General features: G+C 43.9%; 1 protein-coding gene and 1 long non-coding RNA gene across 7 annotated transcripts; one reads left to right on the top strand and one right to left on the bottom strand.

Annotated features, from left to right (window-relative positions):
* Window positions 1-24,486: 24,486 nt before the first annotated feature.
* Window positions 24,487-78,841, bottom strand: bsg (basigin). Of its 6 annotated transcripts, XR_015080519.1 has the most exons (10): window positions 78,582-78,841; window positions 63,128-63,475; window positions 61,217-61,394; window positions 56,682-56,770; window positions 54,241-54,377; window positions 53,216-53,489; window positions 46,779-46,803; window positions 46,590-46,673; window positions 45,419-45,516; window positions 42,402-43,019 (listed from the first exon to the last, which is right to left on the bottom strand). XR_015080519.1 is itself a non-coding variant. In XM_086004596.1 (9 exons), exons 1-8 carry the CDS (start codon window positions 78,646-78,648, stop codon window positions 46,613-46,615), a joined length of 1,179 nt encoding a protein of 392 aa, XP_085860722.1. In that variant the 5' UTR covers window positions 78,649-78,841; the 3' UTR covers window positions 24,487-25,095; window positions 46,590-46,612. The 6 variants fall into 6 exon arrangements, 5 of the variants coding, with proteins under 5 accessions (XP_085860722.1, XP_085860719.1, XP_085860720.1 ...); XM_086004596.1 differs by lacking the exons at window positions 42,402-43,019; window positions 45,419-45,516 and adding an exon at window positions 24,487-25,095; XM_086004593.1 differs by lacking the exon at window positions 45,419-45,516 and having other exon boundaries at window positions 42,402-44,585.
* On the top strand, window positions 77,729-143,111 carry LOC147108104 (uncharacterized). The gene is made up of 2 exons (XR_015080520.1): window positions 77,729-78,345; window positions 142,727-143,111. It is a non-coding gene; the product is annotated as an uncharacterized LOC147108104 (long non-coding RNA).
* The last annotated feature ends 1,068 nt before the right edge of the window (window positions 143,112-144,179 follow it).

Below are 144,179 nucleotides of genomic sequence, written 5' to 3'. Positions count from 1 at the left end.
ACTGACTTTTTCTGTATTTTGGGCTTTTCTTTCATGTTTTTAATGTCACTCATACTGATTAAGTTTGCTTTTGCCCCAGTGTCCAGTTTCAATGTAACTAATGCTCCATTTATCTGCAGTGGGATCATCCATTTGTCCTCTTTTACTGCATTAACTTTATGTTCAGCATTGTCCATATCTGAGGGCTGCACATTTTCTGTATTCTTTTCTATATTGTCACATGACACCATTCCTACAAAAAATGTCTCACTTAAATCAGTGTCCTCAATTACATTAACTCATTGCCCTTTCTTAGTTTTTACTTTTGAAAAGCATTGTTTGGCAAAGTGATTCTTTCCATGACATTTTGTGCACATTTTTCCAAATGCTGGACATTGTTTTAACTGGTGTTTGTAACCACAGCGTTTACAATTAAAAATTCCTTCCTCCGATTGCTTTTCACTTCTGTTCTGCCCATGTTTCTTCCCCTTGTAGGACACAGCACCGACAGCAGCACTTACTGCAATTGCATCATCATTGATTTCACTGAAAGTCTTGGCATGCTTTTGAGCTAGCTTGCTAGCTTGGCATATTTTCACAGCAATTTCCAATGTTAGTTCGGTTTCTCTCAACAGACGTTCCCTGACTTTTTTATCATGAATACCAGACACAATCTGGCCACGAATCATGGATGCTTTCAGCTCAGAGAAATTACATGCCTGTGCTTTCAGTTTTGGATCAGTCAAAAAGCTATCAAAAGTCTCATTTTGCTGCTGTGTCCGAGAACGGAAGATGTACCTCTCATAGGTTTCATTCTTTTTGGGAGAACAATGTGTATCAAACTTCTTTAGCACATCATCTAATTTTTTTCTGTTCTCCTCTGGATTAAATACAAATGTATTAAATACCTCTATCGCCTGTGGGCCTGCAACCGTGAGCCTGCAACCATGAGCAGCAATGCTATTTTCCTTGCGTCTGGCTTTGTACCGTACCCGATGGCAGCAATGTAGAGTTCGAATTGTTGTTTAAAAGTCTGCCAATTGTAGTCGACATTTCCTGTGAGTTTCAAACGCTCTGGTGGCTTCAAATTCTCCATGTCGCATTGCACAATATTCAGCAGATCTTACCAATCCTGGTACCATGTTATGTTCATTAATAACTAGTCATTTTTATTAAGAACAGCTAGCTTTTGCTAGACACTTTATTGAGCACATGTGGACTAGGTACAGTATCTGTAGAGGCCTCCATCTTGACTGCTGCCTTGTGGGTAGCCTAGTGCATTGTGGGTAGCCCACTCTTATATACATGCAGCACCACCTAGTGTACCATTCCAGAATGACAGGTTACTGATCATTACAATCAGGATGTTCTTGTTCAGGGTGTACACCAACAGGGCAGCATCCTTTGAAACGTAAACCAGTCAATTGAAAGTCTATGGGATCCCTATTGCTAGTTAACCTCTGACATTCTTTATTCAATGCTCATGCCATCACATTGTTCAAAGTATCATTTTGTTGCTGAAGGCTTCGAAAATCCTACTGGAATGCACCATTGCCATGCAATGAAGAAAGGTCAAGGTTGTTTCAGGCTGAGCCAGAATTCCAAGAGCACTTGCAAGCAATTCAGGTCCCAAAGGGCACGGCTGCTAAAACACCACCAGCTAACGCAAGATGACATAAGACAACTCTGCTTGGAGCATATTAAGTTAACAAAGAATATCATTAGCACAAATAATGTAGATAAGGCTTCATTAAAATGCTAGCTTTGAAAGAAGGAAGATGCTGGGCTTTCTTCTGATAACAATTGCTTTTACAACTGAGTGACTTGCTAGGCCACTTCAGCAAGCATTAAAAGGCAACATGTAATGTGCAATAAAAATAGAAAATGCTGGAAATATCCAGAAGGTCAGGCAGCATCTGTGGAGAGAGAAACAGAATTAACGTTTCAGGTCAATGACCTTTCATCAGAACTGGAAAATGTTAGAGATGTAACAGGTTTTAAGCAAGTGTAGGGGTCGGGAAAGGGGGGATGGGAGGTCTGTGATCGGGTGGAAGGCAGGAGAGAGTGAATGACAAAAGAGATGATGGTGCAAGACAAAAGGGGGTGGTCATGGGACAAGAAAAGAAACAAAAGATGGGTCTAGAAGAGGTATTACTGGGAATAGCAGAATCATCAACAGTTGCCGTCTGAAAGAATGGGGGCAGAGATTATGATCTGACATTGTTGAACTCAATGTTGAAAAGTGCCTAATCGAAAGATGAGGTGCTGTTCCACGAGCATCTGCAGTATTTTGCTTTTATATAAGGTGTAATGTGGGACTGGAGTCATGCATGGCAAGACCGGGAAGAGTGGCAGGTTTCCTTTCCTGAAGGATATTAGTGAACAAGTCGAGTTTTTACAAAATTCCAGCACTTAGAAGATCATTTCTTTCTGGTGCCAGCCCACAGATTACCAGATTTATTGATTTCAGTTTCACAACTTGCCAGAGTGGGATTGTGAATTAATCATACCAGTGCTGCTTATCTCAGACTATAACCACTCTGCTACCATACCCACATTAATAATCAGCATACTGAAATTCAGGGCACACCTCAGTCGCAGCCTTCACAGCCTGAGCCTACACATGCATTACCCAACAACATGTCCAATGCCCAGGTAGTGCCTGTTTCGAGTCATATGCCTCCTTTACTAACTTCTCCCAAGCTACACTTGCTTCCTCTGCCTCCTGCTTCACTATGAGATATCTGGCAATGGCAATTATAACCTTGATCTGGGGCAGAAAACTCTTTTGAACTATTCACTTCTATCACTACTAATGATACTTCAAAATCTTAGCTTTAATAAGCTCCTTAACTTCAGCTCCATACACGAGTTAAATAGTTCCTTTTCAATTATCGGTCACCCTGTGTAAATCTGCATGAATTTTTCAAACTTGGCCTTTAACATGGTCTTAACAAGTGGGAACCATTTTTGCACAGGAGTAACGCCAGCAACTTACATATATATATATATATAGCATTCCTCACATCAAATAAAAATTCAGAATGCTTGAAAGTGCAAAGAATAAAAAATAGTCTCTTGCAATACTGCGCCACTGCACATCTACTTTTTCACTATGGGCCACATATTCCGATCCCTACGGGTGGGTACGAGCTGTGTACACACCCGTAGGGACATCGGAAATGCTGGTTTCAGGCATGCCAAGCGCATGCGCTGAAAACCGGCATTTATGATCTGTCAAGAGTGCTCTTAGATCGGATGCCTGCCCTAGAGAAGGGCCTCTGCAGGCAGATAGTTCCGCTTTCTGCAGAACCTCCGCCCGCAGAAAACACTTCAAAATCTTATGTCTGGTAAAAGCAGGCGTAAGGCCTGCTTTTACCAGCATAAGAGTTGAAAAAAAGTTTTTTTTTAAAATCTCACTCATTTATCATTTGAAAATACTTTTAAAAAAGGTAAGTTTATTTTTAGCCCCGTAAAAAACTTTAAGGGGGAAAAATTTGGTTGAAATTACAATAAATTAAATATTTTAAACAAAAATTTATGTTAGAAGGGGAGGAAGGCCTGCAATACCGTGTGGCGCAGCGACACGTAGCATTGCGATATACCCTCGCAGCGCCACAAGAGGGAGGCGGGGCACTTCCAGTAGCGCCCCGCTTCCCTCTCGGGGCGCTACCACTCAACTTCGGCCGCGGGGGCACTAATTTTTTCCACTAATTAATTTTTTTTTACATTAAATTTTTGTTTAAAATATTTAATTTTTTTGTAATTTCAACTCATTTTAAAAATGTGATTGAAAAAAATTATTTAGGGGGAAAAATTGGGTGAGTAGCGCCACCTGTTAGCGCCTAAAGAGGCAGTCAGTGGCTGTAGCGCCACTGGCTGCGCCTCCCGCGATATTCAGCAGGGGCGCTAATGGTGGCGCTAGCCTTTTGCGCTGCGCCACCACCGATGACGTCATCGATGTGCGCAGCGCCCCATTCGCGCCCCGATCGCGATATTTGGTAGCGAACGCCGCTGTAGCGCCGTTCGCTACCCGCGCCTGGTTCACAGGGCCTTGTTGCGCCGGCAGAGGCGCAAGTTAAGGTGGAGGTGCGGGGCGGCCGCTTTTTTGGCGGCCGCCTGCCGGCACCTCCGTCCCCGGCCTCCTGGTTCCCCCCCCCCCCCCGCAGCATTGCCAGCTGTTTCCCAAGAGCCCGGCACTTCTCCTTGATGCCGGGCTCTTTTGCCGGCACTCGCGATCGGGGATCGCGCTGTTGCAGGCCCCTCCCCCTTAACAGTGGGAGGAAGGCCTGCAGTACTGCAGCGTGCCGTGCCGCAGCGTGTGGTGCTGCGGCACGTAGCGCTGCGAAATTCACTTTCAGCGCCCTAAGAGGGATGCGGAGCGCCTCGAGCCGCGCCCCGTCTCCCTCTAGGGGCACTTCAACTGAATTTGCGGCGATCGCTAATGCGGCAATCGCGGCGCAAATTCCAGTGCCCAGGCGAACTTTGCGCCGCTTGGGCACCTCAGGCCAATTTCTAGGCCATAATGTTTTACAGTGTTTTTTGGGGTGATCTCCATTTATATATTTGACAGGTCTATCTGTCAAGTGCATGAAGGGAGATTCCCTTCTCTTATTGGCTCCCCATGGCCCACGTGATCCCAGGGACGCTTGCAAACTGCCTGCGCCTCTGGGATACGTGGGCCCTGCACATTTCAAGTTGGAGAGGCCCAGGCGCGGAAGTATACGCACCTCAGGAGCCCTCAGGTAAGAGCGCAGATTTTTCCAGATTGGAGGCCTCTGCACGCAGGAAGCCATCAATCGGAAAATAAGGCCCTATATTTACTGAACAGAGAAAAATATGGCCCTTGAAGATATTTGGATGTCAAGGGCTTCACCAGCATCTATTTCAGGACATTGATTTCAATCATCCCAAAACAGGCACTGTGGTGCTAAAAACTCTGCCTGATAGTCACACATCATTGTAAACATTATCACCTAAATATAGCAAATACAAGAGATTTCAAGACAAGTTGACACGGGCGAGACATACTGCGACACACAAAGGATTCAAGGAACACATGACTTGAAGTACGAACAATTACTGCAAGATGTTCCAGGCAGGATCAAGCAGTTCAGTAATGAACCACTTCACTATCACAAGTGATGCAGAAAAGGCTTCATCAAAGTGGATGCCTTTGAAACCGGAGACATTTTCAATTTCCTGTTCAGTTTTTCAATATGCAGACACCTCCCCTTAATTGCATAAAATAAAACAAATAAATTCACCCGAGTGCGGCAGAGGGTCACCTTCGTGGCAAAATAGTGACATTAACCTCTTTGAAAGAAAATTGAAAAGGGAGGAATCGTTTTACATAGAACAATGTCATTTATCGGCAGTCCTTTGTAGAATAAACTGTGTTAATCATATGGCAATTAAATCACAAATTTAATTTGTCAGTGAGTCTGTCATCATGCATCAATTGAATGGATAGTGCTAGCCATTATAGACATATGGCCTTTCATATGACAATAATAGATCAGGCTTAATTTTTATGGTTAAAAGTAACAGCTAAATATCTATTATTAAAAGTTTTGCATTCAGAGCAGATCCATTACATCACACCTTTAAGGCATACTACCTCAAGACTGTCACATTTCTGAGCATCGTACCTTAGGAAATCACAGAGCCAAAGGGTAAAAATTTAAGATCGCTGATGCTTTATTTTCTGCATGTACGGCAAACTCCCCATTTGTATTTATTCTGCCTTTCCTCCCACCATTTTGGATCCTCCCTAAGCTGTAGTGTATGTGCTTTAAGTCAGAACTACTTTTTACAGCTCCTGTATACTGTAGTACCGGCAGTAACCACACCGGTACATAAGCTGTGCGCATGTCTCTGTACTCCAGTCTAGAGATTGCCCTCCTCCAGTAAAGACCTGTTATTTGTTTATGTACAGCATCCGTGTAATTATTTATCCATTGAACCACGGATCTAACAGTGGCGACGAGTGTTGATGCGAATCTACCTGCAACATTAAACAAAAAAAATATATATATATTCGAGTCCAGGAACACGGGCGTCGACCGCGAGCAACCGCCCAGCAGTCAGGCAGAGATCCAACTTCACTGGGGAGGCTGTGGAGAGCCGGGCTTGGTTCCCCAGCCACAACGAGCAGTAAGAGACTGACGACAGGTCCAGAGCAGACCCTTCCCGAGCAGCGGCGGCTGGAGCCGACCGACGGCAGAGAGAGAGAGAGCCGGGGAGCATCGACGGGGTAAGAAAAAGGGTGAAGAGAGCAGGGCACAGCCGGGGGTTGATCACCGAGCGGCGTCGAGGAAAAATACTGCAAATAGAATCGCCATATTTTGAAGAGGAGATATTTGACACTCTCCACATGGAAATCAGCCATTTCCAGGCCCAAGGAAAGGTGCTACTATGTGGGGACCTAAATGCAAGGACAGGATGTGAACCTGACTTCATAGACCCACAGGGCAACAACCATGTGTTTGGCCAGACCCCTCTATATGTCACACCAGCCATCGCAAACCGGAACAACCTCGATTGTGAAATAAATAAAAGCGGTAGGGAGGTAGTGCAACTGTGCCGAGCCTTAGGCCTGTACATAGTTAACGGTAGGTTCAGAGGGGACTCCTTAGGGAGACTCACATATTCCTCAACTCTTGGGTCTAGTGTGGTGGATTATACAATCACTGACCTGGACCCCTGCGATATCAACGCATTCACTGTCAGGCAGCAATCCCCCCTCTCAGACCATAACCAAATAAATGTGTACCTTAAACTTTCTGCCCAAACTACAGACACAAAAAAGGAACCCAGTAAGCTACATAAAATAAACCAGACATACAGATGGGCCCCAGACAGTGGAGATAAATTCATCACAGCACTAAATTCACCTGATCTCAAGTAAAATTTCAAACTTTAAAGAAAATCTATATGAGATCACCAGAGATGGTGTAAACATGGCCATAGAGGATATAAATATGATCTTCCATGAGGCAGCTGTAAAAGCCGACCTCGTGAAACAGAAGAGGAAGCGTCACAAAAGACAAAATAAAAATAAGAAATGGTTTGACCACGAATGCAAAAATGCCAGAAAAGACCTGAGAAAAATATCAAACCAAAAGCATCGGCAACCAAACAATCCGGACCTACGTACTAGATACAATGAAACCCTCAAAAGATATAAACACACCATTAGGAACAAAACACAAAACTATACCCACAAAATACTCGAAGAAATTGAAAACTCCACCAATCCAAAACAATTCTGGGAAATGTGGAATAACCTGAGTACAACACAATTGCAAGCATTACCAATCCAAGATGGCGACATCTGGAGAACACATTTTGAAAACCTCTACAAAGACATCCCAATAAACGAAACAAACCCAAGTCAACATCAGGTCACAGAAAAACTCCACACATTAGAAGCAACAATTAAAGACAACCAAAACCCTCTAGACTCCCCAATCACATGGAAAGAACTGGCCACAAAAACAAAATCTCTCCACCTAAAGAAAGCCTGTGGCCCAGACAACATCAAAAATGAAATGCTCAAGTTCAGCAATATGGAGATGCAGGGTGCGGTACTCAAATTATTCAACATCATATTACGTTCAGGCTGTTTTCCCGATATCTGGTGCCAAGGACTAATCTCCCCCATATATAAAAGCGGAAACAAATCAGACCCAAATAACTACCGCGGCATCTGTGTCAACAGTTGTCCAGGGAAGTTATTCTGCAGTATTCTAAATAGTAGATTACTTGATTTTCTTAACAAACATAATATCCTCAGAAAAAACCAAATAGGCTTTCTTCCAAAACACCGCACCGCCGACCATATCTATACCCTTCACACCCTCATTGAAAAACATATACACCAAACAAAAAATGGGAAAATATTCGCCTGTTTCATCGACTTCAAGAAAGCCTTTGACTCTATATGGCACGAAGGACTCTATTATAAACTTCTTCAGTGTGGAATAGGGGGCAAAGTCTATGACCTTATTAAATCAATGTATCTGAAAAACAAATGCGGGGTCAAAATTGGAGACAAACGCACCGATTTCTTCACCCAGAGAAGAGGCGTCCGACAGGGCTGCAATTTGAGCCCGACCCTGTTCAACATATACATAAATGAATTAGCAGACATGCTGGAGCAAAGCGAGTCACCAGGTCTCCGTCTCCTTGATGGAGAAGTGAAATCCCTGTTCTATGCGGACGACCTGGTTCTGCTGTCTCCCACAGAACAGGGATTACAGCAACAACTAGACCTACTCGACAAATACTGCCAAAATTGGGCTCTAACAGTAAATCTAAAGAAAACCAACATCATGATTTTTCAAAAAAGGCCCAGATGTCAGGAAAACAAATACCAGTTTACCCTCAGTGATACCACTATAGGACACACTATGAGCTACACCTACCTTGGTCTAACTATTACAGCATCAGGGAGCTTCAGCATAGCAGTGAATGCACTAAAAAAAAAAGCCCGAAGAGCCCTATATGCAATAAAAAGAAAATTCTACAACATCCAAATCCCAATCAAAATCTGTCTCAAAATATTTGACAGCATAATCCTGCCCATTGCACTGTACGGTAGTGAAGTATGGGGCCCGCTAAATCACCAAAGCTACACTAAATGGGAAAAACACACAATAGAAGCCCTACATGCAGAATTCTGCCGAAGCATCCTTCGCACCCAAAGAAAAACGCCAACAAATGCATGCAGAGCCGAACTAGGCAGATACCCACTGATAATAAACATCCAAAAACGAGCACTAAACTTCCTAAATCACCTCAAATCTAGCTCCCCAGACACCCTTCATTTCAAAGCCTTTCAGACCCAAGAGCTAAACCCAGAAAAGAGTCCCCTGGGTCAGCTGCTACTGAAACTAAGTACTCAGCCGGACCCTGACCAGCCCCAGACCAACACAGCCGTCCAAACACCAATCCGAGTGAACCAAATCATTAAACAATGCAAAGAAACCTACCTGGAACATTGGAACAAAATAACCGAAAGCCAAAGCAGATTAGAATGTTACCGGGCCCTAAAAAGAGAATATAAACTGGCAGACTACCTCACGACCATCAGAGACACAAAACAGAGACAGACCCTCACCAGGTACAGACTAAGCGACCACCAACTGGAAATTGAAAAAGGCAGATACAAGAAATCCTGGCAGCCTAGAGAGAATAGAATATGCGATCAATGTCTGGCCGGCGAGGTTGAAACAGAAATGCATTTCCTCCTAAAATGCGAAAAATTCAACACATCAAGAAACATATTATTCAACAAGCTAAGCCAAACAACCCCAGATTTCAAGGAATTGGATGACCTGTCAAAATTGAGATTAGTCCTGGGAGAAGGAGACAGACCATACCTTGGGGCCAAATATGTAACAACATGTCACAACCTGAGGACTGTTTAAAAGTAAGACTGTTTAAAATTAATATTGAACGTATCAAATGAAGTAGAAAGACTGTTTAAAATTAATATTGTTTAAAAGTAATATTGTATGTACCCAACAAATGTCAAATCGATTGACACCTACAGAATGTTGGAAAACTGTACCTTTTTGCTATGTAAGCTTTGGCAATATGGTTCTCTGTAAACTTTCATGCCAATAAAGCATTTGAATTGGAATTGGAATTGGAATTGGAATTGGGTAAGAAACAGCTGGGTTCTAGACTGAGCAGCGTCGACAAATATCAAGAGAAGAACGCGCAGAGCACAGCCAGGGATCACGGGCTGATCAGGGTCTGCGGGGCGAAGCAAGGGGAGATGCCATTGAGCCGCAGAGAAGCAGGATGAGTGCGGGAGACGCCATTGAGCCGCGGAGAAGCAGGGAGAGCGCGGGAGGCACCATTGAGCCGCGGAGAAGAAGGAAGAGCGCGGGAGACGCCATTTTGCAAAGCCGCAGCGGAGAAGACGGGCGAGCGTGGGAAGGAAGGAAAGCGCGGGAGACGCCATTTTGTGCCAGCGGAGAAGAAGGGGAAGTGCGGGAGGCGCCATTGGTGATAGTTAACGCACAACCAAGGATGCCGAAGAGTGGCAGTATCTCTACGTTCGACAATGAAGTCGAAGATTGGGCGACATATGTGGAACGTATTGAGGTGTACTGCAGGGTGAATGAAGTGCCAGATGCTAATAAAGCACTGGTTCTGTTAAATTCCATGGGTGCAAAAACTTATGGGTTACTGCAAAATCTAATAACCCCAGAGAAGCGGTAAACAAGAATTTGGAAAGCATAGTAGAAATCCTACAGGACCACTTAAACCCCACACCGCTGCTGATAGCAGAACGATTTAAGTTCCATAAAAGGAACCAACACAAAGACGAAAGCAATGCTGAGTACCTAATGGAACTGCGCAAGCTATCGAAATACTGCCAGTTTGGAGCGGGACTAGCAGACACGTTAAGGGACAAGTTTGTGTGTGGGCTACAAAGTGAAGGAACCCAGAAACGGCTTCTATCAGAAAAGGACCTTATGCTGGACAAAGCTTTCAGTATGGCAGTATCACACGAAGCAGCCGCAAGGGGCGCTGCAGAGATACAACGGAGACCGCAAGAATATGGCACCAACGAAATGACCTATGGAACAGGGAAGTGCTATCGCTGCGGCAGAACAACACATGACCAGAAAGATTGTTGGTTCAAGGACCAAGTGTGCAGACAGTGTGGGAAAGCAGGACACATAGCAAGAGTCTGCAGGTCTGGGAAGAAAACCAACAGTAAGAAATCTCCACAGGAGAAGTACAAAAAGGTACACCAGGTGATGGACAGTGGTTCAGACGAACAGAAAAGTGACACAGACTCCGGAAGCAAGGAGCTGGGTTATCTGAAACTACTTAATGTAACCGAAATGGAGGATCACCAGACTATCTGGGTTACACTCAAGATAGACGGAGTCCAAGTGGAAATGGAATTGGACACAGGGTCAGCTCTAACTGATAAATCAAAGAGACTACAAGCGGCTATTTTCACACATACCCTTGAAAGCTACAGAGATTGTCTTGAAGACATATACGGGGCAAAAAGTCTACCCCAAAGGAAAAATAAGGGTGAAAGTGACATATAAAGGTCAGGAAATACCTAAAATGGATATATATGTATTGCCAAATGGAGGACCACCACTGCTAGGACGTGAATGGATCCGGAAGATACATTTAGATTGGCATTCCATACAGGCACTGAAGGTGGAGGCCAAAAGGATGACGACGTCACACCTGGACGACTGTCAAAAATGCTAACTGACGCAAAAAAAGTGTTCCAGGAGGGACTAGGAACACTAAAAGGAATAACAGCAACAATTAAAATAGAGGATAATGCAAGCCCAAAGTTTCTGAAGGCCAGACCAGTGCCTTATGCGATCAGACCAGCGGTTGAAGCAGAGCTGGAAGGGTTGGAACATTCAGGAGTACTGTCCAAAGTGGACTGGAGCGAGTGGGCTACACCCATCGTTCCTGTAATGAAGAGGTCGTTGAGTAATACGCCTGGGGAACCAAAGAAGGTCCGCATCTGTGGGGATTTTAAGGTGACAGTGAACCCAGTCCTTCACACGGTGCAATATCCACTTCCACGAATTGAGGATATTTTCGCCTCGCCATCTGGTGGTAAACGCTTCACAAAAATTGATCTAGCCCAGGCGTACTTGCAGATGGAGGTAGAAGAAGCTTTGAAACATTACCTTACGATCAACACCCATAAAGGTCTCCATCAATACAACCGGCTGGTGTTTGGAGTAGCCTCAGCTCCGGCTATCTGGCAAAGGGCGATGGATCAGGTCCTGCAAGGGATTCCAGGGACCCAGTGTTATTTGGACGACATCTTGGTCACGGCCGAAAATGACGGTGATCACCTCGTTAACTTGGAGAAGGTGCTCGCCAGATTAAAGGAATATGGGCTACGAGCTAATCGCCACAAGTGCGAGTTTTTCCAGAAACAGATCTCGTATTGCGGCCACGTCATCGATGAAGAGGGGTTACATAAGTCCCCTGACAAGATAGAGGCAGTAGTCAAGGCTCCAGCACCGGAAAATGTGTCACAACTGAGGTCGTTCCTCGGGCTGGTAAACTATTACCACAAGTTCTTACCAAATTTGTCTACGGTATTACACCCGCTGAACACTCTACTGCAAACAAGGGTACCATGGAAGTGGGATGATGAATGTAGATGAGCTTTCCAGAAGTGTAAAGAATTGATCACATCAAAAGAGGTGTTGGCCTATTTCAACCCAGCACTACCAATTCGTTTGGCATGTGATGCATCACCCTACGGCATTGGAGCGGTGCTGTCACACAAATTCCCGGACGGTTTGGAGAGGCCAGTAGCCTTTGCGTCTCGGTCACTAACCTCAGCCGAGCGCAACTACGCCCAGATTGACAGGGAGGCCCTCAGCCTAGTATGGGGAGTAAAAAAATTCAACCACTATCTGCATGGACAGAAGTTCACCTTGCTGACTGACCACCAACCACTTGTCTCCATCTTTAATCCTAAGAAGGGCGTGCCAGTGATGACTGCACAGCGGTTACAAAGATGGTCCCTGTTTCTAGGGGCGAATCAATATGAAATAGAATATAAAGGCACGAGACAGCATGGGAACGCTGATGGGCTATCGCGTCTGCCACTGCCTACTGTGGAGGAAGCACCAGCAGTGGCCCCTATCGAGATATTTTATTCGTCGATAATTGAACGATTGCCAGTAACAAACGCGGATATAGAGAAGGAGACCCGCAATGATCCGACGCTGTCACGGGTATATGAATTGACGGTGAGGGGATGGCCAACACATGGCGACTCACTGTTGCCAGCATTCTCATCCAGAAGAGAACAGCTGTCAGTATGCCAGGGGACAGTGATGTGTGGATCCAGAGTGGTGATTCCACCCAAGTTAAGGGAGAGAGTGCTAAATGAGCTACATGAAGGTCATCTGGGGGGAGTGAAAATGAAAAGCCTAGCTAGGGCTTATGTGTGGTGGCCGGGAATCGATCAACAAATCGAAGACCTAACTAAGAGCAGCTTAGGATGCCAGAAGGTCCAAAATGCACCACCACATGCCCCTCTACACCCATGGGAGTGGCCCTCCTCTCCATGGCAACGGGTGCACATTGATTTCACTGGTCCATTCATGGACTGAATGTTCTTAATAGCAGTGGATGCTCATTCAAAGTGGCCTGAGGTGATAAAGATGTCTTCAACCACTACAGAGAAAACGATTGCAGTCCTACGGACCATATTTGCCAGAAACGGGTTGCCAGAGCAGATCTGCTCTGATAATGGACCACAGTTTGTGTCCGACGAGTTCCAAAAATTCATGAAAAGGAATGGAGTAAGGCATTACACATCCGCCCCGTATCATCCAGCCACCAATGGATTGGCTGAGAGGTTCGTAGAAACCTTTAAGAAGGCGATAAAGGCCATGTGCGACGAGGAAATTCCACTACAGCATAAGATGGACAATTTCTTATTAGCCTACTGAAGCGCGACACATGCAGTTACCAACCAGACCCCGGCCATGATGTTCTTTAACCGAAGGTTGAGATGTCGTCTGGACTTGCTCAGACCAAATGTGCGAAGAAATGTTGAGGACAAACAATTCCAGCACATCAACGAGAAGCCGACAAGGAGCTTCAATATAGGGCAACCAGTCTTGGCCCGGGACTATCGAACAGAGAAGTGGCAACCCGGAACAATATGTACAAGGCAGGGGCCATTAATGTACACAGTGGATGTCGGGGAGAACATTGTGAGACGCCACGTCGATCAGGTCTTAGCATCACAGGAACGCGTCAACCCCATGTCTCGAGTACCTGGGGATGAACCCGACATACCGGTAGTATCTACTTCAGACCCAGTAGCAGTGGAACCCGATGAACTACCCGATGAAAGGGGGTCAGAATCGCCTCTGCACCAAGAACAAGAACCTCCGGAAAGGCGCTATCCCGAAAGGGTCAGGAAGCCACCCCAAAGACTGAATCTATAAATGGACTTTTGTTATTGAATGTACATGTAAAAATTTAATTGTTATTTGAATATTAAGGGGGTATTATTAATCTAAAAAGGGAGGAATTGTAGTGTATGTGCTTTAAGTCAGAACTACTTTTTACAGCTCCTGTATACTGTAGTACCGGCAGTGACCACACCGGTATATAAGCTGTGTGCATGCCTCTGTACTCCAGTCTAGAGATTGCCCTCCTCCAGTAAAGACCTGTTATTTGTTTATGTACAGCATCCGTGTAATTCTTTATCCACTGAACCACGGATCTAACATAAGCCACACATTATTCACTGCCCAAAAGAGAGGACAGACATTGAGGCTCCTTCCTGGAATATATCTATAAATATAAACAACAACAACTTGTATTTATATAGCGTCTTTAACATAGTAAAACGTCCCAAGGCGCTGCACAGGAATATTGTAAAACAAAAAATTTGACACCGAGCCACATAAGGATAAATTAGGGCAGGTGACCAAAAGCTTGGTCAAAGAGGTAGGTTTTAAAGGGCATCTTAAAGGAGGAAAGAGAGGTAGAGAGGCAGAGAGGTTTAGGCAGGGAATTCCAGAGCTTAGGACCTTGGCAACAGAAGGCGCGGCCACCAATGGTTGAGCGATTATAATCAGGGATGCTCAAGAGGGCAGAATTAGAGAAGCGCAGATATCTCGGGGGGTTGTGGGGCTGAAGGAGATTACAGAGATAGGGAGGGGCGAGGCCATGGAGGGATTTGAAAACAAGGATGAGAATTTTGAAATCGAGGCGCTGCTTAACCGGGCGCTAATGTAGGTCAGCGAGCACAGGGGAGATGGACGAATGGGACTTGGTGCAAGTTAGGACACAGGCAGCTGAGTTTTGGATGAACTCAAATTTACGTAGGGTGGAATATGGGAAGCCAGCCAGGAGTGCATTGGAATAATCAAGTCTAGAGGTAACAAAGGCATGGATGAGGGATTCAGCAGCAGTTGAGCTAAGGCAAGGATGGAGACGGGTGATGTTACGGAGGTGGAAGTAGGCGGTCTTTGCTATGCTGCGGATGTGGTTGGAAGCTCATTTCAGGGTCAAATATGACACCAAGGTTGCAAACAGTGTGGTTCAGCCTCAGACAGATGTTAGGGAGAGGGATGGAGTCAGTGGCTAGGGAACGGAGTTTGTGGCGGGGACCGAAAACAATGGCTTCGGTCTTCCCAATATTTAATTGGAGAAAATCTTTGCTCATCCAGAATTGTATGTCGGACAAGCAGTCTGACAATTTAGACACCGTGGAGGGGTTGAGAGAAAAGGTAGTGAGTTAAAGCTGGGTGTCGTCAGTGTACATATGGAAACTGCACTGCGTTTTCAGATGATGTCGCCAAGGGGCAGCCCATAGATGAGAAATAGGAGGGGCCAAGGATAGATCCTTGGGGGACACCAGAGGTAACGATGTGGGAGCGGGAAGAGAAGCCGTTGCAGGTGATTCTCTGGTTACGATTAGATAGATAAGAATGGAACCAGGTGAGTGCAGTCCCACCCAGCTGGACGATGGTGGAGAGGCGTTGGAGAAGGATGGAGTGGTCAACTGTGTCAAAGGCTGCAGACAAGTCAAGAAGGACGAGGGGGGATAGTTTACCTTTGTCACAGTCACAAAGGATGTCATTTGTGACTTGGATGAGAGCTGTTTCGGTACTGCGGCAAGGGCAGAAACCTGTTTGGAGGGATTCAAACATGGAATTGCGGGAAAGATGGGCATGGATTTGTGAGGCGACAACACGTTCAAGGACTTTGGAGAGGAAAGGGAGGTGGGCGATGGGGTGGTAGTTTGCAAGGATGGAGGGATCAAGGGATTTTTTTTGAGGAGGTGATGACGGCAGATTTGAGGGAGAGGGGGACAGTACCTGAGGAGAGAGAACCGTTAACAATATCAGTTAACATGGGAGCCAGAAAAGGAAGTTGGGTGGTCAGCAGTTTGGTGGGAATAGGGTCGAGGGAGCAGGAGGTGGGTCTCACAGACAAGATGAGCACAGAGAGGTCATGAGGGGAGATCGGAGAGAAACTGGAGAAAGATGTGAGTTCAGGGCTAGAGCAGGGGAGAACCTTTGAGGAAGTTTGGCCCAGTGGGCTAGGGGAAGGAAGGGAAGTGGCAGAGGCAGCTGAACGGATGGTCTCAACCTTAGAGACAAAGAAGTCCATGAGCTCCTCACAGTTGTTATCGGAGGTGAGGGTGGAGGAGACAGGGGAGAGGGGTTTAAGAAGACAGTTAGCAGTAGAGAATAGGAGCCGGGGTTTATCTTTGCATTCCAGAATGATTCTGGAATAGTGAGCAAATTTGGCAGACAAGAGCAGGACCCGATAATGCTTTATGTGGTCCAGCCAGATCTGGCGGTGAATGGCCAAACCAGTTGTCCGCCATATCCGTTCAAGTCTGCGTCCCTTGGACTTAAGGGAGCGAAGACGGGAGTCGTACCAGGGGGAACAGCCAGAGTGAGAGAGGGTAATTATTTTAGTAGGGATTAGGGCATCAACAGTGGTGGTGAGGGTGTGGTTGAGCAGATCGATAGCTGCAGAAATGTCATGGTGAATGAAGGGTCAGAGGCTGGACAAAAAAGTAAACTATCTTTTCTTTTCCAGATGCTATGGACCTGCTATGTGTTCCTAGGATTTTCTATATTTTATTGCAGACTTTTACGAGTTGATTTTCTTTTTCTTTATGTCTTCACCAATTCTGGCCTGTATATGAAAATAATTTGAACTGGCTAGATGACAGCATTTTCCCACAGGGAGGAACTAAGTGCCAGGACCAGGACCAGGACAGCCTGCCCAAAATTGGAAGTTACCATTGTGGAAAACGATGGCCTCGCCCCCTCCCTATCTCTGTAATCTCCTTCAGCCCCACAACCCCCCGAGATATCTGCGCTCCTCTAATTCTGCCCTCTTGAGCATCCCTGACTATAATTGCTCAACCTTTGGCGGCCGTGCCTTCTGTTGCCTAGGTCCTAAGCTCTGGAATTCCCTGCCTAAACCTCTCCGCCTCGCTACCTCTCTTTCCTCCTATAAGACACTCCTTAAAACCTACCTCTTTGACCAAGCTTTTGGTCATCTGCCCATATTTATCCTTATTTATCAAATTTTTTCGTCTTAAAATACTCCTGTGCAGCGCCTTGGGACGTTTTAATACATTAAATACGCTATATAAATACACGTTGTTGTTGTTGGGTAACACATTACGTTTATCACACCACAGTGATGGACTAGTTCACTGAAACAACTTGAATGAAACTCATTCCTTTTTTTTCAACTATGGATTTGTGCACTTGCTTTATTCACTTGATCTGCTGATGACTAATGTTTATCATTAATAAAACTGTTAAATAAATAGATGCAAATTGCACAGCAAATGATTAAAGTTACAATCAAATTGGACACATGTGGAATAATCTAATTCACCAAAACAAATGTGTTAGGCACGCAAACCAGCAAATTATACTTCTTATCCAAATTATTCTGATTTGTTTTAAAGTTATGTGTTTCAACAAGAAAATAGAGGTCAGAAGTACGAAAAGTGAATGGAAAAATATTTCTTCTGAACTGCTGGGAAAAGGCACAAAATGCTAAGCACAAAGACAGCAATTTCATTTAAAGTGAAATTTGAAATGTTACTTGTGACTTTTCTTGAAAAGATAAAAAAGAAAGACTTGCATCAATACATTAATACTAGTTCACTGCACCAACTCGAATGAAACTCGACATTAATACATCATCTTATCCAGTCTCTCAGAAATGTATGAAAATGGTTCATATAGAATGAATTACTTTGAAGTGCAGTGACTGGTTTTATGCATACACATAACTGAAGTTACAATGAAATCAATAGCATTGCTGTGTCTTCCCTTAACTAGTGTGTAGGACCATGGGAAGTGTGATAACATCAACTATCGGTAGCACAGCTGTGTTCCTTCTGATCACCACTGTTTGCATCTCTTCCATCCCATATATTTCACACCTCACTCCCTCCACCATCGGCGCACCGTGGCTGCAGTGTGTACCGTCTACAAGATGCACTGAAGCAACTCGCCAAGACTTCTTCGACAGCACCTCACAAACCTGCCACCTCTACCACCTAGAAGGACAAGGGCAGCAGGTGCATGGAAACATCACCTCCAAGTCACACACCATCCTGACTTGGAAATGTATCGCCGTTCCTTCATCGTCGCTGGGTCAAAATCCTGGAACTCCCTCCCTAACAGCACTGTGGGAGTACCTTCACCACACGGACTGCAGTGGTTCAAGAAGGCGGCTCACCACCACCTTCTCAAGGGCAGTTAGGGATGGGCAATAAATGCTGGCCTTGCCGGCGATGCTCACATCACAGGAATGAATAAAAAAAAACTCACCTGCATTTGAAGTCTGCAAACTTCAAATGTATGGGCATTCCATAACCCCATTGATTTAATCTTCCTGGGTTAAATGTGCAGTATGTGAAACGCATAGAGATTAGAAGATTGATGTCAATTGACGGCATTCTAATTCAGAACACTGGGTTTTGGTATACCAGTTATTGGTTACTATTTAGCTTCCAGTGAATGCCCACCTGTCTCATATAGCTGGTGGAAAGTTAGGTGAGACAACTACAATAACTTGCATTTATATAACACCTTTGACGTAGTAAAATGTCCCAAGGCGTTTCACAGGAACATAGACAAAAACTGACACTGCGCCAAAGAAGGAGATAGTAGGGCAGGTGTCTAAAAGTTTGGGCAAAGAGGTAGGTTTTAAGGAGTGTCTTAAAGGAGGAGAGAGAGGTGGAGAGCTGGAGAAGCTTAGGGAGGGAATTCCAGATCTTAGCACCTAGACGGTTGAAGCCATGGTGTTAAATGGTGGGTTGAAGGAGGTGGGGGGATGCACAGAGATAATGGGGGGCACGGCCATGGAGGGATTTAAACAATGTTCCCGTTAAGCTGCGCAGCCACGCAGCGGTCTGGAGGTCCTGCACAGGCCGGTCACCGGCTATTGAATGGAAAAAACGTGCATGCGTGGAAATTTGAATGGGGCGCGCAGCCTGTTAAGGGGGCCACGCACCCAAAAAAATTTACAGGCAACATTGGATTTGAACACATGGGGCGCGATCTTGCCAGCCCTGGGGAGGCAGGTATGGAGGCGGGACTGCCAGGAAAATGGCAGAATTTGAGGGTGGGTGCCCAACCCGCCTCCGTGCCATCTTGCCAAGAGGTTGGTAGCCAACCCGCGCCAGGTCCCGTCACCTTGGAGGCGGGAAGGGGATTACAGCCACTTAACTGCCTATTAACAGGTAGTTAACAGGCAGATAAGAGAATTACCCCATTTTACCCACACAAGTGTGGGCTTCCCAAAGGCTGAGAACCCCGCCAGGGTCACCGAGGCGAGTAGTGGGTCTGTGGGGGTTGGAGGGGTGCAAAAGTGTGCTGTGAAGGTAATTGATGGGTGCAAGTGTGGAGAGGTGAGTATCTGAGGTAAGTGGAAAGTGTTAGAAAAAGTTTATTTACCTTTGTTTCTTCCTGCAGGCTTCAAGAATTGGGTATGCGGAGAGTCTCGCACCTCCGCGGCAGAGATGACAGATGGCTGCTGCATTCTCCAATGCAACAACCATCTCATTTCTGCTAAAGAAAGAGGTTTGATGAGTCTTGAATACAAGGACTCATCAAACTACAGAGAATGTCAGTGTTTGACAGCTTCACAGAGCTGTCAAACGATGACAATTCATCTGTCAAAAATGAAACGTCATATGCTGATGTTCTCTGTAACCGGCTCTCCCTTAATTGGCCTGCTAAGCCCACTGGGCAGGCTTAACAAGGCCAATCAAGGGAAAATAAGCGTGCGTTGGCCACAAATCGATGGAGGCGGGACATCAACCCGACAAGCAGCAGTCCCGCCTCCAACGCGCCCCCATTGGCGAAATTCCCCCAAGGATAGGAATTTTAAAATCAAGGCATTTGTGGACTGGAAGCCAATGTAGGCCAGCGAGCACAGGGGTGGTCGATGAAAGGGACTTGTTGTGAGTTAGGATGCGGGCAGCCAAGTTTTGGATGAGCTCAAGTTCATGGAGGGTGGGAGATGGGAGGCCGGCCAGGAGAGTATTGGAATGGTCGAGTCTGGGTGTAACAGAAGCATGGATGAAGGTTTCAGTAGCAGATGGGCTGAGGCAGGGGTGGAGACGGACGATATTAATGGAAGTGGAAGTGAGCTCAGAGCCAAATAGAACATTGAGGTTGCAAGCAGGTGCTAACAGGCAGCTATCTTGGGGCCTCAGAGGTTAAGTCGTTGAGTATATTCAAGGCTGAGATAGATAGATTTTTGGACTCTAGGGGAATTAAGGGATATGGGGATCAGACGGGAAAGTGGAGTTGAGGTCGAAGATCAGCCATGATCTTATTGGATGGCGGAGCAGGCTCGAGGAGACATATGGTCTACTCCTGCTCCTAATTCTTAAATTCTTAATTCTTAAACTGCTTTTAAACAGTTTAAAATATTTTTTTCCCCAAAAACAGTAGCTGCTATTTTAGAATAGCAAAATACTGCGGATGCTGGAAATCTGAAATAACAACAGAAAACACTGGAAAAAACTCAGCAGGCCAGGCAGCATCGATGGAGAGAGAAACAGAGTTAACGTTTCAGGTCGAAGACCTTTCGTCAGAACTGACGGAACTGGAAATAAAGCAGGAAATGGAACAGATTTTAAAGCAAGTTTAGGGGCTGGGAAATGGGGGAGGGGATGAAAGAACAAAGCACTGTTTTAAACCGTATTTTAAAAATATTTATTAGATCACCCCAAACCCAGAACAGCTATGTCACAGAATCTGCAATATTTGGGTGGGATTGTCACAGAAATTGGTCTTGAAATGGTGCAGAATTCAAGGGGCCCTTGAATACTTTTGAAGTGTAGGCACTGTTGTAGGATACGTTAATTTAGTGCAATCTCATTAGTCCTAGTTGAGAGAACAGAAACTGTTTTTAGTAACAAAAGTGAAAGCTCTGTAGTCGCAAGCTGCTGGACTTTTGTTTAAAAATCTGTCTGCTCCGCGGTTCAATTATTCCACGTCCATCCACAAAGTGAATCTAATGGGTCAGCATAAATCTAACTTTATACTTGATATAGCTTCTCAAAAGTATTATTGCTTGTAATCTTAGCATCCTGTCTAGAGGTGCACAGATACAATATTCTTGAGATTTTAATGGTAAAGAGCATGAATTGCAAAAATAAAAAAGAGCTTTTGATTTTTTAAATAATGTTTCCTTTCCTCTTGAAGCTGCTAATCCTTGACTGTCATAAAGTCATGAATTATTATTCTCTATTAACACCTCATGATCACCATTAATAGCATTTAAAACTTAAACGTTACCATATGCAAAGTCTTTAGTAGATATGGTTAGCAAGGCAGAATGATTAATGAAGGTTACAAAGGCAGTTCAGCTAGGTCAAAAGAATTCAGCATTAACTAGCTTGCTAATAATAAGTTGATATTTAAGCTCTGTATCCAAACTTGGTATAAATTGGTGAAATTAATTTATGATTAGAATCCTATATAGCTAACAAGTTAACGGCATTAGATAGCACATTTATTGGCTGTATTAATGTCTGGGACGTGAGAGTGGTGCACTTCTGTTTGGAGATGTGATATCCATTCCCTCTTGGGTCCTCTGCTCCTGGATAGATCCACCTTATGTGCTGGTAGCTGTATTTGGATGACTGGCTCGAATCACACTTCCCTTAGTCTAAGGGAAACGCCTCGTACATCTAAGTAACACACTTAATGGCTGCCTGTATTTGACTTAATTCTTATGTTCTTATGTTAAAAAAAATGACTAAGAGCAGGTGTAGGCCAAAGGGCCCTTCGAGCCTGCTCTGCCATTCAATAAGATCATGGCTGATCTTCAACCTCAACTCCACCTTCCCATCTGATCCCCATATCCCTTGATTCCCTTAGAGTCCAAAAATCTATCGATCTCAGCCTCCACAACCCTCTGGGGTAGAGAATTCCAAAGATTCACAACCCTCTGAGTGAAGAAATTCCTCCTTATCCTTGTGATGGCGCCGATGAAGATGGCTGCCGTCCTTGCGGGCTCCGTGCGTACCAGCAGCTAAGTGTCCTTTGCTGCTTGGTGCGCTCGGCTCGTTAAGAAAAAAGCATTTCACTGACTGGATTTCACTTGTTGTATTTGGTTATGTGACAAACAAAATTGAAATTGAAATTGAAAATCTGTCCTAAATGGCCGAGACTATGTCCCCTAGTTCTAGACTCTCCAGCCAGGGGAAACAACCTCTCAGCATCTACCCTGTCAATCCCCCCTCAGTTTTTTATATGTTTCAATGAGGTCACCTCTCATTCTTCTAAATCCAGAGAGTAGAGGTCCAGTCTACCCACTCTCTCCTGATAGGACAACCCTCTCATCCCAGGGAGCAATCTAGTGAACCTTCATTGCACCGCCTCTAAGGCATGTATGTCCTTCCTCAGATAACTTCTCTATCCCCTCTCTGTCTCTCCAGTCCCTTCAGAGAATGAGTGCTAACTTTGCCCAGAGATGTAGTTTCCACCCTTTTTTTTCCCTTCCTATCACTTAAAGCCAGAACACCACCTTACCTCTGTGATTTGGAGTAATGCTATGTTCTGTTTTGGCCCTACTGGCTTTAATGTTTGGAGAGGAGATTGTCAAATTGGTAGCAACGGTTGTGATTTTAGATGGACTCTGAGAAGAGCCACAGATTCGTCTGTAAATGCAATAGTCAATACTTTAAGCCTTTAAAAAGAATTGGATAGATTAACACAAGCAGTATAAAAAAAAACACTGAAGGAGCAGTAGGATGAAGAATTTATTCCTTAATTTACCAGCATATCCTCTCTATAATATTGCACTTCATGGGAGCATGTTTCTTTATACTAAAAAGCCACAAGAGGGCAGCAGTATTCAAGACATCTTTTTACATTGTTAAGTTTTTATGTGTATCTGTGTGAATACAGTGGTGTAGAGTCCTACCTGATTGTAAAACTAGAAACCTTTGTACCTTGAATCCATCCTATTCCAGATTAATAATCCAAATTAATCTCAGATCCATGTAACTAGGGAGCAGTCAGATCCCAGAATCACCTCTGGAATACCATTATAATGACCAATGTTTATTTTCCACTTTCACGTTAAGCGGGACTACCTTCAGGAGGGTGGACGCCAATCCTCATCCTCCTCGAAAGCCCTTTGTGCAGCCAGCAATGCAGCTTCCACTTCTGCAACTCCTCAGTTTGACCCTCAGTACGTAAAACCAAGATGCAGGCTGATCAGACAGCCAGAACTCATCAGCTAACCCTCTGTCTCAGCTTCACCCAGTTATGTGCGACACCACATCATCTGATCACAGAAGTGACGGGGATGCTGGCCTTAGTGCACATGGAAGCAATATCATTGAAGAAATCAGCATGAGGTGATAAATGCGCGGATTAGAGTTTCAGATACAGAGGTGAATCAGTGGCACTTTTAACTTGTTTTGGACTCCAGGCATGTTTTTTTAAATTTGCTTTTGGGATGTGGGTGACACTTGAAAGGTCGCATTTATTGCCTATCCCTAGTTGCCCTGCGAAGGTGGTGGTAGGCCTTCTTCCTGAACTGCTTCAGTCCTTGTGTCGACGGGGCTCCGCAATGGTGTCCAGATATCAGTTGTGACTTGCGTGCACTGTTCTCCCATGCTTACAAAGTAGACTCCATGTAGGCCAGCTCCTGAAACAAAAACCTACTGTCCCAAGAGACATTGAGAGACATTAAGAGATATTCAAGAATTCAAGAGATATACACTTGCCTTGAATATCTCTCAATGTCTCTTAATCTCTCCTGCTTTCCATCCTATCACTGACCTTCCCTTTTATTCTTTCATCCCCTCCCGCTTTTCCCAGCCCCTAACTTGCTTTAAAATCTATTCCTTTTCCTGCTTTTTTCCAGTTCTGACAAAAGGTTCTCAACCTGAAACGTTAACTCTGTTTCTCTCTCCACGGATGTTGCCTGGCCTGCTGAGTTTGTCCAGCGTTTTCTGTTGTTATTTTGGATTTCCAGCATCCGCAGTATTTTGCTATCGTATATTTAGTGTCAGTTGTGGCTCAGTTGGTAGCACTCTCGCCTCTGAGTCAGAAGGTTGTGGGTTCAAGTCCCACCCCAGAGACTTGAGTACAAAAATCTAGACTGACATTCCAGTGCAGTGCTGAGGGAGTGCTGCACTGTCAGAAGTGCCGTCTTTCAGATGAGACGTTAAGCCGAGGCTCTGTCTGCCCTCTCAGGTGGACGTAAAAGATTCCATGGTGCTATTTTGAAGAGCAGGGAAGGAGTTACCCTGGTGTCCTGGCCAATATTTATCCCTCAATCAACATTACAAAAACAGATTATCTGGTCATTATGTAGGGGGTGGTGTGTGGGTCAGCTTCACCTCTGACTTATGAGTGGTTCGAATCACTCCCACTCCCTTGGTTCTAGACCTTGGACTTATTTGGGGGTTGTGACAAAAGTGCAGCAGACAACTGGTTTTGGTGCAAGAAACGTTGATCTTTATTCAAGAGAGAAAATATAACAACAATCTTAACACTCTAATAAAATGGGGAACACTTCGATACACACGAGGGAAATTACAGTAGAAAAATACCTCACCCCTCCCAATCCCACTTTACTAGCTAAGTTGGGCTCTAGAGGACCAGGGATAATGCTCACCAAATGAATCCTCGACAGTTGAGCTGGTTCACGGTTTCGGGGTTCGCTGGATGTGTTGGTTGGTGCCTGCCGTACCCCGGACGCGGTAGAGGACTTTGACTGCGTGTCTGGTCAGTCTTTGCGAGTCCGCTGATGCGGTAGGGTGCGTATTGGATTTATCGGGTGAGTACCCACTTTTCTTCTGTTAGAGATAGGGTTTAGAGTCTTAAGTAAAATCTTACCCAGGGGTAAGTCAGGAATAGATTGCAGAGTGGAAAACTTGCGAATCTTCGGTTTTCTCCCAAGTTGGTTTTCTTTGATCGCGGTGGCCCAATATTACCCAGTTGGTTGGTGGTAATATTCGGTTGGTTGTTTCGTAAGGCCCTTTTTGCCACGAGGTGTCTGATGGTCACTGGAACTGTTGCTCTGGATTCTTCTTGTGTTGACCTGCTTACCGACCAAAGAACATATATATCAGAAACGCTGCCTACGGAGGGCACGGTCCATCATCAAAGACCCCACCCACCCCAGCCACAGTCTGTTTGCCCTCCTACCATCTGGAAGACGCTACAGATGCATTCGCACCCGTACGACCAGATTTAGGAACAGCTTCTTTCCCAGGGCTGTCAGCCTACTGAACTCCACAAATAAACACTAAAGCCTGCACATCTGCTGATGCACTTTATTATGGTCATATTTATGCTAATATATATGTACAAATGTATGTTGAAATGTTTAAGTGTCCTAACCCAAATTGTACTCTCTCGGGAGCCGCAAGCCTACATTTCGTTGTACTGCACTTGTGCACTAACAATGACAATAAAAGTTGATTTGATTTGAACTGTGAACTCCTGAGAACTGCCGAGAACTTGTTGTACTGTGTAACTGCTGATTGTACTCCTGCTGAACTGTTCTGCCCTTCCTGAGAAAACAGGCCTTCAATTATACTAATTGGGGCCTCCTAATCTGCACGCCAAATCAATCCCGGTTTATTGTAAGATTTTGGCGGGCTCGTTAATAGTAACTTGTTTATGAATGTGTGAAGTGGTTTCGGGATGGTTCCATGAGCTGTTGAGCTCTGACTTGATTGTGTTCAGGTTTCGAGTTTCCTGACTGGAACTGAGATTTCTATGGAGTTGGGTGAGGTGATTTGTTTTATGCATGTTTTGGATGGGTCCTGTAATTTGGGTGAGGACTGCTCTTCCGTGGGTCTATTGTTAGAATGTAAATTGTCTGATTGGGGAACTGTCTAACGTCAATCAGCCCCTGACAGCTTGATTAACTGATTAACTCCAATACTCAAACTGTCTATTAGAGGTCGATCCCATCTCCTGTTGCAGCCTTTTCCCTGTACAAGCCCAAACATGCTTTTTAAAAAACCAAATCTTGGTTTTTGACCTTGAATCGCCCTGTTAGGCCCAATATTTTATCACCCTGAAGTGGTTAGAAAAGAGTCCAAAGTCCTTTTTAGGGTTTTTCTCCGAATTTTGGGGGATCTGTGAATTTTGAGAATCTTACAATTATCACATTGCTGTTTATGAGAGCTTGCTGTGCGCAAATTGGCTGCCGCGTTTCCTGCATTACAAAAGTTCTGATGAAAGGTCATCGACTTGAAACGATAACTGTTTCTCTCTCCCCTGATGCTGCCTAACCTGCTGAGTAATCCCAGCATTCTCTGTTTTTATTTCAAAAGTACTTCATTGGCTGTAAAGCACTTTGGGACGTCTGGTTGTCGTGAGAGACGCAATGTAAATGCAAGTCATTCTTTTTTTTATAAATTGTGTCTCGGCGCTGTTAAGAAGTATGAGCTGTCAGCGTGTAGTGCATTTGGAATGGAATGTCCAAAAACCTCTTTGGTAAGTTAAGGGTAAACTCTTTCCCCCAAAATGATTACATTTAAACTGTAAAGCAATGGTTTTAAAAAGGGTCAGCCTGAAACTAACTATAAAATAATCTCAGGATGTAGACAGCTTAAAAAAAAGTCTAGCAGTTTGAGACTAGACAGCTTGCACTTTGATGCTATAAACAGTTTATGTTTTCTCAACTAGGACTAATTAGATTGCACTAACTAATAGTTTATCCAGTTCTGGCGAAGGGTCATCGACCTGAAACGTTAACTCTGTTTCTCTCTCCACGGATGCTGCCTGACCTGCTGAGTATTCCCAGCATTTTCTGTTTTTATTTCAGATTTCCAGCATCGGCAGTATTTTGCTTTTGTAATAGTTTATCCTGTTTGCCCTAGTTCACATTTCTGGAGATTCCAAGATGAGGCCTGGTATCAAATATTCAGGAATTTGAATAAAGTCACGTGGTTTGGTTTTACACACATGGTGTAGATACACTGCACGTTTTGCATTGATATGAAATGTTTTTGGCATCACACTGTGCATGATGAGCATATAAACTTGCTAAACTGAAGCCAATTTGATGCCATCAGTGGGAGACTACCTAGGTGGTGTTGTGACACACCACTTTATCTTTGCACACAATTGCAATGGAGGATGAAGATGAATTTGAAGCTTTAAAATGCAGTTCAGCATAAGCCTGATTATTTTTAAACCTTGCCCAAACTCTCATCAACTTTCTTGATTACTCTCTCAGCCAAAAACCAGGAGGTATTCAGACTCTGCATCCTGTCTAATCCAGGCTGAGCTTCCTAGACCAGATTCAGTCCATTAACAAGACTGCTTTGGTCCACTTCCAGAACATTGCCTGCTAATGACCATACCCATTCCCCGCCACTGTCGAACCGTTAATTCACACCGTCACTAGTTTGAGGACTGACTTCTTGAATGCTCTCATCACTGGACTCCTGAACTCCACCCGTCATAAACCAGCTAATTCATGCTCTCCTGAACATCTGCCCCTTCTGTCCTGACGCTGGGTGAAAGGCAAAGATAGATCTAAAAAAAAAAGACATATGAAGAGGAGAACAAAGAGAAAACATAAATAGAAAGGAAACGGAGGAAAATAGACTTAACAGAAAGAAAGGACCCACACAAAGAGAATAGAGAGATGAAGGAGGGGATAGAGGTGGACTGGAAGAATTTAAACCTGCCCCTAAACTTGCTTTCCATTTCCTGCTTTTTTCCAGTTCTGACGAAAAGTTATCGACCTGAAAAGTTGACTCTTTCTCTCTCCACGGATGCTGCCCTGGCCTGCTGAGTTTTTCCAGCTTTTTCTGTTGTTATTTTGGAAGAATTTAAATGCAGGAGAAAACAAACAGAAAGAGGGAGATACCAAGTTTATTTGTGATTATGAATTGACACAAGATCAAGCAATACATTAAGTGTGTAATCACAAGCAGCCATTTGGCCCGTCGAGCCTGTGCCGGCTCTCTGCAAGAACACTTCAGCTCGTCCCACTCCCCTGCCCATTCCCTGTAGACCTGTAATTTTTTTCCTTCAGGCATTTATCCAATTCCCTTTTGAAAGCCACAATTGAATCTGCCTCTACCACCCTTTCAGGCAGTGCATTCCAGATACTAACCACTCGCTGCATAAAAAAGTTTTTCCTCATGTCACCTTTGGTTCTTTGGCCAATCACTTTATTTGTGTCCTCTGGTTCTCAACCCTTCCGCCAATGGGAAGTTTCTCTCTATCTGCTCTGTCCAAACCCCTCATGATTTTGAATACCTCTATCAAATCTCCTCTCAGCCTTCTCTGCTCGAAGGAGAACCCCAGCTTCTCCAGTCTATCCACGTAATTGAAATCCCCTGGAACAATTCTTGTAAATCTTTTCTACAACCTCTTAGGCCTTCACATCCTTCCTAAAGTGCGGTGCCCAGAATTAGACACAATACTCCAGTTGAGGCCAAACCAGTGATTTATAAAGGTTCATCATAACTTCCTTGCTTTTGTACGCTATGCCTCTATTTATAAAGCCCAGGTTCCCGTATGCTTTTTTAAACCGCTTTCTCAACCTGCCCTGCCACCTTCAACGATTTGTGCACATATACCCCCAGGTCTCTCTGTTCATGCACCCACTTTAGGATTGTACCCTATAGTTTATGTTGCCTCTCCTCGTTCTTCCTACCAAAATGTATCACTTCGCACTTTTCTGCGTTAAATTTCGTACTATACTTCCAATTTTGTGTCATCTGTAAATTTTGAAATTGTGCCCTGTACACCCAAGTCCAAGTCATTAATATATAAAGAAAAGCAGTGGTCCTAGTACCGACCCCTGGGGAACACCACTGTATACCAGTCCAAAAAACAACCGCTCACCACTACTCTTTCCTGTCACTTCGCCAATTTCATATCCATGCTGCCACTGTCCCTTTTATTCCATGCTCAACCCAGTTGATTTGGTGTGTTATACAAATCAAAATGGCTGAAATATAATCACCCGAGAAGATTCTGTGTATATCTCACATCCTCACACAATGGGAGTACAATATGAATTGCACACAGTGACTGTAACATTTGCATATTGAATTATCATTGGCCCGCAGGCATCTGTAAGGAATACCTATTATATTCACGTGATCACATGCTGAGTTGTCATTGGCCTGCAGGCATCTGTAAGGACTACTATTGTTCTGAAGACCCAGGCTAGGGGTCCTAATGCCAGGCTTTTCCCCACGGTGCTGATATGAGTAAGACCATCAGACCTAATGCTTAATAAAAGAGTTAAACTGTAATACTCCGTTGTCCTGCAAATTATTAGTTTTATACAAAGTGTGTAAAACAAGACATGGTGTCAGAACAGGGATTTAAAATGGACATCGTTGGAGCTCCCTTGCCTCGAATGAATTGGGAATCTTTGAACTTACCTAGAGAATGGCGCAAGTTCAAGCAACACGTGGAGTTGATGTTCTCTGGTCCGCTGAAAAGCAAAGGGGAGGAAGAAAGATGCAGCTACCTACTCCTGTGGATCGGAGAAAAAGGGAGAGACATTTTTAACACATGGTCTCTCGCCGCGGATGAAGCAAAGGTACTGAAAAGTTATTTTGACTGTTTTGAATCATATGTGATGCCCAAGACAAATACGATATTCGCTAGGTACAAGTTTCAGGAGAAAGTACAAGGAGCTAGTGAGTCGTTTGAACAGTTCGTGACTGAGTTAAAACTGCTGGTAAAAGACTGTGAATATGCAGATAAAGATGAGATGGTCAGAGACCGCATCGTGTTTGGAATACATTCAGCTAAAGTGAGAGAGAAACTTTTGAATGTTGGGTCCGGGCTAATGCTGGACAAAGCTATGGACATAGCTAGATCGCACGAGATAGCCCAAGCACAGTTGAAAACCATAACCGGCGCCACGAGCAGCTCGTGTGAACAGACAGTGCACGCAGTTAATAGACACACACCAAAGAACACCGCCCAGAGAGCGTGTTTCAGAACAGAAAGAACAGAGAGTTCTAAAAATGAGAACACAGACATAAAACGCTTCAAAAACTGGATATTGTGGAAACAAGGTGCATGGGGAAAAGGAGCACTGCCCTGCCAAAGGAAGGCAATGTGCTAAAGGTGGTAAACGGAACCACCTTGCTAGTTTGCAGGACTGTTTTTGCAAAATCAGTACACACAGTGACAGCCAAATGCCAGATAGAGAGCCAAATGCAGAGGAACTGTTTATTGATTCTGTGTCACAGAAAAAACAGATTTCAGAGACTGAGCAAGCCTTTGCAGATATTGAGATAGGAAAACAGGGCACAGAGCTTAAGTTTAAACTAGACACTGGAGCTCAGGTTAATGTAATTCCTCTGAGTGAGTATCACAGCTTGAAGGATGAGTGTGAGCTACAGCCCACCTCACGCAGACTGACCAGCTATGGGGGTGAGCAGCTCGTTATAAAAGGCACATGCGTGATGAAATGCAAGTACAAAGAAAGCGACATGATGTTGGACTTTTACATTGTTGACACTCGAGCACCTCCAGTGCTAGGTCTAAAGGCATGTTTAGACATAGACCTCGTCAAGCTAGTGCTATCATTGACAGCACCAGTTGAAAAGCAGTCATGGAGGAGTTTGCTGACGTTTTCAAAGGAATCGAACTATTCCCAGGTGAATGCACTATTCACCTTGACCCAGCAGCAACCCCTGTGGTTTGCCCACCGAGAAGGATACCCTTTGCTCTACGTAGTCGCCTGAAGGAGGAGCTGCAGAGCATTGAGAATACAGAAATCATCGTCCGGGAAACAGAACCGACAAAGTGGGTCAACGCGTTAGTAGTGGTTGAGAAGCCACGTACAGGCAAGCTCAGAGTCTGTCTCGACCCCAGAGATTTAAACAAGGCTATCAAACGCCCTCACTACCCTCTACCAACGCTAGATGACATCACACCCAAGCTAGTGGGAGCACGTTACTTCAGTGTAATGGACGCACGATCAGGATACTGGATTATCAAGCTCACGGAAGTCATCTAAGCTAACAACGTTCAACACACCATTTGGACGCTACCGATTTCTGCGTTTACCATTTGGTCTTCTCAACTCAGGATGAATTCCAGCGGAAGATCGACGAAACCTATGAAGGCCTCGACGGAGTAGTCGCAATCGTAGACGACATCCTCATCTATGGCAGGAATAGAGAAGAACATGACAGGAACCTCCGTGCGATGCTACAAAGATCACGGGAGAAAGGAATCCGGCTCAACCCCGAGAAAAGCATAATCGGATCCACCGAGATCAGTTATTTCAGGCATCGCCTCTCAACTGATGGCATTAAGCCGGATCCAGAGAAAATCTCCGCCATCAAGAAGATGGAGCCGCCGAAGAACCGCACAGAGCTAGAGACAGTACTAGGCATGGTTAACTACTTAGCCAAGTTTGCCCCGAGCCTCTCCGAAATCAACGCACCCATGCGTCAGTTGCTCAAACAATCCAATGAGTTCCTGTGGGACAAACAACATGACACAGCATTTCAGAAAATGAAAGACCTAATCACCGGAGAACCAGGACCAGTTCTTGCCTACTTCGACCCCAACAAAAAGCTCAGACTACAAGTGGACGCGTCAAAGTACGGACTAGGCGCAGTATTACTGCAAGAAGGAAAGCCCATCGGCTACGCTTCCAGATCTCTCTCAGACAGTGAAATCAACTATGCTCAAATCGAGAAAGAGCTATATGCAATTCTGTTTGGATGTAAGCGTTTCCACCAGTACGTCTATGGCCGACAAGTCATTGTGGAATCCGACCACAAGCCCCTCGAGTCAATCATGAGGAAACCACTAGCCGCAGCCCCACCAAGGCTACAGAGAATAATCCTTCAGCTACAGAAATACGACTTCACAATCATTCACCGTCCAGGCAAAGACATTCCTGTCGCAGACACGCTCTCCAGAAAGTCTCTTAGCTACCAGGACAGCAGCCTCAGTGAAGGCATAGATGTGCAGGTGCACATGGTGTACAACAGCTTACCTGTGAGTGACTCAAAACTGAAGGAGATCCGAGCAGGAACAGAGAAAGATGCACAACTCACACTGCTGAGCAAAGATGGATGGCCTGAGGAAAGGAGGAAATGCCCTCAGAGCATATCTGAATTCTGGAACCACAGAGACAAACTGTCACAAATCAACAGAATCGTCTTCAAAGGGGAGAAAATCATCATTCCTACCAGTCTCAGAGAAGAGATGTTGACAAAAATTCATGCTGGACATATGGGCATGGAAAGATGCAAAGAGTACGTGACATTATGTTTTGGCCCGGAATGTGCAAACACATTGAGGACATTGTCGGAAAATGTTCCATTTGTCTAGAACGCTGCCCATCAAATGTCAAAGAGCCCATGATACCTCACCGTATCCCAGACAGGCCCTGGCAGGTCGCGGCAACGGATCTGTTCACATGGAACAACGAGGACTACATAGTGACTGTTGATTACTACAGCAGGTTTTTTGAACTGGACAAGCTTCACAGCACCACATCTGCAGCTGTGATCCACAAGCTAAAGGCAGCCTTTGCCAGGCATGGCATGGTAGAGACTTTAATCTCAGACAATGGCCCCCAATACAAATCAAAAGAGTTCGATTCGTTCGCCAAGGCATGGGATTTCACACATGTCACATCAAGCCCACATTACCCTCAAAGTAATGGCCTTGCTGAAAAAACTGTCCAGATTGCAAAAACACTCATGGACAAAGCCAAAGCGGACAAAAGAGACCCCTACATCAGTCTCCTTGAGTACTGCAACACTCCGGTTGACAACTTCAAGTCACCAGCACAGCTGTTGATGAGCCGCAGACTTCGCTCAATCCTTCCAAGCACCAACCAGCAGCTGCAGCCAGAGGTCGTCAGCTGCAAGCAAGTGCATGCAAAATGTGTACAGAGACAGCAACACCAAAAGCGATACTATGACAGGTCAGCTAGAAGGTAAGAGCCCATGGAATCCAGGGTGCCTTGGCACATTGGATACAAAACTGGCTTAGTGGCAGAAGGCAGAGGGTGATGGTCGAAGGTTGTTTTTGTGACTGGAAACCTGTGGCCAGTGGGGTACCACAGGGATCGGTGCTGGGTCCCTTGCTGTTTGTGGTCTACATTAATGACTTGGATATGAATGTAAAGGGTATGATCAGTAAATTCGCGGATGATACTAAAATTGGTAGGGTGGTAAATAGCGAGGAGGGTAGCCTCAGTCTGCAGAACGATATAGATGGGTTGGTCAGATGGGCGGAACAGTGGCAAATGGAATTTAACCCGGAAAAGTGCGAGGTGATGCACTTTGGGGGGTCTAACAAGGCAAGGGAATACACAATGAAGGGAAAGACCCTAGGCAAGACGGAGGGTCAGAGGGATCTGGGTGTGCAGGTACACAGATCCCTGAAGGCGGCGGAACAGGTGGGTAAGGTGGTAAAAAAGGCATATGGGATACTTGCCTTCATTAGCCGAGGCATAGAATATAAGAGCAAGGAGGTTATGATGGAGCTGTATAAAACACTGGTTAGGCCACAGCTGGAATACTGTGTGCAGTTCTGGTCGCCACACTACAGGAAAGATGTGATCGCGTTAGAGAGGGTGCAGAGGAGGTTCACCAGGATGTTACCAGGGCTGGAGCGCTTCAGCTATGAAGAGAGACTGGGCAGATTGGGTTTGTTTTCCTTGGAGCAGAGGAGGCTGAGGGGGGACATGATTGAGGTGTACAAAATTGTGAGGGGCATAGATAGGATGGATGCTGAGGAGCTTTTCCCCTTAGTAGAGGGGTCAATAACTAGGGGGCATAGATTCAAGGTAAAGGGCGGGAGGTTTAGAGGGGATTTGAGAAAGAACTTTTTCACCCAGAGGGTGGTTGGAGTCTGGAACTCACTGCCTGAAAGGGTTGTGGAGGCAGAAACCCTCACAACATTTAAGAAGCATTTGGATGAGCATTTGAAATGCCATAGCATACAAGGCTACGGGCCAAATGCTGGAATATGGGATTAGATCAGACAGGGCTTGATGGCCGGCATGGACACGATGGGCCGAAGGGCCTCTATCCGTGCTGTATTACTCTATGACTCTATGACTATGACTACTGCCGCCACTGCACAATGGAGAATCCAGCAGCATGACTACTGGAAGCCAGCAGTCGTCATCCAGCCAGCTGACAGAGCGATCGTATCACGTCTGCACCCCAGAAGGACAGGTGTACCGCCGCAATCGCAGGCACCTCCTGAACACCAAGGAACAACACCGTCATTCCGACGAGAGGATCAGTTCAACAGAGTGTGATGAACAGAGCAATACACAAAACACATCATACTTACCTGAACCTAAACCGGAACCTGAATTGTTGACCGATTCAGGAGCATGCTCAGTTTCATACCACACAAGGTCGGGATGAGAGGTCAAGCCAAGAGTTATCCTTGACTTGTGAACTGTCAAAGGGTGTAGGCGGATCGCTGCCCTAAAAAAAAACTGTACATCGTTATTGAAACATTGAGATGTTTTCAGTGCTAGTTAAATGCTGAGTTTACTTATATGTTTATGCTACTGAGAACATTATGTAGGTTTAAAAGTAATGCATAACATTTTTCTTTTAAAAGGGGATGTAACATTTGCATATTGAATTATCATTGGCCCGCAGGCATCTGTAAGGAATACCTATTGTATTCACGTGATCACATGCCGAGTTGTCATTGGCCTGCAGGCATCTGTAAGGACTACTATTGTTTTGAAGACCCAGGCTAGGGGCCCTAATGCCAGGCTTTTCCCCACGGTGCTGATATGAGTAAGACCATCAGACCTAATGCTTAATGAGAGTGTTAAACTAATACTCCGTTGTCCTGCAATTTATTAGTTTTATACAAAGTGTGTAAAACAAGACAGTGACCTCTGGTGGACTAGAGGAGTGCAGCATTATAAGAACATAAGAAATAGGAGGAGTAGGCCAATCGGCCCCTCGAGCCTGCTCCGCCATTCAATAAGATCATGGCTGATCTGATCCTAACTGCCAATCCACTATCACAGAACCATCTCCTGCATCTAACAGAATTAGACACACGAAATAGGAGCAGGATCAGGCTACACGGCCCCTGGGCCCGCTCCGCTACCCACAGGGCCATGACCGATCCGAACCTAGACTCATGTCCAAATTCCTGCCCGCTCCCCGTAACCCTTAATTCCCTTTACTTCTAGGAAACTGTCTATTTCTGTTTTAAATTTATGTAATGATGTAGCTTCTAGTGTTTTTTGGGGCAGCATATTCCATGGACCTACCACCCTCTGAGTGAAGTAGTTCCTCCTCATCTCAGTTTTGAAAGAGCAGCCCCTTATTCTAAGACTATGCCCCCTTAGTTCTAGTTTCACCCATTATCGGGAACATCTTCCCCGCATCCACCCGACCCAACCCCTTCACAATCTTATATGTTTCAATAAGATCGCCTCTCATTCTTCTGAACTCCAATGAGTAGAGTCCCAATCTACTCAACCTCTCCTCATATGTCCATCCCCTCATCCCCGGGATTAACCGAGTGAACCTTCTTTGTACTGACTCGAGAGCAAGTATGTCCTTTCTTAAGTACGGACACCAAAACTGTACGCAGTATTCCAGGTGCGGTCTCACCAATACCTTGTACAACTGAAGCAATACCTCCCTATTTTTATATTCTATCCCCCTAGCAATGAAAGCCAACATTCCATTGGCCTTCTTAATCACTTGCTGCACCTGCATACTAACCTTTTGAGTTTCGTGCACCAGGACCCCCAGATCCCATTGTACTTCAGTACTTTCCAGTTTCTTGCCATTAAGATAATAACTTGCTCTACGATTTTTCCTGCCGAAGTGCATAACCTCACTTTCCAGTATTGTATTCCATCTGCCAAATCTCTGCCCACTTACTTAGCCTGTCTATGTCCCCTTGCAGGTTTTTTATGTCCTCCTCACTCACTACTTTCCCCCCCATCTTAGTATCATCTGCAAACTTTGATATGTTACACTCGGTCCCCTCCTCCAAATCGTTAATATAGATTGTAAAGAGTTGGGGACCCAGCACTGACCCCTGCGGAACACCACTAGTTACTGATTGCCAGTCTGAGAATGAACCATTTATCCCAACTCTCTGCCTTCTGTTAGATAGCCAATCCTCTATCCATGCCAGAATATTACCCCCAATCCCGTGATTTTTTATCTTAAGCAATAATCTTTTGTGTGGCACCTTGTCAAATGCCTTTTGGAAGTCTAAATACACTACGTCCACTGGTTCCCCTTTATCCACCCTATATGTTACTTCCTCAAAGAACTCCAGCAAATTTGTCAAACATGACTTCCCTTTCATAAAACTATGCTGACTTTGTCCTATTAAATTATGATTATCCAAATGTCCTGTTACGGTCTCCTTAATAATGGACTCCAAAATTTTACCTACCACAGATGTTAGGCTAACCGGTCTATAGTTTCCAGCCTTCTGTCTACTGCCCTTTTTAAATAAGGGTGTTACATTAGCAGTTTTCCAGTCTGCCGGGACCATTGCCGAGTCCAGGGAGTTTTGGAAAATTAGTACCAATGCATCCACAATCCGTACCGCCACTTCCCTCAAGACCCTAGGATGTAAGCCATCAGGTCCAGGTGATTTATCCGCCTTGAGTCCCATTATTTTACCGAGTACCACTTCCTTAGTGATTTTGATCGTGTTTAGCTCCTCCCCCCCTTTAGCCCCCTGTTTGTCCAGTGTTGGGATATTCTTAGTGTCTTCTACTGTAAAGACTGATGTAAAATATTCAGTGTTTTTGCCATCTCCATATTTCCCACCATTAATTTCCCGGTCTCATCCTCTAAGGGACCAACATTTACTTTAGCCACCCTTTTTTCTTTTTATATAACTATAAAAACTCTTACCATCTGTTTTTATATTTTTTGCTAATTTACTTTCATAATCTATCTTCCCTTTCTTAATCAATCTTTTTGTTATTTTTTGCTGTCTTTTAAAGTTTTCCCAATCCTCTATCCTCCCACTAGATTTGGCTACCTTATGTGCCCTTGTTTTTAGTCGAATACTATCCTTAATTTCTTTACTTAGCCACGGATGGCTGTCTTTTCTTTTACACCCTTTTCTTCTCAGTGGAATATATTTTTTTTGGAAGTTGTAAAATAACTCCTTAAATGTACACCACTGATCATGTATCGTCTTACCCTTTAATCTATTTTCCCAATCCACTCTACTCAATTCCGCTCTCATACCTTCATAGTCTCCTTTATTCAAGCTTAGCACGCTTGTTTGAGGTCCAACCTTCTCACCCTCTAATTGAATATGGAATTCAACCATGTTATGGTCACTCATTCCAAGGGGATCCTTTACTAGGACATTTTTAATTAATCCTGTCTCGCTACACAGGACCAGATCTAAGGTTGCTTGCCCCCTGGTCGGTTCAGTTACATACTGCTCAAGAAACCCATCCCTAATACACTCAATGAACTCACCCTCAAGGCTGCTCTGCCCAATTTGATTTGTCCAGTTAATATGATAATTAAAATCCCCCATAATTATAGATGTTCCCTTATTACAAGCCTCAACTATTTCCTGATTGATACTCCGTCCAACAGAGTTGCCACAGTTCGGAGGCCTATAGACTACGCCCACTAGTGTTTTTTCCCCCTTATTATTCCTTACCTCCACCCAAACTGTTTCATTGTCCTGATCTTTTGACCCAATATCATTTCTCTGTATTACAGTGATTCCTTCCTTTATTAACATAGCCACCCCACCTCCCCTTCCTTCCTGCCTGTCCTTCCTGATCGTTAAAATAACCTGGTATGTTTAATTCCCAGGCATTGTCACCCTGCGGCCATGTTTCTGTAATGGCCACAAGATCATACCCATATGTAGTTATTTGTGCCATTAACGCGTCTATTTTGTTACGAATGCTACGTGCATTCAGATAGAGAACTTTCAAAGATGTTTTGTGACACTTAGTTCCTGCTTTTGCCCTTTTTATTACTTTACCTTTTACTCCATACCTTCTGCCTCTTCCTGACATGCTCTGGTTTTTAATTTCCCCACTGCTACCTAATTCTATGACCTCTGTTGTCATTTGTATTATTTGCTCTCTAGGAACCTCCCCCCGACTAGTTAGTTTAAAGCCCTCTCTACAGCCCTAGTTATATGATCCGCCAGGACTCTAGTCCCAGCACTGGCCAAGTGAAGCCCGTCCCAACGGAACAGCTCCCTCCTGCCCCAGTACTGGTGCCAGTGTCCCAGGAAGCAAAACCCATTTCTCCCACACCAGTCTTTGAGCCACGCATTTAACTCTCTAATTTTATTTGTCCTAGCCAAATTCGCTCGTGGCTCAGGTAATATTACCCTTGTGGTTCTGCTTTTTAATTTGGCCCCTAGCTGCTCAAACTCCCTCAGCAGAACCTCCTTCCTTGTCCTATCTATGTCATTGGTACCAACATGGACCACGACAACTGGATCCTCCCCCTCCCACTTTCTCTCCAGTCCAGAGGAGATGTCCTTAACCCTGGCACCGGGCAGGCAACACAGCCTTCGGGACTCTCGCTCTCGGCTGCAAAGAACTCTATCTATCCCCCTAACGATGCTATCCCCTACCACTACATTTCTTTTAACTCCCCCCACTTGAATGGCCCCCCGCTCCACGGTGCTGTGGCCAGGTTGCTCATCCTCCCCGCAGTCCCTGTTCCCATCCTCACAGGGAGTAAGAGCCTCGAACCTGTTGGACAAGTGCAAGGGCTGCGGCTCCTCCAACACTACCTCCTGGATCACCGTACCTGCCTCACTTCTAGTCACACCATCCTGACCCTGGCAACGGACTACATCTGAATTAATTAATCTAATTGGTGTGACTACCTCCTGATACACAGAGTCCAGGTAACTCTCCCCCTTCCTGATGTATCTCAGTGTTTGAAGCTCGGACTCCAGCTCTTCAACACGGAGCTGGAATTCCTCGGGCAGCCAACACTTACTGCAAATGTGATCACCGTGAGCATCAATGGTGTCCACCAGCTCCCACATATTGCAGCAGCAACACATCGCCTGATCTCCCATTCTATGTAATTAATTAAATTATTATTCTTAAATACCCTCTACCTCGATTCTAGATGGTGAATATCACACCTTAGAAACTATAAACCAAGGAGATTTAAGCTTAAAAAGGGAGAAATACTTACCAACCAATCACTTACCCGCTTTGTGGTGACGTCACACCTTGAATACTTTTTACCTCTCTCCTTCCCTGAGATTGGAGATTGGTGAGGCCTACCTGAGCCTCTGGGGCCTCTTGTAGTCGCTCTGCCGCTCAGCTCCGCCTCCACCCACTGCCGATGCCGCACTGGGGCCTACCTGAGCCTCTGGGGCCTCTTGTAGTCGCTCTGCCGCTCAGCTCCCGCCTCCACCCGCTGCCGCACTGGGGCCTACCCGAGCCTCTGGGGCCTCTTGTAGTCGCTCTGCCGCTCAGCTCCGCCTCCACCCGCTGCCGATGCCGCACTGGGGCCTACCTGAGCCTCTGAATAGAAACAAGGGCCCGGATTTTGTGATCAGCGGCGAAGGGACGGCGCTCACTGCTGACCTTGAAAAAAGCTGCCCACAAAGATTTAGCAGGCGTCTATTTCCTCTATTCCGACGTTACTGAACCTGGCACCATCTAAAGGGGATCCGTGGCATCCAGCACCAGTAAAGTCATCAGGCAGGCTGATCAGCTAATCCGATTGAAGAATTCTCAGAAAACCAGGAAGTAAAAAGCACAGATTATAATTCGCATTTTAATCCTTTACCGAAAGCGAAATAAAGATTGCGACTTTTAAAAAAATTCATTCACGGGATGTGGACGTCACCATTGCAGGCAAGGCCAGCATTTATTGTCCATCCCTAATTGCCCTGGAAGGTGGCGATGAGGCGCCTTCTTGAATACAACCGAGTGGCTTGCTATGCCATTTCAGAGAGCTGTTAAGAGTCAATCACATTGCTGTGGGTCTGGAGCCACATATAGGGTAAAGCCAGAAGTTTCATGGTCACCATTACTGATGCTAGCTTTTTATTCCAGATATATTTAATTAATTGAATTTAAATTCCCAGTTGCCATGGTGGGATTTGAACTCATGCCTCCGGATCATTAGTCCAGGCCTCTGGATTACCACTATGCTACAGTACCCATAGACATTAAGGTAGGCGAAATATCAAAAATTAAAATTAATTTTTAATTTAAAAATCATGGAATTTAAAAAATGTTATTCTGAGGGAATGCCACTCCACACGTAAAATTAGTTTTTCGGGGCAGGAGGTTGTTCAGCAGTAATTATGACTTAATATGCCATTAAAAACTTAGTTACACCTCAATGGTTTTTACAGCAAGAATAGTACGTAAAAAGTTGAAGTTCACGTCAATTCACTGATTCTGTCTTGATTGCATCTGCGAAGACTGCAACAGCGCACCTTGCCCTGTGGAGGAGCAGGGTATCACTGACGGCAACATCCAGATTTCTGCATTTAACTGTGCATGTGCGGACACCAGAAGTTGCTGTCAGTTTTACACAGTAATGACGGTGCGCGTTGACAGTTTTGCTGTCATTACAATTGCAAATTCCGGGCCACTGTATTCGACTGGAGTTTAATTATTATACCACATAATTTCCAGTTTATGGAAATGGGTGCAATACCAATTGATAGAACATAAATAGCAGAAAAAATATAACAAAGGATTAAACTGCACGTAAAAACTTACTTCCATCCAAAATGGAACAGTATTCTGGTCCAACGGGTAATCAGATAGAAATCAGATACCAAAGAATGAAGATTATATCTAAAACAGGAATCTCATTTTCCTCTTCATTCATTTCACCCTACACATGAGGAATTGTGTGGGATATTTTACTAATGAAGTACAGGCTTGTGATGAAAGTAATGTCAAGTGCAGGTGTGGGGAAATTTGCCACAAAGCACTGCAGATTAGTTGCCCATGTTGCAGGTAGTTAGCACACATACAGGGCACATTTCTGGGCGTCAGTCCTTTTGCAGACAACCTTTAACATTCTGAGAAAGCAATGCTACGCACAATGCAGTAGTTACAGGAAACTCTCGTTTAAATGGCACCTAAATATCCGGAATTCTCTATTAACCGGCAAAATCTCACTCCGAAAACACCTCAATAACCGGCAATGTTGCCGAGTCCGAGTCTCCCGCGGTGGCCGAGTTAGTCAGTGGAGGTAGTTCTCCAAACTGCCACTACTCGGCTTCTTGGCGCTGTCGGAAGTTGGAACACTTCAATACCCCTGTAACGGGAGTCTGACTCTCCCGCGCTGCCGGTAGTCTCATCTGATTCGCCATTTTACAGGGGTACTGAGTCTCCCACGCTGCTGGTAGTCATTGCATTGCATTACCCTCAACTGGTAGTGCTGTACTTAATCAAGCATCTTCCACCATCCATTTAACACAACATTCTGTAGGTGAGTACCCAATTACTATTTACTGCACATTTCTTGATTTTTAAATTGTTCTTTCTTAAAGTCTCGGTAGATAACCCTCTCCGTCATCCAGAAATTTTGTTCAACCGGCAACACGCCGGTCCCGTATACCAAAGAGCTTCCTGTAGTTAGCATTGACTGAGGTTGCTAGTTTGAGTTTCAATTTCTGATTACTGGAGGAAACCCATCATTGCGTAGGCAGATCCAAGACATTTTAGCTGAGTTTCTGAATAGTTCTGTGGCCTATACTGAACTCCAGGCTATCATCAACAAGCTGAATAATTCAGAAAATCCAGCCAGTTAATCAACATAGCATTATTTCCAGTTTATGGGTTTGATAGGGTGGATGCTGGGAGAATGTTTCCCTTGGCTGGGGAGTCTAGAACTAGGGGCCACAGCCTCAGGATAAAAGGTAGGCCATTCAGGACTGAGATGAGAAGAAATTTCTTCACAGAGGGTGGTGAATCTTTGGAATTCTCTACCCCAGAGGGCTGTGGAGGCTCAGTCATTGGGCATATTCAAAACAGAAGTCGATAGATTTCTGACTAGTAAGGGCATCAAGGGATATGGCGATAGGGCTGGTGAATGGAGTTGAGGCAGAAGATCTCATTGAATGGCAGAGCAGGCCTGAAGGGCCAAATGGCCTACTCCTGCTCCTATTTCTTATGTGCTTATGTCCCATTGTTCATGTAGTTAATGAAGACTTTTATGGTAATAAATGCAGGACAGATTCAAATCCAAGTCACAGAGATGGAAGAGCAGTGTGCCAAATCCACTGAGTAATTCAGGCCCTATATTTGTGTATTTATATAAGCCAGTTCCCAACTACCACATTAGAAACATTACTATCCCCTTCATCTGAAATGGGAAAAAGGATCTTCCATGACTGAAATTGAAAAAAAAAACAATTTTACAGATTGAATTGATAAAAGTCAAAGGATTTTTATTGACGTGAATTCTGACATAGGTATCACATACTGTTGAGGCGATGTGGCAACATGAAAAATTTGTAAAAGTTATCTCATTTAATTTTTAGAGAATTATTATATTTCAGCAGTACAGATTCAGCACAAAAAAAGTTAGTGCATTACACTTAACATGACCAAACATTAGTACAGTATTATGATACTATAAACTAGCCTCCATCTATACAAAATTGTACAATCCCAAGTCAGATAAATTTCTGTGGGTTTCTCACTCAGGTGAGGATTTCAAAGTAAAACTGACAATAATTGTATTGTGCCTATCCTTTCTCAAAAATCAATTACAGAACACAAAATTAACATGCAGTGTGGCGAGAGCAAAATTATTTCAAACTCTGATGAAAGCTGATCCTTCAGAGGAGCACGTTTTGAAGGTTAAAAAGGCGGAAACCTCAAGCAACAAAATGATCACAATGCTAATTGGGCCGTTTCTTTCCTGGACAAAGGGGCAACGAAAATATTGGCAAACCAAGCTCCGTCAACAATAGCACTAACAGTACGGTAGCAATGCACTGTGCTATAAATACATTCAGCTGCCGTCTACTAGGAATTGCAATCTATAAAACAAGAAAATAGTTTACTCTAAAGACAACTGACTATACACAACCTTACCAGTAATACTGAGGAGGGGGAGATGACAATCATTCTAAGGTCAATAATGATGAAGAGCATTAGGAAGTAACCACTCCAGTACAATTAACATTTTCAAGCTTACATTACCGAGTGATTTCTCAACTGGAAACCAGAGATACAAAAATAGTATTTGGGTGGGTGACAGCCAGCAGAACTTGCAGGCCGATTGGCTGGGAGTCCCGGGCCTCATTTAAATAGAACCAGTGAGCTGTTCACCCTAAATGGGTGTCCCAATATGGCTTGCTGGATTCAGGTAAGACACACCTGGGGGGGGGGGGTGGGGGGGGGCGGGTGTTGGTTCGAGCCCAAGGTGTCAGCAGCTCAGATTACTTTTTATGGGACCTGGAGGAACAATTTTGCACCTTCCGGTCCCACAAGAATAAATTCGTCACCTACCTTCGAGGGCCTGCAATTCTTGGCCGACAGGTTCTACTGAGCAATGTCTACAGCAGGCCGTAAAAATGTTTGGCCCCTATTTACGCAATAGGACCTTGATTTAAGCGTATTCATGAGGCTTCTGCCCGAGTCAGGCGGGCTTCTGAGCCGACAATTAAACCAGCGGCAGGAAACTGGCAGTGGGGGGGGGGTAAAACCTGCGTTAATTCTATCACTTTGATTTTAACCCCCGTACCGCCCAGTTTCCAGGCAGAGGGAGTTAAAATTCTCCATCTTGTTTCAATGTGATTTGCTAAAATAAAAGGGGTGGACTAGAGTATTACCCAGCCACTTTATAAAGGTCTCTATTCAGAATAATAAACTTTGATAGTGGAAGACTCCCCCAAACACTGAACTTAAATACCAAAATACCATTTTCTTAGTGAAGTATCAGTATAATAGTGGGAACAACCTGAAAACATTAGAGAAATTCACTAGCATCACCCTTTGTACTACAGAAGCCAATGCAAATTTAATCATGCAGAATTAAAACTACGATTTTAATGAGATAGCACCCCTATTGGCCTAAATGATAAATTGGAAGGTGAAGCATTTGCATTTACAAATCCCAGCCTTGTCAAAATAATTATGGCAATCTGTAGTTTTTCTAGCAGGATGACAAATACTAGCTACCCGTTCATAGTTAACAGAACACAAAATAGATTTCAGTCTAACCGCCAAGAAAAAGCAAATCTTTACCAGGAGTATTTTAGTCCAGTTTATACAGGTTAGATAGGCCTAGAATATAACATACTGATTAACCAATTGACTGCTAGTGCCAATGGAATTATACAGTGGGTTAAAAGGCACCAGCAGTTAAATTGTTAACAGTTTTATTTTTTTCTGTAGAGATCCGAACGCTTTAGGATCTGTGAATAGATCAAATACTTTAATCATGTTGAAGATGACATTCTCCATGCCTACTACAAAACCCATCCATTCTGTAGTCAGTTGTATAGGCCTCCTAATGGGGGGGGGGGGGGGAAGACATTTCACTTTTTAGTTATCTTGACGACTTCTTTGATCATTAGCAAAATACTGCAGATGCTGGAAATCTGAAATTAAAACAGAAAATGTTGGAAATACTTAGCAGGCCAGGCAGCATCTGATCATTGTTGTTCAGATTTTTGGGCCTGTTGAAAACCCTTTTTTGCTCTTTGGTTTCTGTATAAAACTGACATTCACCTGCAGAACTTCCTCAGAAAAATGGAAATTAAAGATGGATGGTAACTTGCGATGGCATAATGTACCATTGAAATTGGAGACTTATAAAAATGTTCTGCCTTTCAGTTCAAGGGATAGAAGCTTGCTCTTATCTTACTTAACATTCTCACTTGTTCTTTGAGCAACCAATCTACAGGAAACTCTCGCTTAAATGGCACCTAAATATCTGGAATTCTCTAATAACCGGCAAAATTCATACTCCGAAAACACCTCATAAACCGGAAATGTTGCCGAGTCCAAGTCTTCCGCGGTGGCCAAGTTAGTCAGTGGGGGTAGTTCTCCAAACTGCCACTACTCGGCTTCTTGGCGCTGTCGGAAGTCTCTTCCGATCAAGCATCTTCCACCATCCATTTAACACAACATTCTGTAGGCGAGTCCCCAACTACACTGCACATTTCTTGATGTTTTAAAATTTTTGTTTGTTAAAAATAGCCTCAGTAGATATACCTCTCCGTTATCCGGAATTTTTAATCAACCGGCATCATCCCGGTCCCGTCGGTGCCGGATACGAAAGAGTTTCCTGTACATGGTTAAGTGTTTTATTTACAAAAATCAACAAAATTTGATCTTGGCGTCCAGTAGCTCAATATAAATACTCCTTTTAGTGTTACAATTATTAGAAAAACCACTTCTACGAACTATATAATATGCAATATTAACTCACTGAAAAATGTGTTACATCATAGTGCAGAGATGATTTAAAAAATGGCTCTCTACATTTAAACTTTCAGCCTCTTCAGCCCCAATTACGGTCCATGGGAACTTTAACAGCACAACGAATGTGAACAGTGACAAAAAATATAAGTTAAAAAATGATCATCGCTGGCACAAAGACATGAAGCCCTCCCTATCCAGGTCATGATGCACTTTTATTGTCATTTAACTGTAAAAATAGCAGCAGGCGCGAAGGCAGCAAGTTGGGGCCGCGTTTCATGAATTTTAATTTTTATTAATGGTTTATTCAGCGTTGTAAAGGGGTGGTTTGTTAACTATGCAGCAAGGAGACAAGATAGTCAAACAGATTCTGATGTGAAACCATGCAGTTCACAATAATGGAATATCAAAGATATAAAGGGCAGTATATAAGACGCAGTGCCAGCCATGGCTCAGCTGGTAGCACTCTCCCATTTGAGTCAGAAGGTTGCGGGTTTCAGTCCCACTCCAGACTTGGCAACCAAAAAAATCTAGGCTAACACTCCAGTGCAGTACCGACAGAATGGTGCACTGTCGGAGATGCCGTCTTTTGGATGAGATGTTAAACCGAGGCCCCGTCTGCTCTCTCAGGTGGACACAAATGAGCCCATGGCACTATTTCGAAGAGGAGCTGGGGCGTTCTCCCCATTGTCCATCAACATCACTAAAAACAGATTATCTGGTCATTATCACATTGCTGTTTATGGGAGCTTGCTGTGCGCAAATTGGCTGCTGCATTTCCTTCGTTACAACAGTGACTACATTTCCAAAAAAAAAGTACTTAATTGGCTGTAAAACACTTTGGGATGTCCTGAGGTCATGAAAGGCACTATATAAATGCAAGTCTTTCTTTTTATATTTACTGTATATGGTTGTGTCCCTCTTAAAATATTTCACCAAATACCAGTAAGCATCAGTCTACTTTGTTGCTTAAAATGCAATTAACAAAAATGTTTAAAACAAAAATGAAGTGACAATTTTGATTCTGCAGTTCCATTTTAGGATAGAAAGAAAAGATAGAAATCACCATGCAAATCGAGGCAATGATTAGAATGATAGCTAACTGGAACTTTTGTGAAACAGAAAATACTTCAAACGACTGAGCAAAAGTTAGATCCTTTTAATTAAAATGGTTAACTGACCTTTCCTGAAGGATAAAATCAAATCAGTTGGAGTTTCGCTGCCTGACATTTTTATCCTTATGATTCATGGATGCATTGCTTTTCCTATGGAAGAAGTTATAAAATTGTTCAAATTCAGTAACACAAGCTGCTTGCAATGAGTAATACACAAAGAACTTTGTAAACATGAAATTATTTGGTTAAACTTACAAGGGTGCAGATCCTTGTTCGTCATCTGATTATCAAATTCACATGCAAACACAAAAAGAGGATAAGCTTTAGTAAAGGTACATTAAGATATTTAATGAATTCACAGCTGATATTTTATTTTGGCACTCAAACTTTTTTTTTTTTTTTTAAAAGACCTTTTAAGTAGTTCAGCTTTGTAACAAAAGTTACTCCGTGAAAAGCAGTTATAGATTTTTGTGCCAAGATCAAAGCACCTCAATACAGGAAACTTTGTGATATCTGGCACCGACGGGACCGAGCTGTTGCCGATCTATCAAAACTGCCGGACATACAAAGTTAATGTTGAAGCATACGGAGGTTTTCATCTCTGTATCTGACAACAAACACTGTTGCTTAGCAACAGCTTCTAAACAGTCGGCTGCAGCTGCAAGCGTCTCTAGCTGAAGCTGTTGCTATAGCTACAGACCTTGCAGTGCCTAACTGGGAAAAAAAAGCAACGAGAACTAAAAAAAACTTATAGAAAACGGCTCCTGATTTTTGCCGTTAGATCGAGTATTCCAGACATATAACCTCCGGATAAACCAAAGTTTCCTGTACTACAAAGTGGCAGATCGTCACAACAATAATTTTTTGGTGTTAAAATACAGAATAAATTACTAACATTGAAAGATAATACACAATTGCAGAAAGAGCCCAATGCCACTAAACCGTGGCATATATCACATCGAAATAGACCATTACATTGTAACCAGACAATATGTATACCTCACTTGTTCTGCCGATACCATAGAAGTGACTTTGCAAGACAGCATTGAGGGGTCCACAGCAAACTCGTGACAGCAAGGTGCACCTTAATATCATAATACACTGTTCATGAAGTTACCTTCAAGCCTCAAACATGTTGACTGCATTTTTTTTTGCCACTTAGGCTATGATTTGTGGTTCTCAAACCTATTACCGTAAACCTGTAAGCAAAAAAGCAGAAATTTCTTGCTCCTAAACTTAGCACTAAAGTAGAACTCCTAAAATCAGCACTAGAGTAGAGCTGCAGATCAGTAGCAGTTTTGTGCTGGCGGCAAGCTGTTTAGCATTCTTCATCCTAAATATGGGACACAGGTTTAGGCTCAAGGTTTTTGAATTCTCCAAAAACCCACAATCATAATATCCATTAAAACGTTTTTTTTTTTTTTTTTAAACTTGAAATACAACTTTAGCACAAAAGATTCTTTTTAAAACCAATTTCCAAATGAGATTTAGTTTGGAGCCATTTTGTGAATGCCAAAACCTATTAAAAATATAGACCTGGTTTAGGTAGATGCACCTTGTGCCTAATCCCATTCGCTTCCATTTTGTCAGTACTGTAAATCGAAAAACCACTACCACTGACCAACATTGATTCTTGTTGCACGAAAAAAGCATAACTCAATATGTAACGTGTTTGGCATACAGTTACTTTCTGCTGCAGCCAGCAAAATATCTCTCATGGCAATTTTAATTCATAAAGGGATTTGGTTTGGCCAAAATAGTTTTGAACCCATAGTAGCCAGCACTTTTTTTTTTAAGCAATTAGGCAATGTTATTTTATCAGACCCCTTTGACACGGTACAAATAGAAGAGGTTAAATCAGTTGAGGGTGGGAAGCAACAACTGCTACAATTTACATCGTATTTACAGGGCTATGGGGAAAGAGCAGGGGAGTGGGATTAATTGGATAACTCTACCCAAAAGCCGGCACAAGCACGATGGGCTGAATGGCCTCCTTGAAGTAGTAGCAATAGTTTATGCCAGACTTCTTCCATCCAAACAATTTTCCTGATATGTCAGCAACATTTTCTTTACATAATTATGTTCCACTGCAGTTATTTATATTACCAAGGCTAGGAATAATCACCTGGTTATTCCACTGCAGTGATATCAACCAAGTGACACAAAACATAAATGGGACTGAAGCCCTGAAATCATGTAAATACAATTTTGAGGTGCTCTGACATGAACTTAACATGATGGGTTTATTTAATTTTTGATAAACGTTTACCACCTGCAGCTCTTGGTATGGAGGCTGACTGACAGTGCACTGAATGCCATTAATGCAGTGATTTGCATGCTGAAAGATTAATGGGATGTGCTGCAAGCACTGAAATTTTTATGACACACTGTATACTGTTCTGAATGTAGGTAAAATAATGTAGGATGCTAAGAAATTTACATGTATCCTTATGTTTGACTTCACAGCTATGGGTATTAATTTTATCTTCTGCATTGTCCATTCAGGAATTGTTCTTAAAGTATAAAATGAAGTGTGTCAAGAAAGAAATGTTCAACTTAGTTTGCACGAAGAGTCACACTGTACTAAATGGCTTTACAGCACCACGCTGAAGTGATAGACAAGGGTCTGTTGAATCAGCAATTTATTCAATTTACAGTAACTTAATGCTAAACACATGAAGAGCACAATTGTGCAGAGATGGCAGGAACCTGAATTCTGAGCGACTCAGGTAATGGAGTGTGTCGCTTCAGACCGACGTGCATTTTATTCCACTTACCGCAGGATATGAACCAGCAGCGAACGGGAAAGAAAACATTTTTCATCAAGGAATAGCATTTTGCTTCAATTAAATAGAGACCTTTTATCGTGCATACTTGAAGCTGGTGAACAGAAGCCTTAAAATATCAACACTCCACAAAGTTTTCAATGGCTACATGGCAATCACACTGTACACAATCTGTCATCAACCACGCCATACACAATCTGTAACCAAATAGCTTGGGGTGAAATTGGTCTTTGCCAGTAGCACGAAGCGGGCTCTTCACAAATCACCAGCCCGTTTTACACTGGGCCCAATTTTCTTTTCCATTGAAGTTAATAGAAACAAAACTGAGTGCTGTGTAAATTGGGCTGTCGAAGTGATAGGAGCCCTTTTTGTACTACTGGCAAAGATCAATTTCACTCCCTCCCCATATGTTCTGAAATGCCGGGGGCCACCCTATTTGACATAAGCCAAACCGAATAACAAGTGTATTTCTGTAATTCTTCTATTTCTTTTGGTATAAGAACATAAGAAATAGGAGCAGGAGTAGGTCAATCGGCCCCTCGAGCCTGCTCCGCCATTCAATAAGATCATGGCTGATCTGATCCTAACCGCCAATCTACTATCACAGAACCATCTCCTGAATCTAACAGAATTAGACACACGAAATAGGAGCAGGATCAGGCTACACGGCCCCTGGGCCGGCTCCGCTACCCACAGGGCCATGTCCGATCCGAACCTAGACTCATGTCCAAATTCCTGCCCGCTCCCCGTAACCCTTAATTCCCTTTACTTCTAGGAAACTGTCTATTTCTGTTTCAAATTTATGTAATGATGTAGCTTCTACAGCTTTTTGGGGCAGCATATTCCATGGACCTACCACCCTCTGAGTGAAGTAGTTCCTCCTCATCTCAGTTTTGAAAGAGCAGCCCCTTATTCTAAGACTATGCCCCCTAGTTCTAGTTTCACCCATCATCGGGAACATCCTCCCCGCATCCATCCGATCCGACCCCTTCACAACCTTACGTTTCAATAAGATCGCCTCTCATTCTTCTGAACTCCAATGAGTAGAGTCCCAATCTACTCAACCTCTCCTCATATGTCCACCCCCTCATCCCCGGGATTAACCGAGTGAACCTTCTTTGTACTGACTCGAGAGCAAGTATGTATTTTCTTAAGTACGGACACCAAAACTGTATACAGTATTCCAGGTGCGGTCTCACCAATACCTTGTACAACTGAAGCAATACCTCCCTATTTTCATATTCTATCCCCCTAGCAATGAAAGCCAACATTCCATTGGCCTTCTTAATCACTTGCTGCACCTGCATACTAACCTTTTGAGTTTCGTGCACCAGGACCCCCAGATCCCTTTGTACTTCAGTACTTTCCAGTTTCTTGCCATTAAGATAATAACTTGCTCTACGATTTTCCCTGCCAAAGTGCATAACCTCACACGTTCCAGTATTGTATTCTATCTGCCAAATCTCTGCCCACTTACTTAGCCTGTCTATGTCCCCTTGCAGGTTTTTTATGTCCTCCTCACTCACTACTTTCCCCCCCATCTTAGTATCATCTGCAAACTTTGATATGTTACACTCGGTCCCCTCCTCCAAATCGTTAATATAGATTGTAAAGAGTTGGGGACCCAGCACTGACCCCTGCGGAACACCACTAGTTACTGATTGCCAGTCTGAGAATGAACCATTTATCCCAACTCTCTGCCTTCTGTTAGATAGCCAATCCTCTATCCATGCCAGAATATTACCCCCAATCCCGTGATTTTTTATCTTAAGCAATAATCTTTTGTGTGGCACCTTGTCAAATGCCTTTTGGAAGTCTAAATGCACTACGTCCACTGGTTCCCCTTTATCCACCCTATATGTTACTTCCTCAAAGAACTCCAGCAATTTGTCAAACATGACTTCCCCTTCATAAAACCATGCTGACTTTGTCCTATTAAATTATGATTATCCAAATGTCCTGTTACTGTCTCCTTAATAATGGACTCCAAAATATTTACCTACCACAGATGTTAGGCTAACCAGTCTATAGTTTCCAGCCTTCTGTCTACTGCCCTTTTTAAATAAGGGTGTTACATTAGCAGTTTTCCAGTCTGCCGGGACCTTTGCCGAGTCCAGGGAGTTTTGGAAAATTATTACCAATGCATCCACAATCCCTACCGCCACTTCCCTCAAGACCCTAGGATGTAAGCCATCAGGTCCAGGTGATTTATCCGCCTTGAGTCCCATTATTTTACCGAGTACCACTTCCTTAGTGATTCTGATCGTGTTTAGCTCCTCCCCCACTATAGCCCCCTGTTTGTCCAGCGTTGGGATATTCTTAGTGTCCTCTAGTGTAAGGACTGATACAAAATATTCAGTGTTTTTGCCATCTCCATATTTCCCACCATTAATTTCCCGGTCTCATCCTCTAAGGGACCAACATTTACTTTAGCCACCCTTTTTTCTTTTTATATAACTATAAAAACTCTTACTATCTGTTTTTATATTTTTTGCTAATTTACTTTCATAATCTATCTTCCCTTTCTTAATCAATCTTTTTGTTATTTTTTGCTGTCTTTTAAAGTTTTCCCAATCCTCTATCCTCCCACTAGATTTGGCTACCTTATGTGCCCTTGTTTTTAGTTGAATACTATCCTTAATTTCTTTACTTAGCCACGGATGGCTGTCTTTTCTTTTACAACCTTTTCTTCTCAGTGGAATATATATTTTTTGGAAGTTGTAAAATAACTCCTTAAATGTACACCACTGATCATGTATCGTATTACCCTTTAATCTATTTTCCCAATCCACTCTACTCAATTCCGCTCTCATACCTTCATAGTCTCCTTTATTCAAGCTTAGCACGCTTGTTTGAGATCCAACCTTCTCACCCTCTAATTGAATATGGAATTCAACCATGTTATGGTCACTCATTCCAAGGGGATCCTTTACTAGGACATTTTTAATTAATCCTGTCTCGTTACACAGGACCAGATCTAAGGTTGCTTGCCCCCTGGTCGGTTCAGTTACATACTGCTCAAGAAACCGATCCCTAATACACTCAATGAACTCATCCTCAAGGCAGCCCTGCCCAATTTGATTTGTCCAATTAATATGATAGTTAAAGTCCCCCATAATTATAGATGTTCCCTTATTACAAGCCTCAACTATTTCCTGATTGATACTCCGTCCAACAGAGTTGCAACTGTTCGGAGGCCTATAGACTACACCCACTAGTGTTTTTTCCCCCTTATTATTCCTTACCTCCACCCAAACTGTTTCATTATCCTGATCTTTTGACCCAATATCATTTCTCTGTATTACAGTGATTCCTTCCTTTATTAACATAGCCACCCCACCCTCCCCTTCCTTCCTGCCTGTCCTTCCCGATCGTTAAATAACCTGGTATGTTTAATTCCCAGGCATTGTCACCCTGCAGCCATGTTTCTGTAATGGCCACAAGATCATACCCATATGTAGTTATTTGTGCCATTAACGCATCTATTTTGTTACGAATGCTACGTGCATTCAGATAGAGAACTTTCAAATATGTTTTGTGACACTTGGTTCCTGCTTTTGCCCTTTTTATTACTTTACCTTTTACTCCATACCTTCTTAAGACACATTTCCCTCAAGCTTAAAATTAAGTAAATGCAAATGAGCCTTTTGTTCAAAGAAAGAACGGGACAAGAGTAATTCAATGTAGATTGAGGGACCTCTTCAAAATTTTAAGACAGCTGCTCTAAGCAGATCCTCAATATTAAATTGCAAGTAGTTTGTTTAGAAACTCAGCCCACGAATGAGACTAGCTACGCTCCTCTTGGTCAACTTTGGTTAAGGGAAAGTTATTCTAATATTTTTGAACCTGCCAATAGTCAGCACTACATCATATATACTAAGTGATTAAAGTTTGTTGTTAACTTACCGTCTGTAATTTCATCAGGCTTTCTCCTTTTCTCATAAATGAAGATAATTGCAACAAGCACAATCACCTCTGCAACAATTCCCAAAAAGGGCCAGAGAGCGGCAAAACGGCCGCGAACTCGAAGGTGAATGGTCTCCGCTTTTGCGCCAATCTCATTGGTGGCATTGCAGAAGTACTCTCCTTGGTCTCCCTCAATATCCAGCGAATAGATACGCAACTGTGTCTCATTTCCTGCACTTGTGATGTGAAAGTTCTTTGTTCCATTGACAATGATCTAAATTGGAAATAAATGTTCCTTTAAAATATTCATTTCAAATCTGTAAGCAACAAAAAAAAGTACTCAAACATTCACGATTTGCTCAACTCTAATGTTGAAGGGCTTCCATGTGTATTAGACACCCTTGATGCTCAAGTTTACCTCATGTCCCCATTTACTTCATAAAAGGCTTTAGTCTGACCAGTTCTCAACTGATGGATAACCACTGCCCTGACAAGTCAGCACTCCAACATCTTCCTCATATCCAGGTTTTGTTTGATGACCAAACAAAAAAAAGATCAATTCAGACTGATGTACTGGATAAAAAAAATATAGAACACATTTACACACATTTCCCTTAACTATATGCTTAAAATTATATATTTTAATGTCAGTTTTCACCCACTGGAGAAAGAAAAGTGCAGTAGTGTGCTCATGAATCCAATTCTAACATTACAACTTGGTTATAAAGTGTAATCCAAAAACAATCTGAAGCACAATAATAGAACCACCCTCAAACTTCTGCAATGGTTGCACTTCATTCAGTGGCAAGCCCCAACAGAAAGATAAAGCAAATATCTGAATAGCTGATGAACGCTTTCCATCAACCGGAAGCACATTCTGCATCTCACAGCAGAAAAGGCTATGGGAAAAGACTAAATAACATTTCAAAACATTTTTTTTTTTTTTTTTGGAACGGGTGGGATCAAACTGCAGAAGTTCCTTAGTCCTCCATGATAAACAGTTATTTAATCGTGTCCCAGTTTACCTCATAACCGGCTTTAGTCTGCCGGGACCATGACCAGTACTCAACTGGTGGATACCCGCTGCTCTTGCACGCCAACACTCCAACATCTCCCTCGTTTCCATGTTCAGATTTCTTGTCGCTGCTCACGCCAGGTGGAGCTAGTTTAAAAATAAACAATTCACTTATTTTCAATCAAGCCCAGTTTTTCTCATGGCACCCATGTTGACAGGTACAGTAACAGATTTAAAAAGTTAGATTCTTCAACTAACTATATCATTTCATGGCACTATAATCTGAATTACTTCAGTGCCAGATACAAATGTTAATTACTTGCTCTTATTTCTAAATGTATTTTAGGCTCAACATATAAACGAAACAAAGCATCTTCATGCCACTGCACAGCCATTTTGATCAAGTGGCCTTCCCCACACTACATAAGCAAGACCTCATTCCAAAATCATACCGTTAGTTCTTAGGCAACAGATGGCCAAGACATTAGAGTTGGAACAGAAGAATGAGGGAGATATTGAAGCCTCCAGTGTAGCAGAAACGGCACGGTAGGAGAAGAACTTACCACATCGTTGCCATTTTGCCGGGTCCTCAGAATAGGTGGCCAGGGCAGCCACCTGAAGAAAGCAGAGGGCTAATTTAGGTATTGGGTCCTATAATGTCAATATAATCTCAATGCCATTTTAGGATTGACCTGGGCAGAACATGTGCTATGCACACTCCACCCAGTATCAGCTAGCAAGCAGTCCAACCAAAGAGGAGCCCAAAGGTAAGGTTAGTTATTTATTTTTGTAAGGCCAAGAACACTCTTGGCTCCACAAAAGTTATCTGTGCCACTGCTGCACCACCCTCCCCCGCGACCTACCTTTTTCTGGGCCTGAGGTTAGCTAGCAGACTGCCACTTCTGCTTGTTTTCCACCCGCAGTCTATAGGACCTATGTTAATGTGACCCAGCTGTCAAATGAACCAAGACTCCCACCAGTACTATCAGGCGGGCTGACCACAAGGAGGGGAAATCTACTTCAACGTGTTACAAAGGGCGCGCTCTGTCGGAAATAGAATTGAAGTCATAAAGGAGCTTCCTATACAGATGTTGAACTATAATTAAAGAATGAGGAACTTAAAAGATGTAATTAATTCTCCACTTGTTCAACTATCACATACAGATAGAATTATCTATTAAAGTAGCACAGAAAATGGAAGTAGGAGTCGAAGGCTACAATTGTTGATTTTGATTGTTGAGATCAATGCTTTGGCAATGCTACACTCTAAGCCTCAAGGCTAGCAAATTACTCCAAGTAGCTGCCTTGAAAGGCACTGCAAAATAAAGGAGGCACTTTAGGTCATGAAATGGTGACAGCACAGGTAGAATGGACTCTAACTTAAATTGATGGTTCCTGATCAACCAGGGAACAAAACACGGAGGTGTATTCTCCATTCAATTTGCAGAGCTATTCAGTGATGTATTTATCTAAGGGTTAAGGGAATAAACAATGACCTGGATTGGCAAATGTCATCAGTCCCGTCTACATTTGTGATCAAAGTTATACATTGCTTCTGCTAGAGGTAAATAAGATGGCAGTCTCTAATCTTAGCAGACATTTTAATCATGCTTTTCTCAGTTGCTTACCGAGAGGTAAACATAACTCAATATGCTCAGCAGGATAGTATTCTTAACTGTATAGTACCATTATCTCCTTCAGTTATCCAGCCTTCTCAGATTCCTTCCAAGGATGGCCTGGAGGTTTAGCTTGTCCTAAGAATTTCCCACATTTACTTTGCACATGGAAAACACAAAATAAGTCTGCCACCAGCAATGTAAATCCAGTGGTTACAGAAAAGGAAAGACTTGCATTTATATAGCACCTTTCACGACTTCAGGATGTCCCAAAGCTCTTTACAGCCGATGAAGTACTTCAGAAGTGTAGGCACTGTTGTAATGTAGGCAAACAGGGCAGCCAATTTGTGCACAACGAGCTCCCACAAACAGCAACAAGTGTTTGTGATGCTGGTTGAAGGATAAATATTGGCCAGGACACCGGAGAGAACTCTTCTGCTCAGGAACTTTGTACATTCGATCAGGTTTGATGAGATTGGTACAAACTGGGCTCAAGGTGTATATAATTAATCCATAGGCATGTTGCTAGTTTAGTCTAGTCATTTTTTTAATCTCCTAGAACTTTCCTCCATTTCAGTTACCTCCTTTCTCCCTACAAGCCAAGTGTCACATTCAGAAAACAGGAACGGAGAAAGAAACTAACACAGCTTTGGTTGCTTCCAGTGGCAACCAAAAGTGGTAGGAATTCGCAATGGTGCCAAGAGATTTTCTTCTCTTACCACCTCCCTTGTAATTATTTGCACATCTACTACGGCAATTAGGCAGCACTCCAACTTGCACTTTTATTCAGCCTGTTCAGGTTACAGTCAAAGAATTTGTATAAAAAATGCCGTACCTTTCACATGGATGGTATTGTTGACAGCGGGTGAAGTGAAATAATAACAGCTGTACTCCCCTGAATGTTTTGCATCAACAGCAGTCAGTCTGAAGGGAAAAAATGGCACAAATGAAGGTACTGCACAAAACAAAACTTGTAGGTACTAAGAACAATGTTTACGTAACTAACAAAGCCGAAATGGCATGAGACTACCTCCTAATGGCAGTCTCGCACCTGAAGCAGAAATTCAAAGGCATGTTGTTTTGGCTACAGCTATACTGTATATTTTAAGAAATATTATAGTTACTGAGATGTCAAGCAACACTACAGAAACAGCACTCATAATGTAACACCTTCAGTAAGAAACAATGCAAGGGACAAAAGCTATTTTAGAGATTTTGTCAATGTATAACTCCTACACTGTACTGATTAAAATGTTCAGAAGAATCAGTTTCCCATGGATCCTGTATATAGCGATAGTTTAATCTATTCGTACCTCTGCTTTTTGCTATTTCACCAAGATAATTTAAATAACTGTTTAAATACACTTGGTATCTCAAGCTAATAAGGAATTAGAGGTTATATCACAGCTAGACTTACTGATAATCTCTTGCTGTGACTATCTAGCTCACCTAACAGTGGTTACATTAGCAAAAGCACATCCTCCTCTAACAAAGGATATGTCACCTTCCACACATCAAATCCTCTAGCAGCATTATCCCACCGCAATGCCAAAGTACAGGTGACAGGTGGACTCTCAAATGATTAGTGCAGCATTCTACAAAGCTACAAAATAAAGAGCTGAATTAATGCTCCTGTAGGCACTAAATAAACAGCCACAGAGAGCTGAGGGTTTGGAATTGAGAGAGTGAACTATGGACTTTGTTGCTTCTGGAATGCATACAGAGGGAAAGTCAAGTATGCAGGATAGGAGCAGTCTCTTGTGCTGGAGATGGGGATGGAAGAGGAAAGAAATAAATCACCTACTGAAGTGAGGATCAGCTGGCAAGATTTACAGTAGTTATAATGCAATACTGACATCATGGTTACCAGGGACTGACCCCGGTGTTCCCACTGCTGGCTTCATCCTCTTACAAGCCCGCAGCCTTCCACTTCTAAGTGATGGCAGGCCGTGCTTTCTAGTCATGACCATTTACTCTCAGGTCTCAATGCTGCACCTGCTGCTCCCACCCTTTAGCGTTGGTCTGGCTTTCAGTTTCTAGTCCTAGCCTCAACCCACTTTCCAACTTGCTGCCCCAGTCTTGGGCTGAAGTGCACGGTTTTCTTGCCAACATAGACATTTTATTTCAGCCTTTCTATTAAAAATCAACCCAGCTCACTCCTCAAACATTGTTTTCTCCTTTTTATTGCTGCAGATGAATGTTTACAATCCATGATTGATGGGAATGAAATATTCCAATATTTTAATCACTGTTATATTGATCACAATTGCTTAGGAAACCAATCATCCTTTTAGTCTCCAGAATCTCCACCTCTCTTTTCAGAGAGCACATTTAAAACTAATTTATGCAGGTACACTTTTGGATTGATGAAGATTGAATCAGGGAAATATAAGAGAAAAAAGAACAGATTTAACTCCGATATACATTAAAATATATGAATCAATTTAAAGTAACCCGTTTGGCGCAGATATGCCACTTCAGTCCTCAAAGGGTGAAATAATTAATGCTCTAGAATGTCTTGAAGACTTTTTTTTTTAAATAAAGTAAAAGCCCTGCTAGAGATTTTTTTAAATTCATTCTTGGGATATGGGCTTCACTAACAAGGTCAGCATTTATTGCCCATCCCTAGTTGTCCTCGAGAAGGTGGTGGTGATGATCCATCTTCTTGAACTGCTGCAGCCCGTGTGGTGAAGGTACTCCCACAGTGCTGTTAGGGAGGGAGAGACAAGATTTTGACCCAGCGACGATGAAGGAACAGCGGTGGAGAGAGACTTGGGAGGTGGTGTTCCCATGCCCTTCGCCTTCTAAGTGGTGGAGGTCATGGGTTTGGGAGGTGTTGTAAAATTATCTATATTGTTTATCTGTTTGCATACATTCTATTGGCTGTACATCAGCATGTGGTCACTAAAGATTAATTTAGATGCAAGTGCTCTGCACCCCACCCTAGTCCAGCCCCCTCCCTACCCCAAAATGTTTGTTCTGTGCCAATGACCAGGCTTGTTGAAGAAGCCAGAGTCCGATCCCAGGCCTTCGTGCAACAAAGAAACAGAGGAATTCAGACAGAGAGGAAATGGGTGAGAGGCTTATAGAAAGGGGGAAAGAGAGAGAGAGAGATTTAAGTAACAAGCCAGAGAGGTAACAAAAGTATGAGAGAGAGCATGCAGAAACAAATCGAAATAGCAAGATATACAAGCAAACGATCAAGTTAGAGAGATAAATGTGTACATATACACACACTTACCTATAAATCTATTGCCAGCGACAGCATCAAGATACAGATGTAAACTCACTTTAAGCAGAACTGCTAACCAGGAGAGAGTGGACCAATAACACACCATTGCACTAACAGGCACCTTCAATGGATTACTAATGTAAGTGCCAAATATAGCGAGAATCACTACAATGTTCGATCAAAACCTAGTATATTTATAAATACTGTGACAGTGTCTTTTTGGTTAAGTGGTACAGAAGGATTGAAATATGGAGAAAACAGATCAAGGAAACTCTTCTCTCCTGTCCCCAAAACTTACCCACATTTTACATCTCTGCACCAGTTCAATTTTGAATGGAAGTGGCTGTGGCAGTAAATGTAACAGCAATTATACTGAACTGTGCTGGTACAGATTATGCTGCTGTATATTAATTTTGACATTTCAATGTCAAAAACTGCTTTCCTTGATAAAAACAGGACTACGTTCTGGGACAAAAATCCTTGAGACATTGTCTAAATTTAAACAACTAGCTGCTGGCAGGCCCAAGTCTTTCTTTTACGACACCAATTACTAGAATTTATTACAGCAAGCAAAACAATCAAGCAGCAACTCACACATTGAATGAACTGGTAAGCAGAGAAAACAAAGCTGAACTGTAATATCCCCACAACGCGTTTCACTAAAATCCTTCCAAAAATAGTTTATGTACAGACACCGTACATGTAAACATGGCATGTATGTGACAAATAACATTTTAAATACTGTTGTAAATCCCCAGCAGTACTAACAGCGCTACTCAATCTGCCGTGGTCAGAGCTTCGGTGCTGGCCTGAGCAAGAACACTGACGTTGGTGCGCCTATCCTGCCAATGGATTTGCAGGATCTTGCGGAGGCAGCGTTGGTGGTACCTCTCCAGTGCTTTGAGGTGCCTGCTGTACATGGTCCATGTCTCTGAGGCATACAGCAGGGCAGGTATCACTGCAAATCCATTGGCAGGATAGGCGCACCAACATCAGTGTTCTTGCTCAGGCCAACATCCCCAGCATCGAAGCTCTGACCACGCTCAATCAGCTCCGATGGACGGGTCACATTGTCCGTATGCCCGATACGAGACTCCCAAAACAAGCGCTCTACTCGGAGCTCCGGCATGGCAAGAGAGCCCCAGGTGGGCAGAGGAAATGCTTCAAGGACACCCTCAAAGCCTCCTTGAAAAAGTGTAACATCTCCACTGACACCTGGGAATCCCTGGCCCAAGACCGCACAAAGTGGAGGAGAAGCATCCGGGAAGGCGCTGAACACCGAGTCTCTTCGCCGGGAGCAAGCGGAAGCCAAGCGCAGGCAGCGCAAGGAGCGCACGTCAACCCAAGCACCCCACCCACCCGCCCCTTCAACCACCGTCTGCCCCACCTGTGACAGAAACTGTAGGTCCCGCATTGGACTCATCAGTCACCTGCGAGCTCATTTTTAATGTGGAAGCAAGTCATCCTCGGTTCCGAGGGACTGCCTAAGAAGAAGAAGAACTCAATCTGCCAGCACCATGGCACCGCTTCTCAAAATTAACAAGGTGTAGGGCTGAGGGTTATAAACAAGAGCCTTTACATAGAATTTACAGCACAGAAACACGCCATTCGGCCCAACTGGTCTATGTCCGTGTTTATACTCCACACGAGCCTCCTCCCACCCTACTTCATCTCAACCTATCAGCATATTCTTCTATTCCTTTCTCCCTCATGTACAGATCTAGCTTCCCCTTAAATTTATCTATGCTATTTGCCTCAACTACTCCATGTGGTAGTGATATTCTCACCTCTCTCTGGGTAAAGAAGTTTCTCCTGAATTCCTTATTGGGTTTATTAGTGACTATCTATTAATGGCCCCTAGTTTTATACTTTTCATATTCTATTCTATTAATAATTCTGGAGGATTGACAAACTCGACACCTACAGCAAGAACGGAGGGGGTGGGGGAAACATAAGAAAGAACAGTAACAAGGACAAAGCACTGCAACAGTGCTGAACTAGTTTAAGGAAAGTACCCTAATTAGAGATTTTCTATATGATAGGGATAAAACAAAAATGTTACTGATTTTTCACTTTTAAATATGGATTTAGTCATCAGCTGGATGAACTGCGCTGGCAGTGAAAATACTGACACATACTTATATTCCATAATTGTTGATGCCTTATCATCATTGGTATCTGGGATATCCACATCATCCTTTTTCCACACGCGCCCCTTAATAGTTGATGGTGGGTTTGTCAAGTTGCAGCGAAGTATTGTTTCCTTTAAAACGTCCCCTGAATCCAGGATTGGAGGATCCGTAACAATTATAGGGCCTGGTTGCAAAGAAAGAAAAGGTTTCAGAATTGAATGGAAACTAAATGAATGCCGAGACCAGGTAACCATGAAAATGTTAGCAGTAATCAAGCTTCCATACTTCCATATTTTAACACTTCATCAAAGGAATACATTTACAGAAAGTACAGATAATAAAACAAAGTAATTTGGCAAACTATGTTACAATTTAAAAACATGGAATTATAAAGTTAAGCAGTTATCAATCCAGCTTAAAGCTGAAAACTCAAAAGATAGTCAAGTGAAAGTTTGCTCTGTGAACTAAATGAGCACATTTCTTTGACAATAAAACATTACACAGCTTTCTAACATTGTGAACATACGATTGCCTTGTCGAGACATTGTTTGCACCAGTAAGTTCAAGGAATGGGAAAGTAAACTACTAAAGCTTATCACAGCAGCAAAATGCAAACCTCTTTCCCCCCAAATGACCTATTTAATGGAGATCTAATTTCTCATTAGTTTCTGGAAACATTGTAGTCATTCCCAATCAACTTTTTCATAATACTGTACGGCTTATAATTCCATCATATCAATGACATGATTAGGAGCCATTGATAGAAAATAAACATCCCTCCATTTTTTCTGTGTACATTAAGATCGATCATGTTATTCCACATAATAGTCAAAAGTAGTTTTTCCACTGATCAACTTATCAGATAAAGTGCGAGATCAGTCCAGAATGTTGATCAACTAATAAATCATAAGTGCAAAACTTTAAAAATCATGTCTTCGGCACTGTCTAAGCACCCACAGTAACACGCAGCAATATCACCACCTTAACAAAAGACTGGTTGCTGCTCTTAAATCAATGTCCAGTGCATCCATTAGTAATAAGGAAATGTTATAGCCAAGATGTCCAATTACTGGGAGCTTGAGGGTCTTGTTTATTCAGTTTTTTCTCCCATTAAAAAGGTTTGCACTGTAATATTTAGCCACTGTAACACAACCAGCAAAACATAAGAGCATAGGCTAAGACAAGGAGGGGATAAAGGAGTCTTTGACGTTGGAGTATGGAGGTTTGGGAGAACATTACACATCAAAATGACACAATCACAAGGTAGCGATTGAGAAAGTACATGGCTTTGTCAGCAACCAGAGGGTATGCAATTCCATCCTACGGTACTAGAAAGCTTTCAGGTGCCATCTTCTGGTTGTAAAGGTAAAACTCAAGACCAGTAGCAGAGTGTGAGATTGCAACATTACAAAAAGGCAACCTACATGTTTCCATGTTGCATTGCTGTAAATATAAATGGTAAGCCAGATGTCTAACATTTCCTATTACATAACTTGGTCTAGAATTGTTTGGAGGCCTAAACACATCGACTAAATAAAACACAAATATAAAGCATGTACCAGTCTATCAGCTCTCGAAAATATTCTGCTTCATCAGCTTAATTAGACAGCTGGCCACCCATCAGCAATATTCAGAGTTGTTCGAGTGAAAGTGATCATATCTTAATTGAAATCGCTTTGCTTTCCAACACCCAAAAGTTGGAAAAACAATCTCACAACCTTGCAACAAGTCGTAGGATAAAAACAGGATAACTGCTAGGGTGGAGAAGGGTTGGTATGGCTTTGATCACAGGACAGCAGTGCAGGCGCCAGGAGCTTTTCTTGGAAGGTTGACGAAAAGGGCACCAAAATGCATACCAGGCACTTGGACTAAGCTACTGGTAAACATCTCCGACTCAACTTGGCAACTGCCACTCACGTTCAATGATTATTACTGTCGCCTGAGACCGGATCCACTTGATTTTGGGGCTCTTTTTCAAATCATTGCGGTCGGGATCATTACTGACTCTGCATTCGTATGTACCAGTGTCCTCAATACTTAGGTTCATGATGTTGATGGAGCTCTTGGCAACAAGGTTGTAGCTGGAGTTGATTCTGATCCGCTGTTGTCGCGCACCATCATAGAGCTGCGACATGACCTCAGTGTCATTGCCCTCTATGCCCCACCACTGAATTTCAGGGGTGGGGTTTCCAATTACCTCACAGTTCAATTCTATATTGTCTTCAATTAGCTTCACTTCAGACAGGGGTGACTTTATAAAGCCAGCTGCAACAAAAAAATCATTTGCAATAGAACAGCAAACTGAATAAACTTAAGCCACAAGTTTCAGTTGATGAACATACTAAAAGGAATACTACAGGAAACTCTTTTTTATCTGGCACCGACGGGACCGGCGTGGTGCCGGTTGATCAAAAAGTCCGGATTACAGAGAGGTATACTTACTAAGGTACGAGAGCCCCGTACACGGCCACAGGTGCAGGAGCCCCGGTTACACGGCCACAGATCCAGGAGTCCCTGTTGCACGGCCACAGGTACAGGAACCCCGGTTACACGGCCACTAATATATAGTAAAACTTACCTAAACCTACTCCTGAATTTTGCTGGTTAAGAGAGATTTCCGGATATTTAGGTGCCGGTTAAGAGAGTTTCCTGTACAAGGGAAGTTCTCACGAACCACCGCCCCACCCACCCCCCAAACACACAAACATACAGGAGCCTAACCTCAGTAAATTTCCTAATGTAAAAAGAAATGTCAGCTTGTAATTAGTTTCCCTTCAGCAACTCTCCCGTGTATTTGGGTCCTGCATTAATTGTCAACGCTCGCAACACTCCAAAAGTGTGCAGTGTTGTCACCGGGCTTATTTAGCATATTGGTACCCATATGGGACAGGATTAAAAAAAACATTCAGCAAATACTCAACTCAACCCAAGTTTGGAAGGCAAACTTCCGCAATTATACTGCTGGACATACAGTCCCAGTCGACAGATGATGAAAATGTCACACAGACCATTACCACTTGCCAAGAATGATGTGTAACTGTTGAAACAGTGAACAAGCACCGCAGTACTGTGAATGGGTTAAAAGACTTTACTGCATTAGGGAACTGGAGACAGAAAAATCTGTCATTGCCTCGGGTTAAATGTCAGTCCAATTAGTGCTATAGTATACCACGAAGGAGACTATTTTGTCCCCTTCTCTTCAGTTCATAAAAACTAAAAAATTGTGGCTTTGAAAAAAAAAGCAAATAGTTAAGCAAAAACATAATAATATAAAATGGATGTTAATACACAAATGTTAACTAGACCACGAATAAATGCAGTTTAAAATATCTTGTATAAAAAAAACATTTTACCCCTGCACAGAATAAACCTCATTTCATTCCATAAATTTCCTGAATGCTTTCTACCTAATAACAGAAGGAAAGAACTTGCATTTATATAGCGCACTTCACATCCTCAAGATGACCCAAAGCGCTTCACAGCCAATGAAGTACTTTTTTCTGAGGTATGAATGAGCTCATAACTCACACCCAATGTTGTGAATTGGTAAATCATTATCCATAGGGAAATACAAAAAGAAATTCACACTCCCTTTATTACAAATTTCTTAGTAAACACTTTTGTTCCAAAGGGCACAGTAGAAATTTCTGCTTTCATGCACTTACTTACTTGGAACAAGCAGCACAATAGTATTGACAAAAGCATATCACCTATTCACTGAGTCAAGAATGTACCATACAACAGAAAGAATATGCTGACGTAGAAACAGTTCTTTTTAAAGTTTAATTTAAATAGTCATGTGGGAAATAAAATACAGAATATACTAAGCATTTTCTATTTACTATACTTGTATCTGACCACAGCTCATTATTTTTCAAGATCTATATTTACAAAGTTTCTAAAGTTGTATTGGCCTCGTGCTTACTTTTACAGTACTGATAAAATTCTGGTTTGAATTACCTTAAAGGAATATCTTGGAACAAGATTCTATAATGGCCTTATCCTGTAATTTATCACTTAAAATCCAAACTCTACTCCCCTCCAAATATATAAACTGTAAAAAAAAACAATATTTTTGCACCTGTGCTAATCTAATCTGAATAGAATATACAGCACTAAAAAATGCTGTTAAAGATTTTTTTTAAAACACCTGTGGATCTATGGAATTGCTCAGATAGTGCACGGCATGCAGCAGTGTTCGCAATGTTTAATTCTGACGTGCTACGGTTGAGTGGATGGGTGCTTATGGTGCCAAGAGTGGAGTTACAGTTTCCATGTAAGATATTATGAACTGGTAAACATGCATCAGAACTGGAGAGATCATAGATTAGCTGACTTCTGCGCTGACAGCTGATATCTAGTCGTTGTTGGGAGGAAAAGAGAGAAGTGTGTGCTGTAGTACTATTAGCCAGTTGTAAATTAAGGATGACAGTGGTTTATGAAGAGAGTTGAAGTTCAATTAGTAACCATACAGACTAAGCCTGTGAAATATAAAGTGTGCATGCTAATAATATAACTGCATATACAGAGTTAGAAAGTGGCTCATTTTGATGGATAAGTTTAATTATTGTTTTGCGTGATTAGAGAATTGAGAGTTTGATTTTCTTACCAATGTGCAAATGAAGGGGAAGTCTTACGGCTGGTCATCTTTGAAAATTTCCCATGAACTGCAATGTTATTTGTCATGGGGAAGTTGAGGGCTAGAGGGTTTCTGTTACAAGATCAAGGGTGGTTGAGCTGAGATCAGATAACAAGTTGTGTAGAAAAAACAGAAGCACAAGTGGGCGCAGACTGAAGTAGAATCTGCCGGTAGTGTGGGAAAGTAACTTAGTGAGAGAAAAAGCCTTGGAAAAGGTGGTGGAAGCATCGGAGGAGGAAATGGCAGGTGCTAGTGCATATATAGTAGTGGCTGATATAATGCAAGTCACTGGAGTCCAGAGTGTCATTCAGAGGAAAAGATTCTCATAGGAGTCTTCAGGGTAAGCAACTTCCTGTACCATTAAGGGAAAAGCAACCCAAGCGACCACACAGAAAACCTATCCTTGTGTAAGAAAGAAGTGGAAGAATCAACAAGAGAGAGAAGCTTTTACAATGCAGTCCCAGGCAGCAATAGGCACAGTAAAACCAGTACAGCCAAGATCATACATGTGCAATAAGCCAAAGGCAAGTAAAAAAAGATTAAATATTGTGGCTATGATTGAGTGATAGAAGTGTGGAAAAAAAAGTGTTACACTTGTATGTAGTCACCAAAATTCTAATTATTTATTCTACCAGTCAAATATTGCTGGCTGAAAGTCAGAATTTTCTGTAATAAATTTCAATATTCCATCAAATATTGAGCAGTGGCCTTGTCTTTTCAAATATTAGAAATAAATACACGCTCTTTGCTCTTACTCTGGCCTCCACTCTCACTGCTCACAAATTAGAGCCGTTTGTTGACCCACCAGTTTGTGTTTTGCTGCTGTGAATGTCACCTTCGGCCCTCCGCATGAACAAAACTCAAGGGTACATAAGCAAACAAAGCTAGAATTACCTTCCCATAACTCTGCTATTGCCTCCATCGATTATAACATTTACATTTTTGGCAAAACCGTCAAATATTAAGCAACAATTTGCTAATAAGGGCTATATCATTACTGTATATTGTAAATGACATGGTTGAAGAATTGCAGCAACCTTTTCCAAGAAAAGAGACCTTGTTAATGTTCTTAAAACAAATCTCCTACAATCTTTCAATTACAACGTAATAACTACGACTACAATACCCATAAAGGCCACATATTCTGATCCAATCTTTTCATATAGCCATATCCAAAGGCAATGAAAGCAGCAACGGGAAAGACTGAAATCCCGTTTACCAGTATGTTGTAAGCGAGATCACAACATTAATTTATTAAACGTCTGTGAAATACAGTTCTTTAAATTCATTTTATGTAATTCAGCAACTAGCCAAAATAAATGGTTATTGGAATTATACTTTCAGCTTCAAAGCAAGCCTAGATGTGCATAACAGGCTAAATGTCACAATTCTCTGAGCGCTGTTAGATAAAGGTATTAAAGGTAAATGGAGTGGAGGTACAGCCATTATCTAACTGAATGGCAGAACAGGCTCGAGGGGCTGAATGGCCTACTCTTGTTCCCAAGTTCCACTGGAGATTTTATACCATCAGAAATACTGGATTTAAGTTACCAAGTATAAAACACAGACAGGTGTCAATTTAACAGTGAATCTGAATAGGCATTGCAAAGAAGCTAATAGTCATGATAAATGTGATAATCCAGATTCCAGAAATACCTCTTGATCAACATTCAACACGTACACGCACATTTATACCCAGTTTGTTTCGGCATGCCAACATGCTCCTATTCAGATTGGAAAGTAATAATTCAAAATGGTCACTGGAACAATACTATCCAACCAAGTTGCAGTGTACATTATAGACTAAAAGGTATTAGGAAAAAGATACTATGAGGGTTTTGCTGAGTTTATGGTTTTCCAACATTTAACAGAAGGCAGCAGCGTTACACAAGTGTAGCATTTGGCAAAGCGGTACATTTTAAAAATCCACCATGTTGCATTGCAGACAAAAAAGCCACAAGCAAAGTTGTTTTGATTCTGGGTTATCGATCCGTACAACATAATGTTCTACACATCACAAGTGCTGCGATCCTGGGCAGAGCACCAACAAAGTCCAATTGAATTTTTTCTCAAAAAAAGAGTTCTAGTTGAGAAGTTCAAATGACACTAAAAAACTCAGGTTAGGTTACTATTAACAATTCCTAAAGGAAGATCACAAAATGATTGCCACCCCTCTAGAGAGATTAAAGAGACTCCTAAAAGACGAGGAGAAAGCAAATAAAATGAGTGATTAGCACATTCAGAAAATAATGTGAAATAGCTGTCTCGCCACCAGATGCTAGCAGGATTCCTTCAGTCATCTCTGTTGGTGCCACTAGTTTGTGGCCTTCCTCATAGTCTCTGCCTTTTGCGTGTCTTGTGTGTGGCACATCCATTGTTGTCATTTTCCATCTTGTGTCTAAATAGCTCCATTCCAGTTCCTCTGATCATGATAGTTGGTCAGTTCTTCGGATCTCCACATTCATCACACTTCACATGCACAGGTGTCTCAGAATTCTCCATTTTTTTTTCTTTTCAGTACCATTTAGGGTGGATATTCCATAGATCAAGATTAGAGGAACGACTATATCAAGGGCTTTCATTGCTATTTTTGACTAACATGAAACAGCACAGACAAAAATACTGTATAGTATCTGTAAACTTAGTGGGCACTCTCTCCATTACTTTCTGGTAAATGGCTATAATCAAGGTGTTATAAAATCACTGGGTGCTTTAATTTGCCTATTGATTACAGTTTTGTCACTACCACCACATACTTCCACACTTATAGCAGCAGAAAATTGAATTTCTACTACAATATTTCTAAAACTTGGGACTTTTTAAATGTCTGAATATTCCTCAGTGTAGCTTTCTTCAAACTGCAACTTAAACAGCAGCTCAAGCTGACACTAGGTAGTACCACTGAGGAATCCACTCACGCTGACGCACTTAATAAGACAATTCAGAGCAGGGAGCATCCAGAGACGCATTGCGTGGAAGACAGATACATATAGCAGGACTGTTTTAGGAGGCCGCGTCATCCAGGGGGAAAATGTAATTCAAGATGTTCACTAATGGACCAGCTTGTTAAGTTATTCTATACAAATTCAAATAACTGATCAATAGCACTACTGTCCAGAAGCTAAGGCAGAAAGCTTTAATTCCCAACGTTCTGTGAAGGCCTCTTGAAGCACCATGTATAATTGTAATTTACTAGTTGTATTAATTATACTGTGTATCCTTTTGTCCCTTTTTGCTAATCTTTCAATTTTCTATCTTTATCGCTCTTTCTTGATCTGCTCAACCCCATTTTGTGTGACAGTCCTAAGAACAATGGATGTTACAATCCAACAGTGTCATGGGAAAGAAAAAAGGGCGAGAATTCAGAACTTCCAAATGGGATACATCTTACAGAACCGTATATCTGATGCCGATTTTAGTGAACCATTTCTGATGGCTAGCACTTTGTTGGTGGCACAAAGCAAATCCCTGTCGGAGGAATAACGGGCATCAACAAGCTTAGCTGCGAGAGCTCCATATTTGAGCAAGCCATCGCTGATGGAACATACAAGGAATGGCCACTCAAGTGCAGTTCCTGGCAGAACGCTGCCACCGCACATGGAACATTAGCCCAGTATTTGAAAGAAATTTGACTGAAAATGTGTACAAAGAAAATGAAGGAAAAAATCTGAAAAGACAAGACAGAATTTGGTATATTGTGCAGACAAATAGCTTGGAACTCACCAAAAACTCTCTCTCTTATTGTGCTAGTTAAAACACTATACATAAAATCTCTCAATTCTTTTGCAACATATGGGATAGCATGTGACACTAAGACAGGTTACATTACTTCCTGCTAGTTGTTGCTTCATATTACCACCAGCAACACCAATATACTCTGACGTCAAATGATCTCCTGACTAATAACAATCAAGATTTACATCATAGAATCGCACAGCACAGGAGGCTGCCATTCGGCCCATGCCAGCTCTTTGAAAGAGCTCTTCAATTAGACCCACTTCCCTTGTCTTTCCTAGCCCTGCAATTTTCCCTCCCTCAAGTATTTACCCAATTACCCTTTGAAAGTTACTACTGAATCTGCTTCCACTACCCTTTCAGGCAGTACATTACCAAATAACACTGCATAAGTTATTGCATAGAGTATTTGTGTAAGATACTAGAATCATATTTTTAAAATATTAAAATCTTTCTATACCTTCACCGTTATGCAATTCAACGGCACAAGTCCTGCAATGTGGCTTCAGCCCAACTATCTGACTCAGATGCAATAGCGCTACCACTGAACGAAGGCACAACTTGAATGTCACAAATTATGTTCCAAAATGAAAGCAGTTCAGAGATCATTTGCGCCAAAACAAAAGCCACAATCGTTAAGATTAGGAATCATAATGTAAAGAACTTCATATTTTCCAATTACATATAGAAGCGACCTTTTGGAGATGGGTGCTGGGTACAAACGTCTAAACCACGGAGTCAGCCATGTATGATTTAATAGAAATGGAAGCCCCAATAAACAAAAATTCAAGATCGCCGTACACAAAAATTACAAGCCCCCCCACCCCCCACTCTCACCTCCACCCCAATCCTCCCACTAAACTTAAAACACTTGGAAGCTTCAGATCTTTGTAGCTGCTCATCCAAAGCAACCAACTCTATCATAGGTTCAGAGGCTAGATCAAAGGAGATTTTGATCCACAAGTTGTATCTTGAACACCTAACATATACACCATTCAGCAGCCAAATGAAAGGCAGCTGATATTCCCATGGGCAATCACACTGTACACAAATCACCCAGTGGGAATGAATGGAGGAAGTCGCAGAAGGAAATGTTGCATCATTCCACGACACAACACAGTGCAAGCACTGTTACAACTGCAGTGCAATTATCATTATGAGTGATGACTTCATTGACTAAGCTACCACAGTAGATGGAGAATCTGCTTAATTATTTGAGAACTGAATGGGTTTCTAGTGTGGGAGATGCAGCGAAGTGACAACAGAATTAGGTTTACCCTTAAGCGAGAATGGGGAACTCGGAGAATGTTCTGGATCGGCCTTTGCTCATTCCTACTGTACCTACCAAGTTCTATTTTCCACTCTGCCAGTATAGTTATTAACACTGAAGCGATGCATTTGGCCCTTTAAAGGGAGAATATATCTACAGTACCAATGAGCTGCTTTTAATATATTTATAATGTAAATAATTATGGAAACACAGACAAAATGGGTGAGATCCTCATTGAAACAACAGTTCAGCTGATAGTTCTGAATAGACTTGCCAATTGCTCATGTCTATTTCATAGCTGGCTCATCTCAAACAGAATCAGATCATGTGAACGGCCGTACATATATATGTAATATATATAGAAAGGATATTTTTTTAACTTGGGCATAAAAATACCAAGTACAATATTTGCACTCTTTTTCAACATTGTGGCTAACTTTAATGAGAATACTGACGGCCTCTGTCTCGCCAACATGTATGCAGTCTCTATTAATAATTAAAATAAGGTACATCTCAGAGAACAAATCAAACCAGTGTTTAAAATCCTCTTTTACAGTAATGTAGAGCTACCAGGATATAAACACCATAGCATATTATACACATTTCTACTACTGTATATTTAAAAATACAACTGAATCATTTTATATAAATGTTTCTTGATGGAATACTAACGGCAAAGATTCAAGGGAGTCATCAACTTCAATGCATTCATTTTGCTTAAAATAAACCCAATTTTCCAATAAATGGTAAAAATGGGGCGAAGACAACCCGTGGCACAGGCTCACCTGCACCAGAGGCCCTGCAAGGCTGAATTTTCCAACAGGCGCCCCATCTAATTTATTAGGCTATACTGGCACATGAATAGCTTAGCCTGTTGCATACAGGGTGTAAAAAAATCCAGCAATGGTAGCAGCTCTGAAAGGGCTGCAGTGCACCATTAAAGAGGACATTGTGGTGAAGTCGGAATAGTTGACTAATTATTTACAATGGTAGAGCTAAGCATGTGGGCAATCCTTCTGTTTTTGACGAGCAGTTGGAGGTTCTCCTGCAGAAGATGCACCAAAAGTGGAGAGTCTCCCGTGATAGATTGCAAGGCTGAGGTGGCATGAAAACTTCACGTTGTTGTAACCCTCTTCTATGGGAAGAGTGTCTCTGTTGTGCTTGTCTGCAACCTATAGTGTCTCTGTTGTGCTTGTCTGCAACCTATCCTGCAGCAGACAGTATGACACAATGACAGTTGTTATTGTGACATAGCCAGGTAGGCACAGGTCCTGGGACAACAGGTACAGACCAAATGCCTCAGGTGTCATTGCTTCTTTAATAAGCTTGCTCAACAGGTCAGAGGACGCCATGCAACCCAGTTTATATGGATGCTGTGCACATTATAGGCAGGGCAACATGCAAAGTCAGATAACTGAGCGCCAGACAGGTTTTAAATAATTTAAAATAGGGCCCACAAATGCCGGTTGCATGCCCTCATTTTTTGGCCTAAAATCGCGCACTAGAGATTGGGGACAGATTTCTGACCCAAACTCACAGCTAGCAATGGTCAAAGCCTCAAATAACTGAGGCCTAATACAAAAATATCCCTACGTAACTTGTCATTTAGAAGCTGATTAAGACATTCCCTCAGCTGACAAGTTAAACCATAGTTAAAACACCATTAACATTCTCTAACACTGTTTCATTGTTCAATATGTTTTTACAGACAGATGGAACACAGATAAAACACTCCATAAACCCCAGCTAACTGATGTGATGTGTGAAGTCAGCAGTTTACATCCACTGAAGTATAAATTCTAGATTTTTCATGGTTATTCATGAAATGTTCGTTTCTGGACAGTTAATTCAAGTAAGAGTCTTTCACAACCATCAGTACACCCTGTCCAGTAATAGGTTTATCTGGACTGATGGTCTCATGCAATACAACACAACACAAAAGTAGAACACTTATTTCTGTGTGGGTCCATTAGATTGTGTGCTTACATTATGTCCCTAATGCCCCATTCAGCACTGGTAAAACATTCTGAAACATAGAAGATAGGAGCAGGAGTAGGCCATTCGGCCCCTCGAGCCTGCTCCGCCATTCAATGAGATCATGGCTGATCATCCAAATTCAGTACCCTGTCCCTGCTTTCTCCCCATAGCCTTAAGAAATATATCTAACTCCTTCTTGAATATATTTAATGAATTGGCCTCTACTGCCTTCTGTGGTAGAGAATTCCACAGGTTCACCACTCTCTGGGTGAAGAAATTCCTCATTTCTGTCCTAAATGGCTTACCCCTTATCCTTAGACTGTGACCCCTGGTTCTGGACTCCCTGACCATCGGGAACATCCTTCCTGCATCTAGTCTGTCCAGTCCTATCAGAATTTTATAAGTTTCAATGAGATCCCCTCTCATTCTTTTAAACTCCAGCGAGTATAAGCCCAATCGACCCAATCTCTCCTCATACGTCATTCCTGCCATCCCAGGTATCAGCCTGGTGAATCTTCGCTGAACTCCCTCCATGGCAAGAACATCCTTCCTCAGATAAGGCGACCAAAACTGCACATAATACTCAAGGTGTGGTCTCACCAAGGCCCTGTACAACTGCAGCAAGACATCCTTGTTCCTGCACTCAAACCCTCTCGCTACGAAGGCCAACATACCATTTGCCTTCTTAACCGCCTGCTGCACCTGCATGCTTACCTTCAGCGACTGGTGCACAAGGACACCCAGGTCTCGTTGCACTTCCCCTTCTCCCAATCTATTGCCATTCAGATAATAATCTACCTTCCTGTTTTTGACACCAAAGTGGATAACCTCACATTTATCCACGTTATATTGCATCTGCCATATCACCCAACCTGTCCAAATCATCCTGGAGTTTCTCGGTATCCTCCTCACAGCACACATGCCCACCCAGCTTTGTGTCGTCTACAAACTTGGAGATATTACATCTAGTTCCCTCGTCTGGATCATTAATATATATTGTGAATAGCTGGGGTCCAAGGACCGATCCCTGCGGTACCCCACTAGTCACTGCCTGCCACTCGGAAAAAGACCAGTTTATTCCAACTCTTTGCTTTCTGTCTGCCAACCAGTTCTCTATCCAAGTCAATACCTTGCCCCCAATCCCATGTGCCTTAACTTTACACGCTAATCTCTTATGCGGGACCTTATCGAAAGCCTTTTGAAAGTCCAAATACACATCCACTGGTTCTCCCTTATCTATTTTACCAGTTACATCCTCAAAAAATTCCAGTAGATTAGTCAAGCACGATTTACCTTTTGTAAATCCATGTCGACTTTGTCCGATCCTGTCACTGTTTTCCAAGTGCTCTGCTATTACATCTTTTATAATGGACTCTAGCATTTTCCCCACTACCGACGTCAGGCTTACCGGTCTGTAATTCCCCGTTTTCTCTCTACCACCTTTTTTGAATAGTGGGGTAACATTAGCTACCCTCCAACCCATGAGTACTGTTCCAGGTTCCATCGAATGTTGGAAGATGATCAGCAATGCATCTACTATTTCTAGGGCCACTTCCTTACCCTAGGATGTAGATTATCAGGCCCTGGGGATTTATCGGCCTTCAATCCTGTCAATTTCCCTACAAATACTGATTTCTTTCAGTTTCTCCCTTTCATCAGATCCTATGTTCCCTGACATCTCTGGGAGGTTATTTGTGTCCTCCTTTGTGAAGACAGAATCAAAATATGTATTTAAATTGGTTTGCCATTTCTTTGTTCCCCATTATAAATTCCCGACTGGAAGGGATCTACGCTTGACTTCACCAATCTTTTTCTCTTCACATATCTATAAAAGCTTTGAGTCAGTTTTTATGTTCCCTGAAAGCTTACTCTCATACTCTATTTTCCCCTTCTTAATTAATCCCTTTGTCCTCCTTTGTTGAATCCTAAACTGCTCCCAATCCTCAGGTTTACTGCTTTTTCTGGCCAATTTATATGCCCTCTCCTTGGATCTTATGCTATCCCTAATTTCCCTTGTTAGCCACGGTTGAGTCACCTTTTTTGTTTTATTTTTATGCTAAACTGGGATGAACAAATTCTGTATTCATCCATGCGGTCTTTGAATGTTTGCCATTGCCTATCCACTGTCAACCCTTTGAGTGACATCCCCCAATCAATTCTACCCAACTCGCGCCTCATACTATCGTAGTTTCCTTTATTTAAATTCAGGACCCTAGTCTCTTGAGTTAACTACTTCACTCTCCATCTTAATGAAGAATTCTATCATATTATGATCGCTCCGACCCAAGGGGCCTTGTACAACAAGATTGCTAATTAATCCTTTCTCATTACATAATACCCAGTCTAAGATGGCCTGATCTTGGTTGGTTCCTTGACATATTGGTCCAGGAAACCATCCTGCAAACACTCCAGGAATTCCTCCTCCACAGTATTGTTACAGTATGTAGATTAAAGTCACCCATGATAACTGCTGTGCCCTTATTGCACGCGTCTCTAATTTCCCGTTTAATGCCATCCTCAACCTCCGCATTACTGTTTGGAGGTCTATATACCACTCCCACAAACATTTTCTGCCCCTTGGTATTTCTCAGTTCTACCCATACAGATTCCACATCATCAGAGCTAATATCCTTCCTTACAATTGTGTTAATCCCCTCTTTAACCAGCAATACTACCCCACCTCCCTTTCCTTTTTGCCTATCTTTCCTGAATATTGAATACCCCTGGATGTTGAGTTCCCAGCCTTGGCCACCCTGGAGCCATGTTTCCGTAATCCCAATCAAATCATATTTGTTGACTTCTATTTGCACAGCTAATTTATCCACCTTATTACGAATGCTCCTCGCATTAAGACACAAAGCCTTCAGGCTTGTTTTTTTAACGCTCTTAGACCTATTAGAATTATTATTTACTGTGGCCATGTTTGATTTAAACCGTTGATTTCTCTGACTGCCACTTTTGTTTTTCTCCTTCCTATCTTTTGCTTTTATCCTTGTTTCCCTTTCCTCTGTCCCCTTGTTCAGGTTCCCAACCCCCTGCCATTTTAGTTTAAACCCTCCCCCAGAGCACTAGCAAACACTCCCCCTTGGACATCGGTCCCGGCCCTGCCCAGGTGCAAACCGTCCAGTTTGTACTGGTCCCACCTCCCCCAGAACCGGTTCCAATGTCCCAGGAATTTGAATCCCTCCCCCTTGCACCATTCCGCTAGCCACGTATTCATCTGAAATATCCTTCTATTTCTACTCTGACTAGCACGTGGCACTGGTAGCAATCCTGAGATTACTACCTTTGAGGTCCTATTTTTTAATTTACCTCCTAACTCCCTATATTCAGCTTTTAGGACCGCATCCCGTTATTTTACCTATATGCACCACGACAACTGGCTGTTCACCCTCCCCTTCCAAAATGTTCTGCAGCCGCTCTGAGACATCCTTGACCCTTACACCAGGGAGGCAACACACCATCCTGGAGTCTCGTTTGCGGCCGCAGAAACGCCTATCTATTCCCCTTACAATAGAATCCCCTATTACTATAGCTCTACCCCTCTTTGTCCTCCCGTCCTGTGCAGCAGAACCACCCCTGGTGCCAGGAAGTTGGCTGCTGCTGTTTTCCCCTGATTAGCCATCCCCTTCAACAGTATTCAAAAGTGGTATATCTGTTTGAGAGGGGGATGTCCAGTCATAATACTGATTTGCAACCAAATCAGTATTATGACTGTATATCAATATATAGCATTGGGGCTATGCAAATGAATTGAAAATTAGGAAAACCAGGGCAAGCAGTCGCTATTATTGACCCTACCAAAACTTCTGCTACTCAAAAAGCATTACTGGAGATATAGATTTAGATATTAGTTTGTCATCTGTGGACCTTCGCACTAAAGGATTACTAAGTAAAGCTGCCTGCGTTGAAGCTATTATTGACCTAGTTTCAATTTATAACTCAGAACATTATGTGCTAAACTTCTGCTATAAAGAACAGTAATTGTGTTAAATTAAAAAATCATGACATTCATTCATCGCCATGGAAAATGATATTTCATCAGCCCATTAAAATGTCAGCCAACCATTGCTAAACACTCTGAAGCAAGTAAACGCGTCAAGAACTTCCTGTGTGTTTACACAGCAATGCCACAAGCCAGGGAATCACTCAATTCCCATTTGAAACCATTTTTACACTAGTTTTCTGGACAAGTGATCGCACACTTGTACAGCAAGTAGTGAAACACACTCACTGCTATACTAAAGGACTACTCAATCATCTTTCAAACTGTCGGTGTCTGCAAAGATATTTACATTATTGAAATAAGGATACAAATCTGAAGTGAGTTCTTAGTCTTGTTTCCAACAGTCACAATTTAGCAAGAAAAAACCCCTACAAATTCTAATTTATAGAAAACGTTTAACTTCCTACATTACAACAGTGACTACACTTCAAAAGTACTTCATTGGCTGTAAAGCGCTTTGGGACGTGCTGAGGTCGTGAAAGGTGCTATAGAATTGCAAGTCTTTCTTTATACAGTAAGCTTAAATCCACATTCCAATAATAGGGCTCAAGTCAACACCACATTTACTTGGCTATGACCACAAAGGGACTTGCACATACAAAATTATGAGCTAAAATGAAGAAGCGCACATTAAAAGGAATAAGGTCATGGAGGCAAGATGGCGACCGAGGCGTCCCGGAGGTAAGCGCTCTCCCTGCTCCGGGTGGCCCGCTCCCGCTACCGGAGCTTATACATCTCCGACGATGTGTTCGGCGAGTCGGGCGGAGGCAGCGCAGCAGCGGCGACGACGACCCGTTACAGCACGTCGGCCGGCAGCTCCTCGGCGGGAAGCTCGCAGTCTGACTGGGAGGCGGGGGGAGGGAGCCGGGCATGGCGGCCACAGGCCGGACCGTGAGCGGGAGAAGCAGGCCACCACATCGTGGAGCCGGCGACAGGGAGGAGGAGGAGGCCGCGGTGACGGGGTGGACGGTGTGGTTGAAGGACATTGCGTTCCCACTGCCATTAAATTGACTTTTTCAGAACACGGCGCTGGAGAATAGCTGACGTGTCTCTGAGCTCCCACAGCTTTATTGTGGGAGTGAGTGGGGAGTAAGCATTCCATTGTACTAGTTACATATGGCAAATAAAATAATCTTGAATCTTGAGTACAGGTCGCTTTCCCCTCGAAAAGCAGCCCCCAGAGCACGTGTCAAATTGAGTTGGATAATGGCTGATGTGAAGCGCCTGGGAGGAGGGGGCGGGTATTTTACGACGTGAAAAGCGCTATATGAATGCAAGTTGGTCTTGTTAAATGGGGCCCCAGTTTGCTTAGAGATCCCACCACCAACCAACCATTTCGAAAGGCGGAGGGGGATCGAGGGCGTGTGGCGGCGCTCGGTCGCCGTCCCTAGAAACAGGCTCAGACCAGTTATTGCAGCAACGGCCGCCGCCAGTGGAGAAAAGATCGTCCGTCAAAATACCAAACACACACACATCGGCCCCTTTCTCTTGAATCGTAAAAAAAAAAGGTAAAAAAAAAACCACGCGGCGTTTAAATCCCTTGGAGGAGGAGGTAAAAAGATTAAATAATAAAGACGGGAGGCCCCGTCCTCATGTGAATTAAAAAAATTTTAAAACACGACACGCGGCGGTCAACGGCTGAAGAGGTGAGAGGGGGGGAATGTATTTTAACTTTCAAAAGTGTTTGATTAAACATTGTGAGGGTGGGGGAAATCCAGCGCGCGTCGAGTTCGGTGCCCCTTACCTATGTAAGCGCTCGCCGTGAGAAGGAGAAGCATCAGGACGCCCAGAGTGGTGGTGGTGCTCGCCATCCTTGTGTGTGTGTGGCTGCCGCTGTTAATGGTTACTGTTTTTAGTCAGATCCAGCTGCTGTCCTCCACCACCTTCTTCTTCTTGTTCCTTCCTTCTCTCGGCTGCTTCTGTGTCCTCTGCCTGCTCTCGGCGGTCAGCCGGTGTGTGAGGGACCGCCGCGGGGGGGGACGTGCGCGCGGCCGACCGCAAGCGAATGACGCCGAGGGATGGGGGACGTGCGCGCGGCCGACAGGAAGCGAGTGACGCCGAGGGATGGGGGGGGGGACGTGCGTGCGGCCGACAGCAAGCCAGTTACGCCGCTGGGGGGGGAACGTGCGCGCGGTCGACGGCAAGCTGGTGACGCCGCTGGCGGAGATGGGGACGTGAGCGACGTGCCTGCCAGCCGACCGCAAGCGAGTCCCAGCAACTGAGCAATGGGCAATGTCAGTCTCACAGAAAGAAAGGCTTGCATGTACATAGCGCCTTTCACGACCTCTGGACGTCCCGAAGCGCTTTACAGCCAATGAAGTACTTTTTTTTGGATGTGTGGTCACTGTTGTAATGTAGGAAATGCGGCATCCAATTTGCGCACAGCAAGCCCCCACAAACAGCAATGTGATAATGACCAGATAATCTGTTTTTTTGATGTTGATTGAGGGATACTTATTGGCCAGGACACCAGGGATAACTCCCCAGCTCTTCTTCGAAATAGTGCCATTGGTCTTGGGTACAGTAAAATGTTATCGTTGTGGAAAGAAAACGCACGATCAGAACCAGTGCTGGTTCAAAAATCAGGAATGCAGAAAATGTGGCAGGCTTGGTCACATAGCTAAAGTATGCCGGTCAGGAAAGAAGACCAGCAACAAAAAGTACAGAAAGGTACACAAGGTGACAGAGAACAGTTCGAACGAACAGAAGTCAAATTCAGACTCCAGCAGTAATGAACTGGGTAGTCTAAGAGTACACAATGTTGGTAAGGAAGCAGACCTCCAAACAATCTGGGTCACACTTCAGATAGCAGGAGTCCAAGTGAAGATGGAATTGGACACTGGATCGGCATTGACTGTCATGAATAAGCAAGATTACAAAATGTTATTCCCACATATTCCCCTACGTGATACGGAGATTGTATTGAAAACATACACGGGGCAAAGAGTATACCCCATCGGGAAGATAGAGGTAAAGGTGGTCCACAAGGGCAAAGAAAGCCGAGGAATGGACTTATATGTGCTACCTGAGGGAGGTCCACCACTACTGGGACGGGAGTGGATTAGGAAAATAAATATGGACTGGCATTCCTTAAAAGCACTAACGGTAGATTCCGGTAAAAAAGATGTCAAACCTAAACGATTGTCCAGAATATTGGACGATGCTAAAGAGGTGTTCCAACAGGGACTGGGAACACTGAGAGGAATTACGGCAAACATCAAGGTTGAAGAACATGCAAACCCGAAATTTTTCAAAGCCAGACCGGTACCTTATGCGATACGACCTGCTGTGGAAGCTGAGCTGGAAGGGCTAGAACGTTCAGGAGTACTGTCTAAGGTAGACTGGAGTGAGTGGGCCACGCCCATTGTTCCCGTCATGAAGCGTTCATCGAGCAACAAGCCGGGGGAACCGGGGAAGGTTCGCATCTGTGGAGATTTCAAGATCACTGTTAATCCAGTGCTTCACACGGTGCAGTATCCGCTTCCGCGGATTGAGGATATCTTCGCTTCGTTGTCTGGCGGGAAACACTTCACCAAGATAGACCTGGCGCAGGCGTACTTACAGATGGAAGTTGAGGAAGAGTCACGCCAGTATCTCACGATCAACACGCATAGAGGCTTGTACCGGTATAATAGACTGGTTTTTGGAGTGGCATCGGCTCCAGCAATTTGGCAGAGGGCCATGGAGCAGGTATTACAGGGAATTCCAGGCACACAATGTTACCTGGACGATATTCTGATTACAGGAGATGATGACGAGGAACACCTTGCAAATTTGGAACTGGTGCTCACCAGATTGAAAGAATATGGACTTCGAGTTAATCGCCAGAAATGTGAGTTCTTTCAGAAGCGGATCTCGTACTGTGGTCATGTCATTGACCAGGAGGGGCTTCATAAGTCTCCTGACAAGATCGAAGCTGTTGTGAAGGCTCCCGCTCCGGATAATGTATCCCAGTTGAGGTCGTTCCTAGGGTTGATTAACTATTACCATAAGTTTCTGCCAAATTTATCCACGGTGCTGCACCCGCTGAACGCTCTTTTGCAGAAGGGAGTACCATGGAAGTGGAGCGAGGACTGTAAAGGGCCTTTCGCAAAAGCAAGGCATTGATTACCTCAGAGGAAGTGTTGGCTCACTTCAACCCAACGCTGCCTATTCGTTTGGCTTGTGATGCTTCTCCATATGGTATTGGGGCAGTACTCTCACACAAGTTGCCAAATGGCCTGGAGAGGCCAGTTGCGTTCGCATCCAGATCATTGACCTCCGCTGAGCGCAACTATGCTCAGATAGATAGGGAGGCTCTCAGCCTTGTGTGGGGAGTAAAGAAGTTTAATCATTACCTGCAGGGCCAAAAGTTTACGCTTCTGACAGACCACCAGCCGTTGGTATCCATTTTTAACCCTAAGAAGGGTGTTTCTGTGATGACAGCACAGAGACTCCAGAGATGGTCCCTTTTCCTAGGGGCACATCAATATCAGATTGAATTCAAAGGTACAAAGCAGCATGGTAATGCTGATGGGCTGTCGCGCCTGCCACTACCTACAGAGGAGGAGGCACCGACGGTTGACCCTGTTGAGTTATTTCACTCGACCATCATCGAATGTTTACCAGTCACCAATGCAAGTATTGAAAGAGAAACCAGGAACGACCCGACACTGTCCCGGGTCTACAAAGTGACAGTGAAGGGATGGCCAGCACATGGTGATCCACTGTTACCGGCATTCTCAGCAAGACGAGAACAGCTGTCCGTCTGTCAAGGAACATTGATGTATGGAACAAGGGTGATTATTCCTCCTAAGTTAAGAGAGAGAGTTCTAAAGGAACTGCATGAAGGTCATCTGGGGGGAGTCAAGATGAAAAGCCTTGCTAGGGCTTATGTGTGGTGGCCGGGTATCGACCAACAGATAGAGGATCTGACGAAAAGCTGCTCAGGGTGCCAAAAAGTGCAAAATGCACCTCCGATTGCACTGCTGCATCCATGGGAATGGCCTTCAACCCCATGGCAACGTGTACATATTGACTTTGCTGGTCCATTCATGGACTCCATGTTTTTAATTGCGGTGGACGCACATTCTAAATGGCCAGAAGTGATTAAGATGACTACCACTACCTCGGAAAAGACGATCGCGGTGCTAAGAACGATATTTGCAAGAAATGGATTGCCAGAACAAATATGTTCAGACAACGGACCGCAGTTCGTGTCAGAAGAATTCCAGAAATTCATGAAGAAGAATGGGGTGAAACATTATACCTCTGCCCCATATCATCCGGCTACAAACGGGTTGGCCGAGAGATTTGTACAAACGTTCAAAAAAGCAATAAAGGCCATGAGCGAAGATCAGATTCCACTACAACACAAGGTGGACAAATTCCTACTGGCATATCGAAACGCCACTCATGCAGTGACAAACCAAAGTCCTGCCATGATGTTCTATAACAGGAGGTTGCGGTCCAGGTTGGACTTGTTAAAACCAAATGTGCGGAGGGAAGTTGAAAACAAACAGTTCCAGCATATAAATAACAAGACCACTCGGAGTTTCGAAATAGGACAACCAGTGTTAGCCCGGGACTATAAAAACGAGAAATGGCAATCTGGAACAATTCGGGCCAGACAAGGACCCCTGATGTACATGGTAGATATTGGTGAAAATGTAATACGGCGTCATGCTGACCAACTGGCAGAATCGAGAACAAGGGTCGAACCTATGGTTACGGCAGAGACAACCGTGGAAGAAGTTAGTGAACCTGAAGCATCTACCTCAGAAGTGAATGTACCTGATGATGATGTCCAATCCATAAGAGACCAACTAGATGAGTCACCCCAGCAACGAGAATCAGAGACCCCTGAAAGGCGTTATCCAACTCGAATCAGGAGGCCTCCTCAGAGACTGAATCTTTAAACTGTTTTGCATGAAGTTGTATCTATATATGTTATTATGTTATGTTAAATGGGGATATAACTGTTAAGCTAAAAAGGGAGGATTGTGGTGTATGTAACCTGTTCCACCTTAAGAGAACTACCTTAAGAGATGTACTCCTTTCTCTTGGCTGCTGTATACTGTAATACCGGTGATGACCACACCGGTATGTAAGTGTTGTGTAGGGATTTGCTGGGCAGTTCAGCCCTGACTTCCGAATAGTAAAGACCTGTTAAAGTTATTCTTGTGGTCTGTGTCCAGTGATTTATAATAAGCATAACTGGGACACACAGACTTAACAACGTCCACCTGAGAGAGCAGACCGGGACCTCGGTTTAACGTCTCATCCGAAAGACAGCACCTCATACTGTGAAGAAGGCCATTCGGTCCACCGTGCCTGTGCCAGCTCTTTTAAAGACATATATAATTAGTCCAACTCCCCTACTCTTTCCCCATAACCCCGCAATTTCTTTCCTTTTCAAGTATATATCTGAAGTCCCTTTTGAAAGCAACTATTGAATCTGCTTCTGCCACTCTTTCAGGCAGGAGTGGAAACTGTAGGGGCTGGATTTTCTCAGCCCCAAGGAGGCGGGCATGGAGGCGGGACTGCCGGTAAAGTAGCAGAAAGTGGAGGCGGATGGCAAACCCGCCCCCATCCTGCCTCCGTGCCCTTTTGCCAGGTAGTTAACGGGCAGAAAAAAGGATTAGTGCCATTTTACCTTCTCAAGTTAAGGCTTCCCGACCTCGGAGAATGCCGCCGGCTTGGAGGAGACGTGAAGGAGGTCTGCGGGGGTCAGAGGGACCTGAAAGTAAGATGTGTGGTGAGTGATGGGTGCAAGTGTGGAGTGGCGGGTGGGTTGGCGGGCGGTTGCGCTTGATCTGGCACGGTGACTGTGGGCGGTCGGCCACGTTTTAGCGGCTGTGCGGTCTCAACTGGGCGGTCAAGGTCCAAGTGAGCCGGCTTCAACTGGTCAACCGAAATATGGTCCGGTTTACCCCCGATGTCCAATGAGAAAGTTTTGTCTCCCGGCTCTAGCACGCGGAAAGGACCAGTGTAAGGGGCATTGAGCGGATCCCGATGAGCGTCGTGGCGGATGAACACAAATTCGGAGTTCTTCAGCTCTGCTGGGACATGGGAGCTTTGAAAGCCGTGATGTGACGTTGGTACTGGTGCAAAACACCTGGCGGCCTCCTGGTGGCTGATGAGTTGCTTGGATGCGGACCATGACTCTGTTGGAGTCGGAAGGAAATCTCCTGGCACGCGGAGCGGCTGGCTATAGATGAGCTCTGCCGAGGACGAGCGAAGATCTTCCTTGGGTGCCGTGCGAAGACCCAACATGACCCATGGTAACCTGTCCACCCAACCAGCGCCTTGGAGGCTGGCCCTCAGTGCGGCTTTGAGCGACCTGTGAAATCGCTCGCACAGGCCGTTCGCCTGTGGGTGGTAGGCTGTGGTGCGATGTAGCTTGATGCCGAGCCCTTGAGCCAGTGTTCCAGAGCTCAGAGGAAAACTGCGGCCCACGATCGGAAGAGATGTCCGCCGGTACCCCGAAACGGGCGACCCAAGAGGAGATGAATGCCCTGGCTACGTCCGCGGAAGTGGTGGATGACAAAGGAACTGCCTCTGGCCATCTAGTGGTGCGGTCCACCATCGTAAGAAGATGAGTAAACCCGTGCGAAGGTGGAAGTGGCCCCACCAGGTCCACATGCACGTGATCGAACCTACGTTCCGGAACAGCGAAGGTGGCCAATGGAGCCTTGACGTGACGCTGCACCTTGGCCTTTTGGCAGACCATGCAGGTGTTGGCCCAGTGGTGGACATCCATGTGCATGCCCCGCCACACGAATTTGGACGACATCAGCCGTTGCGAGGCCTTCATGCCCGGGTGTGACAACCCGTGTATGGCGTCAAAGACTTTTCGGCGACAGGCACGATAGGGCGAGGATCTCCTACGGAGACATTGCAAAGTAGTGTGGTGCCCGCCGCATGGAATTGGACATCGGCCGCTTGGAGGCTGGAGGGGCTGGTCCGGTAAGCTTGCACCTCTGGATCTGAGGCTTGATCTGCAGCCATGAGGGCATAGTCGATGCCGAGCTGGACTGCATGAACGGTCGCGCGGGAGAGGCAATCTGCCACCAGGTTGTCCTTACCGGCCACGTGCTGAATGTCAGTGGTGAACTCCGAAATAAACGTAAGGTGACGTTGTTGTCGGGCTGACCACGGTTCGGCGGTCTTGGCCATGGCGAACGTCAGGGGTTTATGGTCAACGAAAGCAGTGAAGGGACGTCCTTCTAGCAAGAACCGGAAATGGCGGATGGCCAGGAAAAGAGCTAGCAACTCCCGGTCAAAAGCACTGTATTTTTGCTCGTTGCACCGTAGTTGACGGCTGAAGAACACCAGCGGTTGCCACGTACCATTTATCCACTGTTCTTGCACTGCGCCGATGGCGTAATCTGACGCGTCGGTGGTGAGGGCGATGGTGGCACCTGGCAGCGGGTACGCCAGCATGGTCGCGTTGGCGAGGGCGCCTTTCGTGTCCACGAACGCCCGGTCCATGTCGACCGTCCAGCAAACCGGATCCTTGCCAGACTTGCCCTTGAGGGCCTCGTACAGGGGCTGCATGAGCAGAGCTGCCTTGGGCGCGAAACGGTGATAAAAATTTACCATCCCGAGGAACTCCTGCAGGGCTTTGATGGTCTGTGGGCGCGGAAAGGACGTCACCGCCGCTACCTTTGCTTGTAAAGGCACTGCTCCCTCCGGTGTAATGAGATGCCCCAGGAAATCGATGTGCAGGAGACCAAACTGACACTTGGCCGGGTTGAGAATCAGGCCGTGTTGGCTGAGGCGATGAAAGAGAGTGCGCAGGTGCGCAATGTGTTCCTCCTTGTTCCGACTGGCCACGAGGATGTCGTCTAAATAGACGAAAATGAATTTGAGGTCCCGCAGCACAGAGTCCATGAGACGCTGGAAGGCCTGGGCAGCGTTCTTCAAACCAAAGGGCATCTGCAGGAATTCAAACAGGCCGAATGGGGTGATGACTGCAGTCTTCTGCACGTCCTGCGGGTGTACCGGGACCTGGTGGTATCCTCGGACCAGATCCACCTTTGAAAACACGGTGTTCCCAGCCAAATGGGCAGAGAAATCCTGAATGTGGGGGATCGGGTATCGATCAGGAGTGGTAGCGTCGTTAAGCCGTTGATAGTCGCCGCATGGCCGCCATCCGCCGCCAGGTTTCGTTACAATGTGGAGAGGCGAAGACCAGGAACTATTGGACCGGCGAATTATTCCCAGGCGTTCCATCGTAGCGAACTCGGCCTTCGCGACCGCCAGTTTGCTGGGTTCGAGGCGCCGGGCCCGCGCGTGGACCGGAGGGCCAGTGGTAGTGATGTGGTGTTCCACACCATGCTTCGTGGCCGTAGAGGAGAACGTAGGCCTGGTCAGGTCCGGAAATTCACCGAGCAGGCGAGTGAACTCGTCTGGAGTTGGGAAAGCGCAGGAGACGGTGCGCGACATGGTGTTGCCCCGGTGACAGGGAATGGAGTGAAACGTGGCCGCGTTGACCAGCCGCCGGTTCCGCACATCGACCAGGAGGCCGTTGGCGCACAGGAAATCCGCGCCGAGGATGGCTTGTGAAACCCTGGCCGTAACAAATTCCCAAACAAATCACTGGCCGCCGAAACGCACCTGGGCCCGCCGTTTGCCGAAAGTCCGGATTGCACCGCCATTAGCCGCATCGAGTGAGATACCGTGCCTACCAGATTGAACATCCATAGTTAACGCGGGAATAATGCTGCACTGTGCGCTGGTGTTGCATAGGAATCATCGACCAGAGATGGAATCGGTGATGAACAACAGCTTGCCAGAATTTCCGATTGCCATCGCAGCCGCGGGGCACCCATCAGACCCGCTCTTCTGTCGCCGGGGTTGCAGTTGGAGATTTTTTTTTTTTGGGGAGCGAAGTTGCAGGGAGGGCGGCAACATCGGGCTTTCGCGCCAAACCGCCCGTGGTAGAAGCACAGCCCCGCAGGTTGAGGGGCTGGGGCGGCGTCCATGGGGGATGGTCGCCTCGTGGCAGCGCAGTACTGCTGCATCACCGCGAAAACTTTATCCGCTTTGGCTGCAAGCTCAGCGCAGTCTGTGACTTCGGACCGAGCCAGGGCAGCCTGGAATTGCTCCGGTAGCTGACTGAGGAATAGCTCCCTGAAGAGGAAGCATTGCGGTTCAGCGCCAAGGAGCATGAGCATTTGGCTCATGAGTTCCGACGGCTTGGAGTCCCCGAGGCCAGGCATAGCGAGCAGTCGGCGGGCGCGCTCTGACTTCGTGAGCCCAAAGACCTGCAGCAACCGCGCCTTGATCGTTTCATACTTGCCGTCGTCCGGGGGGTTTTCGAGCAGGCTGACGATCCGCGAGGCGGTAGAGCTGTCAAGCGCGGAGACCACGTAAAAGTAACGGGTCTGATCCGCAACGATGTTTCATAGTGCGAACTGGGCTTTGACCTGGATGAACCACGAGGCCGCTTGTTGTTCCCAGAATTGCGGTAGCTTCAATGCAACGGCATTTGTTTCCATGCTTCGCTCCTTCTGCGAAAAACGTTCGCAAAAGTCGGGGTAACCAATGTAGGAATGTCTAGTTCCTATCAAGAGACTGAGGTCGACTCCGGCGATCAAACAAACGATGTTTAATGAAAAACTAACAGAGTTTAACAACAAAATGCAAGAGAACTACGTATACAGGTCTAGTCAGTTCGGAGACTCCACGAGGACTGCTAGGGCGGTCCCGTGGTTGACGTCATGACGTCATCACATTTTTCTCGCCCGTGGGGGATCACGTGATGAACGACGTGACGTCATCACGTTTGCCCGCGCTCTTAAAGGGACCATGCTCTGTACATGCAAACAGTAAAAACAAAGATACAGACTCCGGCTGTAGCTAACATATTGTTAAAGGGAATTATATACAGTTGGTCTGAGTCCCTTAGTGGCTCCGCCACAGAATCCTATACATTTGTTCTACTCTGCATCATCACAGTGTTGACATGAATACCCATTGCAACATCTGCTACGATAACTCCATTTTTCCAGGATCTCCAAACAGTGGAACTGCTTAACTCCAACCCTCAGTTTTCACTTCCTTTTACAATTTACAACCCAAAATTAGCATCATCTAAGCACTACTTCTTGATTCACTTAATCTTTTCTCCTATTACTTGCCTTAATTCATTTTTTTTCAAAACTGAAAAGCTGAAGTGGTCAGTGATCAGAACATTTGCAGTAGTGAAGGCAAATAGATAGAGACAGGTCAATTTCAGAGAATGGAACTGACATAATATAACTAATCATCTGCTATTTTTAGAGGGATTTAAATCTAACAGTAAAAGACTTCCAGAATAATTCAAAACACAATATTTCAGATTTTAATTCTGAATATCATTTAAAAAATAATTTTAATGAAATAAAAGCACACATTTTTTCAGCTAAATATATTTGCTATACTTAACTGCAGTATTCAGGCAAGAAATATTAGACTTATGAAATCTCGTCTTTGTATGAAACTCCCAATTTTCTCTCTTTAAAGATGGTGACTTAAGCTGGAGCAGTTTGTCCAGATGCCAGACATGCTTTGTTGGCATTTTTAGTGTGTGTATCTCGGCAATGAGTGCCAACAGACTATTCTGGGAGGCATCAGCAACAACAACAACTTTTATTTATATAACGAAAGAAAGACTTGCATTTATATAGCGCCTTTCACGACCACCAGATGTCTCAAAGCGCTTTACAGCCAATGAAGTACTTTTGAAGTCGAGCGTGGTCAAAGCTTCGATTCTGGGGATGTTGGCCTGAGCGAGAACACTGACGGTGCGCCTATCCTGCCAATGGATTTGCAGGATCTTGCGGAGGCAGCGTTGGTGGTACCTCTCCAGTGCTTTGAGTTGCCTGCTGTACATGGTCCATGTCTCTGAGGCATACAGGAGGGTGGGTATTACTACTGCTCTGTAGACCATGAGCTTAGTGCTGGGTTTGAGGTCCTGGTCTTCAAACACTCTCTTCCTCAGGCGACCGAAGGCTGCACTGGCACACTGAAGGCGGTGTTGGACTTCGTCATCGACGTCTGTCCTTGTTGACAGTAGGCTCCCGAGGTATGGAAAGTGGTCCACGTTGCCAAGGCCTTGTCATGGATTTTGATAATCGGGGAGGGCAGTACTGAGTGGCGGGGGCAGGTTGGTAGAGGACTTTTGTCTTACGGATGTTTAGTGTAAGGCCCATGCTCTCGTACGCTTCAGTGAAGGTGTTGATGATAGTTTGGAGTTCGACCTCCGAGTGTGCGCAGACGCAAGTGTCGTCTGCATACTGTAACTCGACGACAGAGGATGGGACGACCTTGGATCTGGACTGGAGGCGACGGAGGTTGAACAGTTTCCCGTTTGTTCTGTAAATTAGCTCCACTCCAGAGGGGAACTTACTGAGGGTGAGATGGATGAGTCACATCGTCCGCATGCCCGATACGAGACTCCCAAAACAAGCACTCTACTCGGAGCTCCGACACTGCAAGAGAGCCCCAGGTGGGCAGAGGAAACCCTTCAAAGACACCCTCATAGCCTCCTTGAAAAAATGCAACATCCCCACTGACACCTGGGAATCCCTGGCCCAAGACCGCTCAAAGTGGAGGAGAAGCATCTGGGAAGGCGCCGAACACCTCAAGTCTCTTTGCCGAGAGCAAGCGGAAGCCAAGCGCAAGCAGCGCAAGGCGTGCACGTCAACCCAAGCACCCCGCCCACCCGCCCCTTCAACCACCGTCTGCCCCACCTGTGACAGAGACTGTAGGTCCCGCATTGGACTCATCAGTCACCTGAGAACTCATTTTTAATGTGGAAGCAAGTTATCCTCCGTTCCGAGGGACTGCCTAAGAAGAAGGAGAGACTTTTGAAGTGTACTCACTGTTGGAATAGCGCCTTTAACATAGTAAAACATCCCAAGGTGCTGCACAGGAGTATTTTAAGACAAAACATTTGAAACTGAGCCATATAAGGATAAATTAGGGCAGGTGACTAAAAGCGTGGTTGCCTTGTTTTGAACACTTTGTACAAAAATAATAAATTGCAGGACAACGGAGTATTACAGTTTAAACTCTTTTAATGAAGCATCAGGTCTGTAAGCTTTCTCAATCAATACAGCACCATGTGGACGAGATGGAGTCAGGACCCCCTGGGTCTTCTAAACAGTAGCAGTCCTTACAGATGCCTGCAGGCCAATGACAACTCAGCATGTGATCACGTGAATATAATAGGTATTCCTTGCAGATGCCTGCGGGCCAATGATAATTCAGTATGCAAATGTTACATCCCCTTTCTTTTAAAAGAAAAATGTTATGCATTACTTTTGAACCTTTCTTCTACATAATGTTCTCAGTAGCATCAACATACAAGTGAACTTAACATTTAACTAGCACTGAAAACATCTCAATGTTTCGATAACGATGTACTGTTTTTTTTAGGGCAGCGATCCGCCTACACCCTTTGACAGTTCACAACTCAAGGATAACTCAAGGCTTGACCTCTCATCGGAATGACAGTGTTGTTCCTTGGTGTTCAGGAGGTGCCTGCGATTGCGGCGGTACACCTGTCCTTCTGGGGTGCGGACGTGATACGATCGCTCAGTGTCAGCTGGCTGGATGACGACTGCTGGCTTCCAGTAGTCATGCTCCTGGATTCTGACGGATTCTCCATTGTGCAGCGGCGGCAGTAGTCTAGCTGACCTGTCATAGTATCTCTTTTGGTGTTGCTGTCTCTGTACACGTTTTGCATGCACTTGCTTGCAACCGACGACCTGCCAGGGCCTGTCTGGGATACAGTGAGGTATCATGGGCTCTTTGACATTTGATGGGCGGCGTTCTAGACAAATGGAACATTTTCCGACAATGTTCTCAATGTGTTTAGACATTCCGGGCCAAAACATAATGTCACGTGCTCTTTGTTTGCATTTTTCCATGCCTATATGTCCAGCATGAATTTTTGTCAACATCTCTTCTCTGAGACTGGTAGGAATGATGATTTTCTCCCCTTTGAAGATGATTCCGTTGATTTGTGACAGTTCGTCTCTGTGGTTCCAGAATTCAGATATGCTCTGAGGGCATTTCCTCCTTTCCTCAGGCCATCCTTCATGTATGACTTTGCTCAGCAGTGTGAGTTGTGCATCTTTCTCTGTTCCTGCTCGGATCTCCTTCAGTTTTGAGTCACTCACAGGTAAGCTGTTGTACACCATGTGCACCTGCACATCCATGCCTTCACTGAGGCTGCTGTCCTGGTAGCTAAGAGACTTTCTGGAGAGCGTGTCTGCGACAGGAATGTCTTTGCCTGGACGGTGAATGATTGTGAAGTCATACTTCTGTAGCTGAAGGATCATTCTCTGTAACCTTGGTGGGGCTGCGGCTAGTGGTTTCCTCATGATTCACTCGAGGGGCTTGTGGTCGGATTCCACAATGACTTGTCGGCCATAGACGTATTGGTGGAAACGCTTACATCCAAACAATTGCATATAGCTCTTTCTCGATTTGAGCATAGTTGATTTCACTGTCAGAGAGATCTGGAAGCGTAGCCGATGGGCTTTCCTTCTTGCAGTAATACTGCGTCTAGTCCGTACTTTGACGCGTCTACTTGTAGTCTGAGCTCTTTGTTGGGGTCGAAGTAGGCAAGAACTGGTCCTGGTTCTCTGGTGATTAGATCTTTCATTTTCTGAAATGCTGTGTCATGTTGTTTGTCCCACAGGAACTCATTGGATTGTTTAAGCAACTGACGCATGGGTGCGTTGATTTCGGAGAGGCTCGGGGTAAACTTGGCTAAGTAGTTAACCATGCCTAGTACTGTCTCTAGCTCTGCGCAGTTCTTCGGCGGCTCCATCTTCTTGATGGCGGAGATTTTCTCTTGATCCGGCTTAATGCCATCAGTTGAGAGGCGATGCCCGAAATAACTGATCTCGGTGGATCCGATTATGCTTTTCTCAGGGTTGAGCCGGATACCTTTCTCCCGTGATTTTTGTAGCATCGCACGGAGGTTCCTGTCATGTTCCTCTCTATTCCTGCCATAGATGAGGATGTCGTCTATGATTGCGACTACTCCGTCGAGGCCTTCATAGGTTTCGTCGATCTTCCGCTGGAATTCATCCTGAGCTGAGATAAGACCAAATGGTAAACGCAGAAATCGGTAGCGTCCAAATGGTGTATTGAACGTTGTTAACTTCGATGACTCTTCCGTGAGCTTAATAGTCCAGTATCCTGATCGTGCATCCATTACACTGAAGTAACGTGCTCCTACTAGCTTGGGTGTGATGTCATCTGGCGTTGGTAGAGGGTAGTGAGGGCGCTTGATAGCCTTGTTTAAATCTCTGGGGTCGAGACAGACTCTGAGCTTGCCTGTACATGGTTTCTCAACCACTACTAACGCGTTGACCCACTCTGTCGGTTCTGTTTCCCGGACGATGATTTCTGTATTCTCCATGCTCTGCAGCTCCTCCTTCAGGTGACTACATAGAGCAAGGGGTATCCTTCTCGGTGGGCAAACCACAGGGGTTGCTGCTGGGTCAAGGTGAATAGTGCATTCACCTGGGAATAGTCCGATTCCTTTGAAAACGTCAGCAAACTCCTCCATGACTGTCTGCTTCTCAACTGGTGCTGTCAATGATAGCACTAGCTTGACGAGGTCCATGTCTAAACATGCCTTTAGACCTAGCACTGGAGGTGCTTGACTGTCAATAATGTAAAAGTCCAGCATCATGTCGCTTTCTTTGTACTTGCATTTCATCACGCATGTGCCTTTTACAATGAGCTGCTCACCTCCATAGCCAGCCAGTCTGCGTGAGGTGGGCTGCAGCTCACACTCATCCTTCAAGCTGTGATACTCACTCAGAGGAATTACATTAACCTGAGATCCAGTGTCTAGTTTAAACTTAAGCTCTTTGCCCTGTTTTCCTATCTCAATATCGGCATAGGCTTGCTCAGTCTCTGAAATCTGTTTTTTCTGTGACACAGAATCAATAAACAGTTCCTCTGCATTTGGCTGTCACTCACTGTGTGTACTGTTTTTCCGAAAACAGTCCTGCAAACTTTAGCAAAGTGGTTCCGTTTACCACATTTAGTACATTGCCTTCCTTTGGCAGGGCAGTACTCCATTTCTCCATGCCAGTTGTTTCCACAATATCCACAGTTTTTGAAGCGTTTTATGTCTGTGTCACCCATTTTTAGAACTCTCGCTGTTCTTTCTGTTCTGAAACACGCTCTCTGGGCGGTGTTCTTTGGTGTGTGTCTATTAACTGCGTGCACTGTCTGTTCACTTGAGCTGCTCATGGCGCCGGTTATGGTTTTCAACTGTGCTTGAGCTATCTCGTGCGATCTAGCTATGTCTATAGCATTGTCCAGCGTTAGCCTGGACCCAACATTCAAAAGTTTCTCTCTCACTTTAGCTGAATGTATTCCAAACACGATGCGGTCTCTGACCATCTCATTTTTATCTGCATATGCACAGTCTTTTACCAGCAGTTTTAACTCGGTCACAAACTGTTCAAACGACTCACTAGCTCCTTGTACTTTCTCCTGAAACTTGTACCTAGCGAATATTGTATTTGTCTTGGGCATCACATATGCTTCAAAACGATCAAAATAACTTTTCAGTACCTTTGCTTCATCTGCGGTGAGAGACCATGTGTTAAAAATGTCTCTCCCTTTTTCTCCAATCCACAAGAATAGGTAGCTGCATCTTTCTTCCTCCCCTTTGCTTTTCAGTGGACCCGAGAACATCAACTCCACGTGTTGCTTGAACTTGCGCCATTCTCTAGGTAAGTTCAAAGATCCCCAATTCATTCGAGGTAAGGGAGCTCCAACGATGTCCATTTCAAATCCCTGTTCTGACACCATGTCTTGTTTTGCACACTTTGTACAAAAATAATAAATTGCAGGACAACGGAGTATTACAGTTTAAACTCTTTTAATGAAGCATCAGGTCTGTAAGCTTTCTCAATCAATACAGCACCGTGTGGACAAGATGGAGTCAGGACCCCCTGGGTCTTCTAAACAGTAGCAGGCCTTACAGATGCCTGCAGGCCAATGACAACTCAGCATGTGATCACATGTGAATATAAACGGGTCGTTTTCCGAGTGGCAGGCAGTGACTAGTGGGGTACCGCAAGGATCGGTCCTAGGACCCCAGCTGTTCACAATATATATTAATGATCTGGACGAGGGAATTGGATGTAATATCTCCAAATTTGCAGACGACACAAAGCTGGGTGGGAGGGTATGCTGTGAGGAGGATGTCGTGAAACTCCAGTACGATTGGGACAGGTTGGGTGATTGGGTAGAAACATGGCAAATGCACTACAATGTGGATAAATGTGAGGTTATCCACTTTGGTGGCAAAAACAGGAAGGCAGATTATTATTTGAATGGCAATAGATTGGGAGAAGGGGAAATGCAAAGAGACCTGGGTGTTCTTGTGCACCAGTCGCTGAAGGTAAGCATGCAGGTGCAGCAGGCGGTTAAGAAGGCAAATGGTATGTTGGCCTTCGTAGCAAGAGGGTTCGAGTACAGGAACAAGGATGTCTTGCTACAGTTGTACAGGACCTTGGTGAGACCGCACCTTGAGTATTGTGTGCAGTTTTGGTCGCCTTACCTGAGGAAGGACGTTCTTGCCATGGAAGGAGTGCAGCGAAGATTCACCAGGCTGATACCTGGGATGGCAGGAATGACGTATGAGGAGAGATTGTGTCGATTGGGCTTATACTCACTGGAGTTTAGAAGATTGAGAGGGGATCTCATCGAAACCTATAAATTCTGTCAGGCCTGGACAGACTAGATGCAGGAAGGATGATTCTGATGGCCAGGGAGTCCAGAACCAGGGGTCATAGTCTAAGGATAAGGGGTAAGCCATTTAGGACTGAAATGAGGAATTTCTTCACCCAGAGAGTGGTGAACCTGTGGAATTCTCTGCCACAGAGGGCGGTGGAGGCCAGTTCATTAAATATATGCAAGAAAGAGTTGGATATATTTCTTAAGGCTAAAGGGATCAAGGGATATGGGGAGAAGGCAGGGACAGGGTACTGAATTTGGATGATCAGCCATGATCTCATTGAATGGCAGAGCAGGTTCGAGGGGCCGAATGGCCTACTCCTGCTCCTATCTTCTATGTTTCTATCATAGGTATTACTTGCAGATGCCTGCGGGCCAATGATAATTCAGTATGCAAATGTCCATCAAAGCCCAATCGTGTGCTCACCCAGCATCCTTGTACGTTTCCAACAGAAGTCAATATTAATTATATTGGTGTGGGAGACTACGGTCTCCCGCGTAAAGAAATAGGCAACACAGCGAGCTACAAGAAATAAGTCTTTACTCCAACTCTCACAATACAGTACTGAATTCGTGAAGCCCGCGAACCTGTGATGACTGACGGATTGGTCATCACAGAAATCACAGAAACCTCACAGTACAGATAGAGGCCATTTCGGCCCATCGAGCCTGCACCGACACATATCCCACCCGATCCCCGTAACCCCTACACCAACACATATCCCACCCTATCCCTGTAACCCCACGTATTTAATCCCCTAACACTAAGGGTCAATTTTTATCATGGCCAATCAACCTAACCCCGCACATCTTTGGACTGTGGGAGGAAACCGGAGCACCCGGAGAAAACCCACGCAAACACGGGGAGAATGTGCAAACTCCACACAGACAGTCACCCGAGGCCGGATTCGAACCCGGGTCCCTGGCGCTGTGAGGCAACAGTGCTAACCACTATGCCACCGTGCTGCCCATCTGTTGGAACCTGATTGGTTTTCCTTCTCTCAGCCGCAGGCAAGTCTGAACATGCCTTAGTCCTCTCAGCTTGCAACTGTCTTGCGGGGAGAGGGGAATACAGCAGTTAAAAGGGGATTATACAGGTTTATCTACATACACAGTGTTTCCGCATTCATTTTGGGCACCTTTCATTTTGACCGCTTTCAACTGGACACGTGTAGCTAAATTTCGTACAGCAGCAAATTGGTTCGTTAAGTGTCCTGAGGCTCCCAAACAGCTCACACACTTGAAATGCCCATAAATGAAAAAGATATATTGAAAAATAACATAAAAGAAACATTTTAAAGAGAAGCTACCAGGTAATGTGGCTTTTTTGTAGCTTTGGATGGCTCAACCTTTTCTTCTGCAGATAATTAAGCAACTTGTACGATACTGTTATTCCAAGATGCAGCGTGTAGCCTTGTTATGCCGTGGTCTTGCACGTGCTTGTGCTGTTGACTAGAGTCAAATATTAAAGGGAATTATGCTTAACAAAGTATACTATTATCCAATTATACTAACAGCAATGCAGGGAATCTTAATTATTATATTACACATTGAAAAAAATCATAGTAGTGACACAGTGTAGGCAACACTGATTTAACTTGTTCATCTGAATGTCAGATAAGAACCCTACCGTGATTAACACGGGTAAAGTTGTTAACGTCTTACACAACTTTTGCAGGAGTCCTAGTAATTTCACGAGATATTTTCCTGTTTGTCCTTTGGGTGATGATGAAAGGTGATATGACTCTAGTGCATCTGAGTAGGTGAGTTGAAGCCTCTGACAGCTTGGAATATTAAATCAGAAATGCTAGTTTCAGGCTGCTGTATAAGTCTGGTTTCACTAAGTTCGATGCCCCTTGAATGCAATGCAACTAGAAGCACCACTCAGCAAAATACAATTGGTTGATTTCTCTTCGTATATCAAAGGTATATGCATGTTGGGGGGGTGGTGGAAATTATCAAAGTGCCAGTAAATCTAATTTTTCAACCATTGTGGACTCAAAGATGATTTGCTGCCAAATTGTTATGTAAGTAATTAAACAGGAGTGGAATGGTGCACTGTGGGAATGTGTGATTCCCATGCCAACAGCTTAGGTATTCAATGAAATACATAGTGCACAACTGGTGAAATATGACAATTTGTTAAAGCTTGTGATGCTTTTACATACTTCAGGTACCCATCTGATAATAGTACCTTCTTTATGAAGGTGCAAGCTGGCAGCACGGAGCTATGATGCTACCAAGTGCACCTGGGAAAAGCAGAGTGAACAGGACTTGGTGCAATTAGGACACGGGCAGCAGAGTTTTTGGATGACCTCAAGTTTACGGAGGGCAGAACATGGGAGGCCGGCTAGGAGTGCATTGGAATAGTTAAATCTAGAGGTAACAAAGGCGTGGGTGAAGGTTTCAGCAGCAGATGCACTAAGGCAGGGGCGGAGTCGGGTGATGTTACGGAGGCAAGCTTAATTAGAGCTTGAAAATGGGCCAAGATTTGACATGTTTGTTTTGCACCATTGTGGGCATCAGGACTCGTCCGATCAATCCTGTATTATTACAGTAATTATGCTACTGCAGTCTCGAGGTTGTATTTTGCTGTTAGATACATCTGTATAGATGCTGTTACTTTTGGATCTTCTGGCTGCTGTCTAAACACACCAGCTTGGAGGCCCCCAGGTCATAAATTACGCCTTTTCCAGGTCACTAGTGCCAATATTTTTCAGTCCATAAGTGACAACAGTATAAAAACCAGCATAAATCAAGGAAAATCCCGATTGCCATTGATTTTACTGGGGCCGGAGTTTTGTTAATTACCTTAAATACTCTCGGAGAGGATAGTAGTGGAGCGGTGCAAAAGTCCCAGGAGTAAGTAATGGCGTAAGTCACTCCATAATATCCTGGGATACTTTGCGCCGTAATACAGGCTCTGTGACGTAGATGCACGAGTCTCCAGGCAATTCTTGGCCGTTATCCTTTTACTTATTTGATAGTTATATCCATGACATTAGTTACATTAGACCTTCAAAGGAACAGATGTGATAGGAAAAGTGCTTTTTCTCTTTCCATTTCTTATGTTATTCTTGTGTTGCTTAAGGAAGAGATCCTCTCTGTACCAAACAGAACCAAACTTACAACCAACCAATAAAAAGACAAAAGAAAAGGAAAACCACAAGAAAAGAGGGAATGCACATGAAGTAGGGTTACAACTCTAACAGTCACAGGGTACCCGAGAAGGGGATGACAGACAAGGTGATTGAGAAAGCAGCATGATTTACTTAGAAGGCTCGAAAATCCTGTCCCGTTTCGTAGAAAAGATTGCCTTTCCCTGAATTTGAATGTCCTGAAAACACCTTATGCATTTCTGAAAAGTCAATCATATAATTTAGTAGAGGAATCATTTGCCTAGCTCTGTAATTTCATACTCCTCTTCACTATCAAAGCAATCATTAGTAACAGCATCCTGTAAAGAAGGACATAGACCTGGATACGGTCACAGAATCACAGTGCACACCAAGGCTTCTGCCGAACATCATTGAACTCCGAGGTTGTACCGAGCATTAGAATGATCACAAAGGTTCCAGTGAACATTACAGTGAAGACCAAGGTTGTAACCAGCATGACAGTGAACAGAGGTTTTACCAAGCATTGCAGTAAATCAAAAGGTTGTACCCTGCATCATAGTGAACAGGAAGGTTATATTCAACGTTACAACAACTTGCATTTATATACCGCCTATAACATGGTGAAAACATCAATGCTTCAAAGGAACGTTATCAGACAAACATTTGACACTGAGCCACATAAAGAGAGATTAGGACAGGTGACCAAAAACTTGGTCAAAGAGGTAAGTTTTAAGGAGCGACTTAAAGGATGGTGAGGCCACAGCTGGAATACTGTGTGCAGTTCTGGTCGCCACACTATAGGAAGGATGTGATTGCTTTGGAGAGGGTGCAGAGGAGATTCACCAGGATGTTACCTGGGCTGGAGCGCTTCAGCTATGAAGAAAGACTGGACAGGCTGGGGTTGTTTTCCTTGGAGCAGAGAAGGCTGAGGGGGGACCTGATTGAGGTGTACAAAATTATGAAGGGCATAGATAGGGTAGATAGAAAGGAACTTTTCCCCTTAGTAGAGGGGTCAATAACCAGGGGACATAGATTCAAGGTAAGGGGCAGGTGGTTTAGAGGGGATTTGAGGAAGAACCCTTTCACCCAGAGGGTGGTTGGAATCTGGAACTCACTGCCCGAAAGGGTGGTAGAGGCAGGAACCCTCACAACATTCAAGAAGCATTTGGATGAGCACTTGAAACGCCATGGCAGACAAGGCTACGGACTAAGTGCTGGAAAATGGGATTAGATTAGACAGGGCTTGATGGCCGGCACAGACACAATAGGCCGAAGGGCCTCTTTCTGTGCTGTATAACTCTATGACTCTATGAGAGGCGGAGAGGTTTAGAGAGGAAATTCCAGAGCCTGGGGCCTAGGCAGCTGAAGGCGATAAAAATCGGGGATGTGCGAGAGGCCAGAATTGGGCGAGTGCGGAGATCTTGGAGGGTTGTAGAGCTGGAGGTTACAGAAATCGTGAGGGGTGAGGACATGGAGGGATTTGAACTCAAGGATGAGAATTTTAAAATTGAGGCATTGCAGGACTGGGAGCCACTGTAGGTCAGTGAGCACAGGGGCGGTGGGTGAACGGGACTTGGTTCGAGTTACTGTACGGACAGCAGAGTTTTGGATGAGCACAAGTTTACGGAGGATGGAAGGTTGGAGGCTGGCCAGGAGAGCATTGAAATAGTCGAGTCTGGAGGCAACAAAGGCATGGCTGAGGGTTTCAGCCGCAGATGAGCAGAGACAGCGGTGGAGATGGACGATATTAAGGAGGAGGATGTAGGTGGTCTTGGTGATGGAGAGGATATGGGGTCGGAAGCTCAGCTCACGGTCAAATAGGATGGCGAACACAAGGGTTGTGCAAAGCATCGAAGCGATCACTAATATTGTATCCAGTATTACAGTTTACACAAAGCTTGTGCCAAGCATCACTGAATACACTGAATACTCTCCACAGTTGCTGCCTGACCTGCTGAGTGTTTCCAGCATTTTCTGTTTTTATCACTGAATACAGTGCTGTTCTGAGTCTGGCCTAATATCCAACCTCCTGCTTCGCTCCCTGCTATCATGGCATTGATGTCTGGAATTCTTCTCCTAAATCCCTCTACCTTGTTACGCCTTTCCTCATTTTCAAAATACTCTTTAAAAAGCTACCTCACTGACCACACTTTAGGTCATCTCTCCTAACTCTTCTCTTCATTCCTGCCGAGTGTCTGAAATCGCCCTCAGCCCCAGCTTGTGAAGTGTTTTGAGATATTTTATAAGAATCATTTATTCTACAACAACAACCTGTATTTATATAGCACCTTTAACGCAGTAAAACGTCTGAAAGCGCTGCACAGGAGTATTAAGACAAAAATTTGACACCGAGCCACACACGGAGAAATTAGGGCAGATGACCAACAGCTTGGTCAAAGAGGTAGGTAGACAAAAAGCTTGGTAGTCTAGTCATAATTTTGACTCTGACATACTGTAGGACATTTGAGTACAACGCTTAATGTGTTTTATTGGAAGTTCTTTTATCTCTTATTTTAGCAGACATTAATCTGCTTAAAATAAATGTGCTAACCCCTCATACACCAGATCCCACAGTGTAATTTCAGGGTCCTTTGTTTTTTTTCTGTCCTACTTTATATAGTCTTTGTAACTTTGTTTAAAACCTTTGAACGTAAATTATACAAAACAACAAGAACCTGAAGGTGACACTAACAATTTGGCTTGGCACTTTGAACACTGCTGACCTATAACAATTTAGAACAGCTTCCTATGGTACATTGTTATAGCTGGCAGGCCATAGGAAACAACCCCCACCACCCAAGCCTATGTTTCCTTAAGATCTATTTATATATATTGAGGAGATTCACTGACGTGCACAGTAGGGATGATGCCAAGCACTGTGTTAAGATCATATGTAGAACACCACTTCAGTTGCATATGTTATTTTTGTTTGGGTATTTTCAATTACTACCTCAATGGATTTTTCCACTTAAAGTAGATTCCTTTGGTACTGCTGCCTGATTTACTTTTACCTTGAAATTGCTTTCATCTCATTTCCCTTCCCATTCTAGTTAGTTCAATTTAAATGTCTGATCTATGACACATTTTATGCTTGAATAAGAACTGTTATCTCCATCCTAATATAGAGTATTCAGGTCAGCAGCATTGAGACTGATCTCTGGGATGGTAAACACATTACAATGTCCCTCATGCAACAGATGATTGATGATAGTCTCAGGCTAGATAAGATGAAATGGAGAGTCCTCTACAAATGATAACCTCGTGATAAAATTACTAATGTGACCACTGACTATCTGCAAGTAGTACCAAGCCTCTGATAGAGTTTTTAATCTTGCTTCAGATCAAATCGAATAGTGCACTACAGCAGAAGAGACAGATGCTTCTCTTCACCATTATGGATGTGTTTGGGGTGATTGGAAATATAGATGTAGGAATAACTACCAAATAAAATCCTTGGGCTGCATTTTAATAGGGAAGGCGAGTTGGGGGTGGCGGGGGGATTCCATGGCAGTCGGGGAGAACGGGATATCCGCAGGCCCTGCCGAATTTAACGGCAGGGCCTGATTTGAATGGGAAACCTGTTTCCCACCCACAGCTAGCCAGATTGAGAGATTGGCTGGCTCTGGGTGGGTAGGGCTGCGGCTCTAGACCGGACAGAGGAGGGAGGGAGGGAGGAATCTCGTGAGGGCCAGGGTCGGTCACGGGGGGTGGTCTGAAAAGATCGGTGGAGGGGGGGTAGTTCTGAAAGGATCGGCGGGCTGGAGAAGCAGGGGGGTGGGGGTCTGAAAAGATCGTGGTCGGCCTAGAGGAGCAGGGGAGGGGGGAATCGCAAAAAAATCGAGGTTGACCGGAGGAACGGGGGGAAATCGCAAAAAGATCGGTGTCAGCTGGAGGGGCGGGGGGGAGCAGACATAGCAGCGGGGGGGGGGGGCGGATCCTGAGGATCAGGGGTCGGAGGAGACCTCATGGGGGGGATCAGAGGCCTCGGGGGATCGCCAATCGCGAGGGGGTGGGTTAGGCATGGACCCTGGATCCAGGAGGTAAGTGTAAAGGCACTTGCCTCCTGGATCCAACAGTCCTCGCCTTGCATTAGCTGGTGGGTTTCACAAGGCGTGCAAAACCCCATTAGCCAAAGCGAAATACAAAATGGAAGTTAAAGCAGAGGCCTCCAGCCTCATTATAATATTTAAATAGATGACCCGCCTCCTGGCAGTGGATTGGCTGCCCGCTTCCGTTAAAAGTGAGCGGGTTGAGGTCGGGATTCAGATTTTTACACTTTAACTACCCACACGCCCCCCCCAACCCACCCGTTTTTTTTATAGGTTAAAATCCCCCCCCCCCTTTCACATTTACAAATCCCTCCACGGCTTTGCCTCATCCTACCTCTGCAGCCTCCTCTAGCCCTGTATCCCAGCTCACACCCTCCAGTCTTCTGGCACTGGCCTCCTGTACACCCTGCCTTGGGAGTCAGGTGAGATCCGACTCGAGAGTTGTTCATAATCATCATTGTGAAAGAGAAATGCAAAAATGGCAATATAACTGCACCCTTAACTTCTTGACCAAAGCATTCAACTTGGACCCTGTACCACAGTATACTATACCATTCTATATATCTAGTTGTACTTGGCACTTGTTGATTCTTTTTTAGTGTTCTACACAACAAAATTCATATTTTTTCAGGTATCATCAAGTGTACTGCTGTAATACTACCTTGTTTTGAGTGATCACAGAATCACAGAAACCCCACAGTGCAGATAGAGGCCATTTCGGCCCATCGAGCCTGCACCGACACATATCCCACCCGATCCCCGTAACCCCTACACCAACACATATCCCACCCTATCCCCGTAACCCCATGTATTTAATCCCCCTAACACTAAGGGTCAATTTATCATAGCCAATCAACCTAACCCGCACATCTTTGGACTGTGGGAGGAAACCAGAGCACCCGGAGAAAACCCACGCAAACACAGGGAGAATGTCTGTGTGGAGTTTGCACAGTCACCCGAGGCCGGATTCGAACCCGGGTCCCTGTCGCTGTGAGGCAACAGTGCTAACCACTATGCCACCGTGCTGCCCTGTGTGTGATGTGTGAACCTGGAATTTTAAGGGAACCGTGAGGAAAAAATACATATTTTATAATTGATAATAAGAAACTAATTGTATTCACATTGTATTGCTCCTGGGCATTTTCGAAGGCCTCGGCAGCTGAAAGCTCAGACTTGGGCTGCTCATAAATTGAGGCCTAGGCTTGGCCGGGGACCTGTACTTGACCAGGCCCAGGTCTTCAACTTAGTGCATATTCTTGCTGAAAATTCAACTTTCAGTTAACTTAGTTAAACTTTCAGATCCAACTCTAAATGGTTAAAATTATTTCAACATACTTAAATTTTCAGTTTGGTGTGGAACTAATAGTGTTAGCTATGGAATGTAATACTTGGATCTGACTGGATCTCGCTGAGCACAGATTCACCAGAACCCAAAATTAGTGATCATGTGATTCTCATGGAATAAACAGAACTCTCAAAAGGGCTGGATAGCAGGTGAACAATAGATATTATTAACATAAACTAATAGTTGAGTAGGTTGGTTTTGGAGGCCTAAAAAGCCCACCTGAAATTTTGGATATAACAGGTAAGTTAAAGATGCAAATTATTATATCATAACTAACATTTGAACAAAACATCGTTGATGATTACATGCTGTGAAATTCACGGTACATTGTACAGGAAACGTTGTGCTATCCGGCACCGACAGGACCGAGCTGTTGCCGTTCCCTCAAAACTGCCGGACACACCAGCGTTAATGTTGAAGCATACGGAGCTTTTCATCTCCGTATCTGACAACAAACACTGTTGCTTAGCAACAGCTTCTAAACAGTCGGCCCGTACCTTGGAAGCGTCTCTGTAGCTTAGCAACAGCTTCAGAGAGACTTTGCAGAGCCTGACTGTTGGAAAAAAAAGCCACGAGAAGAAAAAAAACCTAACAAAACGGCTCCTGATTTTTGCCGGTGGCTCGAGCTTGCCGGGCATTTAGCCTCCGGATAACACAAAGTTTCCTGTATTTTGTTTTGAAGAAAATTAATCGGCCGCAGGTATTTCAGCATCTAAAAGTGAAAAATCGGTTAATGTTTTGGGTGTAACTCTTCATCAAAACTCACATTCAGATGCTGACTGATCTAGGCATTTTCTCCTTTTTTATTTCAGGTTTCCAGCATTCATTGTTTTTCTCACCAAATGAATCTACATCTGTAGAAATACTGGAAGAGAAGCCAAAGATGCTGCTGTGCAGAGGACTCCTATTGTCTCTCTACCAGCCCCATCAGACAACTATCAAACAAATTCAAATTCAAATTAGGGATGGAATAATTCTACTTGCCATTTTGTGGCTTTAACTGTTTCCATTCCACTGATTATTATTCAAGTCCAGAATCCCACTCCAAAGACTTGAGCATACAATCTAGGTTGACACTTTAACGCAGTCAGAGGTGCCGTCTTTCGGATGTGACGTTCAAACGAGGCCCCGTCTGCCCTCTGAGGTGGACGCAAAAGATCCCAAGACACTATTTGAAGAAGAGCAGGGGAATTCTCCCCAGATTCCTGGCCAATATTTATCCTTAAACTAACATCACTAAAAAACAGATTATCTGGTCATTATCTCATTGCTGCATGTGGGACCTTGCTGTGCGCAATTTGGCTGCTGCATTTCCTACACTTCCAACAGTGAGTACACTTCAAAAAGTACTTCATTGGTTGAAAGGGGCTTTGGGACTTTGAGGTTGTGAAAGACGCTATATGAATGCAAGTTCTTTCTTCTACATTAAAGGTGCATTCCGTTCAATTTTATGATTTATTTCTCTGGTTAATGTTCAAATAAATTTTCTGGCTTTGAAATGTTAATATTAGTTAAAACAAAGGTTCTACTTGCCTAGCAGAGAGAAATACTGAAAATCAAATTCAAGCATTGCTTCAAATATGTGCTTAAATTATATAAGGCGTTAAGAAAAGCATTGAAATTAATGAACGATGGACAAGGTACACTGTCAACTTGTATAATTGACCTGCCAGGTGGGCTATTGTTTGGTGCATAAACTGCCCAGCTCTTGTTCTGGATTCTGTTTATACACAAATAGATTAAACTGCATAGCCAACAGAAGCTATAGCCCCAATTTTCATATTTTAATTAGGCCCCCGTTTGCCTGTGGCAGGCGGCCTCCACACTGCTGGAATCCCGGCAGTTAAAATGGCGGTGGCGCGACGCAGGGCGAATCCACGATCTCCATGTTAATCACCCATTTACATGGAGTGGGCTAGGCTAAAATCAGGCTTTATATCTCATCACTCACAAAATTTTTATTCATTGGATTGCGTATGTGTATTATATAACGAGTGCATAAGCAAAAAGGTCAGTTCTAGGGATTGAAAACACATGACCAGTCTTACCAGTAAAGTAACCTGCTGCCACCTTTATCAAAAACCTGTATATGTCCTTGGTCTCAACCAAGTGGTTTATTAATGGGCTGGAGTTTTACTCCGTGTTTAATAAATAATTGAACAATGTCAAGAAGTCCAGTCCCTGCTTTACACTTTGTTTTCTCTAACCTTATGTTATCCTGTTTTTCATCTAAGTTCTTTTGTTACTGTTTTTCTACAACAGTATTTCCTTTATAAAAAGGTATGCACTTCTCCAATCATAACATTGCACTAAAAGATTTCTAAACTTTGCTGTGGTCCCCTGAATGGCCAACAGTATTATCAGTGAGATTAAAAGGGACATAACACGTTTTTGTAAAGTAAAACAGACAATGCTGGAAATGCACCTCAGGCCAAAGAGATTTCCTCTTCCCACCTTGCTTGGCTGCATTTGGGACTGCAGCGGTTAACAGCCACTACTGCAGGCGAGTATGCCTTGCAGAAATTTCCGCTTCAGCAAAATGGAGCCCTCGTGCAATGTGTAATATGCGACAGTTTGTTCGGCCAAATGAATCTGTCGAAATTGCTGCAGTAAAAACAGCAGCAAGGCAACTTTAAGAGGAGTTTCAAAACAGGCTGGGCCAGTTTCACACAGACATGTTAATTTTCTGTGAGTGAGGAAGTTGCTGTATGTGGAGCCTGTATGTGAGTCTTCCGATTAGGCACTTTACAGCCTTCCGGACTCAATATCGAGTTCAACAATTTCAGATCATAACCTCGGCCCCCATTACATTTTTACTTATTTTTTTATCCACACCTTTGTTTTGGCCCTTCCCCCCCCTTTTTTTCTCTCCCACATGGCAGCGGTCGCCCATTCTGCCAGTGCATTTCACACCTAATCTAGAGCCGTCTTTTGTCTCCACTAGTCCTATCACCATCTCGTCTCGTTTTGAATACCTCTTAATCTCTCTTCACTTCTCTTGTTCTCTCCCAGCCTGGCCTTTTAATCTATTTCATTTCCTGTGCTTTTTCAGTCTTGACAAAAGGTTTGACCCGAAACGTTGACTCTATTTTCTCTCCACGGATGTTGCCTGGCCTGCTGAGTATTTCCAGCATTTTCTGTTGTTATTTCGGATTTCCAGCATCTGCAGTATTTTGCTATCGTATGTGGAGCCTCACCTGAAGTCAAAACAATCTGGCACGGGACCTTATTAGCACAATTCTAATATGTAAATGAGGGTTAGCCCAGTTTACAGCACGGTCTACTTTTTGGTAGGGAAAATGGCCATCAGAAAAGTGGGTGTGTAAGCTCAGAGGCTCAATTTTAGGCCCTGCTTATGCTGCTACCAAGGTTCCACAACATTTGCGAACCTTGGCAAATTTACCCTTGTGTGCATTCTTTTCAATTAATTTGTTATTTATTAGGTAATGTTTACTTCCAGTCACTACACTCTGTAATGCTTACTTGAGATACACAATCAATTGCATTTTTGCAAGCTAAATCTAACTTTCAGTCAAACTGGAGCCAGACCTACTGGCAAAATGCCAGACAAACAGATCAGTGATTAAGAGGAAAGGTTACTGGTTGGCAATACAGTACAAAGCTTACAGGCCCTGGAATTCTGATGGTTTGGTCGGGCAAAAACCCAGTGGATCTATCGAGGGGCGTGGAATTGGAACGTGAGGAGGAGAGCCGATTGCGTAGGCGGGAGTGTGCACGCTGTGAAGTTTTAACTCCACAGCATGCGACTTTTGGCCTGACAAGATTTACATTACCTCCTTCTCCTGCTGGTTTTCCACCTGTAGCTTGTCCTTGGTAATTGTGTCCAATCTTTTCCTGCATGACAAAAGAATACTTGTTATTGTCTAACCTACATCAAGTTCCACTCGCACATCACCATGTGCTCCCTGACCTACATTGGCTCTTGGTCCACCAACTTGATTTTAAAATTCTCATCCTCCTGTTCAAATCCCTCCATGGTCTCATTCCTCCCTATCTATGTAGCTTCCTTCAGCCCTGCAATCTTGCAAGAACTCTGCGTTGCTCCAACTTTGGTGTCTTGTGCATCCCCCACTCCCTAAGTACTGGAACTCCCTCCCTAAACCCCGCCGTCTCTCCACCTCTCCTCCTTTAAGACCCTCTTTAAAACCTACTTCTTTATCCAAGCTTTTAGTCACCCATCCTAATTGCTCAGTGTCAATTTCTGTCTGATTGTGCTCCTGTAAAGCAGATTAGGATGTTTTTCTACAGTAAAGGTGCTATATAAATGCAAGTTGTTGTTGTCAGTCACTTCTCATCGAATTCCCAGATAAATAGCAGCTTCCATAGGTGTGCATGCATTGCAGGATAGGAGCATAGGAACAGGAGTAGGTCATAGAGTCATAGAGTAATACAGCACGGATAGAGGCCCTTCGGCCCATCGTGTCCGCGCCGGCCATCAAGCCCTGTCTAATCTAATCCCATATTCCAGCATTTGGCCCGTAGCCTTGTATGCTATGGCATTTCAAGTGCACATCCAAATGCTTCTTAAATGTTGTGAGGGTTTCTGCCTCCACAACCCTTTCAGGCAGTGAGTTCCAGACTCCAACCACCCTCTGGGTGAAAAAGTTCTTTCTCAAATCCCCTCTAAACCTCCCGCCCTTTACCTTGAATCTATGCCCCCTAGTTATCGACCCCTCTACTAAGGGAAAAAGCTCCTCAGCATCCATCCTATCTATGCCCCTCATAATTTTGTACACCTCAATCATGTCCCCCCTCAGCCTCCTCAGCTCCAAGGAAAACAAACCCAACCTGCCCAGTCTCTCTTCATAGCTGAAGCGCTCCAGCCCTGGTAACATCCTGGTGAACCTCCTCTGCACCCTCTCTAACGCGATCACATCCTTCAGCCCCTCGAGCCTGTTCCTCCATTCAATGAGATCATAGCTTTTACATAGGATATATGGCCCAGAAACAGGCCATTCGGCCCAACCAGTCCATGCCGACATTTATGCTCCACTCGAGCCTCCTCCCGTCTTTCCTCATCTAATCATTACAACAGTGACTACACTTCAAAAAGCACTTCATTGGCTGTAAAGCGCTTTGAGACGTCCGGTGGTCGTGAAAGGCGCTATATAAATGCAAGTCTTTCTTTTAAATCTATCAGCATAATCCTCTATTCCCTTTTCCCTCATATGCTTGTCTAGCCTCCCCTTAAATGCATCTATACCAATTGCCTCAACTACTCCCTGTGGTAGCAAGTTCCACATTCTCACCACCCTCTGGGTAAAGCAGTTTCTTCTGAATTCCCTATTGGATTTCTTGGGGACTATCTTATATTGATGGCCTCTAGTTTTGCTCTTCCCCCCAAGTGGAAACATTCTCTCTGTATCTACTCTATCAAAACCTTTCATAATTTTAAAGACCTCAATTAGATCACCCCTCAGCCTTTTTTCAAGAGAAAAGAGACCCAGTCTGTTCATCCTTTCCTGATAGGTATACCCTCGCATTTCTGGTATCATCCTTGTAAATCTTCTCTGCACCCTTGCCAGTGCCTCTATATCCTTTTTTATAATATGGTGACCAGCATTGTACACAGTACTCCAAGTGTGATCTAACCAAGTTTCGATACAAGTTTAGCATAACTTCACTACTTTTCAATTCTATCCCTCTAGAAATAAACCCTAGTGCCTGGTTTGCTTTTTTATGGCCTTACTAACCTGTGTTGCTTCTTTTAGTGATTTGTGTACTTGTACTCCGAGATCCCTTTTCTCCTCTACCCCACCTAGATTCACACCCTCCAAGTAATAGGTGACCTCCCTATCCTTACTACCAAAATGTAATACCTCACATTTATCTGTCTTGAATTTCATTTGCCAATTATATGCCCATTCTGCAAGTTTATTAATGTCTTCCTGTAATTTGTTGCAGTCCTCCTCGGTATTAACTACCCCCCCCCCCCTGCAATTTGGTGTCATCCGCAAATTTAGAAATTGTGTTTTTGATTCCAAAGTCTAAATCATTAATATAAATTGTGAACAGTGATCCCAGCACTGATCCTTGTGGAACACCACTACCCACCTTCTGCCACTGTGAAGAGCTACCCTTTACCCCTACTTTCTGCTTTCTGTCTTGAAGCCAGCTAGCTATCCATTCTGCTACTTGTCTCCTGACTCCACATTCTCTGACCTTATTCATTAGTCTATTACAGGAAACTTTCGTTTATCCAGAGGTTAAATGTCCGGAAAGCTCTATCTACCGGCAAAATTCAGAAGTCGGTTCAGATAATTTTTTTTCTTTTCGTTGCTTCTTTTCTCCAGTGCTGACTCTGCAAGCGTCTCTGTAGCTAAGCAACAGCTTCAGCTAGACGCTTGCAAGCTGCGCCGACTGTTTTGAAGCTGTTGCTAAGCAACAGGGTTTGTTGCTTCACACGGAGCTCTGAGCTCCGTATGTTTTAACATTAGCGCTGGTTTCTACGGCAGTTTTGATCTAACGGCACCAACTCGGTCCCGTCGGTGCCGGATACCAGAAAGTTTCCTGTATATGGTACTTTATCGAAGGCCTTTTGAAAATCTAGATAAATTACATCTATTCTCTCTGTCATATCTTTAAAAACTTCAATGAGGTTGACCAAGCAAGACTTTCCCTTTTGAAATCCATGCTGACTATTCATTATTATATTTTTGGCTTCTAGATGTATTTCTATTTTCTGCTTTAGTAGGGATTCCATTATTTTTCCTACTACTGATGTTAAGCTGACTGGTCTATAGTTCCCTGGACATGTTCTATCTCCCTTCTTAAATATAGGTATTATGTTGGCTATCTGCCAGTCCTCTGTCACTACACCTTTTTCTAATGAATTATTAAATATGTGTAGTAATACCTCTGCTTTCTCTTCCCTAGATTCTTTTAAAATGCGCGGATGTAATCCATCCGGACCAGGGTTGTTTTCCTGAGTTTGATTAGTTTATTTAATAAATATTTTCAATATTTTAATCTGTATCTTAATTCCATCCACCTGCCTTGGCTCCATATGCTTTTACACCCTGGTCTAGCAAAAATCTAACGATCTTAGATTTAAAATTATTAACTGAGTTAGCATCTACTGCTTTTTATGCTATAGGAAGCTATATCCATTTAATTTCAGCCTAACATGTACAACAACAGCCGCTGTGCACACCCTGCCCACCGCCAGTCCATTTACTGTGTGTAGATGAAAATCGGCCCCAGTTAAAAAAATTACCAGTGACCCAATCAAGTAGTCTTTTTTATTAGCACCGGAAAGTTTAGAAGAGTCTGACAATTCATAACACAACTAAAAGTAGGACATACATTCTAAAAGGTTTACTAAAGAAGTTGGAAATATCCCAGATTTTCAGACAGGTCCAGTAGAATTGGACATGGTTTTCTCTGCCATTCCACACCTTCAGTCGCTGCCAATGTTTGGAGCTCCATTCTCAAGAACTAATAACGGTGATATACGAGATCGCAAATCAAAACTGAATTAGAAGGGAACGAGACATTGGGGTCAATTTTAAACCAGCGACGTTAAAATCAGAGATTAGCAGGAATGGAGCGGTAAATGGAGTTGCGCCATTTTAACTTCTTGCCCGCTCTATTCCCACCCAGCAGGGAGAGTTAAACTTTCCCCCATTGTATTTTATGGGATATAAAAACCACAATTGCTGTAGCAATTCACTGTTGGTGCTTTCAGAATAATGGTTTAGGAACATGTACTTCTTAATTTCACTTTACAGCTGTATACCTATGGCTTAATGCATGCGTTGATAGTATTATGCAGCAATATTTGTATTGCTCAATCATCTTCCTTATCCGACGGAATGCTACCACGTAATGATAGCATTCCAGCTATTAGTCAGCACCAACCGCTGTACCTGGCCTTCTTTGATCTCACAAAGGCCTTCGACACTGTCAACCATGAGGGATTATGGTGAAGGGATAATTACACGTCCTAGCCCTTTTCGGGCTACCCCAGATCAGGCATATTCCCCAGACGTTCACCTTCAACTAAAGTTAAAGATAGCCGAATTCTATAAGATGCTTAATTGGGTCTAAAGGTTCAGACTATCTCTCCCTAAAGGAAAGGAACGTCATGAAGATGTTACCATCCTCCGGATAGCACTTTTAATAAGTTTAACTAGACTGTAACCTTCCGGATATTATAAGGGTCCGGAATACCCCTCAGAACTCTGCAACTCTTCACCAAAGAATGTACAGAGATTTGAGTTTGTGAGTTTGATACAGAAATACTATTTGAGACAATTCTAAAAATATATAAATTTATTAAAGAACCGACATGTAGTTAACAGCTGGTGAGTCCATCTCAACGTTACAGTTCAAAAACAAATAGCTTACACAATCTTATTCTCAGAGATCCTTATTCTCAAATCTTAACTTCGTTACATTTCCGCACTTCTACTTATTCTTAATCCAGAATATCCACCAAAATCAAATTATAAGTACCTTTTGATCCCCGAGACTCAAAGTTAAAAACTTACAGAGATGCCTCTGAAGTTGAGAGAATCGCTTGCCCGTTTCCAGCGACTTCTGACTTTTCATCTGAAAAGCTCTTATTTTTATATTCTTTTTTCAATGGTATCTCCTTTGAAGTTTTCTGCTGATGTAAGCTAATTATCTTTATTCATTCTTTGTGTTGACTTCTTTCTATTCTTACTGCCATTTCAGCTGCTAACTCTCAGACTTCTGCCTCTACCTTTAGGTGTTCCAAAACGTATCATAAAATGGCTACAACAGATTTATCTCTTTGATGCCATTCTTATCGAAGATCTTTCATTCTATTCTTAATATTGGCTTAACTGGTTTTAGCAGATGTCATGACTCCTAACTGCTCCAAGTTCAATACAAACTCCATGTGATTGCTTGGTATCATCTATTGAAGTCATATCTTCAAAGTGTTCTGTTGGTATCATATTTACTACATGTAAATTAAAGACACTTCAACTAGGGTGCTTGTTTTCCTAGCCATCTTAGTTGGTTATATTAACAGACTTCGGGACTCCATATTTCAAGCTTAACATAAAAACTATTTGACCAGCAGGTGTTTTTTTACTTGATGTCATCTTTTCAAAGGCATATGCCTCTTTTAATGTTTCTGTGTTCCTATTCAACGTGTTAGTTTTTAACACTTTAAACTGGGCATTTCATTGTGTTCCCTCCAAACTCCAGACTCTCTGGAAGCAACAAACTGCTATTTCAATAGGGCCATTGTTTTAGTATTTTTAACCAATTCCCATTTCAAAAGCTTGTGGTGTTTACAACTTTGTTAACAACTGATCTTTATCTCAGAAGCCTGAATTTCTGTTTACAGCTTGTGTCTCTGAGGTTTTTTTAGATTTTTAAACCCAGTTTCTCATGTTTTAATAATATCAGAAGGTTCATAAGATGGTTTATTTTTCTGAATTCTGACATATTCCATCACAATGGAGTGTCCTCCTCAAATTCGGCTACCCACAAAAGTTTGTCACCATCCTCCACCTGCTTCATGTCGACGTGATCCTGACCAACCACCATAGACCCAATTCACGTACGGACCGGGGTCAAGCAAGGCTGTGTCATCGCACCAACGCTCTTCTCGATCTTCCTTGCTGCAATGCTCCATCTCACCCTCAGTAAGCTCCCCGCTGGAGTGGAATTAATTTACAGAACAAACAGGAAACTTTTCAACCTCCGTCGCCTCCAGTCCAGATCCAAGGTCGTCCCATCCTCTGTCATTGAATTACAGTATGCAGATGACGCTTGCGTCTGCGCACACTCGGAGGTCGAACTCCAAACCATCGTCAACAACTTCACCGAAGCGTACGAGAGCATGGGCCTTACACTAAACATCCGTAAGACAAAGGTCCTCTACCAGCCTGCCCCCGCCACACAGTACTGCCCCCCCGATTATCAAAATCCACGACAAGGCCTTGGACAACGTGAACCACTTTCCTCCAGAGCCTACTGTCAACAAGGGCAGGTGTCGATGACGAAGTCCAACACCAGCTTCGTTGTGCCAGTGCAGCCTTCGGTCGCCTGAGGAAGAGAGTGTTTGAAGACCAGGACCTCAAACCCAGCACCAAGCTCATGGTCTACAGAGCAGCAGTGATACCCGCCCTGCTGTATGCCTCAGAGACATGGACCATGTACAGCAGACACCTCAAAGCACTGGAGAGGTACCACCAACGCTGCCTCCGCAAGATCCAGCAAATCCATTGGCAGGATAGGCGCACCAACGTCAGTGTTCTCGCTCAAGCCAACATCCCCAGCATCGAAGCTTTGACCACTCTCGATCAGCTCCGATGGACGGGTTACATCGTCCACATGCCCGATAAGAGACTCCCAAAACAAGCGCTCTACTCGGAGCTCCGACACAGCAAGAGAGCCCCAGGTGGGCAGAGGAAACGCTTCAAGGACACCTTCAAAGCCTCCTTGAAAAAGTGCAACATCCCCACCGACACCTGGGAATCCCTGGCCCAAGACCGCACAAAGTGGAGGAGAAGCATCCGGGAAGGCGCTGAACACCTCTAGTCTCTTCACCGGGAGCAAGCGGAAGCCAAGCATAAGCAGCGCAAGGAGCACACGTCAACCCAAGCACCCCATCCACCCGCTCCTTCAAGCACCATCTGCCCCACCTGTGAGAGACTGTAGGTCCCGCATTGGACTCATTAATCACCTGAGAACTAATTTTTAATGTGGAAGCAAGTCATCCTCAGTTCTGAGGGACTGCCTAAGAAGAAGTATTAGTCAACATGGTGCAGGAAGAGGTGATGTTGTAATTGGAGTGCAGAAATATTGAAATTATACTGCAGGAGTTCGAGAAAAACACGATTGAAATTAAATTGAAGTCCCCATCGAAGGAGGAACCCGCACTCCCTTAAAAGTCTCCCAAGAATAGGAAAAATCTAGAATTGTTTAAAAAAAAGCGATGTCATCATAGATCATGGATGTTATCATACATTTCGGGAGTTTGAATGATTTGTACAATTATCATACTCTTTAATCACAATATTCTGCATAACACATTCCTAGTCATATATTTTATACTGTCCCCCACCCTTTCTGCTTTAAGGCAGAGAGTGGTACCTGGCAAGCCCCTGATTCAAGAGGCATATATTAGCAGCCAGCAAAACAACCCTACAACGAGGCAGGAATTGGCAGCCGGCAACCCCCATCCCCTTCACGTTGAAGCATTAATAGGCCATTGGCACCACTCACCCCCCGCCCCCCCCTCCTATTGACAGAACCTATACGCAAGCCCTCCCAGAGTCACAAGTAAGCATCTGGCGCCGCCTATCCTTCGCTGAGGCAAAATTAACTCCCAGGCCCCCCTCCATGGGGCAGGATGTGCACTGACACCCCCACATCCACTAAGGAAAACTCCCCTTTGGCTCTATTTCTACCTTCTCCACCCCTCATCTCCCCCTCCCCTCCCTTTCCTGTCACCTCCTCTTATCTCCTCTGCCCTTCCACTTTCTCCCCTTCTCATCGCTCTTCTGCCTCATCTTCCCTCATTCCCCACGCCTCCATATTTTCCCCCCTCTCCACCTTCTTACCCCAGTCCTCCCCTCCACATCTTCTCCCTCACTCCCCCCTCCTCTCTTCTCTTCTCTCAGCTCCTCTCCTCTACTATCCCCTCTCCTTTCCTCTTCCGCTCTCAACATGTCCCTCTCCACTTCCTCACCATCCCGCTGTCTCTGCCCTCCCCCTCGCCTCTCTCCCTCCCCCAATCTTCTTCCTATCCTCTCCCCTGACTTGGTTCAGTTATCTCCAGCCGCGACTCCAGTGTGTGCAACACCACGAGAGATCGACTAGTATTCTAAAAAAAAATGCAAAAAAGGGACAGGTTTTATTTTTAATGAAACCAGCTTCTGCACTGGAGTACAATAGTCACCCCTGATTATTATGCCCTACAAATACAGTGACTGAACTATTTATCAAAGCCCTGCTATTGAGAGCTTTTTATAATCATACATAATGCAGGCCTGCCAAGTTCTGTGAAGTATATAGGTCAACCCAGCATTTTCCACCCAGCAGCATAAAGCAGAATTCTACAAAATAGTTTTTCAGGGCAAAAAAGGACCACTGTACATCAGGAGCTTCAAATCTCAGGAGCTCCATTTCCAAGGATATTCTTTTACTGATACAATTCATCATGTAGTTACAAGTGTAATAGTATTTAAATTTGAGATATATTGAAAGCAACAGGTACAAAATCTCTGAGAAGTCAACAGGTTTAAAAAGATTGAAAATAAATATGGCCCTGTAGTGCTGAGTTCATATAATATTCATGAAAACTATTTAAAAGAAAATAATGTGTAATGCCGCTTTGTTTAAAGTACATCTTGTGTACCTTCTTCGTACAGTTGACACCCACAGGTCAGTGCTACTTATCCAGCTATCTCAGTTCTAACTGCTCTGTTCCTACTCCATCCTCCAAGTGAGGGTGAATAGGCTGGATTTTCTCAATGGGAAGCTTTTGGAGGCGGGACTGCTGCTTGCCGGCTTTCAATCCCGCCTCCATCAGTTTCTGGCCAACCAGCGGGATCTTCCCCTGATTGACCTTGTTAAGCCCGTCCAGCGGGCTCAGCAGGCCAATTAGGGGGAAGTCACTGACCGAGCACGTCAACGTATGACGTGCCATCTGTCAAGAACTTTTGAAAGAAGAAATGTCATCATTTGACAGCTCTGAAGCTGTCAAACATTGACATTCTGTGTAGTTTGATGAGTGCTTGTGTTCAGGACTCATCAAACCTTTCAACTTTGCAGAAATCACATGGCTGTTGGTTCGGAGGATCCAACAGCCAGTCTGTGATACCTACAATGGAGATGTCGGGACTCTGGCTCCACAGCGGCTGAAGGCTTTAGGTAGGAACAAAGGTAAGTGAACATTTTCTAACTCTACACTCACCTTACATACTTACCACTCCACACTTGCATCCATCTACATCGCACTTTCAGACCCCTCCGATCCCCGCAGACCTCCTACACGTTTCCTACACCCTGGCGGGGTTCCCCGAGGCGGGAAGCCTGCACTTCAGCAGGAAAAATGGGGATAATCCTATTTTCTGCCTGTAAACTACCTGTTAACGGGCAGTTAATAGGCTTTAATCCCTTTCCCGCCTCGAAGAGATGGGACCCGGGGCAGGACGGCTTCCCGCCTCCTGGCAAGAGGGCACGGAGGCGGGATGGGGGTGGGTTTGCCACCGGCCCCCAAATTCTGCAACTTTCCCGGCAGTCCTGCCTCCATACCCGCCTCCTCAGGGCTGACAAAAATCCAGCCCGACGAGTCAAGTACAGGCTAAATATTCAGTACCCGGTCTTTAAAGCAGAGGTAACCCAACTGATGCTAAGCAATGAGCCCAAACTACCATTGAACATTCGTACTTAATCTTGATGTCAGAACAATAACACTTTAACATATTATATATAATAGAGAAATATAGATCTGTTCTTGATCCATTGGATAGATAGCTGCCAATAGCTTTTACAAGACACTGGAAAGATCTTCCTTTCTATATACAGCTATTTATAATAATACTTTTGAATTAAGAACTGATCTTCCATAGTTGCCTGTGGCCCAGAGCATGTCTGTGATATTTAGCTGCTAAGCAGACCTGTCCCTTTAAGGTCATTGCTCCAGTACACCCTATTGGAATCCAGGTAATTGTATTTGCTTGCAAATGAGCTGAGGTCACTTAGAGATCAGTAGATTGTTTGTCAATTTCAGGTTCCAGGTCAGTCTCCAGGATGAAATGTCTAGCTTTGTAAAGGCCTCAGTGGAATTCTTGCCCCGTAAGACATTTTGGAAGGCCTCAAACCTTACCTAGACTTAGATAAGCAATTCCCTCTGGGATTGATTACTTTTATGTATTGAGGCAAAATGGCTCCTTTTTGGAGTCAGCCCCAAGGAGGCGGGTATGGAGGCAGGACTGCCGGTAAAGTAGCAGAAAGTAGGGGCGGATGGCAAACCCGCCCCCATCCCGCCTCCGTGCCCTTTTGCCAGGAGGCGGGAAGATGTGATGCTTTGGTCCCATCTCCTCGAGGCGGGAATGAGATTAAATCCTTTTAACTGCCTGTTAACAGGCAGAAAAAAGGATTAGTCCCATTTTACCTTTTTTAGGTGAAGGCTTCCTGACCTCAGAGAACGCCGCCAGGTTGGAGGAGTCGAGTAGGAGGTCTGCGGGGGTCGGAGGGACCTGAGAATAAGATGTAGAGGTGAGTGATGGGTGCAAGTATGGAGTGGTAAGTATGTAGGGTGAGTGTTAAGTTTAAAAAATGTTCACTTACCTTGGTTTCTGACTACAGCCTTCATCCGCTCTGGATCGGGAGTCCCAATATCTTCCTTGTCGATTTCACAGACTGACTGTTGGATCCTCCAAACCAACAGTCATCTGAAATCTACAAAATTGAAAGGTTTGATGAGTCCTGAACACAACGGCTCATCAAACTACAGAGAATGTCAGTGTTTGACAGCTTCACAGAGCTGTCAAACACTGACATTTCTTCTTTCAAGAAGTCTTGACAGATAGCACGTCAGATGTTGACGTGCTTTGTCAGTGACTTCCCCCTAATTGGCCTGCTGAGCCCGCAGGACAGGCTTAACAAGGTCAATCGGGAAAATCCCGCTGGTTGGCCAGAAGATGATGGAGGCGGGACATAGACCTGACAAGCAGCAGTCCCGCCTCCAACTCATCTCCATTGAGAAAATCCAGCCCATAGACTTACGCAGCCATTTTAGTTTCAGCTGGGATGGGTCTGAGGCACCTCAGGCAGAGTGGCTGTGGGCCAGTTCATCTTACAAGGCTGGATTGGGGTGGATGCTGTTTAAGCATTTGCAGGTGCCAGCAGCTCACCTTGACCATGCAAACCCCTGCAATGTGGGAGAGGGTTGACAGCCAAGCATGCAGGTGGACAGGGGTCACGCTCTGCTACTCTTTCACCACTGGAGTGGCCACACGGAATTTCCAGCCCAATGTATTATTTTGTTGCTAAAGTGTGTGTGTGTCCCATAAAGGTACACTTCCTTAAGGATGTTAAGTAAGCACTGGATGTAAAAAAATATTTAAAAAACTATTTTTGCATGTTGGTTGTGAGCGAGGAAAATCTGGATGGTAAAACGGAACTAACAGACTCAGGTGTTACCCAGATCAATAGTTTTATTACGAGTGCACACGGGAGAACCACCTCAGCCAACCCCAGCTGGAGGCACCATTCTCAGAGGAAAAGTGACAATACAGCTTAATTTATACAGTTTATTAGACTTATTACTAATGGGGTGTATACATGGGAATATTGATACTTCATTGGTTTACATGGTTAATCAATCAACTACTAAGCCTGTCCTTCGAACTCGAGTACCCCCTGAATACATCAGTTAAAAAGCTTGTCGACTGTAGGAGGCTTCATATTCATGAGCTATCTCTTACTCTTGTTATCGGTATGGGAAAGTATTTTCCAGCAGAGACATGGCTAGCTGGATACAAAGCCACATTGAATTATGCAGCTGGCTGACTACTTCTTCAAGGCCTTATTTGCTGCTGCTTCTTAATCTGAATTATGCAGCTGGCTGACTACTTCAAGGCCTTATTTGCTGCTGCTTCTTAATCGTGCCTTTGTACTCTTATCTCTTCCAAGTATAGGCTCTTTCTAAACAGTTACCAGGTTGTAATTACAAGCAACATTTCAGAATGCCTTTGGTCAGCTAATTTCTATTTATGTTAGTCTAAAAGGGTTACTATAGCCAAGTATCCCATGGTGCTTTGCATTTGTTTTCCAGCTAACAAGACTAAATGGTACTTTTCAGTTAGTTTTATATCGGTCGAATATTGAGGACCCCTTTATATCCCTTAAACCAAATTTTATCCTAACATTGGTATAGATGAGTACTGTAAATAAAATTACAAATATCAAAGAGCAGTGCTTCATACATAGTAAATACTCTTGAAACCCCCGAAGAATTTATTAATCACTGGTTAGGCCTTAACTGAAGTATGTTGTCCAATTCTGGGCACCACACTTAAAGAAGGATGTCAAGGCCTTAGAGAGGGCGCAGAAGAGATTTACTAGAATGATACCAGGGATAAGGGACTTCCGTTATGTGGAGAGACTAGATAAGCTGGGATCGTTCTCCATAGAGCAGAGGAGGTTAAGGGACGATTTAATAGAGCTGTTCAAAATTCTGAAGGGTTTTGATAGAGTAAAACAGGAGAAACTGTTTCCACTGGCAGAGGGTTGCAGATTTAAGAAAATTGGCAAAAGAACTAGGTGGAGAGGAGGAGAATATTTTTTATGCAACAAGTTGTTTTGAGCCGAAATGCACTGCCTGAAAGAGTGGTGGAAGCAGATTCAATAGTAGCTTTCAATAGGGAATTGGATATATACCTGGAATGGGAAAAAATTGTAGGGTTATGAGGAAAAAGCAGGTGAGTGGGACTAATTGGATAGCTCTTTATAAAAGTGCTGGCACCAGCATGATGGGCCAAATGGTCTCCTTCTTTGCTGTATGATTCTATGAGTCCCAAATTCCTACCTACTGGTGCGCCGGCTGTTATTAACGACATTGTACACAGTGGGTGGGACACACACACACACACTGGTTTGGTACAGCTTGATTTAGATCTCACGCAGCTCAGCGTATATTCCCAAAGGAACATACTTGTAGCATATTAGTTCAGTTTGGCAGCAAGTCTACACATCCCTGCCCATTTTATTGGCAAGTTAAGAGTTAATATCATATATAATCTAGTGCATGTGACAGGCAGAAGAGGTCAATCAAATGGCATTCCGAGCTACTGATCTCCCTTGACATTACTGGTATGCTGTTTTCTCTAGGTGACCTCCAGCAGAAGGCTTTGCTGTAATAACTTATTTCTTTTCATTACCTTTTGCATATTTATAAAGTATTTAATCAAGTATAAGTATTTATATTTGCATGCTGTGTCAATCATTCAGTGTTTCATTATATTTTAAAGTCTTTCTATAGTTTTGGCTTCACTTTGCTTCTCCTATTTGACAGACTCTATTATCCATTACAGCACAACTGTAATCTAAATTTATAAAGTAGGTCACGGGTACCGAGAGGCTAACTTCAAAATGACTACAGGGACATTGAAGCATACTTGTTTTGTGGAATTTTATCTTGGTAAGCAATTAAAAGAAAGTCACAGTATTGCAAGTGCTTATGCTTTGATATAAAAGCTATCTTGTTCAAACAAGGGAATGTTGAGGATTTCAACGACAGTTAGATCCCCAACACTGCTAAATGGAGTATGGGCTTTCAAATTGTATTATTTTGTCTCTAAGGTACCCTGCCTTTTGCCCCACCTGCACCTTTTCAGCTACTACTGCGCCAGTGGGTAATATCAATTTAGTGCCAAGTTCCAACCCATGCTGAACAATCAACAATTTTGTGCTGTCAACATATGCTAACTAACAATGAGACTGCTTCAGATTTCTTACCTCCTGGTTTATTTTCATCCCAGATCTTAGAGAACGAAAATAATGTTCTAACCCACTCCCAAAACAATGACCCTAAAGGTCTTCTGTGGCGATAGTACTGCGATTTTATTGGCATTGGGGAGGAATGCATTTATGGCGCATTCAAACTACAAGTTTAATATCAGCGTGAAGCAGCTTCAGGTTTGCAGGGATTCAGTTAATCATATATTCAGGGTGAGCTCCCACCACAATGTGCATCCTCCATTGGGAATCCACCACATTGTGGGAGGGATATCTTATCAGCTGCAGCATTTTACTCGCTGTAGCTGCTTGAAGGGACAGACCAAAAACGGAATGAAAAATTATGGCCCGGATTTTGCAGTCAGTGAGAAGGGCTCACAAAGATTTAGCAGGCACTAGAGTGTGGATTTCCTCTATTCTGATGTGACTTTGAATTTGGCACCATCTGTGGTGTCCAGCAAAAGTGCAGGCAGCAGGCAGGCTGATCAGCCAATCAGATTGAATAATTCTCACAGACAGCAAAGTAGGAAGTAAAAAGCAGGGATTATAGATCAAATTTTAATCATTGTACAGAAAGCAAAATAAAGATTGTGACATACACATGGGATTAAGGTAGAAGCTGAAATATCATAAACAAACTTTAAAAAAAAATTAACTTATTATTTTAAAAATTATGCAATTTTCAAATGTTCTTCTGAGGGAATGAGATTCCACACTTGTAAAATTAGTTTTTCAGGGCCAGAGAAGTTGCTCAGCAGTAATTGTGACTTAGTACACCATTAACAACTCAGTTACACTTGATTAAACAAGGCCTAACTAAAAAATAGGACCTCAAAAGGTAGTAATCTCAGGATTGCTACCAGTACCACGTGCTAGTCAGAGTAGAAATAGAAGGATATTTCAGATGAATACGTGGCTAGAGGAATGGTGCAAGGGGGAGGGATTCAAATTCCTGGGACATTGGAACCGGTTCTGGGGGAGGGGGAACCAGTACAAATTGGATGGTTTGCACCTGGGCAGGACCGGGACCGATGTCCTAGGGGGAGTGTTTGCTAGTGCTGTTGGGGAGGGTTTAAACTAAAATGGCAGGGGGTTGGGAACCTGTGCAGGGAGACAGAGGAAAGGGAAGCAAGGATAGAAGCAAAAGACAGGAAGGAGAAAAGCAAAAGTGGCAGTCAGAGAAATCAAGGGTGTAAATCAAACATGGCCACAGTAAATAATAATTCTAAAAGGTCTAAGTGTTCAAAAAACAAGCCTGAAGGCTTTGTGTCTTAATGTGAGGAGCATTCGTAATAAGGTGGATGAATTAGCTGCGCAAATAGATGTAAACGGATATGATATAATTGGGATTATGGAGACATGGCTCCAGGGTGACCAAGGCTGGGAATTCAACATCCATGGGTATTCAATATTCAGGAAAGACAGGCAAAAAGGAAAAGGAGGTGGGGTAGCATTGCTGGTTAAAGAGGAGATTAACACAATAGTAAGGAAGGATATTAGCTCTGATGATGTGGAATCTTTATGGGTAGAGCTGAGAAATACCAAGGGGCAGAAAACGTTAGTGGGAGTTGTATACAGACCCCCAAACAGTAATGCTGAGGTTGGGGATGGCATTTAACGGGAAATTAGAGATGCGTGCAATAAGGGCACAGCAGGTATCATGGGTGACTTTAATCTACATATAGATTGGGCTAACCAAATTAGTAACAATACTGTGGAGGAGGAATTCCTGGAGTGTATACGGGATGGTTTCCTGGACCAATATGTCGAGGAACCAACTAGAGATCAGGCCATCTTAGACTGGATATTATGTAATGAGAAAGGATTAATTAGCAATCTTGTGCGAGGCCCCTTGGGGCGGAGCAATCATAATATGATTGAATTCTTCATTAAGCTGGAGAGTGAAGTATTTGACTCAGAGACTAGGATCCTGAATTTAAATAAAGGAAACTATGATGGTATGAGGCGTGAGTTGGCTAGGATGGATTGGGGAATGTTATTTAAAGGGTTGATGGTGGATAGGCAATGGCAAACATTTAAAGATCGCATGGATGAACTACAGAATTTGTTCATCCCTGTTTGACATAAAAATAAAACAAAAAAGGTGACTCAACCGTGGCTAACGAGGGAAATTAGGGATAGCATAAGATCCAAGGAGAGGACATATAAATTGGCCAGAAAAAGCAACAAACTTGAGAATTGGCAGCAGTTTAGGATTCAGCAAAGGAGGACAAAGGGATTGATTAAGAGGGGGAAAATAGAGTATGAGAGTAAGCTTGCAGGGAACATAAAAACTGACTGTAAAAGCTTCTATAGATATGTGAAGAGAAAAAGATTGGTGAAGTCAAGCGTAGGTCCCTTGCATTCAGAATCAGGGGAATTTATAATGGGGAACAAAGAAATGGCAGGCCAATTAAATACATACTTTGGTTCTGGCTTCACAAAGGAGGACACAAATAACCTCCCAGCGATGTCGGGGAACATAGAGAAGGAGGAACGGAATGAAATCAGTATTTGTAGGTAAATGGTGTTAGGGAAATTGACGGGATTGAAGGACGATAAATCCCCAGGGCCTGATAATCTACTTCCTAGGGTACTTAAGGAAGTGGCCCTAGAAATAGTAGATGCATTGCTGGTTGTACTGGCCTTGCTAGACGTGCTCCTATCTAGTTATCCAGCAAGTTAAACACTTATTGAAATAATTCCTCGTGAAGCCGTTTCGCTGTTTGAAGCTTTACTTGAACAAATTTGTGAAACTGTAAACAAAGACAAAGTATGTTTGGTACATAAACTGAGTACTATACATTCGATATTACATAAGATATAAACATATTTACAACAGTAGAATAGACTAATTGTATAACTAACTAACATTTGGACTAACATCTGTAACTACCAAATATTAACCTTTTATAAACATAGTATTGTCAAAATACTGCACTGACAAAGTTGCTATCATGCTAACAGACAAAGGTACTCACAGATATTGCGCCTGGCCTAACATAGGAGATCAGATTACACTGGATTGCGAATCCCTCATGGAATTCTCCATTATTCAAGTCAGGTTCTTCCTGGAATTCTACTTCCTGGGTCAAACAGGAAGAAAGGTAGCAAGGTCAAATGACCTCTGCTGCATACAAACACTGCTAACACAATAACCACCACCAGAGGGTGCTATCTGCATGTAAAATATTCATAATGTCCATAAGTCCAAGACACTGGTCATCTTCCAAAATTCTATAGATTCTGGAACCGTTCCCATGGATTGGAGGGTAGCCAATGTAACCCCACTATTCAAAAAGGTGGTAGAGAGAAAACGGGGAATTATAGACCGGTAAGCCTGACATCGGTAATGGGGAAAATGCTAGAGTCCATTATAAAAGATGTAATAGCAGAGCACTTGGAAAACAGTGACAGGATTGGACAAAATCAACATGGATTTACAAAAGGCAAATTGTGCTTGACTAATCTACTGGAATTTTTTGAGGATGTAACTGATAGACTAGATAAGGGAGAACCAGTGGATGTGGTGTATTTGGACTTTCAGAAGGCTTTCGATAAGGTCCCGCATAAGAGATTAGCGTGTAAAGTTAAAGCACATAGGATTGGGGGTAAGGTATTGACTTGGATAGAGAACTGGTTGGCAGACAGGAAGCAAAGAGTTGGAATAAACGGGTCTTTCTCCGAGTGGCAGGCAGTGACCAGTGGGGTACCACAGGGATCGGTGCTAGGACCCCAGCTATTCACAATATATATTAATGATCTAGACGAGGGAACTAGATGTAATATCTCCAAGTTTGCAGACGACACAAAGCTGGGTGGGCATGTGTGCTGTGAGGAGGATGCCAAGAAACTCCAGTATGATTTGGACAGGTTGGAAGATATGGCAGATGCAGTATAATGTGGATAAATGCGAGGTTATCCACTTTGGTGCCAAAAACAGGAAGGCAGATTATTATCTGAACGGCAATAGATTGGGAGAAGGGGAAGTGCAATGAGACCTGGGTGTCCTTGTGTACCAGTCGCTTAAGGTAAGCATGCAGGTGCAGCAGGCGGTTAAGAAGGCAAATGGTATGTTGGCTTTCATAGCGAGAGGATTCGAGTACAGGAGCAAGGATGTCTTGCTGCAGTTGTACAGAGCCTTGGTGAGACCACACCTTGAGTATTGTGTGTAGTTTTGGTCGCCTTATCTGAGGAAGGATGTTCTTGCCATGGAGGGAGTGCAGCGAAGATTCACCAGACTGATACCTGGGATGGCAGGAATGACGTATGAGGAGAGATTGGGTCGATTGGGCTTATATTCGCTGGAATTTAGAAGAATGAGAGGGATCTCATTGAAACTTATAACATTCTAACAGGACTAGACAGACTAGATGCAGGAAGGATGTTCCCGATGGCGGGGGAGTCCAGAACCAGGGGTCACAGTCTAAAGATAAGGGGTAAGCCATTTAGGACATAGAGGAGGTCTTCACCCAGAGAGTGGTGAACCTGTGGAATTCTCTACCACAGAAGGCAGTTGAGGCCACTTCATTGAATATCTTCAAGAAGATGTTAGATATATTTCTTAAGGCTAAAGGGATCAAGGGATATGGGGAGAAAGTAGGGACAGGGTACTGAATTTGGATGATCAGCCATAATCTCATTAGATGGCGGAGCAGGCTTGAGGGGCTGAATGGCCTGCTCCTGCTCCTATCTTCTATGTTTCTAACATTTTCATTGGTTTTTACAGCGAGAATACTGTGTTAAAAAGTTGAAGTTCATGTTAATTTACTGATTCTGTGTTGATTGCATCTGCGAAGCTGCAACAGCGCCCCCTGAGGAGGAGCAGAGTATTTCTGACAGCAACTTCCGTATTTCCACGTTTAACTGCGCATGTGCGGACACCGGAAGTTGATGTCAGATTTACTCAGTAATGACAGCAAGCGCTGACAATTTAATTACAACTGCAAATTCTGAGCCAATACCTCCTGAACACTGCCCTTCTTCAAAGAATACTTATGGGAAGGGGCTGGATTAGCAGAAGAGCAGCACAAACTGAAAAAAGTAGAAAACAGGCCATATTAATAATGCTGAACATCTTACTCTCCCTGCCTAAACACTCTCTATGCATCTTCCATGCAGTTTTAAGCACCTTGGGATGTTTTACTATGTTAAAGGTGCTATATCCGTACAAGTTGTTGTTCCTGGAAGGTAAAGCTGAGGCAATGACTAAAGAAAATGAATCACATCATAAAACCCCACTTTCCTGCCAATATTTATATTTTCTTGGGGTAGGAATTCTGTGACAGGCACCCCTCCCTGTTTTCCTTCATTTTCTGACCTTGTAAAAAAGTAACATTTGAGAAGAAACTCCAAGGCATGGAGTGTAAATCAGGTGGCAAGACCCAAATTGACTCCAACCCGAAGCAGAGACTGCGGGCTGGATTTTTTCAATGGAGATGAGTTGGAGGCAGGACTGCTGCTTGTCAGGTCAATGTCCCACCTCATTCATCTTCTGGCCAACCAACGGGATTTTCCCCTGATTGACCTGCAGGCTCAGCAGGCCAATTAGGGGGAAGTCACTGACAGAGCACGTCAACGTCTGACGTGCCATCTGTCAAGACTTCTTGAAAGAAGACATGTCAGCGTTTGACAGCTCTGTGAAGCTGTCAAACACTGACATTCTCTGTAGTTTGATGAGCCCTTGTGTTCAGGACTCATCAAACCTTTCAACTTTGTAGATTTCAGTTGGCTGTTGGGTCGAGGATCCAACAGCCAGTCTGTGAAATCGACAAGGAAGTTGTTGGGTCTCCCGAAACAGGGTGGATGAAGGCTGTAGGCAGAAAACAAGGTAAGTGAACATTTTTTAACACTTAACACTCACCTTCCATACTTACCACTCCACACTTGCACCCATCACTCACCTCTACATCTTACTTCCAGGTGCCTCTGACCCCCGCAGACCTCCTTCACGTCTCCTCCAACCCGGCGGGGTTCTCCAAGGTCGGGAAGCCTTCACCTGAGAAGGTAAAATAACACGAATCCTTTTTTCTGCCTGTTAACTACCTCCATGCCCGCCTCCTCGGGGCTGAGAAAATCCAGCCCTGCATCTTCCAGGGATTCTCACTCCTCTTCACTCCAGTGTTTGCTCAGGCCCGAACATTGATGTTGAGTTCAATTGTATGAAGTTCAGATTTTCCAAAACTGAAACAAGCTGGTCGTAATCAAAATCTTTCCCTCCAGCTATCTCCCTCCGCCACCCCCCCCCCCAAAAAAACTTTCCAATTGCACAACTATGATTCCAAGAACAACTTAGAATTTTTACACATGTGTGAAGTCTTGCAAAAATTGCAAGGTTGATCAAAATAAGCAATGTAATGCAAGTTTTAATTAAAGCTAACTACAGCAAGGTTACACAACACGTATTTGTAACTACAATTTTTTAAAGTTTTTTTTCCGATAACACAGCACTCCATCTGTTGCATGATTGCATGTGTAAGATTGAAATTATTCATTTTCAGATCAAATATTTCCAGCATGACCACCCATTTTGAAAGATGGAAGATGTAGTTTGCATTGATGCATCTCCTTTTTCTATTTGACTAATGAAATGCATTTTCATTGCCTTTCTGACAATCTGCACTGCTCACAACCCTGAATATACTATTGTCACCCTGTCAGGCTCAATTACTGCTCCATGCCCACATCCCCAGGTTGAAGTCATCAGCATTCACTGTTTAATCAGTAAGATTCAAAAAGCTATTGGGAACAACCACAAAGGGTAGCTTTCTCTCAGTATTCATCTAGAATAACTCCAAAGTATTTTTTCTTTCAATTTGCCTTCTTTAAAGTTAAAGGTGCCAAAACAAACTAGGAACTTTAGGCAAGTATTTTAGCATGATTGAATTGTAGAACACATTAGGGGGGATTAAATACGTGGGGTTATGGGGTTACGGGGATAGGGCTTCGGTGGGATGGCTGTCGGTGTAGGGACCGGGTGCTAGGGTTTGGATGATCAGCCATGATCTCGTTGAATGGCGGAGCAGGCTCGAAGGGCCGAATGGCCTACTCCTGCTCCTAGTTTCTATGCTCTATGTTATGTTTCTATTACCAGTGGGAGTGGTGGAACAGAAAAGCACATCAGGTTTTAAAAAAAGGACTAGAAGTCCTGTTAGGAAAGAGGGATATAGGGCAATTATTTCCAGAATCACGGCGAGGAAACCGACAGAAAGTGTGGAAGGGTTAGATAAATCCATGCTTGAGTCATGATTAGAATGTTACTATGTTACCATCATCCTACATTTTGACAGGCTCAACCCAGTCTCTTTATAAAAAAAAGGTGAAGGCCCACAAAACAAGACAACACCAAGGATGAACAGCATAGAAGAGAAGACAAGCTCAGTCAAAAAATAGTAATAAAAAATATGCATCGGTTTTAGGAAGAATGGTAGACTGAGTAAAGTAACGAGTCACGCACTGTTGACATGGGAAATAATGAGTTAAAGTTGGAGATGGTGGAGTGAGTTCTGAGCTCAGCACTGTGAGGATGCAAGGAAGTGGAAAAGAATGTGGATTAGCATTTTGGAGCTTATAAGGAATAAGAGAGAAAAGTTCAGGGGACCATAGATCATAGTAGCAGTAATAAAATAGAGAAAGATAAGAAAGGTTGTGATAGAGAGAGAGGTTGGAGACCTGAGGCAAAAGAAGGACCTACTATCAGACACATGAGTGCAAACCCACAACACAACACTGCCCACAATTTGACACAAGTTGGCAATTTCAAAGACCACGAGGATGACTATTGCTGAAAATGGTGACTTCAGACTGGTACAGTAGAGGGGCAGAGTAAAGAGACTGCTACCCTACATCGGAACATACTATTCCCAATCTGGGAATATTTGACGATGATACTTGGTGCTCATATTGAAAAGTGTTACATTTCTCAGTACTAACATAATCACCTTGAGGAGCTTAAGAATTCGCAAAATAAAAAGTCTATGAAAAAGACATAAATATTCACATTAATTTAGATTTGCATTCAAATTTAACTCCCTGCCCCCAAAAATAAAGAGGGAGAAAATCCAATGATCCAAAAATAAATAATTCTAGTGTTTGATGGGTTAGCAGGGAGCACCTTCCTGCACAGATAAGGGATCAACTTATTCAGTGAAATAGCCTTTCTAAGGCTGTCAAGAAATTAGAGGTACGATTTTCCTGCTCCTGCCCACCGGAGTGCCAGTATTTCCTGTCCAGAGCCGTTAACTTGGCCAGGGACACTCCAGTGCCAGTCTGCCCTCTGGAAGAGCCGAGCACCGGCAGAAGAAGCAGGAAATTAAGATGCAGCTGTAGGCCTCTGGGGGCTGAGGCTACATGTCAGGTCTTCAACAGGGAGTCTTCTGGTTGCCATTCTCCATCAGAGTTATGTAAGATGCCACAATACAGAAAAACTTTCGATTAACCGGCCCCTAAATAACCGGAAATGTCGGTTAACCAGCAAAATTCGGAGTAGGTTCAGGTAACTTTTATTACTCGCCTTGCTCCATGTGTTGCTGTGCAAGGGTGTGGCTGCAGCTGTTGCTAAGCAGCTAAGCTACAGAGACGCTTGCAACTTGTGGCCATTGTTTTGAAGCTGTACAGGGTTTGTTGCTTTATACGGAGCTCTCAGCTCCGTATCTTTTACTGTAGCGTTCAGTTATCCGGAATTTTTGATTAACCGGCACCACGTCAGTCCCGTCCGTGCTGGATAAAAGAAAGTTTCCTGTAATTTAATTCAATTGTACCAGCTATAATATTTACTAATCTAAAAATGATCCAATAAAAAGAAAAGCAACAGATTATCTAAGGAAGGATATACTTGCCTTAGAGGCGGTGCAATGAAGGTTCACTAGATTGATTCCTGGGATGAGAGGGCTGTCCTAGGATGAGAGATTGTGTAGAATGGGCCGATACTCTCTGGAGTTTAGAAGAATGAGAGGTGATCTCATTGAAACATACAAGATTCTGAAGGGGATTGACAGGGTAGATGCTGAGAGGTTGTTTCCCCTGGCTGGTGTGTCTAGAACTAGGGGGCATAGTCTCAGAATAAGGGGTAGGCCATTTAAGACCACGATGAGGAGGAATTTCTTCACCCAGAGGGTTGTGAATCTTTGGAATTCTCTGCAGCAGAGGGCTGTGAATGCTGAGTCTTTGAGTATATTCAAGGCTGAGATAGATAGATTTTTGGACTCTAGGGGAATCGAGGGATATGGAGATCGGACGGGGAAGTGGAGTTGAGGTCGATGATCTGCCATTGAATGGCGGAGCAGGCTCGAGGGGCTGTATGGCCTACTCCTGCTCCTATTTCTTATGTTCTTATGACAGTTAAAAGCTGAGCTGAAATGACATTGAATGAAGACTGTAAAAATCACTGAAGAATTATACTGTGACTCACAAGCCCAGATTTTGCAGGAATGGGATCACGCGGCATGCCCCGTTAGTTACACTTTTTCCCTATCCTTTTTAGCTTGAAAATATTTTGCCCTGTGAATTGCTGGCAGTGCGAGCTGATAAGTGCAAGGGCAACGGGGCATTTGGAACCCGAGTGAATGGCGGGACCAACAGTCCATCTCCTTAACCAATGTGGATCGGGAAAGAAACAGGAACAACGGAGAAGGAGGGTGAATTAGAGTCAAATCAGGTACGGAAAGAGAGATAAAGAGAGGGGAAGAAAGATTGGATTAAGAGATGGAGAAAAAAGGAGACAGAATTTACAATCTGTAGGAATGAGACTCCACAGTTTAAATGAAAGAAAGAAAGACTTGCATTTATACAGCGCCTTTCATGACCACCAGATGTCTCAAAGTGCTTTACAGCCAATTAAGTACTTTTTGGAGTGTAGTCACTGTTGTAATGTGGGAAACGGGGCAGCCAATTTGTGCACAGCAAGCTCCCACAAACAGCAATGTGATAATGACCAGATAATCTTTTTGTTATGTTGATTTTGGCTAAATATTGGCCAGGAGAGACTCCACATTTTAAATTATTCCATTTTTGGGCCGGAGAGGTTGATTGGCATTGCAGGAACATGAATCTCCTAATTAAAAAGGTACTTACATTGTGGAATACCAGCCCTAACTTTGCACGGTGAGTTTAATTGGCAATTAATACGCAAATTCAGCAACTTCATTAAACTCACGGGGAGGTTGAGGGCGAGCTGCCATTTTTGTGAGGCTAACGGTAGAGCGACAGAAGTTGTCCAACAACTTGAGGCGATTCGCAATTCACGGGGTATCTCTTCCTCACCACAAGTTGCTGGATGATTTATGATTTACACATTAATAACGGCGAGCGCCATTAAACTCGCCATTATTTTGGCAGCAAATTCTAGACCAATGGAATTGTTTTGTAGTTCTATAACAGAATTATATGGGAATTAGAAGGCCAGTACATATTATCGTGAGCACCCATGCTATATGATAAATTATATCTATAAGTGAAATTCTCACAAATAGCAAGGTCAGAAGTGAATTATGATTACCTTATGATCACCGGCTGTGAGGCTGGACTGCCGTAACATGATCCATTTATAACATTTGCTAAAAGTTTTCAATTGGTATAACAGCAAAAATATTGATTCTAATTTCCATTCTTAATTGCAATAAATAAATGAAGAAATGCATCCATCTCGCAATAAGCTGGAGGATAGCAGTTAATGGATCTTCTGTGGCATTGCCCACAGAAAGCCAGGACAAGATGAAATTCCCTCAAGCGTGCATTAGTGATGCTGTAGGAATAGAATTCGGAAGTGTATGGTTCCATTCTTATCTATCTAATCGTAACCAAAGAATCACCTGCAATGGCTTCTCTTCCCACTCCCGCATCGGTACCTCTGGTGTCCCCCAAGGATCTATCCTTGGCCCCTCCTATTTCTCATCTACACGTTGCCCCTTGGCGACATCATCTGAAAACACAGCATCAGTTTCCTCATGTACGCTGACGACACCCAGCTCTACCTCACTACCTCTTCTCTCAAATCCCTCCACGGTGTCTAAATTGTCAGATTGCTTGTCAGACATACAGTTCTGGATGAGCAAAAATTTTCTCCAATTAAATATTTGGAAGATCGAAGCCATTGTTTTCGGTCCCCGCCACAATCTCCGTTCCCTCGCCACTGACTCCATCCCTCTCCCTAACATCTGTCTGAGGCTGAACCACACTGTTCGCAACCTTGGTGTCATATTTGACCCTGAAATGAGCTTCCGACCACATATCCGCAGCATAACAAAGTCTGCCTACTTCCACCTCCATAACATCGCCCGTCTCCGCCCTTTGCTTCAGCTCATCCACTGCTGAAACCCTCATCCATGCCTTTGTTACCTCTAGACTTGACTATTCCAATGCACTCCTGGCTGGCCTCCCACATTCAACCCTACGTAAACATGAGGTCGTCCAAAACTCGGCTGCCCGTGTCCTAACTTGCCCCAAGTCCATTTCGCCCATCTCCCCTGTGCTCATTGACCTACATTGGCTCCCGGTTAAGCAGCACCTCGATTTCAAAATTCTCATCCTTGCTTTCAAATCCCTCTATGGCCTCGCCCCTCCCTATCTCTGTAATCTCCTTCAGCCCCACAACCCCCCGAGATATCTGCACTCCTCTAATTCTGCCCTCTTGAGCATCCCTGATTATAATCGCTCAACCTTTGGTGGCTGTGCCTTCTGTTGCCTGGGCCCTAAGCTCTGGAATTCCTCCCTAAACCTCGCTGCCTCGCTACCTCTCTTTCCTCCTTTAAGACGCTCCTTAAAACTTACCTCTTTGACCAAGCTTTTGGTCACCTGCCCTAATTTATCCTTATGTGGCTCAGTGTCAAATTCTTTGTCTTAAAATACTCCTGTGCAACGCATTGGGATGTTTTACTATGTTATTGGCACTATATAAATGCAAGTTGTTGTTGTTGTTGTATACAGTGCCATCTAGTGGTAGAAATGTTCAGCTGACTGTGTGACATAGCTTTAGATTGGGAAAATCTTACTGAGACGCCATAGGTTATTAACAACTGAAATATCAAAGAGCAGTGACTAAAATCAATCAGTATACATGCAATACACTGTTAGGGAGTGAAAGCATTGATCTCACGCTCTATTTTCTTGCTATCATAATCTATCCACAACTTTTTTTGTTACATAACCCAATGCTGGAAGCAAAGCTTTACTCACTGGGGTAGAAATTTGCCTCGGGCAGCAGCGTAAAATGGCCGTTATCGTATCAGTTGCCCGTTCTACACCGCGCCCGATATTCAGTTAGATGGACTTCAATAGGGCTGAATATTGGACGGCCAATGCGATACCGCTCGTTTTGCACCACTGCCCAAGACAAACTTTTACCCCACTGTTTCTCTTGCCCATAAAACTCTCGTTGCCTGGAACTCTGCCCCTTGTATGTACAAGTTCAAATACCGAGTTAAGCAAGAGATCAAGGGAAGGTCATCTTTCTGCTTGGAGCCACAGCTTTCCTGCTCTCAACAACCACCAGGGTCATGAGGCGTTTGACCTCCTTGTACTTTCCTCCATCTAGACCTTGTTGTTATAAACATGTTTTATTTAGAAGGTGTTCCTGCTCTGTTCTCAGACACAAAAACCTAACAAGGATAATCAAGTGATACTTTAAAAAAAAATCACTTTTAAAATAATAACTTTTGTACTCGCTTACTTCCTTGTTCTCTCGTCCCTTTGTAATGGCGAATTCAACAACAACTCACAGTCAGGAAGTAACTTTGATGTACCGAAATGACCTGAGATGCTCCACAGGAATGAGGAAAAACTTTGGACACTGAGCAGAGATTGGGAGAAAGGTTAGGGGAGGTGATCGAAGGCGAGGTCATGGAGCTCAGTTTTGAGGAGCTTTTTGAAGAAGGGAAGGTGGACAGGTTTAGGAAGAGAGTTTTAGAGAGCAGGACCATGATGGCTGAAGGCTTGGCGTGGAGGGAGGTGGGCGCACAGTAGTCCAGAAGAGCGGTAGGTGTGAACTTTGATGTAGAGCCAGAGGAGCTTGGAAGCGGAGTGAAACCATGAAGGCCCTTGTAGACAAGGATGAGGATTTTGAAGGAGGAGGCATTGGAAGAGGAGTCCCTGGAAGGGTCGACAAGAAACTTGCTTCCAGCCCTTGGCTAATGTTGCTCTTGAGGTGACTGCTTAGAGTCTGGGTGACACACCCATCAATTAGCCTTCATTTGCTGTTTGTGTGACAAAGATCAGCACTGCTCAACACATTTCAGTGGAACAACTTGCCTTGTGACGACCCAAGTGTTCAAACTTGTAACCAAATATTCCGTGGTGTGGTACATTGATGCCAATGTACCATAATTTTAATAAAGCTTTTACATCTTTTAAACTCCACCAAGACATTTTTATAACAGTAATTTTATGAATAAGAAATAAAATAACTCTATTAGAACAGCACAGTGCAGCTTTAAGCTGTTTGTCTAAACCTAGTCAGCTGTGGCTCAGTGGGTAGCACCCTCAGCTCTGAATCAGAAGGTTGTGTGGTTCAAATCCCACTCCAGAGGCTTGAGCACAAAAATCTAAGCTGACACTCCAGTGCAGTGCTGAGGGAGTCCTGCACTGTCGGAGGTGCCATCCTTCGGATGAGACGTTAAACCGAGGCCCTGTCTGTTCTCTCAGGTGGATGTAAAAGATCCCATGGCACTATTTCAATAGAAGAACAGGGGAGTTATCCCCAGTGTCCTGACCAAAATGTACCCCTCATAAAAACAGATCATCGGGTCAGAGTCACTGTTTGTGGGAGTTTGTTGTGCACAAATTGGCTGCTGCGTTTCTTACCTTACAATGGTGACTGTACTCCATTGGCTGTAAAGCACTTTGGAACGTTCTGAGATCTTGAAAGACAGTATAAATGCAAGTCTTAAATATTCCGGGTTCATACAGCTTTAAAGAAATAGCAAGTAGCTGTTTACTTGTATGGCAGCAGCATAAACCTGGAGCCTAACAAGGAAGAATGAAACAATACAGGAAATACCACAGTAAATCTGAGAGTGTTACAATGCACATAAAAGTGGATTAATGTTCCACCATTGTAAGACTCATTAAACCTGCTTAGGGCAAACTTATGGATTTAGAATGTAATAAAAAAAGTATAAATAGAGCATTGTGCAATTTGATTAAAAGAACATTTTTAAGGCTTTAAAACAAGAAGTACTGAGTTGTTTGCATGTAACTAAGATTATTGCCAAAGTAGGCATTAAGTTACCGTGGTAACATGTGCCCGGTCCTGCCAGCCTTCATTCTTGTTTTAGGATGATTGGGTGAAAATTTTGATGATGGCCAAGTCAAGTGAGTTTTACTAGCTTTGTTTAATGGAATTCAAGACAACACAAGTAAGGTCAGTTACAATGACCTGTAATTTGCGGTCAGCGGCGAAGCAAAGGCGTTCACCGCTGGCCCCGAAGTAAGCTTCCCACAAAGATCTTGCGATCTCTGTGGCGAGAAGTTCGGCTTTTCCGACGTGCAGTTGAAGTCAGCGTAGTCTAGTGGGAATCCCATAGTGCGAGCTGCTGTGACGTCAACAAGCTGTCTAAGCAGCTGTTGGAGGGAATTTCGGTACTAAAGGACTTTGCAAAGCTCGTCGGGATACTTGACATTCGTTACAGGCTAAAACTGGACCTTGAGCTACCCTGGGATGAGTAGTGCCAGCTGCATCCTGTTTTGTACTTCGGTTATCTTGCAAGGACAGACAGTCTGCTATTGTTTTATTTTCTGCTTATCATATCTCACGGTGAAAGGTCCGAAGAAGTCTTAGTTCTGCTGAGCATTGTTTTTCTGCTGAACCTTGTTTAAAATATTTTACTGCTACACTGTCATGAGGCATTTCTGTGATTAATCCGCTTAACCTTTCATTTGTGTATAAAGGTAAACGCATTTAGAGTGTTAAACGAGAAGCTTGGCGGTTGCACGAGGGTGCATAGCACTTCTCCCAGAGCGCTCTGCAAATAAAGGTGTACTCTCACATTTCAATTATACCACAGTCGTCTGAGTCTTATTACTCTATCAAGCAAGCTGAGGTTGGGTATACGTCGACCTCGTATATCACTTGGTCCGTTCAGGCTCCAACTCAGCGGTAACACAGCCAATCACATTGCAGAATCCTCACAGACAGGGAACCAGGAAATAGAAAGTGCTAATAATCATTTTTTTTTAAATTTACAGAGAGCAAAATAAAGATTGGGACATACACATTGGGTTAAGATAGAAGCTGAAATATCATGAACAAACTTTAACATGTTTAAAATCAATTTTAAAATCTAATAATTTTTAACTTAATGGAGAAATTTGACATTCTACCAATATAAAATTAGGTTTTCAGGGCCAGAACAGTTGTTTATCAGTAGTTATTACTCCGATCGCTGTTAAAAACTGAATTACACCTCATTTGAATGGGTCTAACTTTTTATGGGGTTTCTAACAGTGATAGTTGTTAGGAAAAGAACATAAGAACATAAGAAATAGGAGCAGGAATAGGCCACTTGGCCCCTTGAGCCTGCTCCCCCATTCAATAAGATCATGGCTGATCTTGGGCTCAGAGCCACTTCCCTGCCCGCTCCCCATAACCCTTCACTCCCTTATCTTGCAAAAATCTGTCTATCTCCACCTTAAATGTATTGAAGGTGGAGCTAGACAGAAAAGGGGAAGTTTTTATTAGATTAGTGACTTCATTGATTGCTGGCTCTGTGGGTGGTGGTTCACAGCGCAACCTGTGGGGGATCAGTGAATGACTGACCGCAACGTCAGGATTTCCGTGTTAGGCTGCGCAAGCGCTAAATCCCGAAGTTGCGATCAACTTCAAAGGCGAAATGGTGGCGAACTTTGCCAGTTCACCGTCATCAAGACTGGAAGTTCCGGGCCATTATCTGACACTGGTACCTACCCGCTGACTGCATTGCGCAGTCAGCAGAATCTTATCATAGTGTATGCTGACCTGAGTTTGATTCGCACCCACAATCGCCACACAGCTTGCACATATATGCTTGATGCACACACAGAGGTCTGCTCCCCTGACAATTCATGTTAATGTTAGGTAAGGGTGATTTGGAGCATTCACTTTCCCTTAGCATTAAAACTATTCCATTAAAAGCTATAAAAGGTAACTAGGACACTGGCCTTTCACTTGGAGCTGGGTTCAAATAACACTTCTGGCTGTGCTATACCTGACCTGGGAGTGCTTGGTTCTGACACTGGATACCTGAATCCCCAGTGACAAGTTCCATTTCCCAGCACTAACAGCCCTCACTTTGGTGAGCAGAAAAATATTTTTTTTTAAAGGTCCAATGCCACTCGGCACATTATACTTGTGACATGGTTTTGTAAGTTCTCACGCTGCTTGGTTCAGGACCCAACACCAAGCTGTATTAATACATTTCATGCCAAAATCACTTTGCATCGTCACAAATGTGACAGTATAACTATGCACTAAGATCCTCACATCCCTGCCATTAATACCTCCACTCAGCACTTGCAGTATTAAAGGCTATATGGACTGAAGCATAGCCGATAGACCTAACATACACCACAGTTTCCATTCTCGCTCTCTGACCAAGGAAAATGGAGCTCTGTACCTGCCCACTAGATTATTGAAAAACACACAAATTGAAATCGCTATACTTACAACCATTGCAATTATAAACTGTGATGTTATGATGTCACCACAATCTGCATCAAATGCAGCTTGTTATTTTATGATCTTTCCTAAAGTATAAAATGTATTATTTGTGTTTATACTCATGCTAGGACTGCGAAGTGGTTTACGTCTTGGTAAACCCCACTCACAATTTATTCTATCTAATATTGAACTAAATAACCAAAACCAGTTCAGCCTGGCTTCAGTGAAACTGCCGATCTTTTCCAATTCCTTTCAAACCGGTCAACGGTATCCCTTCCCTGTTGTATACATTCACTGCTATTAGTTCAATAAAAAGGTTCGTCAATCCATAATTGCCTCTAATCTAAGACCCTGGCAAGATTCCTCAGTACATGTAATGGGATTTGTACAATTAACAAACCATCCATCTAACCATGTAATAGCATGTGATGCTTCTACTGTGCCAACGTTAACCCAAACCTCACAGGCGTATAATAATGTAGTGTAACATAATCAGAATGGAAATTGCTGCTTTTTGATGACATTGCAACAGATAGAGGGGCCCAACCTATTCAGTACAGTAATTATAAAGAAGTCTGATTTACTTTGGGAACACAAGTTGTACGTTAACTTCTTTCTTCAAAAATCTCACAAAACTTAAAAATACGAGAGTTAAAAATCAATTGGAATTTATATATTTTTTTAAATCCTAGAGGAGGTATAGTTTCTCTCAGATACTTAAAATTACCACATAACAAAGTTCAACAATTATGCAAGAAGCAATAAGAAAATGAAAGTTAGCAAAAACATTGAACTCAAGTTGTGTAGTTTATGTATGCATTTTTTTTCATTTTGCAGATAGTTAATACATAGACCTATAATGTACAGGACAGCATCTATAGGGTTACATAAATCGACACTGGTTGATGCTGATCTCAGCTAGGATTCTAATGGAAGCCTGTTGAACTGTACCCTTTCAGGAGAAGAACGGAGCAAACTGGAAGGACAAGCATATTCTGGTCTGCCATATAAAAGTAAATTAGCGCTTACAAGAATGCTGACTTACTTTTTTCACAGTTTCTGACTTGTCTTGTATTTCTTCTGTGGGAAAACAACCAATTAATAAGAGGAGCTGATACTTTTTCTTTAGCGTCCAATTGATTGCTTTTCAAAGTACAAATAATGAACCAATCGAAAAGCTTCCACATGAGCCACTCAGGCAGACACCAAAAAAAGTGAATAGATTTATAACCTACAGATGGGGTAGACTTTGACTTAGTGTCCACTGTGGCTCAGTGGGTAGCACTCTTGCCTCTGAGTCAGAAAGTTGTGGGTTCAAGTCCCACTCCAGAGACTTGAGCACAAAAATCTAAGCTGACACTCCCAGTGCAGTGCTGAGGGAGTGCTGCACTGTCAGAGGTGCCATCTTTCTGATGTCTCAGGTGGATGTATAAGACCCCATGGTGCTATTTCGAAGAAGAGCAGGGGAGTTATCCCCGGTGTCCTGGCCAATATTTTTCCCTCGATCAACAGCATAAAAAAACAGATGATCTCATTATCACATTGCTGTTTGTGGGAGCTTGCTGTGCGCAAATTGGCTGCCACGTTTCCTACATTACAACAGTGACTACATTTCAAAAAAGTAATTAATTGGCTGTAAAGCACTTTGGGACGTCCTGAGGTTGTGAAAGGCGCTATATAAATGCAAGTCTTTCTTTCTTTGTGTGATATTGTAAAATGGGTGATGGCAAGTTGGCAGCCCATTTACATCTCATGATTTTTATTTCCATTGAAGTCAGTGGAAATAAAAATAGTGAGAGATGTAACATGGGCTGCTGATTCGCTATCACCCATTTTACACTATTGCACAAAGTCAAGATCTACCCCAGTGTTTTTCTTTCGCTAAGTGTCTTGTATTTTCACGTTTCACTCATTCATTACAATTGAGCATTTACAATTAACATGAATTTACAGTTGAAGCTCAGAGACCAGTTGTGGAGCACTAAAATTAGACCCAAAAATCGAACAGTATAAAACGGCTACATTCCTGAACCAGCCCTGAGGGATTGAGAGGGAACTAGAACCGAGCCTGTGGGCTGAGCACACCGTGCATGTCAAGTACATGCTGAATTGTAGATAATTGTATTATTTTTAAACTGATTTTGAAATCCCTGGTGCAGAAAATGCTGAGTAATGATGAACAGTGTTTTTCCATTTCCACTGCGCACTCCAGTCATTTGTTGTTAGAAGAATTCATATTTAACCTGCAGATACATGACAAATACTCACTGGTCTGCAGTATCTCCAATGGGGGAGGGGGAGCTGGCACGGCAGTGCTCATCTCCGTGCCCAGCCATAGGGGGCGATTTTGTGAATGGGGGCGCGTTGGAGGCGGGACTGTTGCTTGTCGGGTCGATGTCCCGCCTCCATCGATTTATGGCCAACCCACGCTATTTTCCCTTGATTGACCTCGCCCATCGGGCTTAGCAGGCCAATTAAGGGGAAGCTGGTTGCAGAGAACGTCAACGTATGACGTGTTTGACAGATGAATTGTCATCATTTGACAGCTCTGTGAAGCTGTCAAACAGTGACAATCTCTGCAGTTTGATGAGGTCTTGCATACAAGACCTCATCAACCTTCTTTCTTTTACAGAAATGAGATGTTTGTTGCATCTGAGAATGCAACGGCCATCTCTCATCTGCAACACGGAGGTGCGAGACTCTCCGCATAGAAACCGACTGAAGCCTGCAGGAAGAAACAAAGGTAAGTACACTTTTAAAAACACTTTGCACTTACCTCAGATACTCATCTCTCCACTCTTGCACCCATCACTTACCTTCACACCACACTTTTGCACCCCCGGCCCCCGCAGACCCAGTACTCGTCTCGCTGAGCTGACGGGTTTTGGAGCCTTTAGGAAGCCTGCACTTGTGAGGGCAAAAAGGGGATAATCCTATTTTCTGCCTGTTAACAGCCAGTTAATAGGCTTTAATCCCTTCCCGCCTCCAAGGAGACGGGACCCTGTGCGGGACAGCTACCCGCCTCCTGGCAAGATGGCATAGAGGCGGGTTGGGGGCGGGTTTGGCCCCGCCCCCAAATTTTGCCATTTTCCCAGCAGTCCCGCCTCCCCAGGGCTGGCAAAATCACCCCATAGTCTTTCTGGGAAAATCTTGTTCCAGGAAATGTTTTCCTGCAGCTAATCTGCCTATTAGGGAGACTTCACCCACTTTCACCCACTGCAGGAAAAGGAAGTAGAGCCACCAGGTATGTCTGTGGCTGTGTCCCTGCCGCGAGTAATCTGAAGATATCCTCAGCAAGGTCCTAGAATTGCTGTGCTGGGATGTTATGGTCAGTAATTGGATTTTTTTTATTCATTGAAATCCAACACGAACTTTCATAAATTAGTGTGATACTGCCCTCTGGAGGAGAATTTGGGCATAATTAAGCTGCTCAAAGATGTTGTTTTAGCTGAAGTCTGCAGACCAGGATTGTATTTTATTAGTTTATATAAATGGTGTTTTTTTATCATATGCATAATATTATTAATGGGATTTAAGACCCTTTTATTCTGTAGGTGCATCCATTGGCATCTAAGGGTACAAGTGGTAACACATGTATTTGATGTATTGTTGGTACACTTCAGCTGGGCATGTTATTCGAAACTTTATTTTAAAGACATGCCCAGGGAAACTTATGCTTAAGGTTTGCCAGGAGGTGAGCTGCTAGAAAATAAACTGAATATACCATCTGTAAAGATGTTCAACGTTTCTTTCACTTTTGTAAGATTGTTTGTTACAACAGATTACACCTGCAGCACTTGCGAATGGCGAATCGTTCATTTTTGTCAAAGAACTGTCAAGATTCATATATCTGGAGTAAATGATCTGCCTCATGTGATATTGAAGCATGCAGACCAGGAATGTGCTAGGTGTGATCCGAGGACAGTGCTGAGTTAACTGACCTCATCCAGGGCAGTAATAGGGGCATTAAATTAGCCTTATTGCCTCTGGACTAAGTAGGGGAGAAAGAAAGAACTTGCATTTATATAGCACCTTTCACAACCTCAGGATGTCTCAAAGCGCTTCACAGCCAATGAAATACTTTTGAAATGTAGTCACCGTTGCAATGTAGGAAACGCGGCAGCCAATTTTATGCACAGCAAGGTCCCACTAACAGCAATGGGATAATGACCAGATAATCTATTTTAGTGATCTTGATTGAGGGATAAATATTGGCCAGGACAGCGGGGAGAACACCCCTGCTTAAGTAGTGCCATTGGCTCTTTTACAACCACCATCAATGACCTTCCCTCCAACATAAGGTCAGAAATGGGGATGTTCGCTGATGACTGCACAGTGTTCAGCGCCATTCACAACTCCACAGATAATGAAGCAGTCCATGCCCGCATGCAACAAGACCTGGACGACGTTCAGGCTTGGGCTGATAAGTGACAGGTAACATTTGCGCCACAGAAGTGCCAGGCAATGACTATCTCCAACAAGTGAGAGTCTAACCACCGCCCCTTGACATTCAACGGCATTACCATTGCCGAATCCTTCACTATCAACATCCTGGGGGGTCACCATTAACCAGAAACTTAACTGGACCAGCCACATAAATACTATAGCAACAAGAGCAGGTCAGAGGCTGGGTATTCTGTGGCGAGTATCTCACCTCCTGACTCCCTAAAGCCTTTCCACCATCTACAAGGCAAAAGTAAGGAGTGTGATGGAATACTCTCCACTTGCCTGGATGAGTGCAGCTCCAACAACACTCAAGAAGTTCGACACCATCCAGGACAAAGCAGCCCGCTTGATTGGCACCCCATCCACCACCTTAAACATTCACTCCCTCCACCACCGGCGTACCGTGGCTGCAGTGTGTACCATCTACAAGATGCACTGCAGCAACTCACCAAGGCTTCTTCGGCAGCACCTCCCAAACCCGTGACCTCTTCCACCTAGAAGGACAAGGGCATCAGGCGCTGGGAACACCACCACTTCCAAGTCACACACCATCCTGACTTGGAAGTATATCGTCGATCCTTCATTGTCACTGGGTCAAAATCCTGGAACTCCCTACCTAACAGCACTGTGGGAGTACCATCACCACACGGACTGCAGCAGTTCAAGAAGGCGGCTCACCACTACCTTCTCAAGGGCAACTAGGGATGGGCAATAAATGCTGGCCTTGCCAGTGAAGTAAGATATTAAAAATTGGGCATAACAGGGCAAGACAACCAGGATTCAATTGCAGCACCAATGTACAAGGTGGAGATAATGGGTTAATCCCTACCCTGAGTTAAACGATATAGAGGTCTGTATATTGCATTTACCCAGCTAAGTTTTAAAACATGATTAAGTGACTTCAAATGCTGAGAAATTAAACTGCAGAGCAACTCGTGGGAAGATTAGGGAGGATGTCTGTTCGGCCAGGCAAGGCAGCACATATACAAGATAACATATCGAAGAATTTGTTTGTTGTAAATTACAACAGGGTTCCATTCTTCAAAGTATGGTGGGACTAATCAGAATGTGCTTGCTTTGCAGGGGTAACCCAAGACGAGGCCAAAAGTCTTTGCACGCCTTAACTATGACTGTTATCTTAAGAAAACATGTAACAAGCAAAACCACCTGGCTACGGGCAACTGGATGGTTGTAAAGCAATTAAGATGAGGCCCACAGTCACAGGAGGTGACGGGACCAATTGAAAACTGAAATGTGGGATTTGTGGGTGGCAGGAAGAGGAAATGTCATGGTTTATAATTGTCATTTAGCTATAACTCTGTATATGCTGATAAGCTTTGCACCCGCCCCTAGGGCAGGGGTTTGATTTTTGTATAACTGTGATTGTTGCTAGGGAATCGGTAGAGTCGGATTCAGACAGCGATCTGAAAGGTTCTCCCCAGGCCTGAATAAACCGTTGTGACTTCAATTAGTTGGTCTGTCTTTCTTACAACAAGCCGGTGACGTTGACCTTGTATATCACTTGGTCCGCACTTTGGGGGCTTACATAGAAACATAGAAGATAGGAGCAGGAGTAGGCCATTCGGCCCTTCGAGCCTGCTCCGCCATTCAATGAGATCATGGCTGATCATCCAAATTCAGTACCCTGTCCCTGCCTTCTCCCCATATCCCTTGATCCCTTTAGCCTTAAGAAATATATCCAACTCTTTCTTGAATATATTTAATGAACTGGCCTCCACCGCCCTCTGTGGCAGAGAATTCCACAGGTTCACCACTCTCTGGGTGAAGAAATGCCTCCTCATTTCAGTCCTAAATGGCTTACCCCTTATCTTTAAACTATGACCCCTGGTTCTGGACTCCCCAGCCATCAGAAACATCCTTCCTGCATCTAGTCTGTCCAGGCCTGACAGAATTTTATAGGTTTCGATGAGATCCCCTCTCAATCTTCTAAACTCCAGTGAGTATAAGCCCAATTGACACAATCTCTCCTCATACGTCATTCCTGCCATCCCAGGTATCAGCCTGGTGAATCTTCGCTGCACTCCTTCCATGGCAAGAACGTCCTTCCTCAGGTAAGGTGACCAAAACTGCACACAATACTCAAGGTGCGGTCTCACCAAGGCCCTGTACAACTGTAGCAAGACATCCTTGTTCCTGTACTCGAACCCTCTTGCTACGAAGGCCAATATACCATTTGCCTTCTTAACTGCCTGCTGCACCTGCATGCTTACCTTCAGCGACTGGTGCACAAGAACACCCAGGTCTCTTTGCACTTCCCCTTCTCCCAATCTATTGCCATTCAAATAATAATCTGCCTTCCTGTTTTTGCCACCAAAGTGGATAACCTCACATTTATCCACGTTACAGTGCATTTGCCCAATCACCCAACCTGTCCAAATCATACTGGAGTTTCACGACATCCTCCTCACAACATACCCTCCCACCCAGCTTTGTGTCGTCTGCAAATTTGGAGATATTACATCCAATTCCCTCATCCAGATCATTAATATATATTGTGAACAGCTGGGGTCCTAGG

The sequence above is a fragment of the Somniosus microcephalus genome, chromosome 13, assembly GCF_052327205.1.
Source record: "Somniosus microcephalus isolate GS21.2 chromosome 13, FLI_Smic_1.0, whole genome shotgun sequence".
NCBI classification, from domain to species: domain Eukaryota; kingdom Metazoa; phylum Chordata; class Chondrichthyes; order Squaliformes; family Somniosidae; genus Somniosus; species Somniosus microcephalus.
The sequence above is the reverse complement of the archived record's forward strand: the minus strand, read 5'-3'. Positions and strand labels throughout refer to the sequence as shown.

What these genes read in the sequence shown, in the direction of transcription:
- bsg (XM_086004596.1), bottom strand. Translation starts at nt 78,648, where the DNA reads ATGGCGAGCACCACCACCACTCTGGGCGTCCTGATGCTTCTCCTTCTC. An exon ending in CAATACCATCCATGTGAAAG is followed by an intron (nt 54,378 to 56,681) that starts GTACGGCATTTT and finishes TTTTTAAACTAG; the next exon opens with CTCCACCTGGCGTGAGCAGC. An exon ending in AGACTAAAGCCGGTTATGAG is followed by an intron (nt 53,490 to 54,240) that starts GTAAACTGGGAC and finishes TTTCCAATTTAG; the next exon opens with ATCATTGTCAATGGAACAAA.